Source organism: Anastrepha obliqua, chromosome 2, assembly GCF_027943255.1.
Source record: "Anastrepha obliqua isolate idAnaObli1 chromosome 2, idAnaObli1_1.0, whole genome shotgun sequence".
Lineage (NCBI taxonomy): Eukaryota > Metazoa > Arthropoda > Insecta > Diptera > Tephritidae > Anastrepha > Anastrepha obliqua.
The window spans coordinates 59,508,660-59,652,838 of NC_072893.1; the positions used below are offsets into that span (position 1 = coordinate 59,508,660).

General features: G+C 36.8%; 1 protein-coding gene across 1 annotated transcript; it reads right to left on the minus strand.

The window, feature by feature from the left end:
- Nucleotides 1-3,714: 3,714 nt before the first annotated feature.
- LOC129237962 (dopamine D2-like receptor) lies at nucleotides 3,715-74,027 on the minus strand. Its single transcript, XM_054872964.1, has 9 exons — nucleotides 73,949-74,027; nucleotides 31,446-31,558; nucleotides 15,520-15,772; nucleotides 15,039-15,346; nucleotides 10,510-10,562; nucleotides 10,329-10,458; nucleotides 9,848-9,982; nucleotides 9,324-9,424; nucleotides 3,715-4,878 (listed from the first exon to the last, which is right to left on the minus strand). Exons 1-9 carry the CDS (start codon nucleotides 73,952-73,954, stop codon nucleotides 4,667-4,669), a joined length of 1,311 nt encoding a protein of 436 aa, XP_054728939.1. The 5' UTR covers nucleotides 73,955-74,027; the 3' UTR covers nucleotides 3,715-4,666.
- Nucleotides 74,028-144,179: the final 70,152 nt, after the last annotated feature.

Consider the following 144,179-nt stretch of genomic DNA (forward strand, 5'->3'; position numbering starts at 1 on the left):
CATTTATGGAATATACGTTTTGAAATTAAAAAAAAAGTAAGTTTTTTTATTCCATAAATTGTTGCTGTTCAGTAATTTTTCCATTTTCGAGATATGTGAAGCTGTCGTTGGTTTGTGTTCGAGATTTTTTAAGAAATTCATTGTAAGTTGGGATTTGTGATATGTTCGACTTTACAAAATACAATAAAAAAGTTTTTACCTCTAGAAATAATAATTTTACTGAAAATGTAATTCGTTTTACTTCAGTTGGTAAAGCAAAATTTAAGTATTTCTTGTTTGCCTTCAGACTGCCTAGTACAATTCTTTGTTTAATGGAAATTATGATTAAATTTTTGTTTAGCTTCACTTGGTGTATTATTCTTTTCAAAATTTTGCATACTCGCATATTTTAGTGTTGCCTGCAAAAACTCTTCATTTCCATGGAATCGGACATATAAAACGCTGCCTATTTTCAATACATTACAGCGTGCCGAGTTTTCTATTCTCCTCATCACTCGGCACAAACAGTTCTAGAGATCATTGTGAGTACAAAAATGACTGTCTTAAAAGATCCAGAAAAGTCCCTGAAACAGTTTGCGACAAAGCGAATCCATTAAAGGTGATAGCAGTAGACCGCGTACATTCGGATGCCAGCACAAAATGAATTAACGGAAAGCCATTCCATTCACACTATCGACGTATGCTTCTAGGTTCAAATGAATGTCAGCTGTTCAATGTAGTTCATCCTTTTATTTTTCTCTTCTATATCCCTCTGCCGTGACATTCCAATGTACAAAACGTTGTTGTTAGTCTAGTGCGTTCATCTTTAATGGATTAATTCTACAGTCACAGAGAGTTTTCTGGTACTCGTGGCGTTATTACCCCAGATACCACAACAACAATTGCCTGTTAGCAGCTGAAGAGTCTCCAGATGCATCAGAAGCAAATTCCTTGAGCTAGAAGACCTGGTTCTAGTAATACGTATAAGTGTACAATATCGCGTGCACAAATTCTTATCACACGAATCACGTAATCGAAGATCAACCAGCTCCCAACAAGGTGGATGAAAAGTTCAAGTTGCTGGTGAGAGTTGGGTACTGCCACTGGCGTAAATTCGCATGTATTAAACCTGAATAAAACCTCATTCTCTCGCAAAATGAGACCCTTGTGCCGGCTTTGTGGTATAAGAGTGTGTAGGAATTCCGAACCACATCAGAGCAAAGCAGTCCTTTAGCTTTGCTCAATAGATATTTTGGCGAGAGAGACTACTGTGTCCTCAAGAAATAAGGTGGGTCGTCAGGCACTGACGGAGAGTTGCTGGCAGAAGTAGTAGAGTCGGTGGAGTGATTCCCCGAACGGACGTTGGACCTATCGCCTAATTCCTTCCATACGAATTTGTCGACTATCTGTCGACATGCTGAAATCGATTTCCACCATACCAAAATATTGAGAGGACACGGATACTTCAATTTTTGGATTGGGAGTAAGATCATAGCGTTTTTATACTTTCTTTAATTTTACAACGATTCGTTTGCTGTTTGGCAAAGGTTAAGTTTTCATTGGGTTGAACTCTTTCTGCTCTACAAAACTATGTTCATTGTTATTTTGAGTTATTTAATATTTTATTACAATAGTTTTGAGGAATGGAATGCTTAGGAGGTAAAAATCAACATTTTCAACACCTGCTCTTTGTTTACTTTTCATCGAGATCAAAAAGCTGCCGAAGCAGCCCGGGACATTTGCGACGTGTATGGAGAAGGTGTCATAGGCGGGTCTACACCATGGAAATGTTTTGCAAAGTTCACAATGGCGACTTCCCGCACCGGAAGGCCTTCTAAATTCGATGAAGAACGTCTCAAATCACTTTTGAAGAAAAACAGTCGGCAAACCAGTCGTGAATTGACAGAAAAAATGAACTGCGATCATAAAACGATTTTCAGTCACCTTCATTCAATGGGACTTACCGAGAAATTAGGAGCCTGGGTTACTGGGTACCTCACGAGCTCAACAAAAAAAAAGCAAAGAAAGCTGGCTTCAAAGTGCTTTTTAGCATATCGACCATCATCGAGGTCATTAACAGTGCTTTTGGGACCGAATCGTCACGGTTTATGAGAAATGGTGCCTACGTCAAAGCCTGGAGATCCGTCAAAGCCAAGAGTTAAGCCGGATCTTCATCCAAAGAAGATCATGATATGTGTTTGGTGGGACTGGGAGGGGATGGTGCATTGGGAAATGCTCGAAAATAATACCATGGTCAACAAGGAGCTCTATATTGTCCAGCTAAACGACATGGTCAAATCATATTCCTTTACGACAATTCCAGAACCCATGATGCACAAGAACGTCAAAACCGCACTCCAGGAGCTTGAATGGGAGGTCCTTCAGTATCCGCCGTATACTCCGGACCTTGCGCCGACCGATTACTATCTTTTCCGTTCCCTATGAAACCATATGAAGAGCGTTACCTTCGATAACAAAGAGGTCCTTAAGTACTGGCTTAACAAAGTCTTCGACACCAGACCAGGCGATGTTTAGCAGATCGACATCAACAAATTAGTCGAGTGGTAGGAAAAGGCTGTAAGCGGCAATGCCGGATATATAATTGATTAAATTATTGTTTTTTGTTTAAAAATCGGTAAAAACACTACGAACTTATTCCACAACCTAATATTATATCATTTTAAGAATTGAAAAGATGGTAAATCACAGTAGTAAATTCTGATCTTTTCTGGAAAAATTTAAAATAAGTGCACTGGTATTGAAATGGTTTTTCTAGTCAAAGCTGTGCTTAGTTAATAGTTTGAGTACTGCATGGAAGTCCAGCATTTTGGCCCTGTACAGGTAGAAAATTCTAAGTTGAGACAAGCTATTTTGCTGAAAGCCAGCGAAAAATTCTTGAAGTAAATTTCTTATTCCAGTTCTTGCATGTTCATGCTCCAGTTCGTGGTCGACAAAACGCAAGAAGAATTTTGTGGAGAAACACCATAAATGTTTCCCTGAAGCGTATTAAAAATAGGCAACAAATCATAATAGCTTCCTTTAACTGCGGTTGGAGTGTAGGGCCAGAAATCATAAGAAATCGGTTTGAAACCGTTTCGCTACACGCTGTGGATCGGTAGATGATTTTCACTGTTTGCGAGAAAAACAAAATAATGGTAAATTTGCCTTCTGTTAAAACCACGCCATACGCACGTCGATCTATTGGAATTTCAACCGATTCGCATGATTTGTTGCTGGCTTGTGGCAAAAGGCAATTGAGAATTTTTGTGCGAGGTAAAGTCGCGCGAATGCATGGAAACTGTCCAACCTTACTGCAGAAAGAGTTCATTTTATGTTGTATATAAAAGGTATTTCAAAAGACGTGCATGAAAAAACATGTAAAAAATTATATTCTTTCAAGTTTCATTATTTGTATTTAAAATGCGGCATAATCCATATGTCCACCAGTTGCGGGTAAAATCCGCCAAACAGTCGATCCATGAATGTCTAGTTGTTGAGAACGACCAGATATCGACGTTGAAGGTTGCTCAGCAACACTTTGCGCTACAGCAGTAATATTCTCACAGAGTTTTTGGTCCCTCGTCCTTTTCTATGCTCGACAGAACCAGTTCCCTTTGAATTGTCGACTCATTCGGACGATTATTTTCACCAAAAAATCACCGTTTTTGCGATATGTTTTTCTTAAAGAACAACCATTTTCATAATAATTTTATAATCATTTTAAGCGTTGTTCTGTGTTGTAAAATTCTGTATCTGTCTACTTGACACATTTTTCAGATGTCATATTGACATCTAGGCGCCAGTTTTGAAGGCCCTTTGTGTAAGGCCCTAATGAGCGCATTAAAGATATTGTGAAATGAAAATTTTAATGCCTTTTCAAGTAAACATTTTCTTGCCCTGAATGATTTCTAGAACTGTTTGTGTTGGTCTAGATGACTTTTGTCCACACAAATTGAACCTCCCTAATGTATGCATATCAACTTACTTTTTACTTACAAAATTTGTGTGAGCTTAATAGTTTTCTAAGCTTATGAAAATATTTGGAAGTTTAACTATATTTTACTGAGCCTATTTTGCTATTCACTTATGCCGTACTTATGCAAAGTAGTTTTTCTTATATACAACTTTGAAGATTTGGCCAATTATTTACTTTTTTCTGTAATTATGGCCACGTAAAAATATTTATAAAATATTTTTTGTTTTTGTTTTTATATTAGAGGCACCACACTTACTCGGTATTTGCATACATACTTATAAGTAGGTACGTAAGTACTTTTATGTAATTATTGTTGTAAATTTAGGTAGCAACCGAAAACAAAAGCTTCCAATTCCCTTAAGTTTTGTTTTCTAATTATTTCTATATTACGTTTTGAAAGTTATTAAGTGTTCCATATTTAAAAGTTGTTGTTTTTCTACCACGCCTATTTAAGTATGTACATATGTATTTGCGCCAATGTGCGGTTTGTTGTTGTTCTTGTTCTTATATAAAATCACTTAGTATTTGTTGTGGCATTCTTACATTGTTACATACTGAAATATTTTCAGATTTATGTACATAGGAGAAATTTGCTATTATTAATGAACATTTTGTTGTTTTTGATCATCGTAATATATTTGTGCTTAATGTAATATTTTTCACCTTCGCATTTGCCCATGTAAGTGTTCGTTCGATTCGTGGTGTCGTCGATCACCCTAAATGCATAATTTTTTTGAATGCTTTGCGAAATTCTGGATTGAAAATCGTGTAGATGATTGGATTGACGAAACTGTTGATGTAGCCCAGCCAGGTGGTGAGTATGAAGGCGGTAACGCCTGGTCGCCAGTCTATTTCCATTATCGAACAGATGGCATCAGTGACGTTGCAGGTGAAGAATGGCAGCCAGCAAATGAGGAAAACCCCTGTATGAAAAGAAAAGAAAAGAAAAGAAAAGAAAAGAAAAGAAATGGAATAGTTAACATACCTAAATACGTATTTAGCTTTAAGTATATGAAATTATGTATATAAGAATAAAAAAATCGTTCAATACAACTCATTAGGTAGGTAGGTGAAATGGTTGAAGTGTCAGTCTGCAACTCCTCAGCGTAGCACTAAAGCGCGGGTTTGAAACCATATGAGGCCTCCAACAGACAAATATCTACAGGCAGCCAGAGCTGTTGATATATTGGAGAAGGTTGGTGGGATTTAGGTTTACGCAGGGCCCCAAGCTGTCGAAGAAAGGAGCACCCAGTGACGTTAATCGTGTAGCTGCCAAGCCCGGACATTTACAGGCAAAAATGCTTAACAGTCTCCTTCTCTGAAAGGTCCCTACAACTTCTGTAATGGGTGTTAAATGGTAACTCTAGCTTTTCCATGTGTGTGCCGAACATCCAGTGACCGGTAAACACAGCTACGAGTTTGGAAATTGAATGGCGAGGAGTCCAAATGACTTTCTGTGTTCTTTGTATATTGTACTGGGGCTAAAGGGTTTTCGAAGTAGCACATGAAGAAATTGAGCTCCATCTTTTCTGCGCTTTTCTGAGAAATAATTAGTGCAGTTCCCTTTTAACAACTGTCAGGGGCATGCCGATGACAGGGTAGGAGGTCTCTGAGGCCAATTCAGTCCCCTTCCTGGCAAGCTGATCAGCAATTTTATTTCCCTCTATGCTCCTATGTTCTCGAACCCAGATTAGAGAAATGTTACCTGTACACCCAAGGGATTTGATATTCGGCTTACAGGAGTTTACTATTTTCGTTCTGCACCATGGCGTCGTCAGAGTCTTGATCGCGGCTTGAATATCGGAGAAAATGTTAATATGTCCTTCACTCTCGCGTTCCGTAAGCATTTTGCATGCCTGGAGGATCGCAAAGACCTCTGCTTGAAAAACACAGGCAGTATTCGGCAGTTTAAAGAAAACCCCTGCTCCGACTCCCGATTCTATCGTGGAACCGTCAGTGAAGACAGAGGTGCAATCTTCGGTGCAGATTTTTCCCCTCGATCCAATTCTGCCTTGGAAAGATTGCCCTAGCACAACCCTCAAACTCTAGTTTGCGGATAGAGAGATCTGTTCGAGTTCGGAGAAATATAGTGTTAACTGCCCGAGAATGCCACTATGTCCTTTGAGAGATTGCCTCCAGAGGCCAACCTCCTTTAACCTGATTGCACATTGAGCTGCGATGGAAATAACGTAAAAGTCGGTGGGAAGTAAGTGCAAAAGGACATTCAGGGCAGAACTGGGGCAAGTTTTACATGCTCCGGTGATTCAATGCATGCAGTTCCTTGCCCCCTTCCCAGTTTAGTGGTACTATAGCCTTTCCGAAGAGCTTACCACCAAACCAGGCTTCCATACGTTAAAATTGGTAAAACCACTGCATTGTACATCCGCAGCACGACCAATGGCTTGAGTACCCCATTTTTTACCGAACATAGATTTGCAGGAGTAGAAGGCTATACTGGCCTTCTTTACTCGATTTTCAATGTGTAGCTTCCAATGGAGCTTGGAGTGTAGTATCAAGTGGCAAGTGGCAGTCCAGTGACCTTCCCAAAATCTCAGACATGATCGACGGTCCCGACTCATTACTTATACTAATATTTTCGAGTGATATCAGTAAGCAAAACTGATAAGTCGTTTCTAAAACGTTTTTGAAATGAATTTAAAATTGTTTGTACACAGTTTCTCACTGAAGTACAGGGTGTCCGGAATTATGGATTAAAAACACGGATTAAGTAAAAAAAGAAGTGCTAACAATAAAAGTTTATTTCAATAACTGTTACAAAGAAGACAAGTGTGGATTTTTTTAATTATTTACACTCCTGGAGTCTGGCCTCCATACTTCGAGGCACTTGTTGGAGAATTCCTGTCGGAATGCCATTAACCTCGGGAACGATATTTTATTTTAATGCTAGGGGTTTGTTTCATAGAAATTACTTTTGACAAAAAAAAATCATAGGGGTAGGATTGAGCAACCTGGGTGACCAGAATATGTCCCCGAAACGGCTTATTAGGTTATTAAACCTCTCTGACCGTGCGTGGCGTGGCGTAATCTTCCACATGTATGTGTATGGAGAAAGGATATTCTCTCAAATATTTGTAGAAAATTATCGTTCAGAATGCGCCTATGAGACACTATCCACTGAAATCTTTTAATCTTTAGGCTAAAGCGCTTGCACGATTTGAATTCGAAGCGGTGAAGTCTTCTCCTTAATATTTCTTGCATAATAGTTTTTGGAAGTGCCAGGACAGCTACGCTCATGCCAATGGGTTCGAAGCAGATTACCGTTCAAAGGTGTGGCGAAGAGTTCAATATTTTCATTTGTATTCGGCCATGCGCTGTCTGCCACCGAACTTGTTGCCCAGAAACTTCGCACCCATGAAAGAATCAAATCTTCTCTTGGAGCATCACGTAAACCTCGAATATTGCGACATGGATGAAATGTACGTCGAGTAGCTGCGCAAATCGCCGCTTAGCTATCAGAATAAATTTAGATCTCTCAAAGTCACATGTTTGCCTAACCAGACACCGACCTCATTAATGGCTAGAATTTCAGCCTGAAATACGCGAGAGTGATTAGGAGGACGAGTCGAAACGCTTACTTTTGGCTTCTTACAGTAGATGCCAAAGCTAACTTTATCGTCAACCTTTGAGCCATCAGTAGAGAACCGGAATTCTAGTACTAAATAACCTGCTCAGATATGGTTCATTCAAACAACAGTTAACGAGATTGAATGGAGCCAGACCGAGCGTTATGGCCGAGTGTCGAAAACCTAAATCGCGCCATTGATTAGATGCGGCAAGCCGAGCACCCGTATTACCTGCATTTTGTTTACCAACCAAATCTAGGGAAGATAAGAAGAAACAAGTATTTAGAGCATCAAAGGGTGTGCTTCTTTGATCACCGCTAAACCTTCAGCAGCTTGTTTCTAATCAGAGTCTTGTTGAGAGCCCTGCCCCAGACTATAGTCCCATAAAGGAGGCTAGGTCTGATAACTGACTGTTCTTCGGGAAAAGACTCCATCTTCGTCCTATGGTCTTTTTGCATGAAAGTAGAGCTACATTAACTTTCCTTACCCTGCCCGCTACAATTTAGTTTCTTGTCGGAAACTATACCTAAATATTTTTCACTATCTCCCATTTCTAGCATTATACCATTTGATATTGGCTTCGCAAATTGTGGAGTTTTGTATCTCCTCGAGAAGTGCACTAATTCTATTTTCTGAGAGTTCACACGCAAACCGCTATTTTCAGCCTACCTAGACAGCTTTTTAAGATCGGTCTGCAGTAGGTCGTTTAGAGTTGAAAGATATTTGTCCGATGTGGCAATTACTATACGAGTATTATCTGCGTAAACAATTACTTTTCAGCCCCGACCATCGAGCAACAAAAGCAGACCGTTGACGGTCAGGTTCCGCAGAAGAGGAGAATCAATACCTTACGTAGGTAACGTGCAAATTGTATAATTGGCATATCAAGTCCAACCTTACAAAGGGCCGAGATAATTTCTGCTAGATTATATTCTTTAAGCGAGAAAGATTTCTCAAAAGTACCCACAAGTGAGCGCAGGACAGTGGCGGGTGATCTGCTTTTAGTGTATGCATATTAAGCGGCCGCTGTTCAAGCAACCTTTTATGTGAAGATCGGTCAAAGGCTCCACAGGGTTTAGAAGGAACGATGGCAACACAGATTGGTTCAAAATGCTTCGGAAGAACATGCGAAGTTTTTTGTACTTTGGGAATAAAAACCACATTTGCTTCTCTCGACTTACATATCAGGGGTGTATGAACAATTAATGAACAACCAGCAATAAAACTTGCACCAACCCCTGGTAGGTAAAAATGGCTGCTTGATAAAGTATAGTTCTTTTTTTTTAAATGTAGGATTTTCCACCAAGAGTTTCCTACTTCACATCATTAAAAAAATGGAACCTGTTTTGCATATTATTTTAAAATAGTGCACTTAGGATAATTTCAATTTGAAGTCATTCCAATAGCTGGAATGACAGTATGATGCATTTCGTGTCAAATTATGTCGTCAAAAAACGGCATAGTAAAAACCTGGTATGAGTATGTAGACAAAGCTATAACATCCTAGTACAGCGGTAAAAAAGCGAAGAAATTTCATGCATCACTCATCTTAAAACTTTTAAATTTATGTACATTTTATATAGTCGTATATTTTCAGAATCTTATACAAATACTAAGTGAAAAAAGTTATACCCCCTAATAGTTTTTTACATTTTATATTAGTGACGAAACACTTTCAAAAGTCCCCAAATACGTTCAACAAACTTTAAAAGAACATTATTTACTTAGTTGCCAAGTTCGTCTGTTCGCTTTGGCGACAATCCATCTTATTTGTGTGTACTTACCCAGCACGATGGCGAGTGTTTTGGTAGCTTTGCGCTCCTTCTTCGCGGACGACTTTTCGCGCTTCTTTTTCGAAGCTTTGTGGACTTTGTAAATCGTGAACCTGCCTCAAGCCAATTTGCATGCCACAATGAAGTTGACACGTTGAACGAAGAATACGGGCAGCAGAAGTCCAACAATGCCATATGAAAGCCGCAGAAATGGTTGCAAATACAATGGAATAAACGAAAAAATATAAAAAATGATTCAAAATGGGAGCGTAATGTGTGATAGTTTGGCGAAGAATGACCGAGGTAATGTGAATGGAAATAGAGAAGCGGTAAAGTGGAAATTTATGCAAGAAGGTGTTAATATTGCTTTGGTGCTTGCTAACTTTTAATTATGGAGTACTGGCGCACTTAGTAGCCGATGGCTATGCCAACATCTCACCAGCTGGCTTAAAGAGCACGCGAGCTGTTTTGGCAGAGCCGCATGCCACCGCGCGGTACCAGTGGCCGCTAGACTACACAAACTTCTCTCTACTCACCTTGTTGCTTGCGAATTCTTCTTGTCCTTGCGCGAAGAGGTCTTCGATGTAGCCGAGAGGGTTGAGTCGTGGCGCGCCAACGTCATCGCCTCTTGAACACCGTAGCGGACAAAGGACAGCGGCTTCATGGCAACACTGCGCGCGCCAAGTTGTCATCAGTTGTGTATATACATACATATTTACATATATACAGGGCCGGCATCAGAAAAAATGTAACAGGTAAGTTGGGAGAAAAATGCAAAATGGAAACTTAATCGCTAATAAATTTTAAAAAGTGTCAACGCAACTGAGTGAACAGACAAGACAAAAAAAAAAGACAATAGGATTTATAATGGACTGTGCGTGCAGGATAAGTAATAAGGTGGAGGTGGTGGCATTTTTACAGGATAAATACGAGACATATAATTGCATGTATGTAAGTACATATGTACGCATGTATGATAAATGTATTTGCATTGATTATGGGACTTGTGTGCTTTACCTGAGTGCGGGTTCGCGTTTGGTGGGTGAATCGCCAGTTGCGGTGTTGCGCCGGCTGCTGCTCACGCTTGACCGCTTGAATGTCGCACTAGGCTCCGGGCTATCCGGCGGTGACGAATCGGCGGCTGCGCCTGCAAGGACATCGTCAACGTTTGAGGGTGCATAACCAGAATCATGATTACCGTTTGGATCGGCCACCACAAGCTGCGGCGGACTGCTGATCTGAGCTACGACACTACGTGGCGTTGCCAGCAGCAAACGGAAAGGCCAGCAAGACGCAGCGGTGCGGTTTTTTTCGTTATTTTTTTTAATTTTTGTTTGTTTTGTTGCAGGTTTAAGTCGATGATGTGGATGTGGTGGTGATGCGCGTTCGCGGTATTTACAATTTGAAAGTGGCGGCAAGGAGAAAAGAATAAAGCAAGAAGGAAAGTTGAAAAATGTACGGATAAATTAAAAATTTCAACTTCATTCAAAAGTATATAAGTATGTATGAGTATTAATGCCAGTATAAGTCCCAGTAGAAATAGTTTGAAACAATTGAGGATCTTAGATTTATCTAATGAATATGGGGGAAGCGCCGTCAAAGTGTAAGCAATATGCAAGCAGTGTTTGAAACTTTGGGAAATAGTAGTTTTATATAAGACAATTTGAAATGCGAATGGAATTCGAAAATGATGATGAAAATACGGACAATGCTTTTTTTCAAATTCAATATCTCAGAAATTATCAGACAATACAATGTACAGACAATACGCATAGTTTAAAATATGCAGTTTAAATTTTACATATTATTGGTTTTAGAAAATTAAAACCGAAAGAAATTTCTCAAAACATATACATATATACATATATGTATATATACATATATATATTTTATTTTAAAGATGATTTGAAATTTTTTTCAAAATAAAATACCAAACATTTTTTTATTTGCGTTTTAGATGATTGGGATGCTTTCTCAAAACACAATGTCAAAATTTTTTTTAATTTAATAATTAGATGATTTAAAACTTTTCTCTAAGCAAAATTCTAAATGTTTTTTTTTTCTTTAGATGATTTAAAAATTTTCTCCAAACAAAAAATTACAATTTTTTTTTATTTTTTGTTTAAATGATTTGAAATGTTTTTCAAAACCAAATATCAAAGAATTTTTTAATTAATAATTAGATGATTTGACAATTTTCTCAAAGTAGAATATTAAAAGTATTTTTATTTAATATTTCGATGATTTAAAATTTTTCATAAAACGAAGCATCAATCATTTTTTTATTTATTATTTAGATTATTTGAAAATTTTCTCCAAGCAAAAAATTGCAATTTTTTTTATTTTTTATTTAAATGATTTGAAATGTTTCTCAAAACCAAATATCGAAGAATTTTTTAATTAATAATTAGATGATTTGACAATTTTCTCAAAGTAAAATATTAAAAGTATTTTTATTTAATATTTCGATGATTTAAAATTTTTCATAAAACGAAGCATCAATCATTTTTTTATTTATTATTTAGATTAATTGAAAATTTTCTCCAAGCAAAAAATTACAATTTTTTTAAATTTTTTATTTAAATAATTTGAAATGTTTCTCAAAACCAAATATCAAAGAATTTTTTAATTAATAATTAGATGATTTGACAATTTTCTCAAAGTAAAATATTAAAAGTATTTTTATTTAATATTTCGATGATTTAAAATTTTTCATAAAACGAAGCATCAAACATTTTTTTATTTATTATTTAGATTATTTGAAAATTTTCTCAAAACGAAATACCAATCTTTTTTATATATTGTTAAGATGGTTTCAAATTTTTTTCAAAACAAAATATCAAATTATTTATTTATTATTCAGATGATTTGAAAATTTTTTCAAAAAGGAAAAGTATCAAATTTGTGTTATTTATTATTCATATAATTTTTTATCATCGGAACTATTTTTTATATGCTTTATACTAAGACTTCTGTGGAAGAATATGAAGTTTTGCCTGAGCTGGACCAATTTGAAAGTAGCTCTAAAAATAAAGGTTTTTGATAAAGACAGGAAAACTATCTATTTTTACATATATAAGTACTGTTTTTTATAACAAATTAGGTAATATTCTCGTATATATCACATTATTAGATAATTAATTATTATTTAAGCAAAAAACAAACAGTTGAGCAAATAGAGCTTTGCATAGTTTTAGAAAGTTTAGATAAATCTGGACCATAACTTGTTGTTTTAAGTTTCAAACACGAACTTCTCAAACACGATTTTTTTGATAGTTGGCTTCTCACTTTACTTGCAATAAGCTTCATGCAAGAGATCGCTTGCTCGCACGAAGATAGTCAGAACTCCAAATCCCAACTTCTTCTCCTCACTGCAGCAATCTGGAAGACTATTCCATGCGTCGATTATAAGTACTTCAACTTTCGGCACTTCTTTTAAATCTGTTTATTTTTGTTGCGTTACCCATCATACCCTCTACTCAAATATGAACGAGACGGTATCAATAAAATGGTCCGCGGATGACATATGGCAAAAATAAATTTTTTGTTTTTTGGTAGGACTGTTATAAGCTTACATGGCAAATTTCAGCGTGAAATGTCACATAGTTTGTTTTCTGTGCTACTGTAAACAAGTCAAGCTCGAGTGTGTTCTTCGAATTCTCTTTTATGACTTCAATTGTCTCAAAATGTTTTCCACGGAACGGTAACTTGAGCTTGGGAAACAGGAAAAAGTCACATGGAGCCATATCAGGCGAATACGGTGCTTGCGGAACGATATTAACATTATTTTTGTTCAAATAATCGCGAACAAGACGTGATGTGTGAGCTGGTACATTATCGTGATGCAAGAACCATGACTTGTTGTCCCACAATTCCGTCTTTTTAAGACGAATGTTCTCGCGCAAACGCTTTAAAACGTCTAAATAATATTCAGCGTTAACCGATTTTGCGATTTGTGCGATTTTCAAGCACAATTTCCTTTACTTTTCCGATGTTTTCGTCGTTTACTGATGTTGCTGGACGACGTTCATGAGGCAAGTTTTCAACCGATGTACGGCCCTCTTCAAACAAATTCTTTGAATTTCCATCGTTAAATTCGAAGAACACACTCGAGCTTGACTTGTTTACAGTAGCACAGAAAACAAACTATGTGACATTTCGCGCTGAAATTTGCCATGTAAGCTTATAACAGTCCTACCAAAAAACAAGAAAATTATTTTTGCCATATGTCATCCGCGGACCGTTTTATTGATACCGTCTCGTTCATATTTGAGTAGAAGGTATATACACTGCTGGATCTCCAACTCTTCCTTGCTTTTGCTTTTCCACTGTGTAAATTTTTCAACCCAAAAGCTTTACGTTTTAAATCGATTAATCGTATTTCTAGAGATCCAGTATCAATTCCAAATGGCTCAATGTGGATTTTGTTACTATTTGTGTTGGGGGGATTTGCTATGAATGCTAAATTCTTCTACTAAAACATAGGTTGGGTGGCACTTTCCTTGCCGTTTCGGATTCCGTTGATGTAATTTTGCATTGATATCCACCATAAAGTAAAATTTTTGCATCCATCTGTCGCTCTCTAATTCAGAATAATTAATGTCTTTTTTATTTAGGAATGAATGCATTTAATTCGTTGAAGCACAAAGCAAAACGTTTCAACACCTTACCTTTGGAAATCCATCGCACTTTATTGTGAAGATGGAGGTCGGAGTACTGAGTCTCCATTTCATTTAAGAACTCTTTACAGTCAGCGAGTACAAGTGGCTGAGAGATAGAATCGGTGCCTAATTCTCCTTAATAGATCCGAATGAGTTTTAATTAATTTTTTAATTTCTAATTTCTTGATAAAATAAATAATATTTGCGTAAATATGAAACAAAAGAGACGCAGCTTTATATCCAAAGAGCCGCGAGGCGCAGGTTTTTGACCCCTGTCTTAGATGAGTTTAAGCTTAAAAGCTTTGCATAAAATTTTTAAAAACAAATTTTATTAATAAAAAAACTCGATTTATGGAGGTACTTGCCCAATTGATCCAGTTCAGATAAATCAAAATATTTTTTCGAAATATTTTGGCGGAGGTCCAAAAATAAGATGAAATTTACAATTTCGTGGAAAGAACAGCAACTCGTTTTTGTGAGACACTATAAGGTATATTTGCAAATAAATATGTACATTAAAAAAAACTATCTTCCAACACCACATTGCCTTTATACAGTTTTTTTTAAAGTTCCACGAATTCCGTCAAAAATATAAAAATAAGTTGCATTGGTTTTTCCTGTTTTGGACTTCATAACGAGTCCAATTAAATAAAGATGCGACGCTCAACAAAACAATAATTAAATCTTTTAAATACCAAATTTAAATTTTCCTTCGAAAATAATATGCAAATATGAAAACTTTTAACCAACTTCATTTTTACACCTTACAGCAGCGCCCATTACAAAAAAATTTGCAATGAATGCCGAATTTGTAATTTCTCTGCAATTTACGAGCAATCACATTTGGCCCTGGGCAATAATATACTTGTCATGACGCTCCTTTCATTTGTCCACACCTAACTACTCAGTTTTTTCCCTATCTCCTTCATTTTGCAATTAATTTTACTTTTGCTACCATTTCATTTCTTTTGTGTCCATGCGCGGTTTTTTGCATTTTTTCTTCTTCTACCTGTTTGTAATTAACTCGAGTCTATTATAGCATTGTGGGTGTATTTTTGTCACTTACTTGCCGGTCTCTTCCACCACAGTGGCCAGCATAAACTCTGTGGATTTGTCATTGACGATGACATGGCAATCGTCGATATCCGGTGATATGGCACCTCCTCCCTGATCCTCCTCCTCCTCGTTTGACCCCGACGCTGTATTTGTCGCCGGCTCGTCAGGCATAATGCGAGCCGCATGCCGGTCACTGTCCAGCGCCGTCTCGGCTAGTCTGCGCGTTTGTGCTACATTCTCAATGACACTGCCACCCGTCAGCTCCGATAGGTGCGGCTTCCGGGCAGCGCGCGATTTTTGTGCTCGGATGCTCAACGCCTATTGTTTGCGGCGAGAAACATAATACGAACAGAGAAGGAAATAGAGATCCATACATATATTTTACGTATATAATATGCGGTGTGTTGATTTTACGAAATGTGTAGTGGGTGTGTTTAAAGAGAGATTTGATAATTATGCATGTGTGAAATTTTTAAGTTCTAGTCAATTACCCTGAAAATACTCCAATATAAGAACACCATTATGATACAAGGAATATAGAAGCTGGTCAACGATGAGCACAGAATGAATATAGTGTTGTAGAATAGGCAAAGCCCCGGATCTCGATCGGGCGTGTTGTTGAGACCCATTACGATGGGCAGACCGATAGCCCCCGATATCGCCCAGGCCAGCAGGATAGTTAGGCAAACACGTGGCCTGTTTCTATGTTTCGCATATTCGATTGGTCGCGTTACAGCAATATATCTGAAATGGTATACAAGGGGAAAAGATTTTTCGGTGAAAAATAATTTATATTTTTTATTTTATAAAACCCTACATAATAATATTGGGTATGGGAATAAGTTTAAAATTATTCAAACAATTAAATAATAAATGATATTATGTGAAATATGTGCCATTAGAGGCTACAACTTTACTCCATCTTTCAGGCAGCATTCGGGTTCCTCTGACGAAAAATTCGAGTGCTTTTGACTTGATCCATTCATTGGTTGAGCCAGTTTGCGATGCTCTTTTAAGAAGTGAACCGCTCTCCAATGAGGGCTGACTGCATTGATCGGAACAGTTAGTAATCGGAAGGTGGAATGTCTGGAGAATACGGCGGTTGGGACAAGATTTCCCAATTCAGCCTCTCCAAATATTTCTGGACCGATTTAGCAACGTTTGACCTGCAGCAAAATCAGTTTGCCATGTCTTCTGTCCCATTCTGGCCGCTTTTATTTGAAAACTCGATTCAAATGCATTACCCGCAGTCGGTAAAGATCGCCAGTGATGAATTCATGATAAATGACACGCTTCTGATCCCACCAGATGCCCAACGTAACCTTTGAAGCATGAATATCTTTTTTCGCTGTCGATGGACCTGGTTCACCTGGCAGGCTCCAACATTTTCGATGCTTTGGATTATCACAATAATAGACTCATTTTTTATTGCCAGTGACGAAGCGGTGCAGAAAACCTTTTCTGCCGTTCAAGAATCATCTCACACGTCACCAAACGTCTATCGATATCCTTCTTCTTCAATTGATGTGGCACCCAGTTACCTACTTCCGGGACTATGCAAACGTCTACTGACGGTTGATCTGCCAACATGCAACTCTTTAGGCATATCATCAAGGTTTTGACATGCGCCTTCATCCAATAATTGTTGTAGTTGAGTAGCTTCGAATTTTTCGGTGCCCCTTCTTTATCACTCACTTCAAAATTGCCACTTTGGAAGCGTCGAAACCACTCTTTACAAGTTGTATTTGATGGAGCGTGATTAGCGTAAATATTGATCAATATACCACACGTTTCAGCAGCACTTTTCTTTAAAAGGTAATAATGAAGCATTACTTCCGGCAAATGCTGTTTTTTCGGGACGAACATAGACATTTTTGACGTCAGATAAAAGAGGTTCTTTATGCTTCAAACGAATATCAACTACTGCGATCCACACATCGCATATACATCTTCAAATCACCAGTTTCTTTGTGATTGGCATTTACATGCTCCTCGGTAACTTTATGTATAAAATGGTATTTTTGTTTGTGTGCTTTAATTTAGTAAATTTGCTGTGGTTTTGTTTAGGTTTTAGAAAGATGAATATCTTGAAAACAAAAGTTCATAGTTTGACAAAAAAACTGGTGATGACCAAAACCATACAGGAATAATTAATTGTTGGATTTTAACAATTTTTGATAATCTACGTACGTTCGGTCCGTTTCACAAAAGCTTTGACAATCTTTATCTTAAAAACTATAAGTTCCCCACAAAAAAGGTAATTTTCCCATTCTCAGATGACCTACGCTAGTCCACGTACGAGTGTTGGATATTGCCTGTACCACATCGTTCAAGCCCAATGAATTTCTTTGGCTGGGTCTTCTAACTTTTTAATCTGCCCCTCAGAAAGTATGTGACTGACGTGAGATTTGGATTTATCCAGTTTCATCACTTGTTGTTGTTGTTGTGGCGGCATAAACATTCCTCATGCATATACGAGGAATGCTGCTGAAGTGACAGTCCTTCTTCTTCTTCTTAATTGGCGCGATAACCGCTTACGCGATTTTGGCCGAGATTAACAAAGCGCGCCAGTCGTTTCTTTCTCGTGCTAACCGACGCCAATTGGACACACCAAGTGAAGCCAAGTCCTTCTCCACCTGATCTTTCCAACGCAGAGGAGGCCTTCCTCTTCCTCTGCTACCACCAGCTGGTACCGCATCGAATACTTTCAAAGCCGGAGCGTTTGTATCCATTCGGACGACATGACCCAGCCAACGAAGCCGCTGGATCTTTATTCGCTGCGCTATGCCTATGTCGTCGTAAAGCTCATACAGCTCATCGTTCCATCGTCTGCGATATTCGCCGTTGCCAACGTGCAAAGGTCCAAAAATTTTACGCAGAATCTTTCTCTCGAACACTCCAAGCGTCGCTTCATCGGATGTTGTCATCGTCCAAGCTTCTGCGCCATACGTTAGGACGGGCATGATGAGAGCCTTGTAGAGTGTTAGTTTAGTTCGTCGAGAGAGGACTTTACTGCTCAATTGCCTACTTAGTCCAAAGTAGCACTTGTTGGCAAGAGAGATTCTACGTTGGATTTCAAGGCTGACATTGTTATCGGTGTTAATGCTGGTTCCTAAATACACGAAGTCTTTTACAACCTCAAAATTATAACTGTCAACAGTGACGTGGGTGCCGATACGCGAGTGCGCCGACTGTTTGTTTGAAGACAGGAGGTACTTCGTTTTGTCCTCGTTCACCACCAAACCCATTCGCTTTGCCTCTTTATCCAGTTTGGAGAAGGCAGAACTAACAGCGCGGTTGTTAAGGCCGATGATGTCAATATCATCGGCATACGCCAGCAATTGTACGCTCTTATAAAAAATTGTGCCTGAGCGATTCAGTTCTGCGGCTCGTACGATGCTCTCCAACATCAGGTTAAAGAAGTCACACGACAGCGAGTCACCCTGTCTGAAACCTCGTTTGGTATCAAACGGCTCGGAGAGGTCCTTCCCAATTCTGACGGCGCTGCTGGTGTTGAGCAACGTCATCTTACATAGCCGTATTAGTTTTGCGGGGATACCAAATTCAGACATAGCGGCATACAGGTAACTCCTTTCCGTACTGTCGAATGCAGCTTTGAAGTCGACGAAAAGATGGTGTGTGTCGATTCTCCTTTCATGGGTCTTTTCCAAGATTTGGCGTATTGTGAATATTTGGTCGATGGTAGACTTTCCAGGTCTGAAGCCACACTGATAAGGTCCAATCAGTTGGTTGACGGTGGGCTTCAGCCTTTCACACAATACGCTCGCTAGAACCTTATAGGCGATATTTAGAAGACTAATCCCGCGGTAATTGGCACAAATTGCAGGATCGCCCTTCTTATGGATTGGGCAGAGCACACTTAAATTCCAATCGGCAGGCATGCTTTCATCCGACCATATTCTGCATAGGAGCTGATGCATGCACCTTACCAGCTCCTCGCCGCCATGTTTGAATAGCTCAGCCGGCAGTCCGTCGGCGCCCGCGGCTTTGTTGTTCTTTAGCCGTGATATTGCTATTCTCACCTCGTCATGATCGGGTAACGGAACGACAATTCCGTCGTCAACGATTGGGGTATCGGGATCTTCACATTCTCTATGACATGCGCAGCTGTCACCGTTTAACAGGTTCGAGAAGTGTTCCCTCCATAATTTAAGATTGCTCTGTACGTCAGTCACCAGATCGCCGTCTTTGTTCTTACAGGACAACGCCCCGGTCTTAAAACCTTCTGTAAGCCGCCGAACTCTCTGGTAAAATTTTCGGGCGTTGTTCCTATTGGCCAGCATCTCAAGCTCCTCGCACTCACGTATTTCGGCCTCTCGTTTCTTCTGTCGGATAATACGTCTCTCTTCCTTTTTTAGCTCTCTGTAACGATCCCACATTGCTCGCGTTGCGCCCGATCGCAGCGTGGCTCTATAGGCGGCATCTTTTCTTTCGGCGGCAGCATGACATTCCTCGTCGTACCAATTGTTTTTTCGGGCTCGCCGGAATCCGATTTCTTCTTCGGCGGCGGTACGTAGGGAACGAGAAATGTTGCTCCATTGCTCGCGCATGCCGGTGTCTTGGGCAGTGCTCTCCGAGAGCAGGAGTGAGAGTCGAGTGGCGAATCTTCTGGCTGTCTGTTGTGATTGCAGCTTTTCGATGTCGAACATTCTTTGCGTAGGTAGATGTACGTTTTTTGCTGCACAGAGGCGTGTGCGCAGTTTGGCTGCAACAAGGTAATGATCCGAGTCAATGTTGGGTCCTCGGATCGTACGTACATCTAATACACTAGAAGCGTGTCTTCCATCTATCACAACATGATCGATCTGGTTTCGCGTTTTTCGATCTGGAGACAGCCAGGTAGCTTGGTGAATCTTCTTATGCTGGAATCTGGTGCTACAGACTACCATGTTTCGGGCCCCGGCGAAGTCGATCAGCCTCTGTCCGTTGCCGGATGTTTCGTTGTGCAGGCTGAATTTTCCGACTGTGGGACCAAAAATTCCCTCCTTGCCCACCCTGGCGTTGAAGTCGCCAAGCACGATTTTTATGTCGTGGCGGGGGCAGCGCTCATAGGAACGTTCCAAGCGCTCATAGAAAGAATCCTTGGTCGCATCGTCCTTCTCTTCCGTCGGGGCGTGGGCGCAAATTAGCGAGATGTTAAAAAATCGCGCTTTGATGCGGATTGTTGCGAGACGCTCGTCCACCGGAGTGAACGACAGTACTTGGCGACGAAGTCTCTCTCCCACAACAAATCCGACACCGAATTTGCGCTCCTTTACATGGCAGCTGTAGTAGACGTCGCAAGGTCCTATGTTTTTCTTACCTTGCCCCGTCCATCGCATCTCTTGGATGGCAGTGATGTCAGCCTTTACTCTCACGAGGACATCAACCAGCCGGGCAGAGGCACCTTCCCCATTAAGGGACCGGACATTCCAGGTGCATGCCCTCAAATCGTATTCCTTATTTCGTTTGCAGGGGTCGTCATCAGTGTTGGAAGTTCTCATCCGAGGCTTTGTTGCTGTTTTCATTGGGGGGGCTTTTTAAGTGGCGGGTCCCAAACCCAGCGCACAACCAGCTATGCTGGGATGCTTCGCCTTCTCACTTTAGCTCACTCCCGAACGGGTGTTCGGAAGCTAACCAGAGGATACGTGGGCTAATCCCGGACGTTGTGAGCTGCTTGAACCATATGTAGAAGAATCGTCCTGGCCACTCCCAAGTGAATGGCGATCAGTAACTTTCCCCACTTGCGTGGACTTCTACACATGGAACCATCCTGTGACAGTCCTTAGCCGGATATAAATCCGGGTCGTTGCGATTAGGTAGAACCGACTGTCGTGGGTCGTTCCTTATTATGGACCAATATTTTTTCCAGGTGAAACATACGACAATCAATATATGAATTTATTCAATATTTGTTTAAATAAAACTACACTTTTTACATTAAAAAGGATTTACTCTGTTTGCGTAGAAGCGTCAACCGAGGGATGTTCCATATAGGGCTCATTCCAGTAGTGCAAAATTTTGATAAGCAACGGAACAGAATCATTAGACAAATTGGTTCTATTTCGATAAGGCTCAATCTCCAAAACCGTTGCCGAAAAATGATGCACGCAAATTTTTTCATCTGGATATTTTCTATTCATTTTGTCTTTTGGGACATAAACAAACTTAACACCCTCTCTTGCGGACGTTTTTTGGCATAACCAAAGTTTTAATTTGCCCTGAAATAAAAAGTAGCATTTCCAAGAGAACATCACGTTTTACTAAGTAGTTCAAAATGGATGACATAGGGTGACATCTTACATCACCTTTAATTCTTTCTTCATGGTAATTATTTGTGGTTATTTTGATTCTTTTTTAGCTCACATAATTTTTAATATTTTTCCGAACCATTTTGACAGAAATCTGAAGATATAATATGTAGATCATATTTGATATTTGTGAACTAGACAGCTGCAGTATACAAACAGACAAGCAATGGATCGCTATACTTCGCAAGAGCGCTGAATAATTGTGTAGATTCCTTTTGACCATGGTGAAAAAGAAGAGATAAGAGGTGTGGCCGATATCAGACCGTTAACCGGCTATCAGCGAATTTGAAAGAATCAACTGATTGGCTGACGTAACTGAAGAAAGCGTATACGAAAAAAATCATCCACGCTCATGCTACTTCGCTACCATCTCAACAGCAACTGATTGGACGATTGTGTGAACACGTGTGAAAAGTGTAGGAGAAAATCTGCTGCCGAACCTCCTGTGACATGACCGCCGACGTTATTTGTTCGATTTCGTTTCTCATCATAGCTGAAGGCCCAGCCTGTAATCTATTATCCGTGCTCAATAATCGGTCGGCGGTGTTGGTCCAGCGATTTCCTAACTATACGAGACCTTGCAGGGCGTGATCGCCATTGGAGTGGTCGTTCGGCCGAGAATATCGCAGTTGTAGCTGCCGATACCGCTGAGCACAAAGAAACATCATCCAGACGATGGGCAGCGCAATTGAACCCCACCAGACAGACCCTACAGCGTGTTTTACTGAACGACTTGTAGACGTTCACGAACAAAGTGCAAAAAGTGCATCAGCTAATGTGTGCTGCCCGATTAGTCGCGTGAAAATTCCTATCAAGTCATCCTCAATCTTAACAACGAAGAGGACGATTTGAGTCGTAAATTATCATGAGGTACGACTCGTATTTCGACTTTAGCTGTTACGATAATATGCAAAATCTTCATTTTTGAGGACTTAAAATCCGGCTGCCGATGTAGTTGCATGAGTTGGTGCGTGACTACCATTCTGAATTCAGAGAGAAGACCAAAATGAAGAAAGAGTTTTTTCTAATAGCGATCGCCCCTCGGCAGGTAATGGCAAAACCTCCGAGCGTATTTCTGCCATGAAAAAGCTCCTCCCTCCTCCATTTGTGGAATAACATAAAGACGTACACCACAAATAGAAGGAGTAGCTCGGCCAAACAGCCAAAAAGGGTGTACGCATATAGAGCCATTACACATCCACTCAAAGTCACTGTATGGTATGAGGTGCACGTGGGAGAAGTGAATTGGGTCGCACTTGTTATTTTTTTGAGGACATCATCGACAATACCGTCACTGTTACTATCGAATGTTACAGGGGCAAGATAAACGGCATCTTGCTGCCGGAATAAGACTAGCGGGACATGGTGAACATGTGATTTCAATAAGTCGGTGCAGCTACATACACAGCACGGACCACAATGGATATTGCGAAGGACGTGTTTTCTGGACGCATAATCTCCCGTTTTGACGATTTGGCTTGGTTAGCAATATAGTCCGATTCCACAATAGCAGACTTTTTTTCTATGTGCTTACTAGAAGGTACGGGCTATGCCAAGCAGCCTCAGACAGTTGCAGCTCTTAAGGAGAATATCGACAGAAATGCGAGTAGTTATTACTGCAAATCTTGCGGGAAGTCATTAGAAATGTCATAAAATGGGCACAAATGTTGACGGATATAATTTTTCCATTTAACAAAAAAAAAAAAACAAATATTACAGGGGTCAAAATAAAGATTTCTATCACTCAAAATCATTTTTGTTTATTTAGTAAAAAAATAAATACCAAATCATTGATTAATTTTCCGGTCACTCGTAAGTGCAAACATCCAACAGTGTAAGCGCAGAAGAAGAAGAAGATGAGGTATTACAGTTTGGTAATGAGAATAATTTCTTATCTATTTTTTTATTTATTTATTATATTTAGGCCTAATAGTAGAATTTTTATACTTAAATGCTAAGAAAGTATCAACTGCAGGGCCTATATTATAACTGAAAAAAAAAAAAATTAAAAAACAGAAATGGATTATGTGAGTACTAAAAGTTGCGGTTTTCCATTGCAGACATCGCCAAAAGCATTCGAAAAAATGATTGCGTAAACCATTTCCCATGCACAAATACATAAATCGACTGCCGTTTACGTCTGACAAACTGTTTCATAACATTTTGCTTTGTTTAAATAATAAATTATAATACAAAACTGGCGAATTCTTGCATTTGAATTGTACTTCCACATAAATACAACGGGTGTTTTTTTAAGATAAAATGACAACACAAAACAGAAACACTTTTGGCACACATTTTTTATTATAATCTGGTAGATAATTTCAAGGCTCCTTTTTTGATGGCTACGGCATATGTCCGTCGCGGCCTGGCGTTGTCGTGAAGGAGTATGGTTTGACCATGTCGATCAGGTATTTTCACTCGAATAACCTCATTCACGCGACGTAGCTGGGCAATGTAGAGCTCCTTGTTGACCGTGCCATTCTGTTAGAGCATTTTCCAGTGCACCATGCCCTCCAAGTCCTACGAAACACATATGTATGTATCATGATCTTTTTTGGATGATGAATTCGAATTCAGAAGGCCTTCGGCTGAAGGGCGTGTCATTGACTTCAAACCATTTCTGTGATGTAGACTCGCCTATGACAACTTCTCCATACACGTCGCAAATGTCCCGGGCTGCTTCGGCAGCTTTTTGACCTCAATGAAATGCAAATAAGAGCAGGTGTAGAAAATGTTGATTTTTGCTTCTTGGATATTCCATTTCTAAGCTTCAAAACTGATACAAAATTAAATAGCTCAAAAATACCATTAACATATATTAGTTTTGTAGAGCAGAAAGAGTTCTATCGAATGAATACTTGCCCTTTGTCAAACAGCAAACAAATTGTTGTAAAATAAAAAATATAGAAAAACGCTACGGACTTATTCCCCAGTCTAATACTTGGCCCATTTGAACAGTCCAATAAATCGATTGCTAAGTGCGTTGTATGGCAAGTGGCGCCATCTTATTGGAACCAAATATCGTACATGTTTGGTTGACTCAATTTTGGAAAGAAAATCATATTTATAAGTTCAGGCAACATGTCTCGATACCGCTCGCCATTCACCGTAACGGCAGCTCCTTCCTCATTTCGAAAGAAAAAGGGACAATGATGCCGTCAGCATGTAAGCCGCACGTAAAATGGACGAAGTATTCTATGAACTTCGCAAAAAAATTTTTGTGTTATTTATTTTGAAGTAAATTTTCACAATTTGAAAGCATTTTTCTGGCGGTGAACGATTTATGATGACTTGCCAAGCCTTGCTGAACAGAAATGTTTACGCAGTTTGCTATTTTCAGCTGTCAAGCCATAGCTGTCGATGTCGATAGCTCTCATGCAGCTAAAAAAAAAGAAACACCCGATACATACAAATGTACATATCCTAAGGGTCAGACTGTCGCGGAATAAATTGCAAACAAAAGCGCTTGAAAAATTTCTTCCACTTTCTTTTCTTGCTTTTTTTCTTCGATTTAGATTTAGTATGCACGTATGTTTGTATGCTTTCTTGTGTACATATGTATGCATGTCAGCATTCGCCACTTTATTTCCCTTTCGTCGGTTTTAATTAAATTTTGATTGATTACAATTTGCTAGAAGGTCTTTTAGATGTGTATATGTGTATGTATGTATGTATGTGCACAGCTGCTGTGCGTAGCGCCTCAGCGGAATATTTCTCATAAAGTGCTCTTCCGTCACAACTCTAAAACAGTAACTAACATATAAAGCATACATACAACGCACGAAAAAATTATAAGACCAAAATGCCTTTGTCTGAATTGGAGCAAAAGAAGCAAAACTGTGGTTTTGTATTACCTCCATCTGAAAGAAAAGCTCGGATGTACCAAGAGAAGTGGTAGAAAACCAAAACTTAGCGCTAGAGATGTTCGTGAAATCAAAAGTTTAACTATAAATCAAATTTTTTTTGTTTTATTAACGCATCTTAAAGTATAAACATAATAATGTTTAGGAATTACAACTAGTACAACTAAATAAAGATACTAACGAGCAATTTTTAGATGCCTCTATATTCCTAAATTCATTTTGAATGTATAAATATATAAGGTACAGCTGCTACTGGGTGCCCATCGGATCTAAAACTGTTTTACGCTTGAGCCGCCGACGATCAGTATTTGGCTGAAGCAAAGTCAGTGCTTCAGCGTTGACATGTGTACTTAAATGTTATCTGTCAGCCATGGCATACTTTTCGCCACGTCAGTGACGAGTAGCATACCAAGATCACGATGGAGGTCGAGATTTCTCACATAGTATGGAGCATTCACGATGTTGCGCAACACTTTATTTGGAATCGTTGGATAATAGTCATGCAAGATTCGCTTGAGTATCCCCATAGCTGAATGCCATACGTCCAGTCTGGTTTAAGTATTTGATTATATAGCAGTAGTTTGTTGTTCGTTGACAGAATAGAGTGTCTACCAATAAGATAAAGAAGGTTTTTTGTTTTTAATTCCAGCTCTTCACGCTTTTTCTTGAGATGCGCCTTTTAACGCAGCTTAGCATCAAGGGTTATACCAAGATATTTTGCCTGGTGACGTACGGTATATTTACACTGTTTATGTAGACTGGCTTCCGGCTGAATACAATGTGCACTAATTTTGAATTATTTAATTTGATACGCCATTTTTTTGCCCATGTTGCAACAGAACTCACCGCTGATTGCAATTGTAGTCTCGATCACTTCTCCAACTGCTAGGATAGCCGTGTCATCTGGAAAGTTTTCGGTAACGTGTTGCTCGTGAACCGGTAAGTCATACGCATACAAGAGGTACAGGAGAGGGCTTAGGATGCTTCCTTGAGGTACCCCCGCGCTTGCTTTTTGCAATGAAGAATAGGCGAATAGAAGACTTGACAACCTAACATGAAAGTATCTGCCATCAAGGCAGGAAGAAAGAGGTTCGCAATAATTCCTAGGCAAAATCAATTTTAGTTTCTGGAGTAAGCCCGTATGCCAAACTTTGTCAAACGCCTGCGAGACGTCAAGGAACACCGCTGCGCAAACTTTTTTTCCTCTATCGCACACACTATGGTTCTAACAACCCAGTGAACTGGGTCGATTGTGGAGTGATTTTTTCGAAAGCCAAATTGGTGCGTAGGAATAACTCTCTTGTTTTCTATTATATAATCGGCAAAATTCGAGTCAGGAACAGTCGTTCAAAGAGTTTGGACATCATTGGAAGCAGAGAAATAGGTCGGTATGAAGACACATCATTTGGCGATTTTCCGGCTTTCAGAATCATAATTACTTCTGCTGTCTTCCAGTACATAGGAACATATTTTAACAAAAAACACAAAATAAACAATTGAGATAGACAAGTAACACAATTATTGGGCACTCTCTGAAGAATTTCTGCAGTTATAAGGTCGAAACCAGGCGTTATTTGGTTTTCATTTTGAAAATTTCACTCATTACTTCTTCGTTACTAACTGGCTCAATGCTGACATCGCTTTCTATCCAATTTGACGGGATGCCAATATCTTAAGCCCTGCTGAAATTAAACTCACTCTAAATCTGGAAGTTACTACCTGCCGGGTGCAACGAATTCTGCAAACGGATTCTAGCCTTGAATATGTAAATCGAGTGCCTAAGACTAAGTTAACCACACTTTACAAACAGGCCTGATTGACATTTGCAGAAAAGTGCCAATTTTGGGAAGATGACTAAAAAGAGTAATTTTTTCCGATGAAAAAAAAAGATCAATCTGAACAGACCAGATAGTTTCCAAATGGCATGATAAATGGAAGAGAAAGGAAGAGAGAAAGACTGGTAGTTTCGGAGGGGTTCTGTCATGGTTTGAGCAATCATTAGTGTGAAAGGCGAAACGCCTATATGTTTCATATCTACGACGCAGCCGTTCATGCTTCCAAAGCAACAAAATAGTTTTTAGCAGCGAAAAAAGGCCAATTTTAGAATGGCCAGCCCTGACCTTAACCCAGTCGAAAATGTATGGGTAATACTTTCGCAATCGGATTTCAAAACCCTGCATAAAATGAAAGTAATGTCGAATGGCCAAAAATTGATTAAAATATTATAAAAAACTTAATCAAATCGACGCCTTGACGACTGTAGTAAGTTATAATCAAAGCAGGATCCAACACAAATTACTAAGCTTTAAATTATAAACTAAAAAAAAGAATTCTATTTGTTAATTTTAAATATAATAACATTGGTTTTATACTTTCTCCGTTCTATAGACTTAACTTTTCTTAATAATTAATCCCAATCCCATGTCGATGGGTTGTTCGTGACCGGTCAATTCGTTGAGAAATCATAATTTTTTAGAAACTACTGCACGGTGCACATTTCAACCATTTGCTTATGATAAAATATTATTAAAAGAAAAAATTTTGAAAAAAACTCTTCGGATATGTTTAGTTAAAGCTATCTTATGAGTTTTTTCTAATTTTATATTGGCGTTGTATAGTAGAAATAAGCGCCGGACGCGAGCGATGGGTTTGAAATACGGGTTAGTTTAAGTTTCGTGAAACGTGTGCTAATTTCTGTATATTACATTTTCTAGAAAATTGATCATTAAAAGTTTAAATATTAAAAACATAAATATTAGTCATAAACTGATAATAAAAATATAAGAAATTTAGTTGGTCTTATAATTTTTTCGTGTGGTGTATTACACCCAAGGGTAGATAGTAATGGGGAAAACGAAGTCACGCGACTATTGCGCGTTGCTTGATTTTAGGCGTGCGTAAGCCTTCAAATTCACCGTTATTGTCGTTACTACGCAGATGCTTCTTTGTTGAGCTCTCGCATTTGAAGCTTTTCCGTTTCATGCTTTAGGTTTGGCTTTCGGCATACTGCTTACTTAACTTAACTTGGTTACACACACTTAGTACTTGTTGCCTTCGCGTAATGGAGGAATAATGAAATACAAATTAAATTTGTACTCATGGAATTGTGAAAATTGAACGTCTGGGAAGTTGTACTTGTATGGCTAGAAGCACACCATGGAGAAGCACACAAGCGAAGCTAAACAAGCAATGCCCCATCTCCGCTGAAGTGGTGGCACCCACACCATGGCGACAATCAGCGCCGAAAACCTTGGGCTCACTCTCATTGAATCAATACGTAAAGGCGAATTTTTTGTAGGTAGTTAGCTTTTCGCGCTTGACGCACTTAATTCAATCGGTGCAAGCACTCACATAGATATTTATGTATAACTGGATTGTCAAATTGTGGAATTGCCACCTTGAAAGGGTGGGATCCGTAGTTACCTGCATACGCAGATGTCTGAATCGCTCTAATTTCAGGGAGATGTTTATACTCGATAAGCAAAGTACTCGAGTGGGACCTGAAAGGCATGTGCTGGGTGCGTGAAGAATGTGTGGTCCTTGTTGTGAATCCAGACACGAAGAATTCCGTGGACTTCACAAAGAGGTTGAAGCTTTCGATTTGGTTTCCTCCTCATCTCTAAAGTATTTGTGAAGGAAGGTTCGAATTATTATGGGCATGGGCAGTTTCTTGAGCGATTCCATGCCTAGGGAATCAAGTATTTTTCATTTTGTCATAAAGTCTGAAAATTGGGTTATTTGAAAATTGTATGTTGTTGTTGTTGAAGTGTTTGAGTATTTATATTGAAATACTTTTCTTTCTTTCCCCTCTCCTGCTTGGCTGAGAGCAACCTAACAAATAATTCGTCCGCTGGAAGTTGTACGATGGCTATGTTTTTCTTATTGTGGCGCATGTACTTAACTGCTTCCACCTTCTTTCGGCTCAAGCAAAATAATGTGAAACAATTGATGTTTTTATTGTGTTGAATGGGATAGCCACTGCCTCTGTTATGTCTAGGACCGAAACTTTTCTTGCTTGCTCATCCGCTATCCCATTAGGTTATAAATTTCTATGACCGAAAATCCATATAGGAGTAATTTGAAACTAATGGCCAAGCAATTCTAGTTCCTCTCTACACTGTAAAACTAGTTTGGATGAAATGGAATTGGAATCTAAGGCTTTGATAGCTGATTGACTGCCTGAAAAGATAGCTACTCTTGCACCAATTTCTTTGTAGTGTTTCAGTGATTTGCGAGCTTCCCTGATTGCTAATAGTTCTGCCTGGAACACGCCAGCATAGTCAGGAAGTCGAATTGATTTTGATAATTAGAACGGCTCCGAATAGAGGGAAATTCATAACCACAATTCATCTTGGAACCGTCAGTATAGATTTCAGTGTCGAATCTACCAATCACCTTCCCTTTTCTCCATTCGGTTCACCGAGAAAAAAAACGTACCTAAAATATACCCTAAAATATTTTTCTTCAAGTCAAGGATTGTAAAGTCAGATTTTTTTTTGAGCAATGCGGTTCCCTGTAGGAGGATCTTGCGGTGACCCTACTATCTCGTTCTTCAGCTTCTTATGTCTGTGAGTGTCACCGTGCTGCAAATAGCGATTGTATAGTATATTTGGAGTTTTCAACTTTTGTAAGCGAAATCTTTAGTAATATATCTCAGTTTTTAGAATCAAAAAGCATTTTCTGTTTGATGGTCGGCATTCAGACTTTTCTAAGCTTCGAAACTTGAACATCTATAGAACTTAAAAATAGCAAGAAGAAGGTGCTCATATTCAAAAATTCAAAGTTTTTTGTCAAATTCAATTACAATTTTTTTCAAAGCGTGTTCAAGTATGATAATATGAGCCGGAAACAAAATAACAATCGACTATATGGGCGGTCTAAGGTGAGTTTAATTAAAAAAAAGTTCTTCGCGGAAGAAGCACCATAAAGTAGCCTGGTTTTCGAAAAATATGGTCATGTCGCAACTGTGGCATTAAAACATTATATTCTAAGTGGTACACAACCATTTGTTTGCCAGAAGTTTTTGGAGAATTAATGAAAACCAACCGCCTATACGAATTATCCTTCACCAAGGCAATGCCACGTATCGGCTCACACAAGAAAGATTTGAGCACTCAAAAATCGAATTAATGGGTCTTCAGCCTTGCAGCCCTGATTTAGCGCCTAAAGATTTCTTTTTATTCACGCCAGGTCAACGTTCAACGTTCCGCCTGATGACCTTTAAAGAGTTCGTTTTGGAGGTATCCACATCTGGGTGCTTTGAAAATTGTTCGAGCGAATGCAGACCTGTATTGAATTCCTAGAAATTTAATAATATTTTGAAAAACAGTAAAGTCATTATTATTATGTTACTGTGTTTTCATTATTGGTTGCAAAATATAAAGCCAACTCTCGTTTGTACATAAAGTAAGAATCCTTTTAATTTATTTAATAGCTGCAAGACTAATATATTCGTATAAGTAATGTAATGATAAATGAAGGCTGCGTACTCACAGGGGAGGAGCGCGCTAGTATTCTCGCTTATAGTGAATCCGGGAGTCTCAGCTCGCAAAATAACGCTAAAAGCGAATCGAAATAAAAATACCATCCACAAGTTTTTGAAAATCTAAATGGATATGGAAGAATGAAGAGATCTGGTCCAAAACCTAAGATTGTTGTTAGGTATAAGAGTGAAATAAGACTGTTGGCTGTCAATAAAAACATCAGCCCTAATAAAATTAGTGAATAAATTTAGTGAAGATTTAAAATATCAAAATAGACTGGATAAACTCAAGTTTACACCACGCCACAAAGCAGCTAGACTCAAAATCGCCGATAGTCATAACTTCTCGTATCATGAATGACAATTCATTATTTTTAGCGATAAAACGATGACTAGTATCAGTTACAATAAATAACGGAGGACATACAGGCTACTAAATAAATTATTTTGTATTGCTTTCTTAAGGTTAATTTAATATTCGTTTTGTCCCATATACTTATTTACTTTTACGCCCATGAAAATTATTTAATTTTTGCAATCAATGGCTGATCTCTCAACATGTTGATTTTCGTTCCTTACGTTTACTTTCTTCCCTTATGACGAAAGGTAAAAAGATTTAACCTCTGATTATTGATGTATGTACTGATTATTGTGTATTTCAAAAAAACGTTTCTTGTTTAGTGCACCATGTGGCTATTTCGCTTAATGTGTATGTACACATATTAATAGTTTTAATTATTGAAATTTCTATTACTCACCGATCTATCGATATCGCCACAAGGTTGAAGATCGATGAAGTTGAACATATCACATCCATAGCTATGTAAAAATCACATATGAACGCTGGCAAGTTCCAGTGCCCTCTATTCACCTAAAATAATAGAAAATGCAATTGTAAGACAATATTTGATTACTTGGTTTTAAAAGCAGTGCAGAACGTATCGGTTTGGAAAATTACACACAAACACGTACGTAATATCTGTAGTTGAAGCTTTCAAATTAATATGTTTTTCCAAATTACGATTTTCTGTTTATAAATTCAATTAAGCCAGCTACATTTCCATCCATGCCAGCAATTATAGTTATTTCAATATCAAATAGGTAAACCTTTTTCAAACCAATTAAATGCGTGTAAAATTTTAAATCACCTAAGGCAGGCGAAAATAAACATATGGAAATGAAGCTCAGCCAGTTGAATGCAAATTTTGAAAGCAGAGCAGAGTTTTCTGCTTCACCAACTCCACATCCTGTGGGTGTTCGCTTATCACGTACGTATTTTATTGTAATACAAATTTTTATATGTAATTGTCTACGCAAATAAATATATACCTATGTGCATAGCTCATAAAAATCACTCACACACATACACGTATACTGCATACAAGCTCACATGTGTATTTGATTTTTATCCTGTACATATATCTTAATTAAGTATTCCACAAGCTCCTTTCCTCACAACGCCAGCGGCAGAGCATAAGAGTGCTTGTAAAGACACCGTTAGAGCCATGGGTAACTTTGGGAGCGTTCGAACGCTGTGGCAGCTAATAGCGGTGGGGGAAAGAAGGTGGGCACTGCCATAATTCTGTGGAAATAGCAGGATATTATGATTGTATTGGTTTTTATGTGTGCGTTTGCGTGTTTACTTGAAAGAATTACTCATATACAAATATATGTCCATTATTAAAATGAAGATTTATTGCCATATTTAGGGTCGCCCAAAGAGCTGAAGCAGCAATTCAACAAACAATACGAGTGTAGTTTCTCTTAGCAGTTGCACTTAAAGACTATATTTTCTATACACTTGTTTGGACAGTAATGCAGAGTAGTGTGTGGAACAGGATAAGGAAAGAAATGGATACATGAAAAGCTATACAGTGCCTCACAAAAGTGTTCGGAAGTTTAATTTTCATAGTAGATAGTCCGAAAAAGGATTATTTTATCTCGGGTTCATATTCAAGAATTAATTTTTTACTATTTACATATAAACACTTAGCTTTCTCTTGAAAGAAATAATTCAATAACTCGAAAAAAATTATGAGTGTAAACATCTATAAACATGAACTGTTTGGAGTTCACATCACACAAGTGTTCGAATTTGTAATCGATATAGGCTTTGCCAAGGCACCGTTATACCTACAGAAACGCGTCACTGTTGGTAGAATTTAACATTCTTTCTGTTAGTAAAATTCTATGGTTTCGGTAGTTTTCACTTAATTTGTAATACAATACGAGACTTGTTTAAAAATGATGAGAAACTACTTTGAAGGAAAGAAAAATAATATTTAACTTACGAAATGAAAGAAATGTATCAAAATAAATATTAAATACCATCCACAGCATTTTTGCAGAAGAATTCGTTAAATTTTAGACAGCCTGTAGCCTTGAAAAAGTTAAATCCCCTCATAAGGACGTTATTTAAAAAAAATTAAGCGAGAGCCACGCACTTTTTTATTTTTCATCGAGGTCAAAGAGCTGCCGAAGCAGCCTCAAATTGCTTCTCAGCACCTCGCCCGCCATCGAGCAACACGCGGTCATAAACAGTGCGTTTTGTACCGAATCGTTACGGGAGACTGGTGCCTAGAAATAGTGCCTATACATCAATATGAAGCAAAAAACCAGAGTGGGTGGGTCCAGGAGATACGCCAAAGTCGATAGTCAAGCCCGACCTTTATCTAAAGAAGATGTGTTTGGCGGAACTGGGAGGGCATGATGCACTGGGAAATGCTCGACAAGAATGCTCTTACAAATGAAGTTAATTTATATTTATTAACAATGAAATGACTGAATTAGTGTTAGAGCAATAAATAATGATATTTTATATACTAGAAAAAATATTTCCAAATAATTTGGTGAGGTACTTTGGAAGTAATTACTTAATATATTTATCATTCGAATACAATAGATATTTATGGTGATTTTGTAGGTACTTGCAGAAAAACATACAATCCCCAGTTCTGAATTTAATTTATTTATTTTTGAATTTTAGATATTTCTTTGATAAACCAGCGTTAAATTTCTAATGGGGCAAAAATATCAGAGGTGTGGTCAAGATCAGACCGTTAACCGACTTTCAGCGAATTTGAAAGAATCAGCTGATTGGCTGACGTAATAGGGGTTACGAAAAAACTGACATTCTGTTGGTGATATATGAAAAAAATTAACACAGTCTACACCCGTGTTGCTGCGTTGCCGTTAGCGGGCAGAATTCTGCTGCCTAGTCACCAATCACGTACATTGAACTGATCCATAAGTAAATACTCTATCAGCTGATCATCAAAAAATGCCCACAACTGAGATCACCTGATTCTCAAACGCTGTTTTATAGAAAATCTTATCAAAAAGTCTAAAAAATGTCAGAGAAATTTAGATATTTTTCAATAAAAATGGTATGAAATATATTCAAAATATTTGCTATTATAGCTAAGAAATATATTAAAAACATTTGCTATTGTAAACTTACAAGTCGAAGATTTATTTTGTATTCTTTTTGTCGATATTCTATTGTTTTTAAAGTTCCCGTAAGAATTCAAATTTATTTATTTATTCAATTAGTAGTCTAATAAAAAAAAAACAGTATTTCTTACAGACAATGCAAACAAATTAATGCTAAATAAATTAATCAAAGTAAAATTATACTTATAATTATCTAGTTTCAACTGTAATGATTGAAAGAAAAAGATAAGATTTCTTATAATTTACAGAGGAAGATTTTTATATAATACCCGAATTAAATTCTCCCAGAGTTCTAGAAATCTTAGACTTAGCTTTCTTTTCTTTAGTGACGGCAGAACCATGCAAAGCAAATGTTTGCGACGCAGGCTTAGCAGCAGAGTTCAGCGTATTACTCTCATGGTCAATAGGTGGACAACGAACAGAAAGAGGAGAGAGCGAGTAGCTCGCATGTTTTGAATTTCTACTACCGAGAATACTAGCGGAATTAGCAACAATGCTTTTGAGATTTTTTACCATAGTTGTTAATGTAGAGAGAGCGACATCTTTTGCTTCAAGCTTAGAGTGCAATGAGCGAGTCAAAGTTTCAAACTTTGTATAAAATTGTAAAAAGTTCAATAACAATAATTTCATCAAAATGTCGAAGTCGACAATTTTTTATGTGAATGAAAACACTCAACACCGTCATCGAAAAAAAAAAATTGTCAAAAACCAAGGCGATATTAGAGCCTCTTAAAATTCGCACTTTATTCTCGAAAAATTAATGGGCTATAAAACTGCACCCTCGAAATCATTCTAGGAGATCTGGTTAAAAAGTTTGAAATTTTGGGGAACATTTTTTGTGCCTTTTCCTTAATTCGCTCAAGATATTTAACACCTTTTATTTTTTATTTCATTCATTTTAAATTGATTTATTAAATATTCTGTCGTAAATTCAAATTGGTCGGAGAACGAAATTGTGAGTATTTAAGCATCCGTCCAAGTCGGGTTTCTGTAACTGCTCGCCTTTAAAGCGTTTTTAATAGGAACAGCGAAAACTCACCTAATCAATGAATGCTTTAATAAAAAACGTAGAAATTTTGCTAAATTAATGTTTTGAGCTGCATTCTATATATTTTCACCAAAAGCTAATTATATTAATTGTGGATAGTTGATTTGGAATGGCTGAAGTATTATACTTATGGAATTTGAGCATTTAATTAATTACCAAAACATAAATAAATACATCTGAATACTTATATTTAAATGCCTATATGTACACACATTAATTTTATGTTTTACTAAGAAATAATTGGATGCCTGATGATATAATATTTTTGGTCTGCTCCATTAAAGTCAATTCATTCCATTTGCAATCTCTTCGACACATGCAACTACTCAACGGTCTCACCATAAAAGCGGTAAAATATAATTTGATGCTCTTCATTATGTATTTGATGCTTAAACCATCTGAGGAAATTACGAGAGAAATTCATTTCGCTCTGAACAAATACGTAAGTATAAAGTATATGTATGTGTGTATTTACTACTACTACCATTCGTCATTGAGAGTCCGTTCATGAATCACATTTTTATTGCTAATGTGCGCCTATGAGTATTATTGTTGGCTGTAAACTGACTTGACTGCCAGAGCAATAGAGAACTGAATACCCGCGGTGCTTTTCACAAAGGACAATTGCTCACCCAGCATGTCAATGGGTTTGGCAGTCTTATTTTGCTGCTCTCTTGTTGGGATGGTTAAACTGTGCTAATGGTGCTATTTCTGCACGTGCCACTCAGTTTACATGAGTTCAGTTCTATGTGGAAATTATATTCAAATGATTTTCGATTACATTCGATTACATTTCGGTGCCATGAAAAATATTTTTCTAAAGCATTAAAGCGATTACATGTCAAATTAGCAAAGTATATTATTTTGGACATTTTCTTTGCGGGCTTGAGTATTATAGCTGTCGAGCTATTGATAATTAAGACCATCTATGGTTTTCGATAGTTGATGTATATACTTTCAATACTATCGATGCTATCGAATAGTAATACAATTAAATAATTATTAAATGTAGTTTTATCGATAGGCACGCAACCAGAGATATATGATCAAATAACACCCGCTATCGATACTATCGGCGATAGTTTGGCAGTTATAGCTTATATATCCAGTAATTTGCACATTTCTAACTAAAACCACCGCTTTTTATTGAGTTTCGAGAGCTTTTCAAAATTACATCACGCAAGTTTTTCAGCTGCCTAGTTACTACTACTTCGTAACGGTAAACTTTTTGAAACCACCAAAGCAAACAAAAACAAAAATGCAAAAACCAAATTCTCAGTTGTCTAGAAAGTGTTTTTAAATATCTATTGTCAGCATCGTTTGCTAAGATGATTTGATATCTCACTGAGTTTTTACACATGCATTAGCCATCAATGAGTCATAAAATTATCGTAAGAGTGATTTGTTGATCAAAATATCAAATCGTACGTAAATTGTAGAGGACGCAAAAATGCCTGGAAAACGGACATCGTTTGAGGTGGCTCAGTCGGTCTGTTATAATTATACTTAGTCCTGCTATAAGTTCTGTTACAAGTTAAGTCCGTTATAGATATGAAATCATAATAATTCTTTTAATAAAGTTAGTTTTATTTAATTATTATAATTAATCAAATTATATATTCAACACTAAATAAAAAACAGAAGATAAGCAACTCATTAGTACAAATGAAATTTAATACATTTAAGATCAAATTTTAGAACAAATATCGTAATTTTATATGTAGTTTTGCATTTGTGCAAATACTACCGCTGCTATTAGATTATAAGACCTAATTTGCTGAATATCATTATATTAAGATAGATTGCAAATAAAATATTTACACAAAAAAAAAAAAATTTAATTATGCAAATATTAAAAATAATCTAAATTTTCATTTGAAATGGTCACCATTTGCTTTTACACAAGTCTTCAAACTATTAGGCCATTCAAATATAGTAGCACGCACGGTTTCCAAGGGTATTGACGTCACTGCTCGAACCAAAAATTCTTTGAGACTCTACAAATTTCTGTGAGGTCATCTCTGTGAGGCCTTGTTTTCCAATTCTGACCACAAACTGTACTCCAATGAATACAGATCTGGGCTTCCAGGCGGTCAATCTTCTATGCTATTACCCCAGAAATATTGTTTTTCAGTCGCTGCTAATTGGTTTTCGCCTTACGGGCTGGAGCGGAATCTTGCTGGAAAATCCGACTCTCTCCATTGAAGAGAGTACTGCTCAACTGCTTCACCACGCCTTCTAAGACATCCTCCTGGTATACTTTTGCCCCGGCCTTAGCCTGTTTTTCGAACCACCGAACCATTACGTAGGCTGGATGGTGGCCACGCAGAACAACGCTTGGCCCTTGGAACAACATTTTGCGTCTTTAGAAGTTTTAGCATCGATTTCATCGTTTTGCGTATTATAAACTTCTTCAACAGGGAAAATTTCTCATGTGTGAAAAGAATATTTTCATGGCCGTTGAACGCGTGTCGCCGAAGAAGCTGCTTGCATCTGTTGAGTCGAATTTTCTTTGAGCGCGTTGTGAAAGGTGACCAGTTGAGCGACGGAAGACTTTCATGTGACGATCATCTCTAATTAGTCTTGACATAGATTTGATCGACACATGCATTGGCCTGCACATGATTTTCTGCTTTCTAAGGGGATTTCTGCGAATTCTTTGTCGAACGGCTTTTATGGTTGCATTGGTTCGAGCCATTTGAGGACGATCACCTCTTTTTCTGTCGGTCACTTCAGACCATTGGGGAAAACGATTGATCGTGCGATGAACAAACATTTTCGAAATATTAAGTTTTTTCAGCAACTCGTAAATCTCACTTTCTTTTTACTTTTGTAATGCAACCACTGCAATGCGATTTTCCTAGCTCTCCACTCCTTTGTTAACAAGCGAAATTTGCCAGGAAACTGTTTATAATTTGTGGAATATTGCTAGTGAGTTTAGAGTTAAGTGTTTATAGAAGGTAAAATGTATGCGCGACAATACTTGAATATTCTTCAATGCCATTTGACAAATAGTGCAACAAAATTTTGCTTCATTACTGACAACGAACCCCAGTTTAAATTCAACTAGAAAACAATTCAAAACATAAAACTCATATGGCCAGAATGTGGCGTCTTTTTTTTGTAGTAAAATATTGGTTAAATCAGCCCAAAGCCCGGTTATTAATCCAATTTAGAATTTGTGGACATATTTAAAAAAAAGAAACATTGTAAAAACACACCCAGAAGGTCGAGCCGAGCTAAAAACATCGTTTTAAAGAATGGCCCCAAGAAATTCCAGGACTATAATGTTCAAAAATTGATAAATTTTATGAGAACCAGACGCTCCGGCTCTGAAAGTATTCGATGCGGTAAAAGCGGAAGAGGAAGGCCTCCTCTGCGTTGAAAAAATCAGGTGGAGAAAGACTTGGCCTTACTTGGTGTTTCCAACTGGCGAGAGAATGAAACGACTGGAGCTATTTGTTAAACTCGGCCAAAATCGCGTAAGTGGTTATCGCGCCACTTAAGAAGAAGGGACTACAAAATGCTGCAGCTGCTCGGGCAGTTATACAAAATATTGAGTAACCTTTCATTTTTTAAAACAAATATTATTTATAATAGTCAAATAAAAAAAAAATATAGAAAGAGAACCAAAAAAAAGTATATCTTTAGTTAAGTAATACTAGGTTGTTCAATAAGTTTTGCGGTGCAATAAGAGAGGTTTTTTATATTGGTACATTCGTTTCATTTAGACCTGCCGATTCATTCTTTGTTTACCAGCCATTTAATATCGATGTGGCACAGAATTTTCAACAATAAAAGAAATCAAGTATCGTGCGGTGATTGAATTTTTATTTTTGGAAGTTTAAAGCCAACGGAAATTTATGAACAAGTCTCGAAAGTGTAGTAGAGGGTTGTTGAATTTTTAGTCGTACGTAGTCGTACAAGCTTTGACGATCCACGCTAAGGACGTCCAATCAAGTAAAATAGCAACAGCACCAGAAATCGTAGAAAAAATGTGGCATATTGTATTGACAAATCGTTGAGTGACTGAAAGAGATTTTGTATGTAGAAGCCCTAGTCACATCATTGGGCAGTGTAGGCAATGTTTTGACCGAAGTATTGGGTTTCAGAAAGCTGTGTGCACAATGGGTGTCGCATTCGCTAACATTCGAATGCGACTTTTCCTGCAGCATTTAAAGCATTTGTGAAAGGATAAAGTAGGTTTTGTGAGCCCATTCATCTTTGGATGAGGCTTGGGTCTATCACCATGATCCAAAATCAAAACAAGAGGCTACGGAGTGGTGTGAACCAACTTCTTCGGCTTCGAAACGAGTTCGTATCCAGAAATCGGCGTAGAAGGTGTTAGCACCAGTTTTTTGGGATGCGAAAGAAATTTTGTTTGTGGATTACCTGCGAAATGGTAAAGCAATAAATTCTGAATATAATTGTAACCCTTAAGACCAGCTGAAGAGAAAAAATCGTTAAAAAATACACAGTTTGTAAAAGAAAAAAAAAATATTTTTCATCAGGATAATGCACCGTGTCACAAGAGCATAGCTAAAATCTATGAATTTAAGTTCGAATTGTTGGGATATCCACCATATTTACCAGATTTGGCTCCCAGCGATTTCCATCTGTTTCAGAACCTACAAAAATGCTTGCTTGGAAAGCGATTTTCATCAAATGATGCGAACTAGTTATTATTCTGGATTTGCCAACTCGGTACCAGTAGATTTCTCTGTAGGGTTGTAATGCTGCTGCAGAAATTTTTGTTGTTATTCTAACTTTTAATATTGTCCCACCGAAATGGTCGCCATAAACTCACTGCTTCTTACTGCATTTGAAAGCTTTTTACGTATCATCAACATTTAGATGCTGTAAGTGTGTAATGATTCGAGTGCCAATGACCAAAGTGATGAGGGAGAATGCGGGGTGGTTGAGATAGGCTGCTATAAAATACACACCTTTAAAGCTGCTGTCCAACATGAACAACTCGTTTGCTCTTTTTCCATTTATTGTTAAATAAAATCATTTTTTTTTTATTTAAGTATCTTAACCAAACACGATTAGAGAAAACCCGATAATTACAATTTATATGCTTGGCCGAGCTCCGCCTCCTATTTGTGGCGTGCGTCTTGATGCTGTCGCATAAATGGTGGGACCTACAGTTTTAAGCTGATTTCGAACGGCAGATATTTTTTATGAGGAGCTTTTTCATGGCAGAAATACACTCGGAGGTTTGCCATTGCCTGCCGAGGGGCGACCGCTATTAGAAAAAACTTTTTCTCCATTTTGATGTTTCACGGAGATTCGAACTTACGTACTCCGAATAGTAGTCATGCACCAGCCTATTTGGCTACAATTTATTGAGAAAAAAAGGCTGTCATCCTGTGTTTACCTGTGAGAGGTTCTGTTCACTTTGCTGTTTCCATAAGGTTGTGTATTAATTTGTTTTACAGCAAACCTGGTTCGATTTCAAAACCACGGCGAAAAAAATAATTTCGGAACATTATAATTGACCTTCCTATATTCATTAGCAGTAAAGCGTCAATGACCTAAGATTTGCTTACTTTCCGCATCACAGTTGAAATATAATTTTGAATTTGTCAAAATCATAATATAAAATGGTGAATTTGGATGACCTCAATTAATTCCTTTGAATAATTTCGAAGTGCCCAAAACTTCTCAATAGCATTCTACATGAGGCCACCTAATCACTATTTGCTGCAAGTAAAGTGCAAAATCGCAAGTCAACTATACTAAGAGCACTGGAATATGCTAACAAACTGGTTATTCGCCACGGCCACAATAAAGCCCCTAATTAGCTCACCGCCTTGGCATTTTAAAAAGTCTTTAGTACTTTTTGGTATAGCAATATTTCCTAAATCCATCACCAGTTCATTAGAATACCAGCGTAGGTTTGAAGAATACGTCGCACCATTTAGACCCGAATGGAAAATGATCTACACTCATGGTTCAAAAACTCTGGACCACCACGTTTGCAGTAGTGAATGCTGATGGTGAAACAATAACGAAGAGTCAACTACCTTACTACTGTTCTGTGTACACAACAGAAGCTATAGCAATATACAATGTCATAATAGTTGCATCAAAAACTAATGAAAAAACAATCATTTGTTCGGATAGCAAATCTACAATATCAGGTGTCATGAAGAGAAGAAACAAATCACTCCTTATTTCAAGCATACGGATCATATTAATTGAGCATCAAAATAAAATAAAAATAAAGTCAAAATAATGTGGATTCCTTGCCACTTTGGTATTAAAGGGAACGAGCTTTCCGACCAAAAAGCTAAAGCTGCTGCAATGGAACCGTTGCACACATTTGATTGTATGCTGAAGAAGGACATCTACGGACTAATCTATACTAATATTATAAAGAGGAAAACTTTGTTTGTTTGTTTGTTTGTAACGAATAGGCTCAAAAACTACTGGACCGATTTTAAAAATTCTTTCACCATTCGAAAACTATATTATCCACGAGTAACATGGATTACATTTTATTTTGGAAAAAAATAGGGTTCCGTAAGATATTTGGATTTTTCGGACACAAACTGAAAAAAATCTTATATATAAAATAAAGTCAACTTTTTGTGTGTGTTCGCTAACCGGCCATGTCTGCACCGAATTAAACCAAACTTACACACATTGTTAAGAAGGTATTGAAAATGGTTTCCGTATAGTTTGGATACCTATTGGTGGATAGGGCTCGAGATATAGGTCAAAACGTGGACCCGGGTAACCTTCGGACGTGTATGTACAATATGGGTATCAAATGGAAGCTGTTGGTGAATGCTTTAGTTCAGAGTATTTTTCATGCCGCTCCGTGACTGGGGTCTCGAGATATAGTTCAAAACGTGGACCCGGGTAACCTTTGGTTGTGTATGTACAATATGGATATCAAATGAAAGCTGTTGATAAGTGCTTTAATACGGGGTAATTTTTATACCTATTGATGACTAGGGTTTGGAAATATATGCCAAAACGTGGACCCGCCGTTTCTTTGCACCGAATTAAACCAAACTTACACACATTGTTAAGGAGGTATTGAAGATGGTTTCCGTATAGTTTGGATACCTATTGGTAGATAGGGTCTCGAGATATAGGTCAAAACGTGGACCCGGGTAACCTTCTGATGTATATGTACAATATGGGTATCAAATGGAAGCTGTTGGTGAATGCTTTAGTTCAGAGTATTTCCATCCGCTCCGTGACTAGGGTATCGAGATAGAGACCAAAACGTGGACCCTAGAATGTGTTTGTACAATATGGATATCAAATGAAAGCTGTTGATAAGTGCTTTAATACGGGGTAATTTTCATACCTATTGATGACTAGGGTCTCGAAATATATGCCAAAACGTGGACCCGCCGTGTCTTTGAACCGAATTAAACCAAACTTACACACGTTGTTAAGTAGGTATTGAAGATGATTTCCGTATAGTTTTAATACCTATTGGTAGATAGGGTCTCGAGATATAGGTCAAAACGTGGACCCGGGTAACCTTCGGACGTGTATGTACAATATGGTGTCAAATGGAAGCTGTTAGTGAATGCTTTAGTTCAGAGTATTTTTCATGCCGCTCCGTGACTAGGGTCTCGAGATAGAGACCAAAACGTGGAGCCTAGAATGTGTTTGTACAATATGGATATCAAATTGAAGCTGTTGGTGAATGCCTTAGTACAGAGTATTTTTCATGCCGCTACGTGACTGGGGTCTCGAGATATAGGTCAAAACGTGGACCCGGGTAACCTTTGGTTGTGTACGTACAATATGGGTATCAAATGAAAGCTGTTGATAAGTGCTTTAATACGGGGTAATTTTCATACCTATTGATGACTAGGGTCTCGAAATATATGCCAAAACGTGGATCCGCCGTGTCTTTGCACCGAATTAAACCAAACTTACAACAAACAATGTGTCAATATTTCTTTCTGATTTGGATGCCATAAGGAAAAAACGTAAGTGCAACATGTAAAAATTGTTTGTGAATTTTTTTGGAGTGGATTTTGGAACAGTGAATAATTTCTTACGAAATTTGAGAATTTAATGTGAAATCCGAATGAAATTATGTGTTCGTGGAAAAAACAATTTTTTTCGTTTTTTTTGTTTGAAAAATATAAATGGATAATAGTTAAAAAAGCTCCAATGCTTAATAAAACATATAAATTGAAACGAAAAATTCATGGATGATCAGGAAAAAAGACGATTGTTTATTCATATGCGTTGATTTGAAATTTAAAAACAATCTTCTTTTTTCCTGATTTTCAATTTATATTTTATATTTACTCAAAAACAAATAGAAAAACAAAAAATATTGTTTATGCCAAAGCGCTTGAATAAAGAATAAAGAAATAAATAATATGAAAACCATATATTTTCTGTTCTAAACCATATCTATTCTATTTTAGTATGCCCAGCGAAGGGGGCCGGGTTTGCTAGTATTAAATAAATAGATAACTAAATTTCGAAGCGTTTTAATAACATTTTTAATTCTATTGACATACAACTTGATACTGAATAAGTCAATACAGCGCTTCCATGTCAAGTCATTCTAATTTTTTCCATTTACAAACCCTTTGACGGCAACGTCCAAAATACTTGGATCACTTGACATGGAATCGCTCTATTGAGTTATTCAAATACAGTTAGTGCTGTTTGAATGCCTGTTGGTGACAGCGAAATTGGTTTCGGTTATCTTGAAATGGCTTCATACCTATATTGTGCAGATTTCTGTTGCTTTTCTTATCGATGTTGCAAGCAATCGCTGACATCTCTTATATTAAGCAAAAAACAAAAGCCCTAACTCTACAATATTCTACGATTAGGTATTTTTTATTGGAATTTTTCATTGAAGGAATATCGAGACTCTGACGTATACTCGTAATACTTAAACTTACTACAATAGATGGATGCTTTATGGTATCCAAAGGTGATAACGGTTCAGAATATATTGCTTTCTTTTCTTTTCTCGAAGGTTTGTTCCTTTTTTTATTTCAGTAAGAATGATCATTATTTTAGCGTGACTAATATTTCTTAACCGAATGATGCCTTATAGAACGCATCTGGCGAAACCAAAGTAATATTTTAGTAGCAACACTTTGTCAAACGCGTTGGTTCAGTTTTGCAGGCATATTTAGGTTCAGCAATGGTCCTTAGGGTCTTTCAATTTATATGAACGTAAAGTAACAGTAGGTTTTTGAACACATAGTTAATGATAATTGAGTTAGGCCATGGAAGTGAAGGGCCATAGTATCCTAGATCACTAAACTTAAATCAGTGCTATTCTGTCACTCATCATTCGTCTCACAGATTACAAAATAAAAATAAGTATATTTTTATATTTCCTTTTTTTATTTCAAACAAATCAGTGTAAATTAAAAGAAGTATTATATTATTTCTATTTCACTATTTATAAAAGTTCTGTTTGTGAATTCGCAAAACTCCACTGCAAAAATCACTCTACTTCCAGATTTGTATGTATGTAAAAATTAACTCTTAAACCAAAATATTTTACTTCGGGAAAAGTGTTTAGCGTAGGTTGAAAAATGCTCATCAAATTCGGTATTCAGAGAGCTTCAATATATCCAACACAAATGATTGGTCCGTAATAAGAGACTGCCGTCATAAGAAAGGGAATGAATTAAATATAGTACACTAGACATTAGAGTAATGAAGACAACATATGACCGTAAGAAATCGTATCATCTGAGCGAAAGTGCTTGTAAACAAAGAGCGAGAGCGTACCTCAATATACTGTACTAATGAGAGAGACATGTTTGCTTTTATTGCTCATTGTAGATATTCATAACTTAAAAGGCTATTGATTTGAATCACAATTGATTCGGCATGCAAAACATAATCTGTGAAATTAAAAGAAGCAGAGCATACTTTATTCAAATATTTGTTTTTCGTTTATTCTGTATAATAACAGTACAATTATGTATGTTTAAAAGTATCTCTTAACTTTACCAAAAAACACTGCTAACATTCTAGTCCCTTTTTTATTGCAAATTTAGCATTGATTTACTTGAAATTTTCGATTTATTCTCTTTTCTCATTATTTTGAGTGTTGAACTACTAGAAAATACATAGCTAAAATCAATATTTTCATATATGTATTTAAAATAGTTCAATCGAATGAATCGTATTACGTATGGCATTTTTTCCTTTTGTGACTATTACCTCGCTCTGTACTCGAAGGGCAATGAAAAAGGCCGGTCGTTCATACTTTAAAAGAGAGGAGGGAAATTCACTGCCTCTCAGTTCTTGCTAGAATTTGTTGTCGAGTGTACTATATGGTGATCGCCTGCTAAACCGAATCAAATTTAACATCGGCAATCGCACTCTTTTCAAAGTAAACCGAATGAGTTTGCGCAGGAGTTCAATTATACACTTTACACAGTGACCCCCATGAGCTTGAATTCCAAGCACCCTTTGAATGGACACGTAAACCAATCTACCAATATCATTTCTCCCTGTATAAGGGGAAAAAAGAAATACCAAGTCATACGCGTATTAAAAATTCATTAGAAGTGCACCAGTTCGGCTCAAGTAAATTTCCTTACGGGATTACTTTGCTTGTGGCACGTACTTACCACGTAGTTACTTACTACTTTGGCGCACTTGTGAATCATTTTATACCGCTTTACGTACAACATCAAGAACATTAATGGTCCCTTTTACTTGCCATTTTATGAAATGCCCTAAAATGCCTTTGACAAACCCAAATCGTCCATGCTCTGAATATGAAGAAAAAGTGCGACTAGTAGTAATAGTGTTTGTATGTTGCATACATACACACTTAAGAGCCTATAAAATACGGTTAGTGCCAATATATAATACTCAAAATGGACGATGTGTGTGGCTGTAAATATGCTTTCTCTGCGGACAGTAGGTGTGGCGGTCAATTCAGGCAGGCCTGCATTTCAAACTTACCTTTGATTTGTGGCCTTCATGGGTATGCTTCCGGAGGCTGACAGACAAGAAGGGTGTGTGACTTTTTAAATTCATGTTTGCCGATGCAGTTAAGGTTAAGTGTATCTGTTGTGCGTGCCTGAATTCACGTCCTGCGAACCGCCTTTTTCGAGTAAAGAAGAACATACCTTTGCTATTTTTTTTCACCCAAGCAAATGGTGAAGGAATTAGTATGTATTGAAATTTTAGTTTATGCTTACAAGAATATTTTGCTGCTGCTTAGAGAGAAATTTCGAGAGAAACTTAAAGAGTATGCGATGCGGATTAAAGTTTTTGGAAAATTCACTCTGACAAGGCAAACTCATGAAATCAACAGGGCTCCGAAAAGAATTAGAAGAACATTTTGAGTGCAAATAAAAATGTAAGAGTACTAATGCAATAGCTATGAAGTTGCTTAATCCTAGTTTCTGGAATCATGGGCCGGTGCTACAGTATTGTGGGGGAAAAAAGTCAAAGCTAAAGCGACTGATCTTGTGCACCTGCAAGTGGGCTTAAAACTGGCTTGTAAATGCGTGTGCGGAGTTTTGCGTGCTGCTAAAGAGAAAACATTCCACTTGCAAGCGGACTATTTTACAAACCATAGTTTTCAAACATCGGCCCTTGATGGTCAGGTGAGATATAAGTGAGCCGAGACACAAGCCTCAAAAAATCGATTTTTTTATTCAATAATCTGAAAATATAGTATCTTCAGCATATATTGTGAAATTGTCATGCCGAAATTCTCAATATTATAGCTTCTACAGCCCATTAACTAGGTAGAGAGCGATCCGCGGGCTCCTGTACCTCAAACTTTAAACTCAATTATCTCGAAACGACTTTTTCAAAAACTGCTCGTGTTGTAACTCAAAAAGTTACTATCGGAAGGATAAACCTAAAATTTTAGATATTTCGCGTTGATAAATTACTTTTTAGGGGTTAAAAATGTCAATAAAATAACCCTAAATTCGACTTTTTTTCAAATGCTTATTTTATAATTAATTTTATACTCGTATTTTAATTTTATAGGTGATGCTTTCCATTTCAATTCAACCGGGCTATTCGGGTCATGTTGTTCGATTTCGATGAAACTTAAATCTGTTGCTCTCTGGTCAAAAATTTTTTTCAAGACTTATCGGCAATTTTGTTTTTCGGCTCAAACTCGATTTTTTTTAATTATATAAGAACAAAAATTTTTTAAATGCTCATAACTTAGTCAAATATGAACCGATTTTAATAATTCTGGGTTCAAAATGATCGTAATTACTTACACGAGCGACTTCATGTAGAAACAATTGCAAAAAAGTAGTTGAAAATGTTTTATTTAGCAAAAAAGAAAAAAATTGAAATTTTTTCGAAATTCAATAATTCAAAAAGTGTATTTTTTTTTTTTTTATAACTTTTTCCAAATCAAGAGGACACCTCAAACTTCAATTAAGCTGAATGCCCAGTAGCTAAAATGAGTTGTTATTGAGTAATGAAATTTTGAGTAAAAAACCTGTTTCGCACTTTTTGTTTCTTGCAAAATAAAAAATTTTCAACTACTTTTTTGCAACTGTTTCTACATGAAATCGCTCGTGTAAGTAATGACGATCATTTTGAACCCAAAATTATTAAAATCGGTTCATTTTTGACTAAGTTATGAGCATTTAAAAAAAAATTTCTTATATTATTAAAAAAAAATCGATTTTGAGCCGAAAAACAAAATTGCCGATAAAGCTTGAAAAAATTTTTTTTCGGGCGAACAAAAAAATACGTGTCTCATTATTTTGACCAGAGAGCAACATATTTAAGTTTCATCGAAATCGAAGAACATGACCCGAATAGCTCGGTTGAATTGAAATGGAAAGCATCAGGTTCATCATTTCCGTTAATCTTCTTCTTCTTTATATATAAAAATGAATGTTTGTCTGTATGTCCTCGATGAACTCAAAAACTACTGGACCGATTATTATAAAAAATTGGTATATATATGTATTTTTCCACGGAGAAGGTTTGTAGAATATGATCATTGCTTCCACGCACCACCAGGTGGCGTTGCAGAGTAGCAACTTCTGCCCCGTTCAACAGATTGTCATAAAATTAGTATGATCATATATTTTTACACAGAGGAAACGAATATGACATGCTCATAGCGGAACCAGACTCTCAGTCAAGAAAATGATGAACAATGTAATCGAGACAACAATTTTGACTGGAAAATTCAAAAATGATCCCGACAGATATGCCATTCGAATTGAAACGTTTACAGTTCCCGGTGCGACTCGCTTTCGCAATGACTATTAACAAAGCACAAGGACAATCGTTAAATTTGTGAATCCATGCTCTTCACATGGACAGCTCTATGTGGCTTACTCACATGTCAGAGAACCTTCTGATTTATTCGTCTACGCACCAGATGCCAAAACAAGAAATATTGCACTTGAATAAACATCGAATTGAAACTAAACTTTGTAATGTCACAATTTTTTCGAAATTAACAAAATCAACAAAATGGTTTAGAATGAATTGAATATTTGTGTACTGATTTTTCTTTAAAGTTATTTTCCTTAAGTTTATTTTAGTTGTTGGCGTAGCAATGCGCGCCGGGTACAGCTAGTATGTTATAAAAAAAAACCTAGAATCTAGAAATTTCAAAAAATGGATTTTTTGTTTTTTCGATATTTTGAAAGTATAGTTTATTTTTTTTGTTTAAAAGAGTTAAAAGAGTTATAAATAACTATTCCACTTACCAAATAAGCACTGGCTGCCAGGGCCAGGGCTATGTAACTATTCAAGGGAATGGGAGAGGATAGTTGAGGTAGTGTTAGAAGATTAGTGGATAGTGTGAGTTTTAGTGGAGTATAACTTTATATATATAATAGTTTTCGCAAAGAGCTCAACTTTTAATTTAGTTAGTTTAATAAATTTATAAATTAAGTTAATGCTTTTGTCCTGTGTTGTTGAGTAGATTCGAAAGCTCAAGGTTAGGATGAATTGCATTTCTATTGTATTCCATTCTTGGGCAGGTATCGAGGAGGTGTGTTGTCGTGTAGTCGTTTGAGTTGCAAAAAGGGCAGTCTGGTTCGACTGGCTGTAGTGGCTATAGTGTGATGGCTTAGATGGCTATAGTGTGAGCGATTCGAAGGCATATAAATATCTTGTGGTTCTGAGAAGAGATGTGTGGGATATATGGGCTTATGCCAGAGGATTGTACTTTTTGTAGGGGTGTTGGTAATTATTCATTGAGTATTATACGTTTCCTACAGAGATTTTGGTATAATTTTCCGAATATCTTTGATAGTAAAATGTGCAGTGAAGTTAAGGGGCTCTTGAGCGGCTTCTTTGGCTCTGGTATCAGTGCACTCGTTACCTTGTATTCCGGCATGACTCGGAATCCACATGATGCTTATGGAATTTTTATTTAATAAGATATTATTTCGGATTTCGGTGATTAATGGAGTTTCATTCGAATGGTTCAATAGAGCGTCCATTACAGATTTACTATCGCTGCAAATTGGCGGAACTTACCGCCTTTGTCCGATGACCAAAGTACCGCTTCAAGCAATGCAGCTGCTTTCGCTGTGTGAGCAGTAGGAAGGGAAAGTACCGATTGAAATTGTGACACCAATCTGGTTTGTGGTCAAATACCTAGGAGTGCAATTAGACACAAGGCTAACTTACTGGGCGTACATAAATCATGCTGCCACACGAGCTGCCTAAGTAAGCGGCATGTTAAGTAAGCTAATGCCAAATCTTGGAGGTTCAACGCAGAACAAGCGAACACGACAAATTCGATTCTTTTATACGGATGCGAAATATGTGCAGATTCGGTAAGGGATGGCGGCGGATTCGGTAAGGGATGCCGGCGGAAAACTCTGCAATCTGTGGAACGCACCTGCGCTCTCAGAGTAGCTTCGTCATATACAACAGTATCTGAAGCAGCGGTTTTAGTCATCAGCGGAACCATACCCATAGATATTCTAGCACGAGAGCGCAAACGGAGATGGGAGGCAGAAATCACAGGAATCCCAGTACCACGCTTCTCCGATATTAGGTTTCAACCGCTCACACTTTGGCAGGCACGATGGAACTCTGAACGATATGGTAGATGGACAGCGAGACTAATACCCGATCTAAAAAAGTGGGTAGAAAGAAAGCACGGTGAGTTTAACTATTACCTCACACAGTTTTTGTCTGGACATGGGTCCTTTCGCAAGGGAAAGGGAAACCTACCAAACTGCATATATGGAGATACTAAGTATGATGTTGCGGAGCACACCTTTTGCAAATGGGAGAAGTGGAACATACAGGGAACAGGTCTGCAACGAGCTATTGGTGTATTTACACCTGAAGAAATTATCTAGAAAATGATGATAGACGAAGAAAAATGGAATGCCGTCGCAAATTTCGTGGAGGATATTATTCGGAAAGAGAGGCGTGAAATGGAAAGTTATGCTGTAGAGCATTGAGCATAGGTTTCTCAAAACAGGCACCCCTGGACGCAGGGTGAGTAAGTAAGTGTCCTTCTTAGGACGTCGTCTTAGCCCTCCACCTTGAAGCAATGCGGAAGCAGTCCGGGGTGGAGGGATAAATCAAAGGAGGGATATTTTTAGGGCAATCACCACACATGTAGTAGTGACGGTTACTATTCGCTGCGAAGGCTTTTTTAACCAAACCTCACCGACAAAAAAAAAAAACAAGAACAAAAAAAACGAAGCTTGTTTGTGACTGCAAACGATATACTCTTGTACTGGTTTTAGATCTGTATAAATGAACTCCCATTCGCTTTTTAAAAGGGGTACGGCTATTAATCGCTTGGTGTTTCATGCATTTAGATTGGAATTGTCGTCCCGCATCAATCTATTCCACCATGGCGCCCGCTGAACGTTTACTTTGCATTCTTAATAGCAGGCCCGTGCGCACACCCTCAGATTTAGGGGGGGTTCCAACTTTTGTTGAACCCTGCAAACGCCCCTCGTGCGCACAGACCCGCTTAATAACAAGCCCCCGGAATGTTTTTCGCTATCTCCGAAAGTACTGATCAAAGGCGGACAAAGTGTAATGCAGAGGTGGCAATTGTCCCCTTGCATTTACTTTGCTACCTACTTGTAATGCTTCCGTGGCAATAGGTTACTGTGTAGCACATGAAAAGCCTTAATACGTCTTCGAAAGCATTGAGAGTAGATTAGATTACATAGCTTTCCAATAAATTTGATTGATATAAACGGAAAGTGGAATGGCTGTTCCGGTGTGTGCAGCACCACCATCACTCACTCATACTATCATTTGCCAAATTGTTTGATAATATTCAAAACAACGCGTGAGCCACCTATTTTATTACTTCCGCGTTCCATTCAAATTGTTTTAAATCCAACAAATTTATTATGAATATAAAAAGACAATATCTTCATATATCTATAAGTATTGTTTTTTTGTTTTTCATTTCATGGCTTACACGTGAAATCACTGATAAACAGTTTTTGTGATTATTTGCTTGCCAAGCACTTCCATAAAAAAATTAATAAATGCAATGCGAAGAACAAAATTTATACATATATAAATCAATACTTTCTACACTTCACGTGCGTACACCTTTAGTTAAAATCTCGTACCATTATTTTCATACATACATACATATACCAATGCATATATAAAATATGTATAATATTTTTTGAATTGAATACCCAGTCCATGGCCGCTTATTGTGTTTTGCGCACCGTCCACAATAACAAAGCAATAAAAGTATAAAATAGAAGCAGAAATCAAGTTTAATAGTTGGCAATAAAATCTGTTTTTAACATTTTACTGTTTAGATTCCATTCACTTATTTAATGGCATGTGAATGTGTATATCTATACACACAATACATACACGTAGACATATCTAAGTATTAGCTTCCTTGGAAAACCGTCCAGGCAGCACTACAGTAAAGCGACGTGCTAATGCAGCTCCGTTTTCATATGCGAAATAAATCAGGCAAGCCCTAGTGTAATATTACAGCGGCACTTAGCATTAAAAATGCAACACCAATACACACACATGTATATATGTATGAGCTCAAATGTATGTAAAAACCCATACTCTGAATTTTCATGCAGAAAGAAGTGCAAAGAAGCTTCCAAGAAGTATGCATTTGAACTTTTTGTGAAGCAACTCCTTGCACGAGAAGGAGCAAACAAACGAGCAGCGAAAAGTGTATAAGAAGGCATATTCTGCCTTGAAGGTGGTCTAGAAATTTCAAAAAGTTCAATTTTTTGTTCTTTCCGACTTTTCGAAAGTAAAGTGTCTTAAGAATATATTGTGAAACCATGCGGAAATTTCCAATATTATAGCTTCTACAGCCCATTAACTAGGTAACGCGCGGATCGCTGCGCCGGTACCTCAAACTTTAAACTCATTTAGCTCGAAACGACTTTTTTCGGCCTGTCAAAAAAAAAAAACTATTCAACCGAATCGTCTGAAATTTTAATATGTTGCTCACAACATCAATGGCTATTGCTCGTACTAGAATCATATTATTATTTCAATTATTTCGTATATTTTTATTATTAAAAAACTGAAAAAAAAAACGGTTTGGTTTTTGTGTTTCAGATAAATAGAAGAGACAAAATGGACAACATCGTCCTGGTCCAATTTTTCCGGAGGGTCAACTTCAGTGCTATTTTTAAAATTATAAATTTTTTTTTTTTCATTTTGGTATGTAAAAAAAGTTAAATAAAAAAAATCCTAAAAATGCTCTAAATTTTCGAGTTCTAAACCACCGGGACCCCTTAAGGTATGTAAAAAAAGTATCTACTTGGCTTCAATAAAAATAGAAATGTTTCGTAAAGAGAATTAATTACCACAGACCCAAAAAAAATCCGTTCGGAGTGTGCCAGTACATTTTTCTTGTGCAGTTAAATACTTCAAATCATGGAAATTAAAAATAATCATTTTTTATATTTGGTTTAAAATTTTTTAAGGAGGTAACTTATATTATATAGGACTATGAATAAGTTCGTGCGGTTTTTTTTCTAAATTTGAAACTTTATTGACGTAAAATGGTTACAAATTTAATATTCAAAGTATTGTCCATCGCTTACTACTACTTTTTCCCATCTTTCTGGCAATTCACGGATTCCCTTTGTGAAAAATTCGGTCGGTTTTGCCGCAATCCACGAATCGATCCATTTTTTGACTTCATCGTAATTACGGAAGTGCTGGTCAGCCAGGCCATGTTGCATCGATCGGAAGAGATAGTAATCGGATGGCGCAAGGTCTGGACTATACGGCGGGTGGGGTAGGACATCCCATTTGAGCGTTTCTAAGTATGTTTTGACCACTTGTGCAACATGTGGCCGAGCATTGTCATGTTGCAAAATAACTTTGTCGTGTCTATCGGCGTATTGCGGCCGTTTTTCTCGCAGTGCTCGGCTCAAACGCATCAATTGTCGTCGGTAGACATCCCCCGTAATCGTTTCATTCGGTTTCAGTAGCTCATAATACACAACACCCAGCTGGTCCCACCAGATACACAGCATAACCTTCAGGCCATGAATATTCTGCGCCGACGTCGATGTTGAAGCATGGCCAGGGTATCCATACGTTGCCCGACGTTTTGGATTGTCGTAATGGACCCACTTTTCATCGCCAGTCACAATTCGATGCAAAAAACCCTTTCTTTTGTGCCGTTGAAGCAGTTGTTCGCATGCCATAAAACGGCGTTCAACGTCTCTTGGCTTCAATTCATACGGCACCCAATGGCCTACCTTTCGGATCATTCCCATGGCTTTTAAACGTTTGGAAATGGTTGATTGATCAACTCCCAAAGTTTTTGCAACCTCTTCTTGCGTTTGAGCCGGATCTTGATCGAGCAATTCCTCCAATTCGGTATCCATGAACTTTGGCGGCGCACCCTCGCGTTCTTCGTCTTCCAAGCCAAAATCACCACTTTTAAAGCGTGCAAACCACTTCTGGCACGTTCGCTCAGCTAGAGCATGCTCACCATAAACTTCCACCAAGATACGATGACTTTCGGCTGCTTTTTTCTTCATATTAAAATAATGAAGAAAAATTCCCCGCAAAAACACATTATTTGGCACGAAATTCGACATTTTCAAGTGTGGTAAAAATATTGTTGTTTACGCTTCAAATAAAAAACTTATACTGACGTTTGTGCCTTACGACAGTAGCTCTCCAATGAATGTTTGCAAATGTGGATCGATGGAATAATAATCAAGTTACGCCATCTGTTGTAAAACCGCACGAACTTATTCATAGTCCTATTAATATATTTAGTTAGTTCATGCGTTATTTTGAATATTACCAAACAATTTGGCAACTGATGCACTACAAGCAGGTAGCAAAGTACATGCCAGGGGGCAATCGCCACCTCTGTATTACACCTCGTCCGCCTTTCATCAGTACCTTCGGAGATGGCGAAAAACATGCAAAAGGTCAATAACTATTAGAATTAAGAGTGGTTACCAAAGCCGAATGGCTTGGTGCGTGACCAACATTCAAAAGTGAATAAGTTCGAAACTCCGTGCATGAAATACCAAATGGTAGAACAAGATTTTTCAAATAATTGTGTCCATTTGACTGACAATGGCAGATCTTCGAGTGAATTTCTGTCATAAGAAAGCTCCTCATAAAAACCACTTGCCTTTTGGAGTCTACTTTAAGCTCTACAGGGTACATTTGAGGAACAACATGAAGACGCTCGCAACAAATAGGAGAAGGACTTGGTCAGAAATCCAATAAAAGGTGCAAGCGCTACTTATATATATATATCCTAAGACACATTTAACTGATTATGATAACTAATATGTCAATTGGCAGGAATAATATCTAAGGTCCTCCAGATGATGCTTCAACTCGTTATTCGTCACATCAAAATATGGACACAGGTACTTATGCGGAATAGAGCTGAAATTTCATACTACCTAAAAATAATATTTTTGAATTTATTTGAATAAAATGAATTATAAATTAAAACATGCACGAATTAGACAGCCAATCATTGTCATTCCAAGACTATGCTGACGACATAGTCATAATATGTAGATGAAAATTCGAAGGGAATAGAACTCAATTAGGGGTAAGACTAACAAAAGGCCAAACGAACAACCCTTCATCAAAATCGCAGAAATTTGGATTTTTTCTGAACTAACCCTTGTGATCTGAATACCACGGCTCATGCTGCTACCGATGTTCAGCTTTTTCAAACGGTTCAAAATTGAATTGTATATTAAAAAGACTTCTGAAGGATTATATAAAATCTACAAGATCAACTTGAACATGATATCATAGTACACGGACGGATCTCTCACCGAGAAAGGTGCAGGGGCGGGTATCTGCCGACTGAGGAAAAGTTAAAAGAAGGCGCTAATCAAGAAGAATAATATATTTCAAGCGTAGGTTTGCGCAATAGAAAGATGCGCTCACTTCAACCTTGAAAGTAACATTAACAATAGAAACACAGCTATTTTTACTGATAGTCAGGCAAAAATGAAGGCTTTCAACTCTTTCAAGGTTAAATCAAAACTGGTGCTGGAATGTCTTGATAAGTGGAAGACCATAGGCTAGCACAATCAGCTCCGTATCCTATACCCATAGGGATTTCAGGTCTCATAGGAATTACTGAAAGCCAAGCGGCAGATAAATTAGTCAAGAAAGGGACGGTCTCCCCATTTATAGGTTCAGAGCCATTTTTTGACCTCGGAAAGTGCAACTTCTCCTCTCTTATTCAGCAAGTAGAGGTAGACAAAGAAAATCATACCGGGATAATTTACAGGTAGAGAAAAGTCAAATAACATCGGTTAAAATCTACCTAAACCCATTTAAAGATTGTATGGAATTCAACAGGAATAACTTTATAATCATAGCAAGAATTCTGATCGGGCATCCTAGATTGAATTATCATCTTTCTAATCCAGGAATATACTCCAATGGAACTTGCAGGTTCTGTAGGGAGGAAGATGAAATCGAGAAAAATATGCTGGTGTCGTGCCCAGCATTGATGCATAAGCGGGACAAAGACCTGGGTATGGCTACCCAGAAGAGGAATTAAAATCCATGAAGAGGGCAATCGGTTTTTGAGGTTGCAATGCTGAACAAAAGATGTTCCGCCCAACATGCGCTGATAAGAGCCACCGTCCACAGAAATTGTTTGCCTCCGACGATTTTCAAAAAAATTTGGTCCGATCATTGGCTTGGCAATGCACACCAAACCGTTACTTTGGGACTGTGATATATAGTACTATAGTTGTTGATGTTTTAATAGTGGGTTCTGTCGTTTAAGTGACAATAATGGCAATTTACTTATTTACAATTCCATTTTAAATGGAAATGACCTTCATCACTTCAAAAGTGTTCATTGTACGAAATCGCCCCAACACACAATGGGAATTTTTCGACGAATTTTGATCATAAATCCTAGAAAAGGCAATTATTGATCGATTTTAATAAATTTGTTCTTAGGCTTCTAGGTCCGAAATTCAATATTTTTTTTATTATGTCACAACACACCCTTGAATAGGGGCATCATTGTGAAAAATTCGGAAAAACTTTAAAAATAAAATATTGGATGTATTCCAATTCGGTTTGGCATCTTTTATTACAGTTTTAATCAACAGTAATACATCTGATAAGCATGCAAATTTCCGGCCACCCTTATTCACCTCTTAAGGGTGGCCGGAAATCGTCCTCCAGCTACCTAAAATCTTAAAACCTAATTTTTGTCGAGGACAAACTTAGAATATTGACCGGAAAAATTAAAAAAAAATGATGAATACGTTTTTTGGATTGCTGAGTCCGAGTTCCCTGTCTATTTGTTCTTCCGAGGTCAAACTGAAGGTCAGTTGAAGATCAAACATAAAATATTCATCGACAAAATTAAAAGAAATAAATTTAAGACAAACATTCAACAAACACAAAAAAGTCGATGAATGAGGAAGCAATTAATTTACTGAAATAAATTTGTGATATATTTATAACTTAATTTATAAATTGTATTAATATATATAAATTATATAACTTCTTCAAGCCAACTAAAAATTAGTTTTATTTTTTATTGTTTAAATTAATACACAAATTTTTAATAATTTTCAAACACTAAGAAATTGATTTCATCCTCGAAAAGGGGAGTTTGACACAAACAAAGGCCCCACTGTGCAACGTTGTCTCGCAGATATTTTTACCCAAATTGTAATTATTAGGCGTAGGGGCTTTGAATTGGAATTTTAAAGGTAAAGCCTCCTTCGAAGATCCATCCTCAATAATTCATACAAAATAGTTTTTGGAAGTACCACGGCATCCGCTCTCTTGGACTTTCGCGAATTATCTCACAAATTTGTAGCGAAGAGTTTAATATTCTCATTTGTTCTCGATGCCCGGACGAGTTCCAGCCGTGGGCTGTTTACCACCAAACTTATTGCACGGGACCTTTGCAGGAATCAAATCTTCACTTGGAGTATAATGTAAACGTCAAATATTGTAACGTAAACAAAATTTACAATGAGTAGTTGCACAAGAATCATTTACCTCAGAACTCGCTTCGATTGCAAACGCACATTACTCACCCGTCTAATGCGACATTTTTGTTTTTTTTTTGGTGGGTGAGGTAGGGTTCAAAATGTCTTCGCACTTACGGCAACCGTCGTCTACTGCGTCGTGTGGTGTATCCACTAAAACGATCCCTCTTCTCCTTCCGGGGAGACACCCTTTCGGGAACTGCTTTCTATATTACTTCGGGAGGGCCCAGAACGGCATCAATAAAGAACCAATTCTATTCACCCATGTCTGGGACCACCAGCTTTCGTGCTATACTCTCGTTTTCTTGTGCCTCTATCTGTGCGGCTTCGCTCTGTTGCACTGTGTCGAGGTCAATCTTTTTTTCCGTAGTACGTTCTCGATGTATTTCTTTACCTCGTTTCAGTTGTCTTCGCGTTCGAGCATTTTACTGATTATGTTGCTCGGTGCGATGTCGAGCATTTCTTTCCGCGAGCCATCTGTTACAACTAAAGATTGTGTGTTTAGCATGATCGCTGAGTTAAGAAGTAGTTCATTTCCCCGGAGTTCATTTGGAACCATTTGTCAATTGATGGAATAAGTTTCACCGTCCATCTGCCACTCGGTTCATTACCCCATCGGCTTTGCTACCACAGCATCGTTTCGCATCTCCGTTCTGAGAAGCTAGTGATGACGTGTTTCTTCTTGGAGTCCCACGCATCCATTCATTCCCGGACGATGAGGTCGACGGGTATCTGCCCACTGATCATGAAATTTGTTGCGCCTCACACAGTGCGGTGGGCTGCGGCAACTCTGAGTGCCGTTGTTTGTTGCAGAGCCTCCAGAGCTTTGCGCTTGGCTTTGCAGTTTAGCACAATTTCCCATACTTCGCTGCCGTACAGGAGAATTGAGCTTGTGGCCACCATAATTAACTTTATTTTGTTCTGTGTTGGCTCACCGATGTTTGCCATTAATCTACTTAGCATAGCCGTGACCTTTGCTGCTTTGGTAGCCGCATGCCGTATCTGGGCCCAGAAAGTAAGCCTGCAGTCGAATTGAATACCTAAGTATTTCGCTACTTTTTTGAGCCACTAAGGACGTGTGGCCAATTTGCATACTGACCTCGAGTGGCATGTGGCGGTTTTATGTTTGGCGAGTTCCAAGCCGTGGTGCTCAAGCAATATTTGCGGCATTGTCATGAATTGGTTTAGCTTCCTTCTAGCGTCCGCAGTGTCCTAAGCTGGTATGACCGCCACAGTATCGTCCGCGTATCTTACTAGATATGTATCTTCTGGCATCTCTATGTTCAATATCTTATCGTAGCTGAGATTCCAGAGATTGAGGCCGAGAATAGATCCTTGAGCTGCGCCAGACGTTATCGCTTGCGTTTTCTGATCATCTGGTGCGTCATACAGCAGTTCACGCTCACTCAGGTAGCTCTGAAGAATCCTTAGCAGGTATGCAGGCATTCGAAATCTTTCTTGCAGTGCCTTTATAATGTCTATCCATCGTAGGCTGTTAAAGGAGTTTCGTACATCAAGCGTTGCCAAGACGGTGAAGCGGTTCGAGTAGTGGCGTCTGCGTTGAGCGCTGTTTACCACCTTCTCTTATTGCGCCAAGGGTTGATTTTCCGCGTCGGAAACCGTATTGCGACATCGTGACTAAATAAACACGAATAACAAGGCTAATGCGGTCCTCTTCTCGCTCATATGCACAGCGTTTAGACAGAAACTTTAAATTTAAAACCTAATTCTGCCACTGGATTTCCTGTATTTTGTATTTCTAATGTATCTAACATCATTTATTTGTCAATAAAGTAAAAAAAAAAAAATAAATTAAAATTAAGTTTTTGGAAAAAATTTAAACGATTTTTGTGATTTAGAACTTATTGTTGCTAAGTGTTAGTTTTGCTTTGCTTCCTTACATTGTACATATGTAGTTTGAAGCCTCCTCAGTATTACAAAATGCTATGAAAGCTATGCTATGATAAATCCATTTGCCGTTGACGCCGCACCTAAAAGTATATGTACATAACTACAGGGATTCCTAAAGACAAGCATGGCTTAAACGTCTTTGTAAGATCTATGCATCAGTTTGTCATTGTATATTAGATATTATCCCATATTTTATGCTTCACAATCAGGCGGTATTCACTCTTACACTCAAAATTGTATTTAAAATTTTCGCAAATGAACACCACTGTTCCAAATAAGGAAGTATTTTGCTTGAAACGGTATTTGCAGCCTGAATGAAACGAACGAATATCAAGGTGAGACCTTCACTTGTCAACAGCCATGTTCGTTAAATTGCCGGTTTGGCTTGGCGAGGTGGGGTACTCGGAGCGAGCGCACACTTGACGATGTGTAAACAAATATGAGTGGCAAGTGGCGTGTATGATTTTCGATTTCATGCAACGTGGCTGTTGACACTGATAAATACATATTCATACCGTAATAGTGCATATTTATTCGGAATCGACACCTAACTACATACATACATATATATATATGTACAACCCATATATTACATAGACTTATTTACTTTATATATGAATAGCCTCGTAGATGTTAAAAGGTATCATCATAAGAATTATTTCAACATGAAGCGTACAGGTGAATCTAACCACACCAATGTTTAGACAGACACACACAGATATTTGACATATGAAATATGAATATGAGTAGAGCAGTGTTGCAACATGCCAGAGTGGTTTATTCAATCTAAACTGTCATCAGGTGTTAAACACTGAGCAGATAAGTGCCAGTGTCGAATGCCAGAGATTTCCGATGGAGCGACTGAGTGATTGCGCTTAAGTGTTGTCCTACCTATTCGGAAGAGTGTTACTGAGTAGCTGAGGCAGACAGGCACACGAGTATGCTGATAAATGTGAAAAAGTATGTGTCTAAAATGTATATGTTTGTATCGATATACATATGTGTCTATGTATATAAGTAACTTAAAAAGGAAGGTGTGGAAGTGAACTTAAAAGCTTTTCGCAAGTATGAATTGGAGTTAACTTATTTTTTATTACCTTTGGATAGTTCGATGAGGCATAAAATTGATTATGAAGCATTAAAAATGACGCATGTTTCTAATGGCTTGCCTCCAAATATATCTGAAGCATACATACTTGATACTTAGAGTATTTTAATGGATGGAAAAAGTTTATGCTAACAGGGGGGATTACTTTCCAGAGAGGATTCTCATAAAAACCGTTCGGGGCTGGCATAATGGTGTGGGATCGCAATTTATGGGACACTATAATGGCCAATGGCGGCCGCCGTAGCCGAATGGGCTACCATTCGGACTACCATTCGGATTTCAGAGGGAGAACGTTGGTTCGAATCTCGGTGAAACACCAAAATTAAGAAAAACATTTTTCTAATAGCGGTCACCCTCGGCAGGCAATGGCAAAGAGTGTATGGAGTGTATTTCTGCCATGAAAAAGCTCCTCATAAAAATATCTGCCGTACGGAATCGGCTTGAAACTGTAGGTCCCTCCATTTGTGGAATAACATCAAGACGTATACCATAAATAGGAGGAGGAGCTTCGGCCAAACCCACAAAAAGGGTGTACGCGCCAATTAAAAAAAAATAATAATAATAATGGCCAGAGAAGAGAGAGCGCAGTAGCTCAAGTACTAAACTGAGCCGAATGCATGATCTTCACTTTGAATAAAAAACTTTTCACTTGTGCTTCGAAAAGGGACGAAAGAAAAATCATAAACTGGTCTTTAAATCCTATGAGTAGAAGGGACGGATCAGGGATGATAGATTCAAAGGTCCATGTCCATCCGAATCAAAATTATGAGAGTAACTTCGACTGCGACGCCATAGGAGATTCGCCAGCAGTCTTCTGCTTGCTCAATTATTCAAGCGTAATCACAAACTCGTTCAATCAGTTGTTTATACCATAGATGCCTACTCGGAATGCACAGCGCTGTCGAAATGTGCATTTTTTATAGTATTCGTCAGTAATGCCACACCGGAAGAAACATTGAACGGGTCGTTTTTAAACAAAAATTGGGAATTTTCAGTTCCCACTCCACAATTGAGGTTAGCATTTAGTGCGCGATTCAATCGTCCCTCGGTTACACCGACATATAATAAAAATATGCACCATTAGTATAAAATACTTAAAAAAGTAAAAATTTCAAAAATTGATATTTACATGAAATTATTCAAAAGTAATAAAATAATAATGAAGTAATGAACACTAAAAACATAAGTGTAAATAAATACATAAAATATAGCAATTGTTTGATATAACATAAACAGAGGGTAACAAAAAATAAAAATTCTGAAACACCGAAAAAAACGAACTGTTCGTCAATTATTTTTGGTACCTTACTTCTGGAAGCCCGCTACTTCGACTATCACCTGTTTACCAGACAAGGGATTGACAATGCGGCCAAGTGTTAAAATGAATGCTTGGGCGTGCTCTCACAAAAAATAAGAGAGTTTCACATCTTATTATTTATGGTTCAGACGGCAACGAAGTGTAATGGGTAATGGCTACGTTGCCTTCTTTCGTATATAACCAACACAAATTCAGTGTCGTCATGAATAAATTGCTGTCACATCCCCTTGTTCACTCAGCAAATCAAATTGCTGATCCCTTTAAAATCGCTGAGAGCTGGTTAACGGTCTGATGTTGAATATACCTTTCTCCTCTCAATCGTGGGGACGCACATTACATTTACATAAAATTTACTCATTTACTCGGAGCAATGCCGAGCACAATGCCGTTACGAGGTCGCTAACGGAAATGGGAGTAAACAGTGGGCTAGTCTCGTTTATAGAACGAATGATGATCGGATGCAGATTTGGGCGAAATATCATCAAGAAATGTTCGGTCAGGGCCACACCCCATTGCGGGGTAATCTCTCCACTTCTATGGAGCCTCACTGTCAATAATCATCCTTAGCAAATTGAAAAATTAGAGGTGAGATAATTTCACATATCAACAGACTTTGGTGTGAAGGTCGATGACTAGAAGTAAATTCGGTAAAAAGGGGATCTGATACTGTTTAGTAAGATACCTAAAACACCAGCTTTTAAACAAAGAGGGGAAAATCCCTTACAGTAACAGAAAGGGCTAAATATTCAGGCCTTGTACTGGATAGCAAGCTACATTAGGAGCTCACAGTCGCAGATAGAGTACGCAAAGTAATTAGGGCGCTATACTCCCGCAGCATTCTAATTGGGAAAAATGAGTGCTGGAACCCAGAATAATACATTGGCTCTACACAGCAGTAATCCTCCACTATGGTATTACGATGAGCTATGAGTCTGAGTGTGTCCCACAGTGGACAACCACTTCAACTTATCCCAACCTGATACCGAGTCTCACGACATGTATCCCGCGCATACAATATCTAGTGAGCTCGATAGCCGAGGATTTGCTAACCTTAGAAGTCTGTTCCAATGCCACCGATCCACACGTGATCAGAAAAGGTCTTTCTGGCTACCTTCCTAGTTAGCGTATTTGGCCGGCGTCCGCCGAGTTCATGTGAAACCTAACGCTCCAGTGGTCGACCACAGACAGTCAAGGAGATGCCAATTCTATCATTTCGCGGGATGCCATCTCACAGGTCTTCGATTTAGCGGGCTCACCTCCCCAGCAATTTCTAGCAATGTGCCTGCGACCAGGTACTTAGATGAGCCTACTATTAAATAATTCATCTGCGATCGGAAGAGAAGCCAAACAGTCCAGTCCTCGACCAGATTTGAGCGCACCACCCTCAATTCCAGGGTCCTAATTGCCACTTGGTTGTTAGAGTATACATTTACCTCTCTTACAGTGTATTATACAGGCAACTAGCGGCTGCCGTAGCCGATTGGGTTGGTGCGTGACTACCATTCGTGAGTGCGTAGGATTGAATCTCTGTGCATGCTAGCAGAAAAATGATAGAAAAAGCTTTTCTAATAGCGGTCGACCCTTGGCAGGCAAGCCTCTGAGTGTATTCCTGCTATGAAACAGCTTCTCATGAAAAACCACTTGCTGTTCGGAGTCGTCTTAAAACTGTAGGCAATTTTATTTGTGGAACAACATTAAAACGCACGCCGCAAACAGGAGGAGGAGCTCGGCCAAACACCTAACAAAAGTGTACTCGCCAATTATTCATTTTATTTGTTACAGTTATTAAACAAGTAAGCAGATAGTCCGTTGCTAATGGGGCTGAGGCTACCTCCGCTTCCTCGTTGAAAACTCCTCTTACTTTGAATTATGAATTGAATGTGCATGGAAAATGTCCCGCTCGGCCCAAGCGTGGGTAAACATCGATCAGCCACTAGGAGGAACTCATAGTTTTTGAGCATACTTGAATTTACTTGAGGTCCAGTTGAGCTAAAAATATCGAAGACAATGCCAGATGTGACATACAGTCTCTGTCAGAAGAAAGGAACTGGCTTTTTTCTTGTAACTTCAAAATATATTTCCTTCGGTTTTTGTTGCATAATAGTACCACTTAAAGGCTACGACGCCAGTGCTAACTCAGGTTAGTGTCGTTCGAAACGTAACCAAATAAAAATGAGAGTGAAGTTCGCGAAGCGTTTTGAGGCGGTATTATCTTACAAAAATAATTAAAAAATCAAAAAGAAGTGAAATCAGCGATATAAAGTGTATAAAAATGTTGATGACTTTTCCGAGCGCGGCTTGAAGCGAGTGACGACATAAAAGCAGGATAAAGTGATCGCCAAACTTTTTAAGCGGGTCCTTTCTTTGTGAGTACGCCAAGCACAATGAGTTCTTGCTAAAGAGAGAATAGATGTGAGTATCAGCATCACCGAACGTCAACTGAAGGAGGCGAACATATTCTACCGTCCCATATCATCAAAACCATTGCTCTCAGAAAAACACATTAAGAAACAACAAAGCAAGAAAATGGTGTCACAGTCCCCAAACGCCAACGCCACTGAAAATGTGCGGAGAATTATGAAAACGTATCTTGCGGGTAGACCAGTCCATGATTTCGTGTGTTAAGTTCGTAAAATCTGGTCCTGTTTGTCGACGAGCTTCGCAGAAAAACTGGTTCAAAACCTGAAGAAGATGCCAGGCTATACTTTACAACGATGAAGACTACACGGTTTATTGAGTAATTGCGACTCGTAATTTTGTACATACTTTCATGTAAGAAAAAATTTAAATATATATCTTTTATACTTCATGAATAAACGCGGACAGACTGTATGTACACTAGTGTTGCAATGTTTCAAAACTTTAGTAGCAATCCACGAAGTTGTACAAAATAGTGGAATTTTTCTCTTCTAATTAAAAGGTACTGGTTGAAGTACCAGTCTGGCACTTCCCAAGTTGCACTAAAGCGCCCTTTTGATACCACTTTGAGACCTTCAACGGGCAGATATCTACTGCCAGTCAAAACTGCTGATGTAGTGAAGAAGATTGATGGGACTTAAGTTGGCGCTCTGCACCAAGCTGTCGAAGAAAAGAACATCCAGTGCTCTTAATCGTTTAGCTGCCAAACCCGGACATTTACAGAGAAAGTGCTCAACAGTCCTTCTCTGGATTATAAAGTTAGGAATTGCCTATCGGTTTGATTAAAAAGGCTCATTTTATTGGCTAGGTTTAAAAGTGGCTCCTTTTAATAAAGAAACAATCACACAGTACATCATGTTTTTAACAAAAGAATATTCTACATATTTGGATTTGCGTTGTATGTGTTTGAACAAAACTATGTAGATAAACATGCCAAACTCTGCTCATATGTATATGGCATGCGGACTTAAAATATTTCTGCACGTTTTTCATATGTAAATGTTGGCAGCTAAGTATGAAACATTTCAATTTTTCTTTATAAACATTTTCATTTATGCTTTGGGATTTCGTTTTTTTTTTAAGATTATTTCACTGGAAATGTGGGAGTAGTTAAAAAAAGTTCGCTACTGTGTACAAATGAAAGTGAGTGCTCCCTATAGAATATCCGGTACAACGACTGGATACTCTCCTAAAAACACCTTCCCATCCATGCACACATACATATGTACATACATGTTCTATGTTGTACAAATATGTGTAATATGTGGAATGGCATAAATGTATAATTTTTGTTGACGGAACGTGCGGCAGGTGCAAATGTGAGCATGCGGCAGAGGACTGGCTTGGCCATTGTTGCCATGTCGATGCTCATTCGCTTGGGAACGCGTGGAGATAACACACCTATTTGTACGTACATGCTTATATATACATTTATATACAGTTGGAGGTGTAGAATTTTTCGCTACTTTTGTTGGTTGAGCTTAATGGTGACCTTTGTTTTGTGCATTTGAATTTTCTGTGCTGTTGCTGTGACTTTGTGATTCCATTGCAATTTGTCCAATTTTTTGCAGATGTCATGGACAAAAGCGGTGCTTAAGCGTATGTGTTCGTTTTTGAGGGGTTTAATGCTGTGCAAGGTTTCGTGATTTTTAGTTAGATACGCGCAGCAAGTACGCGCTGCATCCGGCTGGCGGCGAAGTACCTTACACTCTTCAATTACCGGAAGTGCGACAGGGAAACGACAGCGGAAAGTGCATTGCGACGTGCTGCTGCTGCCGCGTCAATCCGTAACATATCCGTACTATTACGACGTACATAGGTGTGAGTGTGTATGCATATATTTATATGATGTGAAAATATTTGTGGTCGTAAATATATATAATATTGGTGCATATGTATGTGTGTATGTGCAATAGAGCGCTTCACCGAAAAAAGTGGATGCTTTTCCAGCGGAATAATAAAAACTAAAACCTATTATAGTTTTCATTTGCGGAACAAAGTTAAGGTGCACACTACAAATTGGAGGGAAAATGGAAATGGAAAAATGTTAAGATTTACCTTATCCACGCTTGTTAATACTCTCAAAAATAAATAAAGATTGTTTTTTTTTAATATTTCCAAAACAAAAAAATAAAAAATAACAAGGCAAATTTTAAAAGATTGTAAGCTTAAAAGGTTTATTTAAATATTTAAAAAAATTTTTAAATTTCATCAACGGACTCAAAGTAATGAAGTTTTTGTTATTATATTTGGGTGTTTTTTAAAAGATATGTTCAAGGAATATTTGAATAACTCAGCGAAATTATGAGCTATTTAGACGTCTAAAGTATCAATGAAAAGTTATTTTTCCGTCCCATCGATTTTTCATAAAAATAACCGACTTACGTCTCAATTATTAGCAGTGATTATTATTTAAGAGACCTCTAGCGGGTCAATAAGTCAAAGAGGAAAAGTTTCATTGTAGCGAAGGTAGAGAAAAGCCTGCTGCGGACATGCCGTCTTTAGATGATATGTACTGATCGCCAAAATTTTTACGTGTCAGGCAACGTTTTAATGGCAGAACAGTGATGTCAAATCTCACTGCATGGTTGTCTAATAGACAATGTCCGGAAAGTACACCCGAAACTTTCAAGGGATCCCTCGAGCGTCGTCGATCTATGGGAGGCTACAATTATTTCGCGATCATGCAAGTAGGCGAATTTGTCCACTGCTGAGCTGACTCGATGCACATTTTTCCTGCAGCAGATCACAGATTGTCAAGCGAACACTAAATCTCTCATTGCGCTAGGAAGTCACTTTGTGGGTGCCCTGCCTAGTTAGGTCATTAGCCATGCATCTTTTTCTTCATGCTGCTGTGACCAGGCGATCATATGAGCTTAATTTCAAAGTATTCTTAAATGCCGTCTATAAGCAAGATTGGCATTTTTTTTATTAGTTCAACATCAGCGCGCCAGAGTGCCAGTCTTCCATTGGCTGTCGCAACAAATGTTTACATAGTCGATAGTTATTGCACACGTGAGCAGACAGCTAAGCTGTTGCATAAGCCCGGAATTTTCAAAAAGTCGATTTTTTTACGGATTATTACTCTTTATAGTTTTAGGCATATTTCTGTGGAAGTCAATTGTAAAAATTCCCCATAGATACAAAGTTATGGTAGAAAATGTAACTGCCCGACGAGAGTTTGATGCGCACAAGTTGCTGTCCTTCGTTGAGGCATCGACCTCGAACGAAATGCGCTTGAAAGTTTAAACTCGTTTTTCTCAAAACTGCTTTTTTCGGCACGGTCTGCATGATAACTCATACAGTTTTTAATATTTTTTGATGCGGTTTTTTTAAATATTCGAAAGTGTTTTCTCTATAGTCTGTCGAGCCGTATTTTTGATATTTTTATTATAAAAATTTTATAAACATAATATAATTAAAAACTTTTTTTAAAATGCCGTAAATTGCAAAATTTTCGAAATTCAAAAATCAGGCTATGTCAAAAATCTATACTATGTATAACTAGAACTTTATTTTACAATAATTTTTGTACTTTCTGCAGATCCATTAACGTTGCAAGAGGAAATAATGCAGACCCTGAAGTGACTTTTTTCCTTGTACTTTGGGTCACATGATTTTTATGAACTAATTTTTGTAAGGAAAAATTAAAATTTTTTTTTTATAAAGTTTAAGTACTAATAAACAATGTATACAATTCTTTATATTTATTTCTATTGTTATCCCTTCTAAAAACAGTTTTTCTTTTAGCGCATTTTTGGCGCTGCTGGACATATGAAACCCCTTAAGTGATACTTTAATAGTGGCCACCCCCTGATGGGGGGCTCCTCTCAGAATACTGTTTCATCAATTTTTTTTTTCCAATTCCGAGGTATTCATGAGCAAGTTCACCAAGCCTTATCTTCAAATGCTGCACCCCGCCCACTCTTTCCTTGAAAAGATCGGAATAGAGAAGGTACCTCTTCGACAGTAAAATATTAGACAGTAAAATACTTGAACATCTAATTATTACACTGGTAATGGTTGGGTTGATTTTATTTTTAAATTCCGTTTTTTTTAACTATACAATATGACGCCTTCACTATCATCTGTTGCCACTCACCAAAAATCAACTTCTGACTCCATAATCGATTAAACGATGGGAGTAAAAAAGGAATGTATTCACAGTTATCGCGTTTTCATCTTTATAACTGAACATTTACCGAAGCGTCATCTGCTTTTCCATCCCACTTCTCATTGCTTTTCTTTCGTTGGTTAGGTGCTGCCAATGAGTTTTTAATTGTAAGAACTTAACTAAACAATTTTAAAACTTAACTAACCTAAAAGGAGAATACTTAGTTAAAATACCTTTCAGCTACATTACAAACATATTAAGTTTTTATGCATATCGATGCTATATTTCCACTGCCTTTGTGGATGTATACATTTTAAATTTTACGAGAAAATTATGTTGTGAGAGGCGAAGATAAAACGTCACTTCTGTTCATACTGTGCTAGCACGACGGAAGCTCAATATATTTACGTATCAATTTCATTCGCCGCTTTAAGTACCTAGTAATTAAACGCGATTACGAGTAATGCCACACTTAATTATATGTTACTCATACGCACGGTTGTTCACGTAAGAGCTCAATAATCTGTACCAACGACGACGTAACCAACCATTCCGATAGCCCGTAAGCTAAGGAGTGAGTAAAGATCGCGGATGAGTTATAGCTATATCCGGTATGTGTACATATACAACACCCCCTCCACATGGATGGGTGCGTGTGTGTGTTATTAAATGGTATACACGTACAAGATTCAGCACTTAAAGAGTTCAAGTTTCCCATTGGATTTCGATATGCTTGCATTTGTGTTAAGAGCGCTCAAATAGCAGAAAATATTCGTAAAGAAAAGGAAGCCTGACTGGATTTCTTAATTGAAGGTAGAAAAACTCATCTGCCTACTTTTTGTTTATAGCGACCCATTTACTTGTAAGTAAGTGCTCCTAAAATAGTCACGCACGTACATACATACATACAAACATAGGTATGTGTATAAATACATGCACGCGAATTTGTTTGTATTAAAAATACCCACTCTATGTTATTTTCACTGACAGGTTACCTTATAAACAGTGGCTGTGCAGTTGTGTGCGTGTGAAAGTAGTTAATCTTTTTTTCTTGCATTTTTACCTTTAGGCGTTTTTGCACTTTGCCAAATTGCAGAATAAAATCATAATTTCTGTATGGGAGGTAGAGCGGAGTGTAAATAAAAGGTAATAATAATAATATTGAGAATGTTACGCGTATTTGTAGCTATATGAGAAAGTGTATGAAATCACTTTTTATGATCCCAGAGCGAAGCGCATGCAATATACATATAATTTTTTATACTTTTTATGGCATACATAAAGAAATCATAAATGTATTGAAATTTTTTTAATTTTATGTAGTAGTATTGCTTGGTTGCGTAAAGGTTAAAAATTCCGCATAAAAGGCAGTGTAAGGATGTACGATAGTTTTTGGAGGAATATTGAACATAAAAATATAAAGTAGCCACATACACCTATGTGTATGTTCATATATTAGGGTTATTCGCATAACACCCTCAAAACATATTTGAACCGTATGGAAAGCAAAGCATTTTCTAGTCTCCTTCCGCTATCCAAGAAGCTTTCGGAATTGAAAATTTTATTATTGTTGATGTCGTCAAGGAAATTTCAAACTCAAAAATTAAAGTCAAGTCAAGGATATGACTTGACAGCCGATCTGCTTGAACATAACTTGAAGTATTAATAAAACCCACTTCAATGCAGACTTCAATTCAAGATTTCTGAAACTAAAATATTTCTTACGCCGGCAAAAAATTCCAATGAGGTCACATCCTAGCTCCCAATAGCATTACCTCCAGTAATCTGACAAATTATTTTCCAAACGCCTACAGCAAATAATAGAAAACAAACAGCTAATACCTTCTCACCAATTTAGTTCAGGTCAGTCAAAATCAGGCTTACCCAAACATTAAAAAAATAGAAGTGGGCGTACCTCAAGGCAGCATTCTTGAACCAGTACTAAGTAAAAATTTACCCTACCCAGCAGACTTACCAGTTTTACTACAAATAGCGTAGTCACATTTCCCTCTGATAAATTTACACTAACTGTTGGCGACAACCAGCACGCTTCAAACTAAAAGATACAAGCATCGGTAGATGCACTAAAACCTGGTATATTAAACAAACCGAGAGTAAGTCTGTACACGCTGACTCCACAAGAAAGAAGATTACCTGGTGAAAATATCCTTAATTACAGTGCTTTAGTAATACTGCTAAATACTTGGGAATGACTTTGGACACAGGCTAAAATGGAAGGAGTATGTCAAAATGAAAGCTAACGAAATTGACATAAAATCAAAAAAGCTTAAACGGTTGACTGACAGAAACTCTAAACTATCAATACAAAACAAGTTACTTATTTACAATCAAGTTCTAAAGCTTCTATGGACATACGGCGTTCAATTGAGGGGATGTACCGCTGCTTCAAACATCGACATCATATAACGCCAACAAAATAAGGTGCCCAGAGTCATGGCCAATGCTCCTTGGGATGCAAGGAATGCCGATCTGCACAACGATCTGGCGGTGGAAAAGGTTGCCATCGTTATACCTGTCTTTATTAGAAAGTATGAAAAAAGGCTGGAAAAGCACATAAATCCGGAGGCTTTAGCTATAGAGAAGTCATATACACAAGAATCCTACAAAGAACCAAGCGCCGAGACTTAGTGTCTCGTTATGTTGTAAAAGTTTTATTGTGTTTATGTTATCAATTAAGCGGTTAAGGGTAGACAGAATTAAAAAAAAAAAGGATTTTATTTATACCATTTTCTTAAACTAGAATATCTTAAAAATATTGTGTGAAAATTTGAAGTGAATCCGACATATACTTTTCGAGTTATTCTACAATTAAGAAAGGGCGCTCGGGCGCTCCGGAGCTGCCAGGACGGCTGAAGAGCTATTATATGACCCAGGAATAGATAGCACAGTGTAAGTAATTAAATAATTCGTATAACTCTACATAAATCAATAGCAAAACTTTAAATGCATTTTTCTCAAAACAATGTTTTTTAACTGATGATCACTGTAACTTAAAACCAGCTTGGTAGATTTCAATAAAATTTATACTGGATTTGAGAACCATAAAAAACTCGTGCCTGATCGAAGGCTTTTTTAATTTCGATTTTTTTTAACAATTAATTCTCGTTTTTTTTTCTCGAATATCTGAAAAATATTTCCTGAGGCCGCCATATTGTCAATTTTGAAAAAAAAAGTTTCAACACAAGATTAATAAAACTAGTTTCTCATGTCCGATTGATTTTAGATATACCACCAAGGACTTGTATATACCTTTATAGGTATATATATATATATATGTTACAGTGAAACACCGAAATCTGGAGAATGTCGACTTTCACCGGTGAATACCCTTATTTCTGACTTACACCGGTAAATGTTGACATTCACCATGCACTAATGGTACGTGTATAAAGCTGCTTGCAGATACTATTTTTATGTGCCAGTTGGCTTTCGGTATGACCACTGCTCAATTTTTTTTATAAGCATTAACAGTTTCTTCAAGCTGTTCTTCGGTTTCAGAAGTATTGGCAAATTCTTCAAGTTATTCTTCAGTTTCAATATTTGTGATTTGTTCGCCAGGCAGAAAAGACGATGCTATGCCTCTTTTTGCTTTAACGCCAAACATGGCTTCATAAGAATTTTGGCTTAATCCTTCATGGTATGTAGTGTTCTTGGCAAATTGAACAAAGGATAAACCATCCGACCATTTATTTGTATCGTTATCGTTCATCCATGTAGTTAGCATATTTTGTATACCCTGATTGGCCCTTTCAACTGAGCCTTGTATTCGAATGTGAAGGCTTTGCATGAACTATTTTATCATTTTTCCACAAAGCGCATATTTCGGATATCACTAGATTACTAAATTATCTGTCATTATCTGGTTGCAATATTGCTGGTGTACCAATCTGTCTTTCACTGCAGATCTATCAGATCAACTTGACATCTTGAGTTTAATTCAGAACTAACCATTGGCTTCACAACAATGCCTTTCTTAGGAGCACTGTGTTTCATTTGACACTGTTTGCAAAAATTTAAATACAAAATTAAGCATACGCGTTCCTTCTCCAGGGCCCATGTGTGAGTTTTATGGACGTTTTAATCGTCTGTAATCCAAACGTGTCTTGCGTTTAATTTTAGCAGAAACCACTTCAGAAACAATTTTTGAATACTTTTCTTGAGAAAAATGAAACCATTTGTCTTCTCGCTTACCTGCAATTAATGCTTGTAACTTAAAAAAAAAAATCACGATTTACTGCAGTATCCATTTAGTATAAATAAGGGACTGATACAGCTGATTGACTCCAAGCAGAACAAATGATTTGGCGGGAGGAAGCCAGTCACCAGAACAGATTTGAAAATAACTCCAAAATAAATAAAATTAGTTTCTAAAAATATTTTTCCAAAAACTAGCCTCGGATAATGAAAGAGTAAGTAAGTTGGAATACTTTTGCACACAATGTTTTAAACATTTTATCAACGGAATCAAAATATGTATGCTATTTTTTACTTTTCTTGCGAAGATAGGTTTAAGAAAAATTCAATAATTCAGCCACATTTTGGACGCACTAGACTTCTAAGGTATTGGAAAGATACTTTCTCGCTTCTTGTTATTTTTAACAAATTTATCCACGCACGTCGTTCTTTTTTGAAATAAATTTACTAAATTTTTTTTATAAAGAACTTGATTTTTAGAGGAGATTCTAAATTGGTATAGCTTATGTAAATCTGAATATTTTCCGTGGAACTCGTGGAAGCTGAGCCAATTTTGACAGTCGATATGATAGCTCAGAGGTTAAATTCATCGCATGGAATAGTTCACAGGCATCTGGTTCAGTTGGGAAAGGTTTCAAAGCTGGGAAAATGGGTTCCGCATAGACTTTCCGTCGCCAACCTTCAGCAGAGAGTGAATGTGTGTTTTCAGCTGCTGCAACGGCTTGAAAATTAAAGTTTTTTGAACCGTATCGTTACTGGTGATGAAAAATGGGGCCTTCACAATAATTCTGTTGGCAAACGCCAATGGTTAGATAAAGATGAAACACCAGAACCGACCTCTAGAGATGACCTTCTCTCCAAGAAGATTCTCCTGTCTATTTGGTGGAATATGGCAGGTATTCTTTATTATGAACTTCTGAAGTCAAACCAGACGATAACTTCTGATTATTATTCCCATCAGCTATCAAACCTGAATGAGGCACTTAAAAAAAACCGGTCGTCTTTAGTGAATAGACGCAAAGTTTTGTTTCACCACGACAACGCAAGTCCTCATACCGCAAGGCAAACATTAGGCAAGCTGAACGAGCTCGGATGGGAGCTAATGCCACATGAAGAAGTCTTATAATTTATTAAATTTTGTAGCTCCGTTGGAAAAACAGTACTGATCTTTATTTAAAGGAAATATAATAATAATATAAGTACATACTTACATAGTTACACTTACATGCATGCATAGAAAATGTGTATGTATGTATGTTGTCGTTGCTACTTCACAAAAACTTTTTGCATTATGTGAATGTACCTTATTTGCCTTGGTGCCCTTAATAGTTTTAGTATAGAATAGGATCCATTAAGAATAGTTTTCGAAAGGACATGAAAGAAAATAGAAATGAAAGTCATCGAAGAATGCTGCACATAATAAATTCAATAGTTACCCTCTTTCCACGCGAGCGACAGAGTGGCACAGGCCGCATGAGATGGGCATTCCTGTTTGCTTTGATGCCGAAACATCAAAAGCAAAAGTGTGTTTGGCGTCGGAGTCTAAATTAATTAATTATCATATAATATGTTAATTCGCAATTACATTTGGAATAAGAGAGCAGTGACTAATTTGTGGATGCAGAGTACACAACAATATTCAACGGCGTAATGTAAGGTTCTCAAGTTGATATCGATAACGCTGTAGGAAAAATATTTAGTTCTGAAACAACACAAACACGTCCAAAAACGTATTTTTGTGGGTTTTTACCGCCACTTTTCTCTAATCTAGACTCAAAATCACTAATAGCGACAAAAAAAAAAAAATACGCGTTCGGTGGTTTTCAAATTTTTGAATTTCTGTTAGCTATTTTGGCATGACATGGAGTGACATTGAATTTGTATATCGCTTCCATAGTAACCCTGGGACAGCTGTTCATGGCACCAGTTATTGTCAAGCAGGCTTGTCTTTGAATACTATCAAGTAGCTGATTAGTGGTAGTTGCTATCTACGTGCAAGTCTCTTTCACGGCATTTGAATCTAACCTAACACAAGTTGAGCGGCTTATGAGATTTGTATACGTTGGAGATATTTGAATTTTGAATTATAAATTTAGAATTTAAGATATTTATAAAATTTTTTCAGACTCAGCGATTTACTTTTATATTCACTGGATCTGTTAATTCGCCTAAACAAAATGCCTTTTAACAATTTGCAAATCATCTGAAAACTGAGAAATTTCCATACAACGAAAAAAGCTTAACTTTTCAATGGAGCGACATTTTTTGTTGGTTGTGGATGCAACGCTATTATGCCGCAGTTGATCGCTTGAGAGCAAATAAACAACGCAATCGCTTAGCTGAGGTGGAATCTAAGGTGCGAGTTGACTTTGATTAAATTTTAACGTGTACGAACCGAATTGTGGTAGCGGTGTCACTCTCCATCTGAAGCTGGCACCTGGTAAATGGCAATAAGCAACTGATGGTTGACAGTGTTGGCTGGAAATGCAATTATCTGGCTGTCATACGGCCAAGCAATCATGCATGAATGAGCTTATCGCCGTATATGAGAAGCTGAGCCTGCCTATAGGTGCACATATAACTATGTATGTATGCAGGCACGCAACCAGGAATTCTTTCGAGGGGCAAGGGGGGTTTTGTACAAGATTCTCTTATTGTTGAAAAAAAAAACAATATTATTATTAAATAAGACCAAAAAGAAAAAAAACACATTTTTTTAGTGAAAACAGTTACATTCATGGCCACGCAAGTCTTAACAATTTTATAAGGTAGATATGCATTTCAGCTGAAGTTTTCGCGGCTATTGTCGAAATGATTTGAATTTTTATTGTGATATTTGCAGGTGCTTGTATTTGGAATTGAAGTGCAAAATATTGATAAATATACTTAGCAGTTTGTGAGAAATCCTGCATTAAACAGAATAACTTCAAAATGTGTACTACATATAAGCAATTAACTCGTGCTCAAATGTCGATTATTTTAAGTTTGAAAAGAAAAAAATAAATATGTAAATAAATAACGATTACTGCTTTGGATGATAGCGAGAAAATTTAGACAACAGTAATACCTAAATTGACACACACAACCAGGATGATCGTTTGGAGCGTCAGAGGCTCTAGTATCAGATGGTGTTATTCACAGGTTCATAGGATAGGAGATTTCCATAGAAATAACAAAGAAACTAAAGAGCCCTTCAAATGTAACAATAAGAGCGGGACCAATACCAGGAGGCCACAGAAATATTGTTTGAACGCATGGAAACCAACTTTGTACTAAAAAAAGTAGGCTTGCTCGGTTGGAATGAGCAAAATCGCGCCGGGGTCCTTTACTCTTTGTTGATGGGCTGATGAACGCCCAAAACTTGTATCCGATTTCATTGTCTCCAACGTGAACGACTTTGCCCCATGCCATGACAAATTCGGTATGTTTTGATATGGTATTTAATGACCGATATATTCTGATGTTTATGATTAATAAAAGTTACATCTGTCGCCAATTTAAACAGCTGTTCGTAAAACTGGGAAATCGTTATTGATTTCGCGTTCATGAATTTTTTGATATTTTCTTTTTGACAGTGAATTCTCGGAAATTAAGTTACTGGCAAGTTGCTGGATAATTTTTACATGAACAGACCTATTCTCAAAGTTGTCATAAAGCCAAGCAAAATAAGGCGCTACAAAGTCAAAAGGTTGAGAAAGCAAAAATGAGAGCGGAAGTTAGGGCCAAAATGTTTTTTTTATATAGTCTGTGTCAGAAAAAAGGAACGCCGATTATTCATGAAGTATAAAAGCTATAAAGGTTTAAAATCTTTTACATGAAAGTATGTACAAAACTACGAGTCGCAATTATTCAATAAGCCATGTAGTCTCCATCGTTGTCGAGTACAGCCTGGCATCTTCTCGGTATGCCTTGAACTAGCTTTTCTGCGTAGCTCGTCGACAAAGAGGGCCAAATTTGGCGAACTTGACGCACTCTAAATAGTGGACTGGCGTTCCGGCAAGATGCGTTTTCATAATTCCTCACACATTTTCAGTGGCGTTGGCGTCTGGGGACTGGGAAGGCCTGTCCAATACTGTGACACCATTTTCTTCTTTTGTTGTTTCTCAATGTGTTTTTCTGAGAGCAATGGTTTCGATTATGTGGGACGGTAGGATATGTTCGCCTCCTTCAGTCGACGTTCGATGGTGTTGGTACTCACATCTATTCCCTTTTTTAGCAAGAACTGATCATGTTTGGTGTAGTCACAAAAAAGGCTCGCGCTTAAAAAGTGGGACGATCACTTTATTCTACTTTTCTGTAGTCACTCGTTTCAAGTCGCGCTCGGAAAGGTCATCAACATTTTTGTACACCTTATACCGATTATTCCACATCACAACAAACTTTTTTGATTTTTTAATCAAGATAATGTAAGATAATTTCGGCCCTTTCGAATGCGTGCATAAAAATAACCCTCAAAACGCTCAGTGTACTTCTCACTCATTTTTGTTTGATTGCGTTTACGGGAACCTGAGTTAGCACTGGCGCCTTTGAGTGGGACTATTGTGCAGCAAAAAGCAGAACGAAATATATTTTGAAGTTACAAGAAAAAAATCGGTTCTTTTCTTCTGACCCAGACGGTAAATAGAAAAAATAGTGAGGCCTTTACGAAGAAGAATTTTGCTCGAAAGCATCGAAAATAACTCTGTTGACTCTGAATCAATTTAACGAAAATCTGCTGAAGCCTTATTAATTGCTCTTTGAGTTAACCATATTGGGCGTCGTACCGTCTAAACAATTTTAAATTTTATAGTAAAAATTTCCGAAGCGGCATTGAGTTTGAGTTTGGATTTGTTGAACGATATTTTAAGAGTTTCATATTTTCATTAAATTCAGTGTCTTCATTTACTTAAAAGTGAAAATGTAAGTAAAAAAAGAAAATTTGGCCTTTTTTCAAAGGAGGCCTGAGCCACACATAATGGACAACTATCGCGAAACAGAAGCGCGAAAAAATTAGGCAAGCTCGGCCTGGTGCTATAGTTGTGAAAAGCAGGGTTGATTGATCTTACGCAGAAAATTTAAAGGGGGTACAGAGTGAAGGATACGAACACACAAAATTCGTAAAATAGCGAGTGGTGACTTTCTTTTCCAACTTTCCTATCCCTCGGATGCGAATCTGAAAGCTGATGTCGTGCAACTTCGCCCTAGAAATGTGGAAATAAAAACTTTAATTTGATTTCGACTCGACTTGCAGCAAAATATTCTAAAATTTTTTCCACCGTGGGAGTTTGAGGCTTTCCCTTGTTAAATACTAAATATATTCCTTTTCTTTTTGTGCCGAATTTCCTTTCTTTTGATTTTTTCTCGTTTGATTAATTGTGTAGCCTAAGCTGCATGTGTGCCGGAACCAAACTCAATAATGCAATTTAAAGCCGCAGCTAATTGACCTCTTTGCACATAGTCTTAATTTTGATTGTTGCTTCTCTAATTTATATAAAAACAAGGTTTGTTGGGTACGCAAAAGTGCTTGCGCTCATATTTTGAATATTCGCCAATGTAGCCGTTATAATGAGAAGCACAAACAATGTGATACAATCGACAGCGGATGCATACACGTTTAGTTTTCAAACATACAGACTTGTCTGTATGTATGTGCGAACAATTATGCAGGTATACGATAACTTCTTTGTGATGTGCACTCCGCAATCCATTTCCGCATGTTTGGTTATTACCGTTAATGTATATTATTGAAGAGTTGACTCAATTATCCGGGCACAGAAGTTCGTGCTGCTATTGCGCTGTTGATGCTGCTAATGATTCTGTTATTGTTTTTGTTTGCGATTGTCACTGGCTTTGAGCGGATGTGAGATTATTTTAAATTAATCCGTACCCCAACAGAAAATTGCTACTCGCTGATGCTATGCAAACGGCCAATATAAATTAGTAAAAATATTGTAACAACACAAATGTTTTCAAACATAAAACCACACACTCACACTACGTTTGTAACTTTAAGTATGTACATACATATGCGCATGTGTATGTATGAAAGTATGCACAAATATTTGCATGCTGATGATGGCAATAAACAACATCGTTGGCATAATAGAAACGGTCGTGTAAACAAACAAAGGGATCGTATCATCCAAGCCGATTTGCTTTCAACTTCAGCAATCTCATTTGTTGGCTATTTTGCTTAGTACTACGTGTACATACATACATATGTACATATGTGTATACATGCAAGTGCATAGTTATACTCGTAGGCGCAATGTGTGATGGTGCTACTGCATTTGTTGAGTTGCCTTTGAGGCCGATTTCATATTTGTGTTTATTTGGTTTTTGTAGCAATCGTTTTCGCCTATGGGGTGGGCATTGCACGTCTCCTGTGGTGCATTTGACACTAGTTGGAATCGTTTTGACACCAACGGCAGTCACACATGAGTACTTTTGCAAACGAAGCCAATGGAAATGTCGCATACGAGTATATTTGTGTGCTCGTTTCACATGAGTGCGAATATCCCGCATATATCCGACGACTTCTATGTGTGTGAAAAAATATGTACATACATATATTATATATGAAAAGCTGCAATACTCAGCAAATATTTTACTACATGAATTGGGGTTTGCTGGTGGAAGTCAAACTAGTACGCGAGAGACTAGTATTGTACTAGTGACTATAAGACTAGTATTGTACTAAATGACTAACCATCTATTTTATTAAAAATAAAGTATTGTCAGATTAAAATAAATTAAAATGAAGTACCCGATTCGTAGAATAATTAATTAGTATTATTTGCTTGAGTGCCATCCGGGGGCGCAAAGTGCCGAAAGATTTGACTCCGAAGTACCCAATTTTCAAAGGCACTGCATGCTTTCCATCACTAATTAACAAAGTGTAATGTTTGCAGTTTTTCAAAATTGTCACGCCAAACTAGGCTTAGTTGAAAAAGCCATCCTTCTACTATAATGGATATATTTGTTCTTTTCTTTTGCAAGATATATGGATTTATATGGAGGGACCACGAAAAATTTTCGCAATTTCAGGTACTTTTTTGCAAATAAAGAGATACGTTTACAGAAAATATGTATGTAAATTGCGATTCGCTTTAGGATATAAATGAAACTTAGACATATTGTTCAGATTTAGGGGATGTGTAGTAAAAATTGAAAAATGCAGTTTTCCAAACCGTCTGCCGACCGCCGACGCGCTGTCGATTTTAGATTTTTTTTCTTGTTCACTTCGCTCGCAAGACTTTTCGACCGTACACTGTTTTGGGCTGTTGTTTTTGCGCTGTCCCATGTGATGTCGGCATCTGCTAGCTCGCGCAACATCGATATACTCCAAGTATTCTTCCTGTGATCCCTTGCGAGTTCCAATCCAGTGCCATTCGTGTGATGCTATCTGGTGGTTTTCTAAGCACTTGTCTTATCCACCGCCACCTTCTGCGTTTACTTTGCCATAGAATGGGTTCCTCATTTGTTCACTGCCACAGCACGATTTAAGATTAGATATTCATTTTTAAAACTTATTATAATCGGGGTTTCAAAGCCGGATAGTCCAAGCAAAGATGACGAGCACTGTGGGCGAAATGGACTAAAAGAAAGATTTTTTCCATTTAAGCCACTTTCGGAATACGTTGCCGACCCCTAAGAATGTTTTTGTTAGAAATATTGCATACTCGTACATAAAATTAATTAATTTATGGACTTTAAAAGTGACTGATCCAGAAAATTTAATTTATGAACTTAAAAAACATGGCCAAAAATTTATTAAGCGGAATTTCCACCAGTGCTATAGAATCTTAATGCCCCTTTTTCAAAAATATTCCTTTACTTTAACGCTCATATTTTCAATCTTCCTAAAGCTAAAACAAAATTATTGATATTTTTTAATAGTTAATTAAATGCGATACAATGAAATAGGACAGCTGTGAATTCCGAATGGCAGTTACGCACCAACTCATTCGGCCACGGCTACCGAAACAGTAGTCTTTCTATCAGTTGATAGCATTGATAAAATATAAAAACAGCAAACTGCAGGGTACACAGGCGTCTACGCATACATATATACATATATACACACATGTATGCACATTTGTGCATGTGTTCGCCCATTCATTGCACGTATATGTGTGTCGCACTATCAGTAAAACCACAATTTATTGGCTTAAGTATTTGGGCGTGGAGCAATAGCGAAGCAGCATCTGTGGGATCACCAGTGCATGGCTTCGCTAAAAGCAATATATTGGAAATTAAAAAAAAAATAATCGAAATCGAAAAGCACCTTTAAAAAAGTCGCATTGATTGAAGTTCTTTGAGTTGAACAGACCTGAATAGATACAACGTAGATATGAAATTGGAATTTGTGAGAGAACTGAAGTTTGTTAGCGAATGTGTAAAAATCATTATTCCAAGCCTTTAAAATCAAGTTTTAAGAGCTATAAATTTATAAATTTAAGCAAAAAGAGTGAGTGAAATACATTTTTTTAAATTAGTAGAAAGTTTTAAAAATTGCTACGGAAGTCATTCGAGGTAATCCCTTTCACTTCACTGTAATGAAAATAAGTCTAATAGCCAACTTCCTACCAAGTACGAAAAGTGCAGTCCACACAGTTTTTTTAGTGCGCAGTCCACTAAGCGTCTAGATCAAAAAGTGTTCAGCGGTAGAAAGCATTCATCGGCTGAATAAAACTTTAAAATAATGCCTGTTATTTACTCAAGGATTTAGTAGGCTAGGTTAGGTTTAGGGTACATCCGAAGAAGTAAGAGTCTAAAGCACGGAAATGGTTTGCAAAGTTCAAAAATTGTGACTTTGACGTCGATGACACGTCCAACAGCGGAATACCTTCTGAATTCGATGAAGAACGTCTCAAATCACTTTTGAAGAAGAACACTCGCCAAACGAGTCGTGAATTGACAGAAAAACTGAACTGCGATCATAAAACGATTCACAATCACCTTCATTCAATGGGATTTATCGAAAAATTGGGAACCTGGGGGCCTCACGAGCTCAACGAAGAAAACAAAAAAAGTCGCCTTCAAATTACTTCTCAGCATATTGACCGTCATCGAGCAACACGCGGTCATAAACAGCGCTATTTGTACCGAATCGTCACGGGAGATATGAAATGGTGCCTATACATCAACACGAAGCAAACAAAGGAGTGAGTGGCTCTAGGAGATATGCCGAAACCGAGAGTCAACCCGGATCTTCATTCAAAGAAGATCTTGATAAGTGTTTGGTGGGACAGGGAGGACATGATGGACTGGGAAATGCTCGAACAGATTGCCACGGTCAGCAAGGAGATCTTCATTGCCCAGCTACTCCGCGTGAACGCAGCTATCGAATAAAAATACCTGATCGAAGGCATTTCCCGACAACGCCAGGCTCTCATTTGTACAAGTCGTCAAAGCCGCACTCCAAGAATTAGAATGGGAGGTCCTTCAGTATCCGCCGTATTATTGGAACCTTGCACCGACCGAGCACTGATTCACTTATCGATGTAATTATTGTTTTTTGTTTGAATAAAGAAAAGGTAAAAACACTACGAACTTATTCTCAATCTAATGTGTATTTATATAAAGAATATATATGTATGTGAAGGATGCGGTGCAATAGATTCTTTGCAGAAGAGAGTATTAAAGCATCTTTTTAAGAGAGTATTACAACTATGCTTATCCAAAATTAGTCAAGTGACAAGGATAAAATTCGAGGACTGTAATTTATTTTTTTGCTTAAAATAGAGGTCGCTTTGGACAGGTCTAGAACTAAATATGCATCTAAATATCCTGAGCAGTTTTATTTCTCTATCAAAAATTCTATAAATCTAAAATCCAAACTTTATAATAACATTTCGAGAAATTTCACAAACTTTTCATCATAACTCTATGGGTTTTAATTAGAATTTTCGGAAGAATATTTGGTGTAAAGTTTTATAGCTCACTATATTTTAGGATAATAAAGTGCCAGATGGGGGCTGCTGAAATATTCCATTAAATTTTTATAATTTTTTTCCTTGACGGTGTTTCATTATTTCCTTCGTATAAACAAATGCACAAAAATTTTTTATATGGAAAAAGCTTAACAAAATTCGAAGAGAACCCCTTCAATCTTGCACTTTTTTAAATAAAAATCGAATGGGTTATTGAACTGCGTACTTAGATTTTTTTGAAATTTATATTAGGCCCTTGGGTATATTTGAAGACTGGGACATGGCATGCACTTCTTTGCCCTAGGAGCGGATGACATGTTTTTTGTTTTGCAATTCTAATTACCTGATGTCATCTTAACAAAATATGCCGCTAATATTTTAGAAATAAATTAATTCTTACGTAAAATATACTATTTTTTCGTTCTACTCCAAGCAACCAAAAATTAAATCCGTTCCACATGCAAATACGCACTCAAGTTGTTAAAAAGTATGAAATTGGGATAAGAATTTGTCCAGTTTTTATGAATTTTATTTAAAATGAACTACGTTTAAAAAAAAAATAACGTAAATTAAAGAATAACTAAGTAAATTGTCAAAATCTGTCAAAATGTTGAAGTGCTATAATTTTTTCGTGGGCTGTATTCTCGAAATTTACAGTTGGAATCTAAATCTATGTTTTTGATTCGATAAGATAAACTGTAGGTTCAAGAAGTTGTAGGTACTAAATATAATTTAGGTTAAGATTCGAAACCTTATTGTTAGTATTAAGATTAATTAATATATTAGATTCAACAAATAATAATAATAGTATAAAAAAAATTTTAGATAAACTTTCCATACATAAAACCTTATTCTAAATTCTGTCTAATTTTAGCCTCCGGGTAATCCTTTCATACAATATACTTATACTTATTTTGATACATACATGCATACATAAGTTTACATCCCCAGTTGTTCATATGTATCAATGCTCTAAGCAGATCACAATTAAAATGAGAGCCAATTCGGCTAGCTGCGATTTGTGGACCAAATTAGTTGATTAGTGAGCTCAATTACTTAAGTGAATATGTTAATGGAGCTGAAAGCTATTACATCGAGCCTCCGTTTATTTGTATTGAATCCTGATATTGCGCACGAGTTCGCTGATTGCACGAATTTCATTGGGAATTCTCACTAGCAACGCTTTTACATTCTCTTTCGGCCTAATTATCGCCACATAGTCCCCTTGGATGGATGTATGTATGTATGCGTGTATGTCTATGTATGTAGGTAGGAAGCACTGAATTAATTTCGTCGGTCCACACAATGTTGGATTAATTAAAATTCTTCATTTGTTCATTTCTCGTATTTTTTGAAAGCTCTGCTTTTGTCTACTTTTCTCTCTCAGAGTAAAGTTTCAGCTGTTGTTTTCTGATTTTTTGCCGATTCTCATCAGTTGACTTTTCCCATTACATCAATTGTTGCTGTAGAATAGCGTCAAAAGATTTCGATTTACTGGCAAGCCAGGCAAACAAAGACAGTTGGAAATTCAATGCCACACACAAAATACATTTTTAATAACTTGAAATTTCCGCTTTACATTTACTTGGATTTTCTCTTTTAATGTATTTTGATTTTAAATAAGATTTCACCGTCAACATATACACACACACACGCGCGCAAATTTCCACAAAGCAATAGTGGGAGGGCTGGCTAGCTGTCGTTAAAATTGCGGTAAATCGTAATTCGTTATTACAATTTTCTACCATTCATTTTGTGCTGCTGCATAGCTTTGGCTGGCGACCCGCAAAGCGCTTTGCTTTTGCTGGTGAATGGTGAATGGTTGTACAAGAAAGAGAGAGAGAATACTAAGAATTTTTCCAGCGTTGACTTTTTCTTTATACGACATTTTATTTTATTCTTTAAACTGTAACTTTTCAGCTGCATAGTGTTTTTAATTTAAGCAGCTTGGAATTTGAAAAGCCACAACTGACATTATTCATTTTTATTCAGCGCTGAGATAGACAGACAATGAGCAAAGATGGTTGTCTCATACCTGAATATAAAGATTGTAAGCGTGGATATTTGTGCAGAACTGCAGTTGATGAAATGTACTGCTGTAGAAAAATAATCGTAATGTATAAGTAGATGTTATGTAGGTAAATGTGTGGAGCAAAAACTAAAACGGATATTTATTTTTACTTAGCGATGCGCTGAAAATATTGGCGTAGCGCAAGCAATCTACTTCGTGAAGATGTGCAGCGGCTTACAGTGGTGCATACTTACATACATATATGCATATTAAGGAATTATGAGCGGCAATATTATAAAATATTTAGTTTTATGTTGGTGAAGTAAAGGTTTTGCCTGAGAGTACCACTAGTAAAATTTTTCGAAGAATAATTTTCTAGAACACTTTAATCCTCTAACGACGTTCTAATTATGTTTTTTGAGGGGTTTCTCGAAACAAGGGCCCTGTTAAGTGAGAGCAAATATCTCCAGTGGAACTTTACTGTATTTGTCTTAACCTTTCATTTCATTCGGACAAATTTTTTAGTCATATTGTTTCATTTTATGAAAACGACTTTTAACGGAACATAAAAACTTTAGTAGAGGGTAAAAAAAAGTTGGAGATAACTGGATAGGTATACCCTCAGAAGTAAGTAATAAAGTGCGCGCTAGTTGTGCAAAGGTTGCCATAGTCGAATGAATTGGTGCGTGACTACCATTCGCGAGAGCATAAGTTCAAGCAATGGCAAACCTCCGAGCATATTTCTGATATGAAAAAGCTCCTCGTAAAAATCATGTGCCATTTAAAGTAGGCTCAAAGCTGTAGGCCCCTCCATTTGTGGAACACCATCAAGACGCACGCCACAAATAGGAGGAGGAGCTCAGCCAAATACCTAACAGTAGTGTACGCGCCAATTATTTATTTTGTTTAATTGTTTAAAGGGCATCTTGATCTGGAAAGTCCAAAAATCGGTTTCATTTACTTAGAAAAAAAATGTCGCTCACAAAAATATTTATTTACTTATAAAGTATAAATAGTAATGTTACGATTAAAAGGTACTAGCGGCCCTCCAAAATATATATTTCCTTTACATAATCCCATTTTAAAAATATATACAAAAATGTATAGAGGCCAATACGGGATATTTCTGTATATAAAATTTTGAATGCAGCGAGACATTAAGCATTGAAGCGCTCTGTCTGAATTTTTGATTCTTCACAAATTGGAGCGCAAGTTACAAATAAAATTAAGCGTTAAATGTAAACGAGGTATTCTACATGATTTTTCCAAGTATTCTTCTTGGAAAGAAGTTAAATGCGCAGCAACCAAAACTCTTAAAACCAAAAAGGCACCAGTTTACGATCCAATAACTAGTAAAGTTTTAAAAGAACTGCTCATATGTGGATACAATTTCCTCACCATTACATAATATTTAACGCGAGTTCAGACAAGAGTATTTCCCAACTCAGTGGAAAGTTACTGAAATTATCCTTATATAAAAGCCAGGGGAGACTCCGAGCGCGGTCTCCAATTATAGGTCAATAAGTCTATTGCCTGTTGCCTCTAAACTTTTTGAAAAGCTGCTTTAAAAAGGATAAATCCAATAATTGCACAAAGGAATCTCATCTCAGCCCACCAATTTGGTTTCCCTAAGTATCACTCCACCATAGAGCAAGTTAATTGTGTGTTAAGTGTGTATGATTACGGTAGACAAGTACTTGAGAAAAGCAATACTGTACAGCAGCATTTTTAGATATAACGGAAGCCCTCGATAAAGTTTCATGCCTGCTATACAAGCTTAAGCAGGGTTTACCGCACAACTGTTATAGTAAACAACGAAACCACTAACCTTCACGCAATTAGAGCAGGTGTACCACAAGGAAGTGTTCTAGGCTCTGTCTTGTACACTTTGTTCATGGCAGACCTGCTACTATTAAAGAACACATATAAAGCCACGTAGGCAAATGATACTGTCGTCATGGCCAGGAGTACCCTTGCCTCAATTGCTTCTGATTACTTACAAGAAAACCTTAACAATGTTAGCGACTAGATAAAAAAATGGCGCATAAAAGCTAACGAAAGCAAATCGGCGCAAATAAAACTCACACTTCGAAACGGCTCATGTCCTGCCGTATCTCTTAACAGCGTTCCAATACCTCAAATAGATAATGCCAAATATTTAGGTATTCCATTAGACCGGCATCTTACTGAGCGATAGCACATATTTTTAAAGTGAAAGCAACTTGCAAATTATTCGGCTACAATTCAGCACATGCACTAGACGATAAGGTGCTTATCTGCAAATCTATTCTGAAACCGATATGGACGTATGGAGCTCAATTATCAGCTACAAAATCAAATCTAGAAATTATGCAAAGATTTCAGTCAAAGGTGCTCCGCCTGTGTGTCAATGCGCCATGGTTTGTACGAAACGAAATATTGCACAGTGACCTAAAGGTGCAGCCAGAGATACAACAACCGACTTGTCACTCATCCGAATAACCGAGCAAATAACCTTTCTATGATAAACTACTCTTCAAGATTAAAAAAATGTCAGCCTAACGATTTAATGCAAAGATTTAAAACGTAAAATATGAAAATGCAAAAGTTATAAAATTGCATATTATAGTATATTTATTTCTTATATTGTAGATCGTCAATCAATTCTTTGCGTTCGAGCGCTGGGAGAGGTATAGTTACGTTGTATTCAAACTTTAGACGCGTTTTTCTCAAAACTACATTTTTCGAATTGGCGTACCCGGTAACTCAAAAAGTTATTGACCAATCTCCCTGAAATTTGGCACACATCTGTTTTATGATATTACTTTCTACGTGTTTAAAGTTTTCGAAAATTTTTCGAAAAAATAATTTTTTCGAAGCAAAAATAGTAGGAAAATTCGTCCCAAAATTCTTTTTTTTTTAAGCATTTTATTTCGCGAATTTTTTTCCCCCCTTTATTGTGAATTCATATAGAAATTATGACATTAGTAAACAAAAAAATGTTTGGGTTTTTGTATTCAGGTCACTGACGCCGATGTTACAATGCCCGCCGATTGAGAAGCCCCGCTGCGACCTTCCTGGAAGAATTGAATGATTAACATAAAAAAAAGTTTTTTATTATTTTAATGTATAAATAAAATGTATGCCAATTTTAAAAAAAATATATTGACTTCTTAATTTAAATAATTTGAATAAAAACCAGGGAAAATAAGGCCGTTTACAGGTCCCCTTAACAGAATAGTTCAGGCATCATCGTTTTGCGCAACAGTCCACCGACTATCATCCACATATAGCTGGGATTCATTGTGTGGCTTAACTAAATACTTATGCGTAAACTCATACTCATTTGCATTTCCATTTAAATATACTCATTGTTTAATAGATTTGTGGTGCGTGTATGTGTGGCTCTAAAATGGAAGGATGTAGATAAAAAACTGTATGCAAATTTGCATTTGTTGCCACTGAATATGCTCGAGGCAAAATTGTTATTTAGAATAACAAAAGAATTTTATACTCAAAAATATTTCACATATTTACTCATATATTCTAATTTTTATGTATTGTCATATGGCGTAATAAGAAAAGTAAAATGCAAACTGAACCATTTCATTGTAATCAGTGCTCGCAAAGTATGTGATTTTATGTACGAATTAAAATCTGAGTGCCTAAGTGATTTATTCAGTTTCTAAAAAGAAAAGAAAAATATTGCTTTTAATATTTTAAATATTTAAAGTATCTTTATTTCTGCTCTCTAAATATGTGTCCATACTTCTTTGACTTCTTCGCTTTTGAATGGTTTGTCATTATTTTTATTATTAAATCTGCACCAGTGTATTTCTACCAATGTCTTACTCTCAGGCTAAGTTAAGTTTAAGAAAGGTGGAGTATTTCCACCGGAATGGAAATAATGGTGCTCACAGTCACCAACGTAAACACAGGCTCGTGTCAGCTTACACGATGAAACTAATGGGAGCGCCATGTAAATGAGTTCTCACCACCGTTCCGTACTATAGTAGATTTTATCGTAGGATTTTTAATAGTTTTCGTAGAATCATGTCAGCTGATTGCCCCTTGAAAGGGACTACGATACGTTGGTGATTGTGAGCACCATATCTCAAACAGCTGGTGCTTGTTTGCAATTGAAATTTCCTGACATTAAGTGGGTACTCGAGTTTTCTGCATACGAAGAATGTCTGAGTTTCATTTTTTTGATTTCTCTTTTTAGACTTTACAAAAATAGTATTTTATAATTTATATTTAAGTTATTATTCTTATTTATTTATATTATCATCACACAGTTCATATTATAGTTGATAGAGACAGCGCTGAAGACACATATCAAAAGGTGTCGTGACAAGGCTGCATACTAGGCCGGGTCGATTTGTGGGGAAGTGAAAAAATCGCCCATTGCTCTGTGAAAATCATAGGTATTCTAGGGATCAAAATAAGAAACTTTGCCGAAGGAACCATACCTCTAAAACGAATTCTGATGCCCCCCAATTTGGGTCGAACTTTTAATGTCTTTTGTGGGGAGGCAAAAAAATCGCCCATTGCTCTGTGAAAATCATATTCTAGGGATCAAAATAAAAAACTTTGCCGAAGGAACCATACCTCTAAAACGAATTCTGATGTCCCCCAATTTGGGTCGAACTTTTTAGTTTCTTTTCTCATGTAAAAGCCAAAAATGGTGATATTTTGAAATGATTGCATGGGGAACCCCCCAGGGGAGTTCCAGGGGGTGTGCCACTGGCATGGGTGGATCGGCCGTCCAAAGTTAGTGGGGGTCGGTCATACATTTGGACTCGATTGGAGCACTCTAAATGGGTCAAAGTGGGGTTTTCGTCCGTTCCTTGGACGGACAAAAAAAAAAAATTATTTATATTATATATTATTTTTAAAGTATAATCGCTTACATTCAAATATGAATAGGAAATAAAGAAAAGTTTAATAATTTTATTGCGCCATAATACGCTGCAACCCCGATGTGGTCCACTGTGCACCGTGAGCCTATAATTGGAGATTTCTATTGAAATTGAGCACTTCCTCAGGCTTGTGCCTCATCAGTGATATTTTTAGAGACACGCCACCTAAGTGAGTGTATCTTTGTCTTGTGAGATGTGCACACTCGCAGAAGATATTCTCTGGAGTTTAATTATTCAGCTCGCAAAACTTTTTTTTTCGGATATTAATCAACCCTTGGCTTGCTAACAAAAAGTACATTTTTCAACAATTAATTAGGAAGGCTTTAAATATATTTCATAATGGCCAGTGCAAGACGAATACAGTTGTCGTTGAATTTTGTTTATATGAGTTCTTTTTGCAGTTTTGGCTTTTCAAATTACGTTATTTAGTTAATTTTTACGCTTTTATTAAAACGTCTCGTGTTGGAGCGCATTCGCATCATAATTTGATGTGAATTTAGTCTCGCTGCAAGCGCCATATTAGTATGTGTGTGTATGTATGTGCAAATTTATGTGCGCACATAGTTCTGAAATGCATTTGGTTAAGTGTTTTATTTGTTTTCAGTTACAATTCTCCACAACGAAGCCCCTTAGTGGACAAGTAAGAGCTCGTAAAATCATTAAACATATGAAGGCACGCATACCTACAGACATATGCACATTTGAATAAAACACCTACTGCATGCACGCAAAAACTTTTAAGCAACTCAGGGACAAAAGGTGTATGTACAGCTGCGTTCTTAATAATAGCAGCGTTCCACAGTGGGGATATTTCGACGAATTTCGTTCAATGATAAAATTATTGATAAATTTTAATAATATACATTTTTTTAATGCTCCAAAATGGTTTGGCAAGAGATTGTCTAGGCCCGAAATTAATTATTATATCAAAACACACTCTTGAATGCCCTTTATAAAAATTCAGAATAACTTTAAAAACAAAAAAATTAATACATTCAAATTTGGTATGACAATTTTATGCTAGCTCTAATCAACTCACATCACGGCAAAAATTCAAATTTCCAACCCACCTTATCAATGTGAAATGTGGGTGAAATCATCCTCTAATTATCTAAATACATAAAAATATTTTCCGGAAAAATTTAAAAAAATTCAAATAAATGTTTTTGGGTTGCTAAGACCATATTCGTCGCCACGTTTCGACCAACTATTTATTTTCTGTTTGATTATAAAATAAAATTTATAAAAATGAATCTTATAAGCAACAAGAAAAATCACGTAATAGAAAAATTCAAACTTTGTAAAATAATTAAAAAAATCAACAAATTTTCATCAAAACTTTTTAATTCAAATTTTTAGGAAAGTTTCGAGTACGGAATTTTATAGCCTTTGAATTTAAATGCAAATTAGAAGTATATCTAAAATCGCGTTGATTTTTGGCAATTTGTGTTTGCTGGTGGTTTTGAACATTTTCTTTATAAAAATTGTTTTTCAAATATAAAAGAAAAAATTTTGAAAAATTCACGGGAGTACAAAACTGAAAGCCCGAACATTTTTTTAAATAATCTGATTAAGTTAGGTTAGTTATATTTGGCTGATCTGAATAGATCTCACGTATACCACAAGGATCCGTAGTGTTACCACTGCTGCTGGAGTCGTGTTAAACATGGTTCGTGATACATGTTTTGGCGAGTTTTAATAAAAAGTTTAAACTTTTGCCATCAGATGACAACAATATTCAGAGATGAAAAGTAACATATACCGATCCCAGGCAGTTGGACCGACTTCTGCTTAGAGCAGGGCAGTGCCAAAGCGGTGTTCTAACGTACCCGTTTCCTCTTCACTTAAGTTACACGCGTCGTTCTGAACCAATCATTTTTTAGCTGCGTGATATGGAGTAGGACAATGTCCCGTCAGTAATCCGATCAATATTTTGCATTCCCTCCTTGAGAGTGATATAATAAAGTTGGTTGTTTTCGAGTTGAAAGTTCGTAGTATTATTTCCGCAATCCTGTGGGAAATCGAGACTTCCCATATAGACTGTGCTTCCAGAGTTAGCTCCTCGTTTAGTTCCGTCTGAACTGTGAGTGAGAGATTTATCTTCGTCGTACGCATCCCAGTCGAGCGCGCGCCTCTTTAGCAAGCTAGTCAGTCAACTCTCTAATTTCCCTCTGTTCCCTTATACTCTGGTACTTGGTAAATTTTTACCTGTCTGTTCTCGCAGAGCTCGTCCATTTTGGATTTACAGAGTTAGACGCATTCCGGGCTAGGTAATGACTAATGCTTTAATAGATAAGGATGCTCGTGCGAGTGGTGAGGGGAGTAAATTCCAACGCTAACTCAGCTGCTTTGGTTGCAGCATAGATCTCAGTTTGAAATATGCTATAGTGATTAGGAACTCTGAAATACTTTTGGAGATCAAACCTCGGGCAGAAAACAGCCGCTCCTACTCCTACCGTCATCCGCCATCTGTAATAATCTCATTAAAAGCTTTGCAATTTGAATGAAATGTGAAACTGTGAGTTATGTGACTTTTGTGGTATTATAATCCGTAGGCCGTAGCCTAATGGATTAGTGTGTGATCACCATCCGGAAGTGCGTAGCTTCGTGCATGAAATACCAAAATGATAGAAAAAAGCTTTGTATAATAGCGGCCACCACTCAGCAGACAACGGCAAACCTCCGAGTGCATTTTTGCCATGAAAAAGCTCCTCATAAAAAATATCTGCCGTTCACGATCGGTATAAAACTGTAGGTTCCTCCACCACCAAGACGCAAGCAGAGTGTGAGCGCAACTAATATATATGTATAAAAAAAAATGAAATAAAAAATAAATAAATAGTCACAATTTTTAATATGATGCGCTGCTATTATTATGCACACAGGTGTATGCGTACGCATTTTGGAGCATACATGCACATCTATTTTTATGTATTGCATTAGACATATACATATACTAAGTAGTTATGGGCATGTGCTTGTGCGCATTATAAATGTATGCATGAGCATCCACTGACACATGTAAGTGGATAAAAGCTCGTTTGATGTGGCGAGTGCATTCTTAAAATTTACCACAAATAAAAGCCTTACATTCGCACGCTTGCATACAATGGACACACTGTTACCAACATGCCCACGTCCACGAATACCCACACAAACGCACGTATGAAATTTACTTCAACAACGTAAAAGTGTCCTTGCAAAAACTTTGAAACCAAAACATACAAACACACCTCTACTACCATGGTAGTGCTAATGTGGCATGCCGACTCGTATATACTATCATTGTGCTTCATGCAGAGCAAGCGGCATGGAGAGGTAGTGATGTGCTTGGAAAGTGTGCATCCTTTGCTAAACACTTTTCCACCACTTGCACCCTTCAAGCAAAACACTATAAGCAAATGTTGCAACGACTTTGGCTTTGTGACGATCTGTCAGTTTGCATAAAAATATTCATATGTATATGCGAGTGCTTGTGTATGTGAATGAGTGTGTGCATGTGTCAGTTAGTTTGTGTGCTAAAATATAGGGGAATTTGATAGATGCGTTGACAAACATGGTAAATGTGTTGACAAAGCTGTTGCTGTTGTAGCAGCTGATATGCAGCGACAATGTCTCATCTCATCTCAACTTTGTTGCCGCTAAGTAAATAGTTGTTGCTATGCAGCTGTGGCTTCCGCTGCGCCAACATAAAATATTGTCTGCAAACATCTCTTTATGGAGTTAATAAAGAAGTGCCAACAACCAGTGCAACTACTTACAACAAAGAAGCAGAATATCCATCAATTTGACCTAGAATGAAAAGCCAAAGAAAGACAACAAATCTAACATAACGAGCTCTAAAATAATGTAAAGAAGTGCAGATTCAAATGGCATGACAACGAGATGCACAGCTAAACATGCGGATTGTCAAATAACGCAAAATAAACTCGTACTATCTGGTAGCAGTCATACAAAGCGTAATAAAGGGTGACCAGATAGCAATGATCGGTTTTATATTTGTTGTTTTTCTGCAGCTAACAAAGTTACCAATAAAATTCAGCTGTTAAAATATTTAGTAAGGTTTGCATGTAAGCAAGTGGAAATGATAGCGAAATATTATCGAGATTTCGACTCATTTCCCATTTTCGTTTCAGGAAAATTGCCACTCCTGGAGCAAACACAATCCACACACAATCCACACATCCTTAAGGACTGACGGTTTATTTATTTATTATTTATTTATTGTAACTCGTCTACTTGGCGATTTTAAAGTTCCATACGACAGTACGAAGGAGTTCCCTATATGCCGCGATATCTGAATTTGGTATCCCCGCACAACTAATGCTCGTATGGCTATGCAGTACGACCGTCAGAATTAGAAAGTACCTCTCCGAGCCATTTGATACCAAACAAGCTTTCAGATAACCTGATGTTGGAGCCACATGTGCGAGCCACGGAACTTTATCGCTCAGGCACAATTTTTTATAAGCGCGTACAATTCTTGACATATGCCGACTGCTAGTGAACGAGGACAGAACGAAGGACTGCCATTACAAAAAAAAAAAAGTCGGCGCACTCGCGTATTCGCACCCACGTTACGGTTGACAGTTATGATTTCGCGGTTATAAGATACTTCGTTTGTCTAGGAACCAGCATTAATACCGATACAATTGCCTCGAAATCCAACGTAGAATCTCCAATAAGTGCTGCTTTGGACTAAGTAGACAATTGAGTTGTAAAGTCCTCTCTCGACGAACAAAACTCTCGCTTTATAAGGCTCTCATCGTTCACGTCCTATTGTATGGCGCAAAAGCTTGGACAATGACAACATCCAATGAAGTGTTTTAAGAGAAAGATTCTGCGCAAGATTTTTGGACCATTGCACATTAGCGATGGCGAGTATAGTAGGAGATGGAACGATGAGCTCTACGAGCTTTACGACGACATAGACATAGCGCAGCAAATAAAGATCCAGCGGCTTCGTTGGCTGGGTCGTGTCGTCCGAAGGCGTACAAACGCTGCGGCTCTGAAAGTATTCGATGCGATAGCAGCCGGTGGTAGTAGAGGAAGGTCTCCTCTGCGTTGGAAAGATCAGGTGGAGAAGGACTTGGCTTCACTTGGTGTGTCCAATTGGCGCCGGTTAGTACGCGAAAGAAACGCCTGGCGCACTTTGCTAAACTAGGCTAAAATCGCGAGAATTCACCTATTAAGATTCTTGCAGACTACTAAGTTAATGAATTAAAAGATGGAATAGGCCTTTAATTGTACACTGCCATTTGCCAGGAAGATAGATAGACCGTATTAACCCGTTTATATCGTAAGACGCTTGATGTAAGGTGCACGTCCGCTATAGTCGCCACTAACTTGTAGCCAGACGCTAATACGTGGATTGTTTCTGGCTTCGTTGCTCACCATCGACCTTACCGGCTTGGGAGACCCTACCAGTAGCTAAGCGACACCGGTGCGCTCTCACGATCATTGGACTTACTTATAGCGGCAAGATGACAATCCTTCGAGGACAACAATCCCTATGCTCCCCATGGAGTTAAAGAATATTATAACTAACACTAACTTGGGAACATTTAGTGCGTAGTGAAATGGATCTTGATATAAAATTTAACTATTTTCCCTTTTATTAAGAATATGTCTTCTATAAAAACATATGTCATTGCCCATACAAAAACTAGACAAATTCTTCAAATTTCATACAATTCCAGTGTGGTTGATAAGAATATCTGGTAAGATTTTTAGCAGCAGTTTTATACCTTATTTGATTTCGATAAGTTGTAATTCCGAAGTTGCTAAAAAATTTCCTTGATTTTTTGTAATTTTTTCTTCGACGGTGTTGCGCATTTTCTTTATATAAGAAAGGCATGCCATTTTTTGTAGGGAAAAATTCATTTTATTTAAGACAAATTTGAAGACTTTATTGTACCAAAATTTGATACAATTTTAATTTTACATAACATTTGAAAATTGGTTTTATATGAATTTTATAGACAATAAGCTATAACGTACTTTTATAAAAATCTACTGAGCATTCAACCAAAAAAAAGAGGTTGTCAAAACTTGTAAAATTATAAATCTTATAAGCATTTCGGGAACAACATCAAGACGCACACCACAAATAGAAGGAGGAGCTCGACCAAACACCCAAAAAGAGTGTAAACGCCAATTATATAATATATAGCCGATAGTTTATATTAGCAGGACTATATGAATAGTTACCAGTTAACCAATTTAGCGAAGCGTTCGACCTACATATCAACACAAAGAAAACCACATATAGTAACACAAATATATATGGCGTTGTTGTTAGTGATTCTCCGTATAGAGCGGTGTTAACCGATTTGCCGTGGGCAGAATTCGACAACATCGATATATCCGGGCTGCGGTTTCAACAAGACGACATTATATGCCATGCCAGTGACGGAGTGCTCCTAGTTGTGTACGAGTAATTTGAAGCGTCGGTCTGCTTGAGGCAAACGTTCATCAAATGATCGCTGTGATCATGCGACTAGATAAAAATAAAAAAAAAAATAAATAATTGGCGCGTACACTTCTGTTAGGTGTTTGGCCGAGATCCTCCTCCTATTTGTGGTGTGCGTGTTGATGTTGTTCCACAAATGGAGGGACCTACAGTTTCAAGCCGACTCCGAACGGCAGATATTCTTATGAGGAGCTTTTTCATGGCAGAAATACACTCGAAGGTTTGCCATTGTCTGCCGAGGGGCGACCGCTATTAGAAAAATGTTTTTATTAATTTTGCTTTCACCGAGATTCGAACCAACGACATCTCTGTGAATTCCGAATGGTAATCACGCACCAACCCATTCGGCTACGGCGGCCGCCCATGCGACTAGATACCTCTTCGTTATTCTTCTCAATTTACCAATCCAACATTGTCTCTTCATTCTGATTCTATTACTCTCCTTTTTTGTATTTAAAAATATTGATGCACCTGTTTTGTGTTGTGTAACGCCTTAAGGCATTGTTGTTCGTCATCAAAGTAATTTTTTCTCTCTGCTCGACTGATACCGATTAAAACTTAAAAAAAAAAGAAAAAACAAGTATTACATGTTGCTTATTTCGGCCGTTCAGCGGAGGAGAATTGTGTTTTTTTGGGCTATATTTTTGAGAGCTTGATGGAGAGCCGCGTGGCAAATCAGCAGGCTGTCTGCAGTGACTGTAGTTTTTCGACATCGAGTTTTTCGTCTGATATTAGACTATCAATTAATACCGCCCCGACTCATGTGCGAATCTCTATACGAAAAGATAGTGATTCAAATGAATGCCAGGGTTTCGAAACGTACGCTGGAGTTGTGCCCCATTCGTTATCGTAAAATGATTGCTGAGGTTCTCAGCTCGTTGATCATAAGGCGATCATATAGCTTGATGGATCTTTTTTTGATGCGAAATTCCGCGAAGTTGGTTAGCGAAAGTTTCATCTAGGAAGTTTGAGCAATACAATTATGAAATTGAAGAGTCCATTTGTGTTCATTATTGGGTTGAAGTTATCAATGACGATTTTGGTATTGTCAAGAAAGAGTGGTCATACTTATAAATTTGCGCCAGGCAGTTTTAAGCCGATCTTTCGTCGTAAAGCTAGATAGAAAAAACGTGTATGCGCAAATGAGCGAGATGTTGGAAAATCATTTTTTGATGCAGCAAGTAGCGAAACGGCCGTTCACTGGAGTGAGTGAAAGTACTTGGTGACGGAGTGTCTCTTCTACCGCACCAAATTTGTGCTCGTTAGTTCCTTTAACTTTCCGCGTTCATCATTTCACTTGAGTGGAAGTAATATCAGCCTGGCTGATGCACCTTCTCCATTAGCCATGAGCATTTTAGGTGTATCCTCATAAATTTTAAAACGTTTCCCGTGATTGTTAACGAAAGGATGGGGGGATGTTTTCATCGGAAGGTTCGAAGGGTTTGTATCATCATTCCTGTCTGGCTAGTCTCAAAATGTAATTAGTTTCCGAGATGTTTTATTTAACAATATGCTTATTTAGCGGGCCTTTTACTGTGAGGTAGACGCCACCTTACAACTTCATCCAACGGTGGACAGATGCTGAAGCTCTTGATAAGCTCTTAAGCTGAATACATTGATGTGGTTACCCAGAGTTCGGCTTCTCACTTTGGACAACGCTCATTTAGGTGTATAGTCGATAGCGTAGATGTCAAAAACGTTTCCCAAATTAATAGAGTGTTGCACATCGAAGTATCCTCTTATTATTTTTACCTCAAACTTAATTTGTGTGTATCAACTACATGCATGAATTCCACGTGAAATATCAAATATTTATATAAAACTGAATTACAGTTTTTTGCTGCAATATTGCACCTTGTAATATTTACACCTCATTGATGTATGTCTGTATGTATGCGTAATGTTTTATTAAGCCTAAAAAAGTATCTATTTGATTATCACATCAGAGGGCCTTTATTCCTTATTGAAATTGTATGATCTGGTTTAACTTTGCTCGCTTTTGAAATTAAAGTTTTCATATTATTGAAAAGGGTGACATTTTATTTAATTTAGTCGAACTTGAAAGGCGTCATCTAATCAGCTCTTCCTTGCTTTTTACGGCTTCATTGCAAATCTCCTTAGAGCTGCACTTGCAAAAGCTACCCATTGCTTACATATCAACTTTTATATGTACGTACATTTACAGTTACTCAACGTATTGATCGAGTATTTGTGTTGAGAAGATATATTTGTATGTGGAATCAAAAATATTAGTGAAGTTCCATTTAAAACAATTTTATGCTCAATTACTTTTTTCATAACCTAAAATGAATTTATTTTTACTAAGTTTTCAATTAACTTTAATTCAAATTATCGAATTTTCCAAAAAGAGTGTGTCGACAAAAAAAAACGGGCTATTAACGAAATTATTTCTTTTTTTATTCGAGAGGCCAATACATGCCAATGACGTCCTTCAAAAAATTACTGGGGCTTCTATTGGTGACAGAGATCTGAAAGGGGGGAAATACTCGTATGTGCCTCGAATCCTTCCGATTGATGTATTTTTATGAAATATTTGAATATTGGCATCGACGCTTACATGCAGTTTGTGCTTGACGCTCCTGAAGAATTTTTTTCTACTGTGTCAGGAGCAGATTTGTTTTTCTTGGTATGTTCTTGAAATCTTGTCTACTGTTGCGAACAAACGTTCACATTTTCATTGAAGTTCTCGGTTACCAGATGTAATATTGAAACAGTTTTTGCAAATACTCCGTATACACCTCAGTGTGGGATTCCGTGGCGTTAAAGTGGCACACTGACTTGCTTTTACATCTCGTAAAAAAACTGCGGAACTGTAGTTTGCATGGAGCAAAAACATTGATGTGGTGTAGCACTTCTGACTTGAGCAACACCTGCAGCCGTTATTTCATAAAATATCTTTTTCAATTTAGCTGCTGGATGCTTTAGAAAATGTGAATGCAACTGCCATAAGTGGCCACCATAGCCGAATGGGTTGGTGCGTGACTACTAGTCAAGTACATAGGTTCTAAAACTAGTTGATAAAAAGTGTACACTGTATTTCTGCCAAGAAATAGGCCCGCAAAAACAGTAGGTTCCTCCATTTGTGGAAAATATCAAAATGCAAGCCTCAATTGGGAGAACGAGCTCGGCCAAAGACCCAAAAAGAGTGTAAGCGCCAATTATTTGTTTATTTATTTATTTTAATAATCTACAGTACAAATTACCTTACAGACTAGACAAAAATGTAGAGAAAAACAAGCCAAATCTGGGCAGTCGATGAAGCCATTAAAAATACTGAAAATAAACGAAAGTGAAAGGTCTGCCCTTCTCTTTTCTCGACATACTAAATTAATTAGGTTTAGGCGGGAATTATAGGATGAAACAGGGAACTTAAATCATAGGGAATGTAATGACTGCCTAAGAAATATTTTTTGAAAGCGCTCTTTTCTAAAGGTCTCCAAATAGTAACAAGCTGTTCTAAGTGAGAACGAACAACAGCCGTTAACAGCATTTTATAAGCATACGGATAAGAAAATTCAGATGTACCTATTGCGTTGAATGGAGCCTAGAACCAAATATGTATATAAAACTGATATAACCTGTTGTTTATTTTTAATTGACTTATGATTTTTATAAAAAATTATAAAAAATCAACAAGATTTTTTTGCAACTTCAAACTTGAATTTTATTATACTAAAATTAAGTTAGCCTAATACTAAACATTTTTCTAGAAATTATCAATTAAAAACTTGGAATTGTGATGAAAATTTATGGAATTTTTCTAATTTTTTTTAAGTTTGGAATTTGCTTTTCTTGGTTTTTGCGTAACAATATGAAAAATTATAAGTATTCAAAAAAAAAAAAGGAAAGAAAATATGAAAAAATTTTGAATATTAATAGAAAAACATTTTGAAAATTAAAGAAATAAAATTCTGGTAATTAAAAAAAATTTTATTAAAGAAAAACAACAGTCAAATTTATTCACACTGTTGAGGTGCCAACTCGCACCTGTCTCGCGCTGCATGTCATCACTCTCGCAAAATCTTTGTGCCATTTTTTTCTCTTTAACTGATAGTATTTCTCTTTTTTCCCTCTGAACAATTCCTTAATAATATGGTTGATTTTATTTCGCTCTGGGTGTGACCCATAAGCAACGTGATTGAAAACATTATTAACGATTTTATGATTTTATTCGATTAATATTTCGAGTAACTGTGTGCATACATTTGTAAAACTAATTTTAACATACTCTTATGTTTGTATGTATTTCTGTTTGTTGTGAAAAGGTTATATAAAAACTTAAAAGCTAATATTCCTTTTGAAGTTTTCCAATGTGTGTGCAGACGTTACTTACTTAGATACAAATTGAGTTCCTTTTCAAGTGCATGCAGAGTTTAAATGAAAATAAGTCCAGAAGGGGAAGAAAAAGCCACTTGGGAACTGAGGTGATAAATAGAATTCTGTCTTGCAACATATCCATTTTCTCTTACCAAAGTATGCTTGTGGTGCTTTTGGTTAGAATTCTCGTGCGTTAGACAGCAGAAGCACAGCGGAGAGGGTCCTTGATTTCGTTATTACTTTACTATAGATTTGTGTTAGGGGCTTGCAGCTTTTTCTTAGTATTGCAAGAACAAAAGGTTTGTGTTTTAAGGAAAAACATGATTTAATCTGCAGATGCTCAAAAATTGAGTTTAAATATGTGAAAATATTGGCGAAATTTAACGCCTTTGTTTTTCTACGACAACATGACACCTGGAGTTTTTGGGTTTACTTGATTGCTGAGAGGGACAGTGAGTTCCAAAACTTGCCATTTCTGTCCATTGCCTTTGAAATTAGACGATTTGAAACCACAAATGTAACATCTGTTGGTTGGTTTTTCGTTAGAGTAGAGTTGTAAAATGTTTGAAAAATGTTGCACGCTTTTGAAAAATTTTGAATTATCAATATGCCAAAATTTCTTATTAAATTTTGAAAATAGTTTTGTGTTGTTTAAATTAAGAGAAAACTCCGAATTTACTGCATTCTTCTATTAGGACATTATTAGAATATCTCCATTTAAGCCCTAGAGTTGTTTTCGTTTGTTTTCTTTGTTCACTCCACTAGGGAGCACAGGGCCCCGACAAGACATCGTACATGGTTCTGGGCTTACCACGCTTAGGCCTCTGCTCCCTTGCGGGTGGTCCAGTGCAGCGCCATTCTCGTGGTGCTACCTGATGGTTTTCTAAGTGTGTGATCTAACCATCGCGTCTTTCTGCATTTAATTTGCCATAGGATGGGCTCCTCATTCGTTGATTTCCTCAGAATATTCTACAGATGATGCGGAAGCATTTTTGGACGGAAGATTGTAGCCCCTGTGTGGTGGTGTTAGAGACCAGCCATGTTTTGCTTCCGTACAATAATACTGACTTCACACATCTTCATCTAATCCGCCGTCTGCCGTCATAGTGCAGTCGAGGTAGTTTTCGACGAATTCCACCGGGCGCCCGTCAATCATTATATGTCTTGCTTTCTTGTGGTTGACTATCATGGCTTTGGTCTTGACGATGTTAACCTCCAGTCCGACTGTGCGTACCAGTGTGACTAGTTTGTCCGCCTTCGCTGGCATGTCACTGAATTTATGAGAGAGGAGACAGATGCCAGGGCTTCAAGATGTGTGGTGAAAATCCATATCATACCTCTTTTGTGAGGGTCAATAGGTTCACTACATCGTTTAGGATGATAACGAAGAAAAGAGGCGACATGAGACAACCTTGCCAATATTGCCATTGCAAAGATCTGCCAGTTCGGAGTTTTCATAAGAGACTTTGATGAGGATGATTATCTTAGTGGGAACAGCCTTTCTGCTCAACGCCAACGATATTGCGTCTCGTTTGATTGTGTCGAAGGCCTTCTTAAAGTCAACGAACAACATGTAAAGCGGGGAGCGTCACTCAACTGATTGTTCTACTATGATGCGAAGTGTGTTGGCTTGGTCAACACAGCTTCGCTGAAGGCGAAGCCCAGCTTGCTCGTCTCTTAAGGAACGTTTGATTGACAATTTTGTAGATGGCGTTGAGCAGTTGAGAGATCGGTGTCATATGTGACTTTGGGGTTCTCAAAACATTTCATACATTTTTATCACCAAAAGTTAGTGAGTTATCATTTTTTTAGGCCCAAAGAGACGGTTCAAAATCAACGTAAGAATAAATATGTTGCTGTGAAAAGTTTGTAATTTTACAAATCTTTTCTCTCTTGTTAAGGTTTATTGTTATTGACCTTAATGTGGCAAACTTAAGTTAAATTTTGCATACAAGAAATAGAAAATTGTAATTGTAATAATTGGAAAAAATGTACCTACATCAGTACATCGAAGATTACCCTTAAAATATCTATGTATGTAAAATAACATTACGCTTTAAGGCTTAAGGTCGAAGTGCAATCCTTCTTGTTTCAACTTTGTGTGTTCCAATGACATTTTTAAGAAAAACTACCTTTTACTAAACACAAAAAGAGCAGAATTTAAACACAAAAAGAAGTATTTAAAAACCCCTCCCAGCTCGATTTTCTTTAACAAAAAGTATGTTTTTTAGGTATCTGCGCATGACCTGCATACGTGTACTTCTACACATTTTACACTTTAACAGAATTCGTTAAAAGAGAGGAGTTTCTTATGTTTTTGTGTAGACATGCACATATTGGTTTGAGTTACCTGTAAGTACAAGCACATACATAGATTATATTTTTTACAATGTTGCGACTTTGTAAGCCTCCTGTGGGTGATGAACGACGCACATGCATGCGTGTATGCATGTAGATGAGGGTGGTACCAAACAATTTTTTTCTTATGCTTCGCTTGAATACTAGCGTACCTGGCTGCGTTGCTGCGCCAATGTGTGCAATTAAAAACTTAATTTCTTCCACTGTTGTCAATGTCATTTTCATTTTAAGCGAAGTTATAATATATCATAACTTGCAAAAAAGGTGCCTTCCGTGGCATGATTCTCCACGATGTTATACTCGTAATATTTGCCCCAAATATTATAATCAATGTATTAGGCTTTTGTGTTTTGTATGATTTAAAGGAAATCTCAAATGCTTTGGTTTTAAATGGGGGCGTGGTTCTGGTTTTTCCCCTATAAATAAAATGTGCCCCCATATATAAAGGGTATGTTAAAAGACGCGCCTAGATATTGTTTTAAAATAAAATAATTAAAAATTAAGATTCTTTCTTCCATATGTGAAAGATATTTACAATTTAAATGTCGTGCTCATGCGCGTTTACAGAAGATTTATGAATCTCTAATTACTGAGAACGTCCAGATACCGATGTTGAAGGTTGTTCGGCAACACTTTGCCATAACGCAGCAATAATCTCAACAGAATGTCCAGTTTTTGGTCTGCCAGTCTCTTTTCTATCCTCGATAGAAACAGTTTCTTGAAACTTTTCCACCAACTTTTTAATTGTCGACTCATTCGGACGATTATTTCCATAAAAAAATCACGAGTTTCGGAATATGTTGTTCTTAAAGGTTGCCCATTTCATAATAAGTTTCAAACATTTTAACCTGCATTTTTATCGTGTAAAATTGTACATACGATTAAAAAAAAAAGAAAGTGTGTGGTAGTTCACGGAACCCGCACGATTGAAGTGAAACTTCTTTTATCAACAAATCAATAATTTAACTATTATTTCAATATAATGCATGCAGAAGTCATGGAAAGCATGGAATGGAATTTTATTAAACAGAATTATTTATTTATTTTAATATAAAAAGAAATGAATTTATTGTACTCAATTACATTTGGTTCTCGGCATTGTCATTATCATTATTGGATTCGTTTTCCAAAAATGAAACAAGGGCTTTATGGTAACTGAAATACGTAAAAAATGATCTACATTCTAATCTATCAAGGTATCGATGAAATACTGCATCAATGGTAGTTCCGCATCTTGTTGTTGGTACTACAAATTATCACTTATCGTACAACCGGAGGATTCACTGTCACGGTGTTCAACAGTAGCTCTTAATTTTTTACGCTCCAAATACTCACGTTGCCGTTCAGCACCTGTTGTCGGTTTCCGTTTTTGTTGATTTGATGCCATATTTAACAGAAATCAATCAACAAAACAAAATATGTTTGTAAGATTTGCTCAAAACTACACACACACTCTATGACGCGTCTCGCGTTACTAATATAATATTGTGTTTGGGATAACTGTCAACTGTTTCCACCGAAATGCGTTCGCAAAGTGTATGGTCTTTGGTATGGTAAACAGATTTATGATACATTATTTTGCGGCGACAGCACAGCGCGATAGCCCAGCGGCTAGCAATGTGGGCTTCCGATCCGAAATCCTTGGTTCGAATCACAAGAAAATTTTTTTTTTTTTTTTTTTATACATTTATTTCATTTTGTTTTATGATATGTTTATGAGCAGATTTTTTTCATGGCAGAAATACACTCGGAGGTTTGCCATTGCCTGCCGAGGGGCGACCGCTATTAGAAAAATGTTTTCATTAATTTTGCTTTCACCGAGATTCGAACCAACGACCTCTCTGTGAATTCCGAATGGTGATCACGCACCAACCCACTCGGCTACGGCGGCCGTCAATCAAATGTCATATTTACAAATTACATTCGATAAGAATGCAATAATAAACGACCGCATTACATTCACGACGACACGCCACGCCAGTCTTTTAACAGATGGCGCTGGCATAGCGTGAGTTTTACGTAGTTTAGCGTAGTTTTACTCCTCACAGCGTTTCATCCACGCCACGCTTTTAACAGATGGCGCTGGCGTAGCGTCACATGTAGATGAAACGCTATGGTTTTACTCCTCACAGCGTTTCATCCTTCGAGACAAAAGAAGTTTCACTTCAAAAAGAAACCTACTCACTACCGACAACTAGGCGTCACTTTTGAAAGACCCTTTATAAGATGTATAGGTATACCAAATATTGTATGCCTGTATCAAATAGTGGCGGAGATATAACAAGTTTAGTATAATATTTTCTTGAGTGGGGTGCGGCACTACCTTCTTCTTCAAAGTTAGCTACAACTTCTCCCAAGGAATATGTATGCCAAATATAATACATCTGCCTGAAATGGCTCGAAAGGGTTTTCCAATAACAGGTGTTATTTTGAATAGCCCGCTATTTCTGTAGATGTCAGTTTGACAAGTAGAAACTACGCCATTAATAAAAATGGAACGATACACCCTTAAACAACGCTTTGAAATTATTAAAATTCTCTATAAAAATTGTGAAAATTTTGCAGAGACGGTTCGTGCAACTCGAACATTTTTGGGTCATCGTGAAGCAGCTTTTCGGACCGCAATACAGAAATTGGTGAAAAAATTCGAGCTGTTGGGACAAGTTAGTGATGTGAAGAATAAAACCCATGCACGTCACTCAAGAACAGCCGAAAATATTGCTGTTGTAGCCGAAAGTGTCGAAGAAAACCCAGGTTTGTCCATTCCTCGTCGTTCTTTGGAGTTAGGCATTCCACAAACGTCATTACACCGTGTTTTGCATAAAGATTTGGGTCTTAACGCTTATTAAGTCCAATTAACACAAGAACTCAAGCCGGCCGATCATCAACGACGTCGTGTCTTTGCTGACTGGGTCGTTGAAATGCATGAAAATGGTCCGGAATTCCATCGAAAAATCATCTTGAGTGATGAGGCCCATTTCTACCTCGGTGGCTTCGTCAAGAAGCAAAATTGTCGGATCTGGGGCTCAGAAAATCCAAGAGTTATTGTTCAAAAGCCTCTCTATCCTCAACGTGTGGATGTTTGGTGCGGTTTATGATCCGGCGGAGTCATTGGACCTTACTTTTTCGAAAATAAAGCTAGAGAAAGAGTTACGGTGAATGGATTGCGCTATCGAGAGATGATGAACGATTTTTTATGGCCGAAATTGGATGGCATTGATCTGGACAGCGTTTATTTTCAATAAGGCGGCACTACGTGCCGGCAATAGCACATCTTATTGAAAAACCCTTTAGTAATATTCTCTCAAATAGGAGCATGGCCTCGTCCCTTTCTCTGATATTAATTGATAACCTCGTATTTATAATCTACACACCAAATATTGTATAACTACGTCAAATATTTTTGGTGAAATAGGAGATTTTCTAACTATTTGTGTGCTTTTTCTTACTTATATCCAAAAATCATTCATCTGGAACAATTACTTTAGGAGATATGAGGAATTAAAATTTTTACTTCCCTGCAGGCGTGGCACCACACACTTCTCCAAAGTTGTATGTGACCCATATTGTGCTCAGGGAACAAATGAATCTACTACAAAGCTTTTATAAATATCGCATACTTTGGACGCCTATAAAAGACACACACACACACGTAGAAATTCAATTTTATATACAAGATTTACCAGTGCCACAAACGCTTAAAAAATTACCATTGAATTCCCAGCCGAAAAATTCACTTTTTTATATGATGCAGATCGTTGTTAGTCTTGTCACAAATTCTACAATGCATACGGTGAGATCAAATTCGGAGAAAAAAGGTCCGTTGTTTTTGTTTATTTTTGAATGTATTTTCTACTTATAAATTATAATCAGATTCGTAGCAAATTCTGCTTGTTAACAATGGAGTGGGGAGCTGAGGAAAATCGCTTTGCATTACAAAAGTGTGGTAAAAGTGCAAGTGAGATTTACGAATTGCTGAAAATTCTTAATATTTCGAGAATGTTTGCTTAAAACACAATCAACTGTTTCTCCCAAACGTCTGAAGTGACAAACAGAAAAAGAAGTGGTCGTCTCATGTGGCTCGAACCAGTGCAGCCAAAAAGCCGCTCGGGAAAGAATTCGCAGAAATCCCCTTGGAAAGCAGAAAATCATGCCCAGGGAAATTGATGCATCGGCTAGGTCCATGTTAAGACTAATTAAAGGTTATCTCCACATGAAAGACTTCCGCCGCTCAACTGGTCATCTTTTGACAACGCGCTTGTGGAAAATTAGACTTGACAGGTGACACGCGGCCAACGGCCATGAAAATATTCTTTTCACACATGAGAAAACTTTCATTGCTGAAGGTTTTTAATAAGCAAAATAACAAAATCGATATTAAACCTTCCAAAGACGAAAAACATGTTGTTCCAAATGTTCAGCGTGCTCACCATCCAGCCTTCGCAGTGGTTTGGTGAGGAGTGTCCTGTAAAGGCATTACACTTTTTCATATCTACGAAACAGGGGATAAGACCATGGCAAATGTATTCAAGAAGGATGTCTTAAAGGGTGTGGTGAAGCAGTTGAGTAATACTCTTTTCAATGGAGAGCGTCGGATCTTCCAGAAAGAAGGCAAAGACCACCCAGCAGTGACTGAAAAACAATATTCCTGGGTTCATAACCGCAGATGGTTGGCCGTGTGGAAGTCAAGATCTGTATTAACTAGACTACGGTTTGTGGTCAGAATTGGAGAACATGACCTGTCGAAGACCTCACAGAAATTTGGAAAGTCGCAAACAATCTTTGGTTCGAGCAGTGACATCAATATCCATGGAAACCTTGCGTGCTGCAATAGGTGAATGACCTAATAGTTTGAAGGCTTGTGTAAAAGCAAATGGTGACCATTTCGAATGAAAATTAAAAATGTTATTTTTTAATATTTACATAAATAAATAAAATTAACTTCATTAAAAAGTATTATATAGTCTGTGTAAGAAAAAAGGAACCGCGATTACTCATGAAGTATAAAAGATATTATATATAACTAAAATTTTTTTTCGCTTGAAAGTATGTACAAAACTACGAGTCGCAATTACTCAATAAGCCATGGAGTCTCCATTGTTGTCGAATATAGCCTGACATCTTCTTTGTTGCTTTAAATCATGGACTGATCTTCCGGCAAGATGCGTTTTCAAAGTTCCCCACACATTTTCAATGGGGTTGGCTTCTAGGGACTGGGAAGGCCTGTCCAGTATTGTGACGCCATTTTCTTGTTTTGTTGTTTCTCAATGTGTTTTTCTGAGAGCAGTGGTTTCGATGATGTGGGACGGTAGGATATGTTCGCCTCCTTCAGTCGACGTTCGATATAGTTGATACTCACATCTATTCCCTTTTTAGTAAGAATTGTGCGTGCTTGGCGTAGTCGCAAAGAAGGGTCGCGCTTAAAAAATTGGACCATCACTTTATCGTACTTTTTGGTGTCACTCGCTTCAAACCGCGCTCGGAAAGGTCCTCAACATTTTTGTATACATTCGTTTGTGGGCCATCCTAATGTATATACTTCTATATATGTATATCAGTATGTGAATACACATACCCACACACACATAGATTGTGTGCCTTCTCTAGCAAATATTAGACTTGATTTATATTGTTGACAAAGACCTGTAAATTTATTCACATTATTGTATATATTATATATACATACACACATATGATGTACAAGCATATATGTACGTATTATAGAGTGCATATTTCATTTCTTACATAAAAGAAAAAAATGTCACAAACAAGTTTCTACATTCACGCAACGCAATGTGTCTTCTGCTTAAGGTACAAAAGAGTACATACTTTCTAAATGCATGCAAGTAAGTACATACACACACATCTGCTTATACACTCACACTACATATCCTTATACATATATATATGCTTATGACTATACATGCACACATTTTTAACAAACATTTATTATAGAATTGCATGTCTCCACTTGAGAGTATGCACCTACATATGTCGGTATATACAAACGCACATTCGGATGGGTGTATTTATTCGTGTCATTACTTTAGTTGCAGGTGTCCGTGAGCGCCTTGACATCCTCGGGTAGAGTCCCAATTACCAAGGCTGCGATGTTTGCGTTTATAAATATGCATATGAGTTATAGATATTATACTTGTATGTATACCTATGAGTATATGCATATGTATATGTAAGTAAACAAGTATAAATAAAAATTGTCTGGGTGACGTTATAAATTCACGAAATTAAATCATAACTTTTTTACACCCCTGCTATTGCTTGTACTCGCACTGTTTCCCCTCCTCTCACACTTCGCACTCTTTTTTCGCTCATATTCAGCATGAATTCATCACCCACTCACACAAGTATATTTATATCTGTTTGGACTACTTGTAAAACGTCATACAGACATATATGCATATAATTTTATGTCATTGCTTGGTTCTCAAGTGAAAACTGATTTTTAACGCTTCTTCGTTTTATGCTTTATTTACGTGGTGGGTTGCAAGTACCCGCTGTGGGCTAGAGGAGTAGGTGTAGCGAATGTCTCAATGGAAACATGAATGACGACATTATTTACTTAATTTGTTTAACTTTGAATTATTACTTTGATTTCAACGCAACGTCGTACATTTGCTTTTTGTTGGGTAAGATATGACATGAGAGAAATCGCAACTCACGCTACAGAGCTATGTAATATTTTTTGCATTTAAAAGATACAAACATATGTGGTAACTAAGATGCAAAGAAAAGCTGCAAGTGGTTGTCTGGAAAAGAAGAGCACAATTGGTTTATCACCTGATTAGGCGCATTTCGAACAAATCTGGAAACTTTCCTCCGCATTCCGCAAATGGTTTTACCTTCAACACCAAAAGAATAATACAAATTTTCACTTTTCAATTTTTTATTTTAGTTTCGATTTAAGTTTTGTTTATGTTCTATTTTTTATATGACACCATGCCACTGCACGCGCCGGAATCAGATTGAGGGGTTTGAGTCACAGGCTAAACTTTAGCGACGGGCACTCTTGTATCATTAGAAACTTAGAGTTTATCCCATTAATATTTTTATGATTGGCTGTTTGTGCACTGCGATCTGAAGAGATCTATTGTGCAACTATGTAGCCTACTCAAACAGTTTTAGCCTGCTAATAAATCCTAAACTGAATTTGAATTTGAATTTATAGTCCCATTTTCCAGGTAGTTTAGTTTGCGTCCTGCCACTGCTGGCCGTTTCTTGTGCCTCTTTGCAGAGTCTGCAGGAATAGTTTTCTGTCACACCTATCTTTTCCTTGTGATAATTAAGTTTACAGTACCCTGTTAGTAGTTCAGTGTAAAGTTTTATGTCCTTCTTGCTTAGGTTAAGGACCTGCTTCTGCCCTTATCCCTTCTGGATCCATGAGTCTTTTCGATTGCCGCATGCCCGATTGGGCTCGCCAGTAATCGATTAGGCCGCGTTGTTCCTGCTCATGTAGAAAGGCATTTGCGAAGCTGTTATTTAAACCGTAGAAAGGTTCAGGACCTATGAAGGGAGTGTTTGTCCCCTTTTTCGCTAAAGTGTCCAGAATTTAATACCCTTCGTGCCCTTCATGTTCCGAAACCCACATCAAGGTAACAAAGCTTCTTGATACTAGGGTGGGAGAATAGGATAGGGAGGATTTTAAAACATTCCCAGATCAACCTTGATTGAAATGAGAAGCTATCCAGCAATTTTAGACCTGCTTGATTATCAGAGAGAATGTTAATACTAGCACCGCGCGTGCCTCTCTGGAGACATTCTCTGGCACTCATCTGGAAGGCGTGGACATCCGCCTAGAAAATGGAAGTGGTTTTTCCCACTGAAATTGCTTTTTTGAAATGTGATCTGACAATTCCAGCCCCTGCACTACCGTATTCCATTTTGGACCCATCAGTAAACCACACCTGGGCGCCCTGTTTCACGGATTTTCGTTGTTTATCCACACTGAGCGGTTACTAATGACCACTTTGAAGTTCTTGGAGAATTCTAGTTTCCTTTCCATCTTGTCATGGACTGTCAGGCACGGAGAGTTCAGGATTGAACCCAGAATTCTCACATGTCCTGTAAGAATGCCTTCTTTGATATGGAATAGATTAAGAAGCCTTAGGGCTGCACTGACTGCTGACCCTTTGGCTACAAGATAGAGTGGAAGGAGGCAAGTGACCATTCCTAAAGCCGCTGTGGGGCAGGCTATACCTTGTTAAGTGTTGTCTGAGTCTTGGCTTGGTCTATTTTTGGCCACCATACCAGAGAGACATAGGTGATCATTGGCAGTATTATTGTCTTATAAGACCATGCCGTTATCTTTGGCTGCATACCCCATGCTTTACCGTAAAGCCTTTGGCATACGCTCTCAAGGCTTTGTTTGTGATGTATGATAAGTGATTTTTCCAGGTCAAGTTTTTATCAAGGATTACTCCCATATATTTCATGACAGACAGCCAAGCAAAAATAAGGGCCTTGGGCTCATTGCTTGTGTGCTCGAAATTAGTCGGCGAATGCCTGACTTCTCTCTCGATTGCATTACATACTTCGATATTAGGCTCATTTGGGCCCCCGGCCACAGAGGTATAGCGGGAAACTCCTGGGCTGATGAGCTGACTAGAAAGGGGACTCTCGAGATGGTTTTACAGCGAAATCAAGCAGTTGGGTTTCCCTTGAGAGCCTGTGGGGTTCTTCTGGAAACAGCTCAACGAGCGCTAGGTTAGTGCGTAGACGAGCAAAATCGTAAGACCCCTCTATTTGCAGGTAGATCGTGGCTGCTCGAGGGGACTTTTGACGCTAACAAAGCCGCAGCTCTTAAATTTGGGGATATTTTTACCGGACATTGTCCGTTAGGTATTAATGCAATGCTTGCCTTAAGTCCTTTCTGTAGAAGCTAACTGGGAAATGAGGGGGAAAGACCTCAGAACCCTTCTCCTTAGCTGCCCTGCTACCATCGGGCTTAAATTCAGATGCCTGGCCTCTCACGTTTTTTCTATACAGATATAGCAGGTTTAAATATTACGCAACTGGTGAATTTTATTAGCAGCTTGAGTTGGTTAAAGCAATATAATTAGTCACCGTTTAGTCATCATCCTCAAATCGAATGCCCTTCTTTTCCCCTGTTCGGTTTTTATTTTGCCCTCTCTATTTTTCCTCTGTATGGCATCAGAGTTGAGTTTTCGTTCAAGTGGGCCCTCGCTTGGGCAGCTATTTATACCAACTATGATATTTGTCTTTCACATTTAAAAATAACGATCTGTAAACTTTTGGCAAGCACACTTATGTGACTTTGCAGGTTTTGCTTTAAGGCCAATAAATTTTGCGCACTCATAGAAGAATTCAATATTTTATTTCACTTTTATTGAGATGTTTAACCAAACTATGGCTATGGATGATTAATTGATTAAACATTTCGTAGAAAATATATATATCTGAAATCACTTGAAAATAGAAGAACTTTTCATTCACTTATTTTATCTATGACTTAATTTGTACTTTTATGGACAAAGTAAATGAAATTAAATGAATGAAATGTCTCACCAATGAAATTGTTAAAGTTTGGTTCCAAATAATGGCTTTAAAGAGTGAAGATTTTTACATTAATTTGAATAAAGGAATTAAATCAGATTTTGCATTTACAGAAATTACCATTGAGTGTATTTTTGAAAGAGTAACAGTCGTCTACCAGTGAGCTCACTTTATGTTGAGCTTAAAATTTCCCAACTGTTTTAATTTGATGCATCCGCTAACCTATTAAACTTAATGCGCCCAGATTGTCAGCGCAAAAATTTAAAAGCCAATATAAAAAGTGAGTTTTATGGGACATCCTACAGCCAATGGCAGCATATGCATCCAGAAACTCATCAACTATGTTGCCATATTTTGTGCCTCTTTTATTGCGACGGAAATATTGTGCAAGAGCAAATTAAGCTGCCCCGAACTCTTTAAAGTGGCAAAAAATTAAGCATTTTTCAGGAATATTTTTAGGCGGGACAATGAAATATGTTAATAAAAATTCTAAAAAAGCCCATTTATGCACAGCCATATATTTTTTTTTTTTTTAAGCTATAGCGAACAAGTAGCGGCACCTCGAAGATACCGAAAAGTGTAACTTTAAAATAAACCTGCGAAGAGGCTATAGCATACCACTTTGACTATTTATGTATGTACATCCGAATTCCATAAAACATTGAGTATGCAGTGTATAGCTTATTTCATTTGAGCCTCACAAAGTGCAAATTTGAAATGATTCGAAACTCGTGTTGATTTTTGGCAATTTTTTTGCTGCCTGTGTTGGGTGCTTTCTTCTGTATAAAATGAGTTTCGGGCTTTCGTACTAAGACCGCCAACAAAAAAATTGCCAACGCTATTTTTAAGCCAGTTTAAACTTATACTTTAGCATAACAATGAGCAATAAAACTGCATGCTTGAAATTTTTCTAAAAATTCTGAATAAAAAGTGGGATATTTTTTGAATTTGTTTCAAATTTGCACAAAGTTAGCAGCTTGGATTTATATGGCGCGCATAGGGAAATGCATTACATTTTCATTAAACAATTTTTAAAATTAAATAAAAAACAATTAAATTGAAACAAATTTTATTTGCTTTAAAGAAAGTGACAGTGAAATTCGCTTACAAAATACACATCTACATACATATATTTTTCAAATCACCTCAACTTGTTTTGTAAAAAAAACAAGTTTTTTTTAAATACATTTTTAAATTATGTGTCTAATATTTGAGTGGATAAAGAAGCAGAGCGAGTGGGGTTGGCGGTAAACAAGGATAAGACGAAATACCTCCTATCATCAATAAAAGAGTCGGGGATTTCATGTATCGGCAGCCACGTCACTGTTGACAATTATGATTTTGAAGTAGGAAGAGACTGCATTTATTTAGGAATCAGCACTGACTCCGATAATTATCTATTATCAGCCTTGATATCCAACGGAGAATCTCTCTTGCCCGGAAGAGCTACTTTGGACTAAGTAGGTAATTAACTAGTAAAGTACTATCTCGACGAACAAAACTAATACTCTACGAGTATAAGGCTCTCATCATTCCCCCCCTTGGAGGGTTTGAGAGAAATATTCTGCAGAAGATTTTTGGACCTTTGCACGTTGGTGATAGGGAGTATCGTAGGAGATAGAACAATGAGCTGTATGAGCTTTACAGCGACATAGACATAGCGCAGCGAATAAAGATCTAGCAGCTCTGTTGGATCTTCCGTCTTCCGAATGGATATAAACGTTCCGGCTCTGAAAGTATTCGATGCGGGCTACTGTAAGTCGTGGAGGAAGAGGAAAGCATTACCAGATGGTAGTAAGAAATTAAGAGGAAGGCTTCCTTTGCGTTGGAAAGATATGGTGGACTTGGCTTCAATAGATGTGTCCAACTAGCGCCGATTAGCACGACAAGGAAATGACTGTCGAACTTTGTTAAACTCGGCCAACATCGCTTAAGCGGTTATTGTACCAATCAAGAAGGAGAAGAAGAATATTTGCATGAATAAAGCGTTCATTATTGCATTACTGGAATATTTAAGTTACTCAAATTTTTTATATCGCTTATAAGAGCGCCTGATAAATTGCTACAAGGAGAAGATCAAATCTATTGGTTGTGCAGGTAACATTTCTATGATCTGAGATCCAGGCCATGGGAATAAAGAGGGAAATGAAATTGCTGATGCGCTTGCCAAGAAGGGATCGACTGAATTGGTCTCAGAAACCCCCTATCCAGTCATCGGCATACCCTTGACTGTTGCTAAAGGGGAATTGCATTAATTATTGCTCGGGAAAACGCATATAAGATGGAGCACCATTTCTTCACGTACCATTTCGACATCTTCGGGCCTTTTGACCCCAGTAGAATAGACAGATGACTCAGAAAGTCCTGCGTGGACCTTTCAAAGTAGGACACTGGTGAGCACTTACTCTGTAAATGTCCGAGCTTGGCTGATAGACGATTAAGGTCACTGCGTGCTCCTTTCTTCGACAGCCTGGGGCAGTGTTCCAACCTAAATCTCATCAACCTTCTCTAAGGGCTCTACGGGCTGTGGATATCTGCCTGTTGGAGGTCTCAAAATGGTATCAAAATGACGCTTTTGTGCTACTAAGGGAGAGCCAGAGTGGTACTTTAACAATTTCACCTATCTATCTACGAGCGCCTTTGCATATTCTTCGACCGGCCAGTGCAGTTACTAATGGCAACTTCTACTGCCCACCTCTGTTCGAGCTAATTAATACCTCTTAAATGTCAATCCTGGAATTGATAAATAGTGTTTGGATCTTGTTGCAGCTTATCTCTTATTTTAGTTAAGCCCACAAATAAACCAATTTTCAGAATAATTGGAGACCATGTCCAAACTACTTGAATCACTTCACATGACATCGCTGATACATCCATTTTGATCATCAACTAATATGAGGAGGACGATGTTTAGTATTTGTTTTGTTTAGGTGATGTAGTACGTAAAAGAAGAGGAAGCCCGCCTCCTTGTGAGCTCACAGTACTTTGTTGCTAAGTGTACATATGTATTTATTTTATCGCGCCTTTAAAACAGGACGCCTTGTCTAAGTTTTTCTTTGCATATTTTTCACAATGAAACAATTTCCTACTGATGAATTAATTCGCGATGTTCGCCTTCCCCCGAAATACAATGAATTCTGTTCAACAATTTGCGCTGCATGAACGATTAAAAGTTTTTATATTTTGGCAGCTTCCAGCAGCAAATAAGCGCGAAATTAGAAATGATAGCAGAATGGAAATGAAAAGAGAAAATAGAGATGTTGGAAATGAACTAAAAACGAGTGTGTTTGTAGGTATGCACATATTTATAATTATGTATTTAAATTTTATGCTTGTGCATGAAATGGGGAAAATATTCAACCAGGAACAAGCCAAAAATTACAACGTATCATGAAATATGTGCCACGAATTTTTATACTTGCAGATTGTTGCAACAGCGGAACAGCTTAACTGTAACTGCAAACTGTAGGAAATTGTAGGAATGCACGTCAGATCCTTTGCTAAGCTTCATCGAAAGTAATAACAAATAAATGGCAACTTACATAAATTGAAACAAGTTTTAACAATCAGCAAACGAGCAACACTCCAGTGTTGCAACCATAAATGCCACTTTGTTGCATTAGTGCAACTATGTGGCCACTATGTGCTACTGCAACGAATAAACATTCACGAAAAGTGTGGATGCTTTCTCATTTATAATTTGTTTTGTTTCGTAGTACTGCTCATTGTAAAAAAAAAAAAGAAACAATAGACTATGGAGCTAATTTACTTTGTAACTATGTAGTAGCTAACAAAACGTGTAACACATAAGTCTATACCTTTTTAACGGGAGTAAGTAGTGTGCTCAATGCCTCAGATATTACAGACATACTTGGGGTATTCACTAGGGTGTTGCAAGTGATGAAGGTGACGAATTGTTGAATGTAGTAAACTTTCAAACAGTTAAAAATAGTTGGTTGTGGTTTGAAAGGAGTCTGAAACGTACCGAGTCAATCTTCACGAAAAAAAAACGAATAGTTAACGGTTGACTTAGATAAAGAGTTTCTGAGATACTATCATTCGATTGCTCCGAGTTTGAAATTCACTCCGAGTTTGAAATTCACTCCGAGTTTGAAGCTTCAAATGATACAAACAGTTTTTACTAAAAGCGGTTGTCCCATAGCAGGCAAAACAACCTCCGAATATATTTTTACTATCGAAAATACTCTCGTCAGCCTTATATATATATATATTCCCGACGTTTCTAGATGGAAAATAGAGCCATTTACTTAGGAATTTTACTTGCCGCCAAGACCGGTCTGCTTGCAGCTCTTCTGCTTCGACTAGTTGCCTCCACGTGTTCGATGATCTGTCACAACTGCAACTTCCTTACGGGTTCCTGTTTAAAGCTGCTTTGGGAATGCTTTCGTTCGGTTTTCGTAAAGTATGGTCAATACATTTCCAGTTCCGACTCCGAAATTTACAGGCTTCAGAAAACTGTAGATGTCTGTATTTATGGACGAACGAAATCGACGAAACCAAAAGAGTACGTAATTAGCTATTACAGTATCGGCACCATAAACACTATTCGCAATTTCAGCGACCTGTATTTTTTGTATTTTTGCCTTTATCAAAGAAAAACTGTACAAAGTATCGACTTTTCCCTTTATTGACCTCCGTTGTTAATACCCTGTAACTCGCAACTGAATGGAACAAATAAAAAAAACAGCAAAAGATTTTTTTAGTGTTAAATGTTAGCTTGACAGCTAGCATAAACTTTAAATCGTTTGATTGATACTTTACGAGATATCGGTCACTACAGCCATTTACCGAGAAAATATTGGATTTCCTAAGTTAATAGATTAAAAATTTATATAAATTATATGTCCCGTACATTTTGTGGTAGTGATCCCCAAGGCACTTTTTGGGTACTAATTTCTGAAATAAATTGCTGAATAGCTTCCAAAGTTTCTTTCAATGATACGAAGAGGAAAACATTTAGTGAAAAATCGTAAATTTTATACTTTATTGAGCAGCCATTCTTAAGTGTCAGGGCTGGGTGAAAATGTTATTGATCACTTTTAATAATTGACCTACTCTCTAACTGGAAATAGAAAAAACGGATTTTTGCTCTAACATTAAACATTAAACAAGAAAAACACAAGTAAGTAAAAAACAACACTTTTTTATAAATAATCTTTAAAGTCGATAATATCTTGGGATCAGTTGATTTTTTGACGTGATTTCGTGTAATCAAATTAATCAGAAATTATCTAAATAATAATGCCTTAAGTATCAACTCACTGAGAAAACATTCAAAATTTCCAAACCGCTGTAGTGTTTTTCAAGGCGATATGCATGACTTGGATTATAATTTACTTCTCCTGTTCGATCATTGCTTGCGTTGCTAATAGTCAATGCATCCATAAAGCTTTTAAATTGAAACGAAAACTTGCCAAAATGCACAGCACAGATATATTTTAAATCAGTAGGCTAATCAGTTTGGTTCAGCTCACGCAAAAGATTTTATAAATAACTGACAGCAAAAAACAAAAAAAACCCTCAACCCTCTTGTGAAATAAAGCTCATTAAAAAAATATGTTTATGCATACCTTTAAAGTTATTTATATGCATGCACCATGGATGGCAGAAGGTGGAGTAGCTCGTCTATCTGAGTAATATTAGATTTCGGTAACAGCATTAACTCCCACCCACCATTGGCTGTGCGTAAATTTGTCAGGCATGAAACCGAATACAGATTCTAATTCACCTTGTTCTCACATGAACAAGCAAATAAATTAATTTTTGCTCTAAATGAATAAAATTTACGATTGTCTGCCTTTCAAATCCGTGTACGTACATATATTTGTTCAGTGTGCCACCTTTTTTCCATAGCCTTGTAAATGGTTCTTATCCGATTGTGCTTACTCACGTATTGCAGAAAGGAAATCCCGTTGCTACCTCAACTGAAAAATTTTCTGAATTAATACAAGGCTCGGTAATGAGATTCTACTAATTTGTTTCAAAGCACAATACGACAGCACACATGAACTTGAGCTGGCGCTGAGCTCCGAGCGTTTTTCTTATCATTACACAGCGCCAGTGAATAATTTGGCACCGAAGGTAAATAAAGCTAAAACCACACCCGCACCCAACTATTACATATTATTAGCAAGCTGTTCTGCTCAGCTGGTTAGCGGAAAATTTATTGGTTCATACCTGTTTTAATTTGTATTCGCCAGATTTGTCGTCTCGTAGGGCAGCAGCGTATGTTTTCGATCTGTGTGTATTTATTATATGTACTTATACATGTGCATATGTATGTGTGCGGAAATACCCTGCAAGGAAAATATGGCTAGTGGAAAAGGTTTCTGGTAAGTTACTGGTATTGAATGTTCCTTTATTACATACGTCGTGACTCTATGTAGAGTATGACAGTTTGACAGAAAAAAGGTAAAACTCAATTTCCCTTTTATCAGATGAGCAATTTGAGGTCAAGTGCTTTAAGTATTTTGAACATATCTCTCAATTATTTTAAACATTCTTTTATTTGAGGGCTTGAATATATGTATGTAGTAAGAAATTTTGAACTGAGAAAAATTAAAAAAAAGTGGAAATAAATTTGATAATTTTGAGATTATTCAATATTGAGAATTTTGGTACAGAATTCTTTAAACTAGGTAAGTAGGCAAAAAAGATTTTTCAGTTCTTTTTAAATAAACATACAATCATTGGATAACACTTGACAAAAACCAAAATATTTGAGGGCAAAAAATTACATTAATTTGTTAAAAACTCTTGAAATTTTTTTTTATGTGATAAACAACCAACTGAAGCAACAATTTGGAAACAGATTTGATAATTTTAAGATTATTCAGTAATGAAAAGTTTGGTATAGAGTTCTTGAAACCAGATACGTAGCCAAAAAAAGATATTTCGATTCTTTTTATATAAACATTTTTTGTAATTTTTTTTGGATAAAACCTAGTTAAAAAAGCATACAAAATTTTCACCTTAAGAAATTACATTTATGTGTTAAAATTTTTGGAAAAAATCACAGTCACAACGGTTTGAAAACAATTTTTTTTTATTCTGCGGAAAAACACCCAACTTCAGCAACAATTTGGAAATAAATTTAATAATTTAAAATAGTTTTGAGATTACTCAATATTGAAAATTTTGGTATAGAATTAAATAGAGTGGTATAGATTTAAAGTACGTAGTAATTGCTTTTGGATGAAGCTTAACTAAAAAACAATAAAAGTTTCATTGGGAAAAATTACATTTATTTTTTAAAAATAAAAAAAAAATTTTTTTTTTTCTTTGAAAAACACCCAATTTCAGAAACAATTTCGAAATAAGCTTAATAATTTGATATTATTGAGTGTTGAAAATTTTAGTATAAAAGTAAATAAGTAGGCAAAGAAGATATTTCGGTTTTTAAAATAAAAAAGTTTTTTTTTTTTGCAATTTTTGTATTACAATTTATTACAAAAACCATGGAAAAAATTACACTTAAGTATATCTTAAAAAATGCTGAAAAAAATTTGTTCGTTCTTTGAAAAACACCAAACTTCAGATTTTTTTTATTTTTAATTATTAACTGAGACAATCCGCAGTAATCCTTGCAAGTTTAGGTATGGGATTTCCCTAATTTTTTGAGTTATAGCAGCAAAGCAATGGAAAATACCGTGAGTCTGCGCATTAATGTAGGCAGCAACACTTCGATCGATTCGATTTGCAAACCTGCGATTTTAGCGCTTCAATAGAGCCCTATTTTTTACTCATTGTCTGTACGTATTTAACTATAACTCGAAAAGTTATGGAATTGCACTATGAATCTTGCAGACTTGGCATTTACACCCTGTATTTGGTATTTGGCCGAGCTTCTCATCCAATTTGTAGCGTGCGCTTGATGTTGTTCCACAAATGGAGGCACCTACAATTTCACGCCGACTCCAAATGGTAGAGGGTTTTTATGAGGAGCTTTTTCATGCCAGAAATTTGGAAGTTTGCCACGAGCAATCGCTATTAGAAAAAACACTTTTTCTACAACTTTTGGTATGTCATGCACGGATACTCGAAACTGTGCACTTCCTTATGGTAGTCACGCACCAATCCGTTAATCTAAGGCAGCAGCTTGAGTATAGTTCCACTTATTTATAAAAAATATAAAAAAATATTTGCGGGCGGTGTTTTCAAAAATGGAATGAAGAATAAAATTGTCCCCCAAAAAATTGGGGAAAAATAGTTTCGGGAAAAATTATTTAAATATATTTTTTTTTGGAAAAATTTTTTTGTCAAAAAAAAAAGTATTGTAAGTAAAGTATTTCCCAAAAAACATATTTTTCCCAAATTTTTTTTTCAAATATTTTTCCCAAATTTTTTTTTCAATATATTTTGTTCCAAAAATAATAGTTTGAGTGTTACAAAAAACTCAAAATGTTTAAAAAAATTGCCGAATTATTTATTAAATAATCAAAATTATTCTTAAAAATTACAAAAAAATAAAAAGTTTTTGCTTAATTTTTTTAAGTCTATTTTATTAGAAATTATCATATTAAAAATATTAACAAGAAACGAAAATATTTCACTTCAAACAAACTCTAAACTATGGTTTTCAAAATTGAAAAACTCTCAGAATTATTAAATTTATTTTCAAATTTTTTTCAGTTTACTTCTTAATATACTAAAGTCTATAAATACATGAATTTTTGGAAGAACAACTATGCCTAAAGTCTTTGCACCTATTGATATGAAATCGCCAGCATTTTATCATGGAACAGTAGACTAGCGAGTTGACTTTCCTTGCCGTAGCCTGCCGGCCCGAGTTGAGATGGTTCATCTGAAAAAGATCAATAAATATTTATTTTTTAAGCAAGTCCTGTTGAAATCCCTTCTCGCTTATAAGTATACAGGAAGTTTAGTGTTTCATTTTCTGCGCAAATCATTGCATTTCCCAAATGGATTCTGAAATTGTGAACACGTTACCTGTGTGCGTAACACGGCCACGAACCGCGTAAAGGATCTGTTTAACTCCCGAGCGACTCATTTTTGGATTTTCGTGAGACACAAGACTCAATAAATTTAATAAGAGTTGTGTACAAAGAAATACCCACCAGGAATAAAACTCAAATAAACAAAGCCGCAAGCGAATTCATTCCGAAGCTCAGGTAACACTGCCTTTATTCAGGAACTCACATGAGTTTCAATGTGTAAAACGTGGATATTTCGCTTTAGAATTGAACATAACTAAATATCTCTCCAATTTTTCACCTTTTGAATATTGTTACTGCCATTTCAACAATAGTCAGTTCCATGAGACAATCGGAATGATGGAGATTGACATCTGGTTTGGAAGGATTTCTACAAATTGATGAGAAATTTGAAGCAACTCTAGGCCATTACATCCATTGATACGTAACGATATATTATTGCATCAACATCAACTTTAAGTATCAATGAGTTAGGTTAGAGTTTTAATTTTTTTTTAATTTATTTAAATTTTTTTACATTTCCTTTGATGATTGATTAAACTAAGATGCTATATTGCATCCAACGAATGAGGGGCTGCTTTCGAATGATGAAAGAAAAGAATTGGTTATGGTCAAATTAATTAGAAGCGCATCAATTCGGAGCGAACGCATTTTACTGCAGGGTACATCCATCACTAAAATCCATACACCTGCTTGTGTTTCCGGCACGTACGACACGGATTTGAATAATTATAAATATTATATTAAGAAGCTTTGCTTTTAAACAAACAGCAGGGCGCCGTCAGTATCTGCTTTTGCCGTACCTTAACACAATTACTTGTAATGAAGGCGTTTCTTTTCCTCTTCTATCAGTTGGCATACAATTTTATCTCTATGAATTAGCAGAAATTGAATTTGAATGACAAATTGCGGTTTCGTTTTTTTAGCAATGTGATTTGCAATTCTTCTTTATTCAATTACATTTTTGAGTTTTATTCGTTTTTTGTTTTAAATGGTTAAACGAACATGCACTTCTGTGAAAATTTCACCTTATGGATAGCTAAGGTATACATTTGAAAAGTTCAGCGTTGGTCAGTATGAATGTGGTTTTCTCTGCGTAAATATTTTAACACTAACTAATTTTTTTATTAATTTAAAATTAGATTAAGTTCAATTTAAAAGAATATAGTCCCTATAGTTTTGTCAATTTTTTTACTCGGATGACCAAAAAAACAACAAATTATAGATCGATATTATTTAATCTCATCTTTTAATGTCTCTTCACCACTGCCCAAAAATAAAAAAGAGATAAAAATACAATTTTTATTTTTTAAGGGTCCTTGGAAAAATTCTGAAAAAACTCTATACCCTACTTACCGAAACTTTCACATGGGAATTCAATGTCAATTTTCAAAGCTGTAAAAGTAATTCAAATATACAAAGGTCAAATTTTTTTGGCGGTACAACAAATTTCGGGTGTTTTATTGAAAAAAAAAGAAAAATGTATTGTTTTGTGCCATCGTTGTGTTCTTAGGTGAAAACTTTATATTATGCTAAAAAATACCACTCTTTTCGATACAAATGTCGAATTACAGCTCATCACACGTAGTGTTGCAAAAACGATCCTGCTTAAAGGCAACCCTCGTACACTACCTTATACTCGTATAACTACAGCACAGAGTCATATACTCCAGTTTAGACCATTTATTTGTTTCTCATTTCATTTTAATAATTCTTTAACAAAATATAGTTCATTCTCCTATAAAAGCCATACAAATCCAAAGTTTCATTAAAGTATCAGATTTTTTAATCGGTTTGCGTATGAAGTTTTATAACCCAATAAGTTCTAGAATAATCAAATGGAAGTTTCAGTTCATTGAAAAATTGCCTTGGTTTTTAACAATTTTTAGTACTGCCGGTATTGAGGTAAGTATTTTTTAATCCACAAAAAAATTTTCGAGCATTTGTTATGTGGAGAAAATTCATAAGACTACTAAAAAAGCAAAATTACCAGCAATAAGCGTGATTTTTGAACCACCTCCAACATTCACTTTATTATATCAAAATTCAATGGGCTATAAAACTGCATTTTTTAATTTTTTTCTTTAATTCTGATTAGGTCAATCGAGAAGAAGACGATGACACAGTAGAGGAATTGTAATGAATTCGGAAGCTCTTCACTGCCTTGACGCCCTATGTTCAAATAGGAATTTATATATTCACTGCACCGCAGAGAATCGATCACGACTAGAAACAAATTCAATTTGGTTTGGATTTTAAATGTCTGAGGTGAGATTCGAGATTACATCTTTTAGACTAAAAATTGACGCGCCTTGATCAATTGTACTCTACTATGGCGACAATTTGTTGTTTGTTTTGATGTTTCAGGTTGGGCACGTTGACTATTTGGTAAAAACGCAAGTAAAATTAGAAGATGAACTATGATTTCGATTTTCATATACTCGCCCACGGGAATGAAATTAATTCTTTTTGGATTTAGTTTGGCTAACTCGTTTTGTACAATTTTGAAAAATATACACTAATAAAATTTTATTTTACTACGTCCTGGCTCTAACAATACCAAAAATATACCTTCACATAAACTAAAGGATTGCAATGAACTTTCACCAACGAGGGTGGCCCAAACAGTCCCTGAAAATTGATATAATTGGAACCTGTAAAAAATGTTTTATTTTCCAACATAATCTCTTATTAGCCAGGTAAATTTCTTCCAAAATTTCTACAGTTTTTGATAACCCCAAAATAACGCGATTTCTAGTGGTTCTCGAAACAGGAAATTGACTCATCGCTGACTTTGGTCAGCAAAGTTAAATATCTTGGCTTTGTCCTGCATGCCAAACATAACAATAAAGGCTCCCATGATCTGCAAACGTCTGGCAGGAAAATCTTCGGGTTGTAGCCCATGAATCCTAAAGGATATACATTATGATAATAAATCCAATGATAACATACGGATCGTTTGCTTGGGCATCGAGAGCCACTCTCTCGATAGTGCGGACAGCGCTGACTAAGCTCCAGTGCTCACCATGCATGTGCATCCCGGGAGCAATGCGGACTTGCCCTACAGTTCGAGCTTACACCGGTTCATATTCATATATGGTACAACCAAAAGAGGTTTAGACAACTCATAACTCTCCTCAAGGATAAACTGAGAATGATGACGGACATTCTCACAGACGATTGGAGAGTGCGTAGTCATCTTCACATGATCGGGATATGGTCCACACTTGTCGCTTCTGCGATCAATAGCAGGGTACCCTAATGCACCTTCTTGAATGTAGCACAGCGGAGAAAGTTGAGACATTTCGGCCACTTACAGCAGGATGAAAGGTACATAGGATCAGTTCAACCCAGCTCTATCTTAAGTTTAATAAAGGATTTCGTCTAGATGAGAAGAGGGCACAAAAGAACATGTGGTCGAAGTGCAAACCTCCAATAAATCTAAATCTACCTTTTTATCGATGACTTCTTCGTCTGACCAAAATCTCTTACCGGCAAGTCATTTCTAAATGTTTGTGAAGTGGTAAAATAGTTCGGAGAATTAAATTTGGAGATTATGTTGGGTAAGGATCAGTTTATTACATAGTTCAGGTAAATTTTTCAAAGAATGTTCGGCGTCACTTGTGCTGCCACAATCGCACCGAAATTGATTATATAGCGATGGATGTTTCCCAGCGAATCTCAGTAATACTTTTCTAAGGGGTTTCGATTGTTGGTCTCATTCGAATAAAATATATGTTAAATTAGAAAACGAAAAGCACTTTTGCCATTTTTACATCAATGCTTGTAGGCGCCTTTTTCTAATGTTTGCCATAACATAAATCTTTGTTGGATTAGTCAAAAGATAATGTTTTTTTTATTCATACCGCTTGAAAGCCAAAATATTATATTTGAATTGGTTAAATTAACTATTCTTTTGTAACTTTTGTTCAGAAGCTTATTGAGCCACCCTTCTAACATTTGTACCCACGCCATAACATCTACTTTTGTTAGCTTAGCGTATTTTTTATGACTCTCGAAATTGTCTGGGTCAAACTGATAGCAATTAGCAGCAAATATCGTTTTTCCTTTCAAACAGCATTTGGTAATGGCCATTGCACATAGGTAATCCATTTTTATGACCTACTACCGACAAAAGCCGTCGGGATAATAATTGAAAACTACGGCCTATAAAACTAATAAAATCCCAAAGATAGTGAATTGGACGGTGGGCTAGGCGAAAATCATAAAATGACAGAGGGAAAAGTTCTTAAATGTACTTATAGTGTACATCTACATAATGCATTAGGGAAATTATTTAAGGACCATAAAGTTTACGTGCATTTAAAGTACCTTGTCACTTGCTTTTAAGTACCAGTCAGCATAGCAAAGAAGCGCCCCGCCAGCGTTGCGCCTTGTCGCATCAAAATACAAGTAATGCCGTATGCGCAATCTCTTAATGGGTAAAAATAAGGTACTGGATGCCTATGTAAGTAGCGCGATGTCATGATCCAACCAGCATTTACAGGTAAGTAGATTTTTTTCCCAACACATCACACACACATCTGCACCAGAAAATCCGAGCATTGAATATTCATAGCGACATACGAGTGCGTGCCTGTGCATGCATATGTACATATGTAGGTTGGCAAGATGTCATGTGAACTCTTAAAAGGCAGTGAAATAGAAAGCCTGGAGCAATAACTACAACCTACTCCAGTATTTTAACATCTCGAGTGCCGCTGCCTGCGTTGAAGGTGTCTCGAGGTCGAAGGCCAACCAATGCGTGGAAGTAAGTAGCATGCATCTGTGCGTATACGTGTGAGTATGAGTGTGACATGTGAATAAGGCCATAGCGACGTTGTTTTGGCATAAACTCAAATCATAATCTTGACATAGCTTAAATTTAAGGGGCATCATGTGTGGGTCGGTGGCGCAGCATAGTGCAGGCGAGTTAATAGCGCGTAAAATATTAACCGCACACACATAACACTCATAATTATGTGCATATATTCTGCCTAAAAAGTACAGGGAAGTGAGCATTTAAGAATCATTTTTGAAGGGACTGACAAAATTTCGAAAAAAAAACACAAAAAAAAAAAAAAATGGCCAGTTGGTGGAAACAATTTATTTATTTAATGAAACTAGTTGCACAATACTATTAATATAAAAACATGTTATTTGGCCATTTGGGCGTGAAAATATGTAGGATATATCAGACTGTGAAGAAATTCATGGTGTTTACACCATCTCACAAGGCTTATATTGCGAATGAATTTATGGCTAAAAACTCCGCAAATATCAACAAATCAAAACTACAGTCTTCACTTGAATTATCAGAGGCCCTTGTGTTACTAGATCAAATATGGTTGCTTAGTAACCATTTTCTTCCATAAAAGCTATTGCTTCTAATCAACTGAACTAGACTCTGCATATACCTATATTTAATTGTCGCGCACAGTTCTGTTAGATATTTGGCCGAACTCTTCCTTCTATGTATTTGTGGTGTACGTCGTGAAGGCTTCCACAAATGGCAGATGCTGTTTTTTATGTAGAGCAGTACACTCGTAGGTTTGCCACCGCTTGTAACGGTTCTGCTGCTTTCAAAATTAAAATTTACTCTACGTGCTATCTCTCGCTAGAGAACCGCGAAAAAAATTTCCCAGGAGAAACCGATTCCCGAAAATATATCTGAAACATATTTCCATTCGTCTAATATCGCTCCAGCTAACCTCTTTCTGTTTTTAAAACTAAAATCACCTTTCGGTTAACTGAAATTCACAATTTTTTATTTTGAATTTTATTATTTTCTATCTTTTAAAGGACTTTGTAGCTTCAAGAGGACTAAATTTTCGAAAAATATAATATAAGTAGGTAGGTTGGGTGGCTATCGCAATGACACACTTAGACCTTTCGTAGGTTCATTGTGATACCACTGGAACTTATCCTTACCCTATGGATCTCTTTTCAAACCATCCCGTAGCTTTAATAAATGAGCAAAGCTTAGTTAGTTTTAGATGCGCTTTGTCAGTGGCCTCGGTAGTCTAGCGCTAGTGCACTAGCTTGCCATCCCAGAGGTTGGGGGTTCGAGTCCCACGTAAAGCACGGTCCTCGCACTTTTCCAAACTTACCTACTTTCCTCTTTTTTGGTTTCTAAAAGAAACGAAAAACAGAAAACAAAATTTCATTCTTCAATCCCCAAACAAAAACCTTATCCTTCCAATCCTTACTCCCGCACAGAAGCTTAGCGAAGTCCTCAACCATCTGTGTGATCCTTCTGGCAGAAAAATGTGAAGTACAGATGGCGCTCTAAACAGTTAGACGGCGTTGTTCCTAAGCAACGACAGGTGGGCATTCCCACTATTTAGGACTGGTGGCGGCAGGCTAATCACCTACCCTGCCAGAAATCAAAATAGATTGCTCCCGAGTGGAGTAAACAAGGAGAAAAAATGTCCGCTACACCAGTTAAAAATGTCATATCAAGAGTGCGGAGCCTCTTTATAGCTAAGTTTTCATACTCAAATAAAAGGTGTCTGACTGTTTCCTATTCTTCTCTTCTTCTTCTACAGAAATCGAGGTACGCGAGTCCTAACCTTTCAACGTGGTTGCCTATTAAACAATGCCCAGTTAATACCCCTATTTTCTTATAGCTTATTTGTTAAATATTAATAAGATTTTTGATCGACCGCCATTCCATTTCGGTCTGTCTGCTTAGTTCCCAACTTGTATTTACCTTTTCGATGGTTTACCTATCTATAAGTAGTTTACAAGTGGCTATAGGCATAGGTATCAGCGTCTTACTTGGAGATCAAGCACTGTAAATTCGAGCAAGTTCATTTGCACTATAAATAACTAACGAACAAATTGTTCAGAGTTTTGCGTTATACGATTGAGTTATGGAACTTTGCGCCTTCCTTGCAGAGGAGTTGGCTGCTGCGTGAGGTGCTGCGAACTTTTACGCCTCATTCTTTCTTACCAGTGGTGAGAGTTGAAACTTCGCTATTCACATTGTGAGAGAGCCAATTCATGTGCGATATGGCATATTTTTGGATTACTGCAGCAACTGGCTCAATACCAAGATGCTCACTCTGTGATATTGATATGTATATCATAAGAGAGGTGAAAATGATGAAGTGATGAAGGTGAGATGTAAAGGTTATTGTTTACTGTTTGCTAGGACAAATGTGGTACAAGGTGGCCCAAAATTATTCACCCTACCGGATTGATTCTTTCTTCTTCGTGAACTAGAAGCTGTGGTATATCTATATAGAGATCAAAATAAAGAATTCACTCACACTCACACACAAATTTTTTTTTTTGTATGTGTATATACTTTTTTGTCAAGAACGAAAATTGGATGATGAATTGTGCACCACCTTGTATAAGTATAATAATGTCGGTTGGAAAATGTATACTTAAATATGCTTGAATTTTCCTTATGAAGTATTGTGAAAAAACTATGTGTATAAGTTGTAGTAATATATAGCTCAACTTCGTTCTTCTGACTATTTTATCAAAACGTATAAACAAAAAATAGTTGAACTTTCTCCTTTTTTTGAAGTAAAGTATACGCAATGTATACCTCTGCTTATCCTCATTAAAAATGGATCAACGGAACTACAAAACGCCTTATTAAGTGATATTATACGAAGAGAATGGGGGACTAGCATAAATGTACCAATCTATAAGAAGATGACACACGCGACTGCAACACACACGCGAAATTTCATTATTAAGTGCAGCGTGTAAATCTTGAAAAGTTTCAACGTGCATTCCTGATCATAAATTTTCTAAAAGAGTTCGCTTTTATTGAAAGAGGCAAAATTGAATACGAGCTATGCATGCAAGGAATACCGAAATAAATTTGCTTCGCTAGTAAGTCTAACACTCACTGAGATCTATTCTAAAGTACTCTTACAAGGTAAAGATTTGATTTATTCAGAGTTGAAACCGGAGTAAGTAGGAGTTCTATCTGGTCCTAGACTACGGAATTAAAGATATTGATCCATCAGATACTATATTCACCAAAACTTTCCATGTTGGCTTTGCCGATGACCTGGTCCACCTCGCGAGAAATATGAATTTTTTAAAAGAAGTATTTCAAGCACTCCAAATAAAAGCAAAATTGTTTTAATTAAAGATGAATGAAAGCAAAACAACATATCTCGGAAGATTGAACGTATTCAGTCACGAAAAAAGTCAAGCCCTACAATTGGTGATCATAAATTTGAAAGCGTCGATCAAATTAAATATTTAGGATTGCTTCTCAGTAGAACGGATAGCACAACGATTGCTATCCAAGGATGTGTGCAGCATATTTTGCTCACGTTAAACTGTTAAAAAGCAAACTCTTGCGTAAAAGAACGATAAACAAAATATATGAATCACTGATTCGACCAATGGCAACATATGACTGCGAAACGTCGTGCGGTTTGTTAAATCGTAGCATATCCGATGCCTGATGAAAGAATACATCGCAAAGTTTTGGATGTACCCATGTTTGAAGAAAAGCGAAGAGGGAGGCTGCAGAAAAGATGGTTGAGATCGCCGTCTGTTGAGGACGATCTAAGGAGCATAGGAATGATCAACTATTGCTGTATGGCTATGGACCGAGCTCACAGTATAGCTTACTGCGAGCTGTAGTGCTATGCGTGATGTTGATAACGTCTTCCTCTAACATTTTCTACTTTGAAACTTAAAGGTCCTTTAAAAATTTGTATTTCTGAAAAACTAGATATGCTTCAATATTATAAAAATCTACAGTTTCGTATGCATATGAACTTTTTCTGGATAACAAAAACAGTTGAATTTTGTTACACAGTGTAATAAATATAATATTTCAAATATTACTTGAGCACTTTGAACTCAAATATTATATGAAAATGCTTGGTAATTTTTTGACAGAATTTAAGCACTGAAGCTGCCTCTGTCGCCGATGATCCACTTACGCAAATTTCATCTATATTCTTCGTACACCGACAATTGTCACATTAACAGAGGGCGATACCTATAGTACACCATTCGATTTACTCTGACTTTTATGAATGTGTATGTGCACGAGAATGTGTATGTGAGTAAGCACGGCTATATGCCTGTGCGTATGCATGTATTTAAATGCGGTGAGCATTTCATTGCCGCAGCAATTGTCCAAAATAATTACAATTTACGATAGAAATTGCTGCTGGTTGAGGCGCCACGCACGTGATTTTCTTACGCGTCTTGCATGTACCCATACAGGTGTATGTGTACCTTTGTGAGATAGGTAAAGACAAAATGGTATTTGTATGTTAATGCAAACGTAATTCACATTGATGAGGCAACGTACGTAAATACCCTACAGTATTTCGCTGCTGCTCAGTAGTTTGCCAAGTCTGTCGGTGGTGGGAAGCCCACAGACGTATCTACTGTAGATATATATACATTTATATATACTCGTATGTGTGCTTGCCGTATATTTTGGCGCTCATCCTTTCTTCCTGTCCCATTACGGCATTGTTATGCGCCTTTATTGGCATGATTTGCGCTAATGAGAGTTCGGCAACCAAGCATGGAATATTGGTTGGAGAATTGACGGCTTATCAGTTTTATTCTATTTCCATATAAATTTAATATCATATGTTTGTCGTTGTTCAAATTTTGTGGTTTTATTTTGCTCTTTTTTGCTGTGGAAAGACTTGGGATTTACCGATAGTAGTAAACCCAGCTAAATGCCACACATCAAATATGCTGGTGTTTATTTCCTCAATAAAATATTCATACCGCCGCTAAATTAAAAATATGATTGATTATTGTCAGCTGTTGGTAAATTTATCAAATATGCATATATTTTTAGTCATTGCTCTTTTCACCGTGACAGCAGCTCAATTAGGTTTCCTATTAATAAAGAGCTTAGAGTTGCACATCACACACATACACACTCACACACATTAAAAGTTTAGCTATTTTCGGGTTTATGATGTATTTGATAATGATGGGGTATTTGTGAACTATGCGAAGTTGGGCTGAGTGCAAGCAAAACAAAACAAAATACAAAAAAAAAAAAAAACGAGTATAGAGGGTTCACAAAAATGTTTTCTCATGAACTGTACCTATTTGCTCTGTTCATATCAGTTAAATTCATAGGTACATTGCGTTGTTAAAAATGTTTCAGAAAAATTTGAATACTTTGACCATGGATACAAGTATATTAGTTTAAGAAATCTTGCATGAGATTTCTGCACTTTAGTTCTGGGCTTAGCCGGTAAGAATCTCTGTAGTTCATCGACTTTTTTGAAATAAATAAATAAACTGACTGAACTAGAAAATCAGTATAGTTTTTTTTTATAAATTTTTATTTTTATTGTTTTGAATTTTTATATTTTTTTATAAATTCTTATATTTTTTGTATAAATTTTTATTTCATAGCTATATATTTTTTATATTTTTTCTAATATATTATATTTGTTTTTTGAATATATTTTTATATTTTTTGAAATATTTTTATATTTGTATCTATATATATAAAAATGAAATGATGTTCGTTTGTACGCATTTTTTTGGGCCGATACGAGGCCAATTTTATTCGTTCTTTTTTCATATTATAGGGATCCACTAGGGGAAGGTTTTTAGCAAAAAAAATTTCTTTTAAATATTTTCTTCATATAAAAAAAAATGAAATAATCAAAATATTGTACAAAACAAAACTTGCTCGATTCTTAGATTAAAGTAAGTTTCGAATCGACATTATTTTATGTGTACAACTTTTTTTGAATTTTTTTCGTTATTGTATACAGAAATTTCAAATGATTCGAATGAAATTTTTTTTTTTTTTTTATTTCTTCCATAAAATATTACACCTGTCGTTAGACAATAAGTAATTTGATTTACAAAAAGATGGAATGAGAGTGATATTGAAGGGCCAATGCCCCCAAGCTCATTTAGAAGAAATATATATTATACATATTATTTAAAAACAAGTGGTTAACAAACAATGACATATACGATTAGTTGACAATTGATTACAAGGATTTTGCAAGATCTGTTGGTGTTTGACGGTTAAGCCGACTTTGGGTAGATTTTTCTTTATTTGGTAGTCTTCTCATCATAGGATTTGTATGCGTTAATAGTCTATTTATGTGTCTTCTGCTAGCGCTTTGTATTGTTTCACCAATAGTATCGATGTCAAGGTCGCGATGAATATCTGCGTTAGGTATGTACCAAGGTGCATTAGTTAAGGTCCTAAGTATTTATGAAAATAATGTTTCAATTCAATTGAGCAATGCTTTCTTTGACCAATTCTATATGGAAATGAATGCGTTTGCAAACGATGTTTTCGGCTATGAACAAATGTTGGAATCGAATGAAAAAGGAAAGAAACGCGAAATGATAAAAAAATTCTTGGAAAATTTAAAATGAATGGTGCTTCATTGGAAAAATTCAAAGGTAATAAGAACATACACAAGATAAAGTTAGAATTCGAATTTTTAGATTTATTTTGTTTATTTCTCATATTTTCAGAAGTATACCACACAACAACTCATTCAAACTCTGATTTTGAAATCCTGTTGGAATTGGTGATCGATAATTTTGTCACTATAATGGTCAATGGAAATTTGCGTATTATTTACCATATCAACTTTTTATGGAACATATGGACCACATGAGCACAAAAAAATAATGTAGTTTTGTTTTGATTTTTTGCAACATTTTGGTTTTCAGTTAATACAATAAAAACAATACTATTTTTTGGTGAACACAAAATTCTAAATTTATTACGTTGTTTGTTTAGATTTTTTTTAGAAAAAAAGTAAATTTTTTGGTTTTGAGGAAATTTGTTTATTGTTGCTATTTGTGAAAGCGTAGGTATTTGTAAGTATTTGACTATAATCCTAAAAGTTAATGGAATACCACTATGACACATAGAAAACAATTTTTCAAAGGGGTGTTTTTCGAAAATTATAAAAAAAATTGTTTTCAAAAATTTTGAAGAAATAAAGTAAAATAAAAAAATTTCGAAAGCATGAAATTTTTTCAAAACCAAATTTTCCTCAAAAAGATAAAAGAAATTTCTTCGAAGAGGTGTTTTTCTAAAATTACAAAAAAAAAATTTCAAAATTTCAGTCTAAAGAGGCATTGATACAGAGTGTATTTCCAAACATAGTTCAACATTACAAAAACCATGATTGACTCAGCGCAAGAGCAATTTTAGCTGGGAAAAATAAGGACGTCAATGATATAAATTCAGCTATTTTAGATCAAATACCTGGTGACATAGTTGCGTATAAGTCAATGGACACTATTACTGATCAAGATGAGGTCATAAATTATCCAACTGAATTCTTAAACTCACTCGATTTGCCAGGCTTACCACCTCATAATTTACGATTAAAAATTGGAGCACCGATTATTATGCTGCGCAATAGTAATGTGCCCCGACTTTGCAACGGTACCAGACTCGCTGTGAAGAAGCTAATGGGTAACGTTATCGAAGCAACAATTTTGAAAGGGAAGTACAAAGAAGAAGACATTTTGATACCCTGAATTGCACTGATTCCGGCGGATTTACCATTCGATTTCAAACGTTTGCAGTTCCCTATTCGCCTTGCCTTCGCTATGAGAATTAAAACGGCGCAAGGACAGTCTCTACAAATGTGCGGTATTAATTTAGAATACCCAATTTTTTCTCATGGACAATTGTATGTAGCTTGCTCACGAGTTGGCAAACCATCGTCATTATTCACGCGAAAGATGAAAAAACCAAAAACGTTGTCTACCAAAAAGTGTTACAATAAAGTTCGAATGAAATTGTATCAAAGAATTTGCTTTGTTTCGTATTAATTTTATTCTCTTTCAGCAAATCATTGAATTTATCGTCTAGCGAAGCGAGCGAGGGTACGCTAGTTTGCTATAAATTTTTATATTTTTTCAAATATTTTTATATATGTTTTTTTTCTGATACCTTTTTATATTTTTTCAAATATTTTCAAACATTTTTAAGTTTTTTTAATACATTTTTTTATTTTTTTTTTATACATTTGTATATATTTTATAAATTAATATGTTTTTTATAAATTTTTATATTTTTTGCAAATATTTTTCTAGTTTTTTTTTGTAGATTTTTATATTTTTTTTATAATTTCTTTATATTATATATTTATATTTTCAAATTTTCATTCATTTTTATATATTTTTATAAATATATATGTTTTTTATAAATTTTTCTATTTTTTGCAAATATTTTTCTATTTGTTTTTTCATAAATTTTTATATTTGTTTTATAATTTCTCATAAATTATATATTTATGTTTATAAATTTTTATATTCTTTTTGCATACATTTTTATATATTTTTATAAATTTATATGTTTTTTATAAATTTGTGTATTTTTTTCAAATAGTTTTGTAAATTTTTTTATAATTTTTTACATTGTTTTGTATACAGTTTCATATTTTTTGTAAATTTTTTTATAAATTATTGCATTTTTCTAATTATATTCTTTCATACATTTTTATATTTGTTTATAAATTTTTATACTTTTTATAAATTTTTATTTTTTTTTGTGAATGTTCATATGTTTTTAATTTTTATAGTTTTTATAAGTTCTTTTATTTTTTTATACAATAAATTTTAAAATTTTTATATTTATTTTAATTTTTATATTTTTTATATATAATACTTATATATTTCTTTATAAATTGTTATATATTTTTTTTATAAATGTTTATATGTTTGTTATAAATTTTTATTTGTTTTATTGTACATTTGCATATAATTTTTTTATTTTACTCGACCCAATACCTGCTGTAGCAACCGAAATGTGCCACATCGTTCGACATTTCGTTATAGGAGAGATAGTTCGTTATTGATCTACTTCGTCCATTTCAAATGCAACTCCTACTTTAGTGCCATTTAGTTCGTGCCACTCAGGCCATACAAGGATTAACACGACGGATCTCACACAGCGACACATTGAATGTGAAACATTGAAGATTGCTTATGGATCCATTCCACCAAAGATTGCTTATGGATGATACCATATTGATTCTGGAATAACATTTATCAAACGCATCATTACTGGATCTGAGAAATGGGTTTAGTACACGCAATCCAGACATCAGGTCAGTGAGTAGAGAGCTCCGAGTAAACCAAGGCCAAAAAAGCCATGTTGTTTTCGGTTAAAAAAAAAACGATGCTTATGGTTTTTTTGGATGACAACGGTCTTGTGCACCACGAAAAAAGAAAGGATTTATGGGAAAACAATGCGTGGATTTTGGACGATGACAACGTACTGACATTTTTGGCCAAGAACGAAACAAATACCATCCAATAGTCATTGGATTTACCGTATATGACCCCCTACGAGTTTTTAATTTTTTTCTGCTTGATCGAATTGAAAAACCATTACGGGGAACGCGTCGCGTTTCAATGGAAGAAAGAAAGTAATGGAAGTAAGTGTGTTGAAATTGATGGTATCACTTCTGAGGAAAACCACTTGTATTTTAAATTTTCTGAATATATTCCGGAATCTTTTTAATCAAGGTGGCCTTCACTTCAGGCCTGGTAAGGCGTTGTAAAATGGTATACGGAGGCACCGGATATCTCAATTAATTGTCTACCTTTTAACTAAAAACAGAAAAATTAACATTTAAAAAATGGAGGACTTAGAAACAAAAAAAAAAGATTTTTTAAATAATCATCAAAATCCAAATTAATCAGAAATGGCTAATATAGTAATATCCTTAAGTATCGAGGACGAATTCTCGGTAATCCTGTATCTGGGCGATCCCCCGTCTGCTTTTTTTGTATGACATTTTTTCCTGCATATTTTTGTATGACATTGCTCTGTATGGCGGAACCTGAATCGTAAAGATCATCATAACGCTGAGGGACGAAGCCTAAAGACGGTAGAATGATGTCTTTGGGCCGAGCTTTAAAAGAAGCGTATTTTGTAAGAAGGCTAGACAGGCTTATGTATACTGCTTCCATACATATTTAATAAAAGCTGAACCCGTTCAGAAATGTTTCAGTGTCCCTCATACACTGAGAGCAAGGAGCATCGCCTTGTTGGGCTGAGCAGCAGGTAATGAAGGTCATAATTGTAACCTAACCAGCCAGCTACTTAGGAATTCAGGCTCAACATTAAATTTTAGCGAACTTATCAAAGCCCACATAAAGAAAGTTGTCAATTACTGAAAATACGCGTTATTCCCACCACACTTTAATCCAGGGCAGAAACAGGCATGCAGTTTAACCTTCCGTCGGTAAAAGGACGTTGAACGATTATTTTCTGCCAATAATGTAATTTTTTCAGTATACACACACGGTTTGGGCAAAATGGCGACATGTCATACACCGCCAGAGAGAGCATGGCGAAACTGCATGATATATTTTCTAGCAAACTGATTAGCTGTTTCGATGACATATCTAGACCATCCAGATCACCCGATTTTCTCCTATGGACGTTTTTCTGTGGGAGTACTTCGCAAGTGAAGCCTATGAACAAATATCGTTCGCGAGATTAATGGCATCCCGACATCACTTCTCCGGCGAGTGGCATGGAGTACGAAGGATAGATTCCAAGAGCGAATCCAGCGGATATTTGAGGAAATGATTAAAAAAAAAATCCGCACTTATTTTCTTTGTAACAATTATTGAACTAAACTTTTATTACTAAAGGTTTTTTCTAATTAAGTTTTTAATTCCTAATTCCGTCGCGGGTATCCTTTACTGTCTGAAATAATGGTGGTATCTGTGTACTTTAGAACCATCAAACGGCCTGCTATATTTAGAAGCACAGAATTTATGTTGAATTGCTGATTATTAAATTGATGTAAATTCCGTACAATTTCATTCAACCAACACTATCTGGAAATACAGAATGCAATGCAATTCCAGCAAAATAGCAATAAATTCATTTTGGCACAGCACTCAACACAAAAAAAAAAACACCCATCAACATTCGAACAATTTTATTAATGGTGTGCTACATGTCAGTTGCCATATCTTCAATTTACAAATGTAGCGTCTTGTGAACCGCCAACGGATAATCCAAGCTGAGGATAGTGAGTTCAAGTGGAAGGCAGTGATGGAGGGAGGCATCGATATTGAAGCGCTATTTACTCCAATCCAAATAAGCATAACTGTGTGACACTTTCACAACAAACAATCACCACCAGCAAGAGTAGTAGCTGTACTAAAGGTAATAACACTGCCAAATATATCAAAAGCTATGGGAAAGACTCGATAACAGCAAACTCGCGCTGTAGACGAAAGTGCAAGTGGCAAGAAAGTGGGTGCTACGGAAATGACGGCTTTCAGGCAAAGTGGAGTCGTAAGTGCCTGCTTCGTAGCGAGTAAGTAGGAGTAACCCCCTAGTGACAACAATAGCAACACACAAGGCAAATAGCAGCTATGTACATAATTGTATTTCCATCATTGCCAGTGTCAAAGGCAACTATTTCCACCAAACAATACAGTCACCTCGGCAAGAGCCTTTGCTTCGCTTATTCCTTGCTCCGAAATTACTCTACTGCCTTTCCTGGCATTAGTCACTCATGTTGAGTGTGCTTCTCGGAGCGTTTTTGATATCATGGAACATAAAACACACCCGACAAAATTGACAACAACAACTAAAACAAGCGCGCAACAACCAGAGCAGTAAGAGAAATTGTAAGTACTGCAGGCTGACAGGTTGGTGAGGTGTTAGCAGCTCCGAAAGAACGATAGGACAAGTGCTGAAAGGGAAAGCGTTGGAGGGTGGAGCGTAGAATGTGGCGAGTGACATTTGAGTGCTCGACGTTGGCAAGTGCTATAACAGCAGATTCTTTTAAGCGAGGCGAGGAAGAACGCACTTCGTTTGTTGGCACAGTAACTTCCGAGCCAAGTCCTTGCCAAGCATCCCCGAAACGGAACCACTTACCTACCATACAACTTTGCCGGCTAGTGTGTGTTTGTGCGGGTGGATGGATGTGGGTATGTGTGATTTAAATTTTTGAAAAAAAAAAAGAAAATTGTTGGCATGTCCTCATCAGCGGCACTTATCGTCCGCTTCCATTCCAGCTCTGCTAGTGACTGTAGGTACTACTCGGTGTCGCTTTAATGCATTCACTTGCCGCCGTCAGCATCTGTTGCTGTGCCACTGCAACATTGGATAGTAGAGCATATGCATATGTAGTACATATTTATATACGTATACTATAGCATACTCGAATACTTATATATGCACATGCAAAAGTGCATATACATGAATGTACAAGTATTGACAAAATGAATCAGAACTTTTTCCTGTTGCGCTGTCAAACAATGCTCGTACACCACAAATCGCCCCATACAAACGAGCCATGAGCGACCGAGTGTTACGCCCGCTGGCCCAGCACTGCCAAATTGGCTAACATAGCACGCTTCTGCCGTGTTGCACACGTGATGCCATAGAGGCAAAGTGGCAGAGAGCCAGTGAGGCATGACCATAAGAGGCTTGGCTGTGTGCGTTACATGAGCGGGTGGGGGTGAGCTTACAAAGTATTTCGAGGGCTTAGAGTGCTTCAAGTGGAACGATGGAAGGTGTGGAAAGTGTGGATGTGCAAGTAATTACAAAATTTATACGAAACTGGTAATGACATTCAAATATAATTAACTCTTTCGAAAGTGAGAGAGCGAGTGGCCAGCGGAAGAAGGATAATTTACTTTGTTGATAACATTTGCCAACACTATCATGCCATTATTGGCCCGCTTCCGTTATATGCTTCATGGGCAAAATAATATTAAATGGTTGCAAAATGCACACAAAAGCAGAAAGGAAGGGAAAGTACACATTTTATACAAAAAAAAAATATCACATTGAAAATTAAGTAGCTCACGAACAAGAGCTTTTTGTGAGTTTTATGTGACGCGTTTCACTTCATAATTCAATTATTTTGTCAATTATTTGTTTATTTTTTGAATAACTTAAATATTATTTCCTGATTTCAGAAAAAATGCAGCATTTTTTCACGTAAGTTATTTGAATTTACCAAGCTTAGTATGGATTCAGCGAATATTTGAAGTGCAGTGATAGGAAATGTAAAAATAAAAGAACACTTTGTCAAAATAACAAGAGCCGTTTTCGATTCGCCACTTCTCTACTCGCTTGACGAAAAGTTTGCTTGTAAAAGCAACAACAAAGCTATCGAGCAAGATTCGGCACTTGCGAGTATGATTTTAACTCATAAACCTGGTTTAACTCACTTTATTCAATGCTGCCAATTGTCATTTCTGATATTGAGCAAGCTCTTTTCCAGTTCTGCCAAAGTATTTTTTCTATGCCAGTTGCTTCATTTGTTAGCCACTCGCTAACGCATGGCGAATTAAAGAACAGTAATAACAACTTACGGCACAGCCGCTTAAGTTGCAATGGCTAGCTGTGGTTTGGCTAAAGCTTCATTGTCAATTTTATTTGCAAGCATTTCTTTAGTTTTTCTAACAAGTTCGCGCCCACCAGAAAGTGCGTGACGTCACATTGGGGTAATTGTGCAGTGTTGTCAACACTTTGCTCGTCGCAATAAATTTAGTGTTTTTTATACACAAAATGCGAAATTTTTTTAGTTTCGTGATTGTTTCTTTTTATTTTAAATCTACCAGAAGTGTTAGTTACATATTGATAGAAAAAGGCCACTCTTCATTTGAAGCTTATACTGAGAAGATTTTAGTGCTATCGACAATTTGTGGATTTTTATAAAGTTTGATGTCTTCAAAGTTCATTGCTCCTTTTGAGGCTATGGATATAGGATCTTCTTCTCTTAACTCTTCTTAACATTTGAAACATTTTGATAAATTTAAAAAAATTGTTGAATTTATTTAATACGAATTAAAGCCATATATGTAGGTGTATTCATAGTAAAAAAAAAACAAAAAAAAAGAGATATAATTCTAAAATATACTTTTTTATCTTTTAGAGGAAGTATCTTTCTCTTGTTATATAACTTTAAATATAGAAAAAAGTGTTTTTCGGCCTTTTTTCAAGAAATTCTTTTAACATAAGTTTTAAATATAAGGATGACTGTTTAAAACTCTTCTTGTTTCCATATATTCTATTGTACATAACCATAACACATTTATTTTAAAAACCGCAAACAGCAAAGATTAAGTAATTCAGTAAAAAAATGGTATTTTCTTTTCTTTAAATGTGTTTTTTATATCCATTTTATTGTTTTTTTATATCCAAAACTAGAAAACACTACAGTTGCGAGAGAGAGATTTGACTCGAGGAGAAGGAGAAAAACAAACTTGAAAAAAAAAAAAATTTAATGAAGCGAGGAAATGTCGCAATCACCGGCAGTGTGACCAGCTGATACCAAAAAGTAATAAAAGTAAATTATTAAACTAATTAAAAAAATATATACATATATATTTCAGAATTATTACCATCCTAACCTGATGTTGGAGAGTATCGTACGAGCCACAGAACTTAATCGCTCAGGCATAATATTTTATAAGAGCGTGCAATTAACAACCGCACTGCTAGTTCTACCTTCTCCAAACCAGATAAAGAGGCAAATCGAAGTACCTCCCGTCTTCAAACAAATAGTCGGTGCACTCGCGTATCGGCACCCACGTCACTGTAGACAGTTGTAATTTCGAGTTTGTAAAAGACTTCGTTTATTTAGGAACCAGCATTAACACCGATAACAATGTCAGCCTTGAAATCCAACGTAGAATATCTCTTGCCAACAAGTGCTTTTTTGGACTAGGTAGGCAACTGGTGAGTAAAGTCCTCTCTCGACGAACAAAACTAACACTCTACAAGACTCTCATCATGCCCGTCCTAATGTATGGCGCAGAAGCTTGGACGATGACAACATCAGATGAAGCGACGCTTAGAGTGTTTGAGAGAAAGATTCTGCGTAAGATTTTTGGACCTTTGCACGTTAGCAACGGCGAATATCGCAGTCGATGAAACGATGAGCTATATGAGCTTTACGACGACATAGACATAGCGCAGCGAATAAATATCCCGCGGCTAAGTTGGCTGGGTCATGTCATCCGAATGGATACAAACGCTCCGGCTTTGAAAGTATTCGATGCGCTCCTAGCTGGTGGTAGCAGAGGAAGAGGAAGGCCTCCTCTGCGTTGGAAAGATCAGGTGGAGAAGGACTTGGCTGCACTTGGTGTGTCCAATTGGCACCGGTTAGCACGAGAAAGAATCGACTGGGACAAGAGCGCAAAAAAGCTAAATCAAGTCAAAAATCGGATTGATCACCAATTGCACATGGGTGACGCCATGAAAATTATCTAATACTGTCAAATTCGGTGAGAGCAAGGGTGCCAACTATAGGTGGCACAAAAGGCCATTTTTAGCAGCTTCAATCTCTTTGATTTAAAAAACTGTATTATCTGCACTTTTATTAGGAAATTTTGTAAAAGTTTCCAAGGTTTAGCTGGATGCTGCATACGAAAAATCCGCTCACGCTAGTGATAATTACGAACTGTGCGTGTGCTAATTTTCTCCAAAAGCAATTATTTGTAAACAATTCGAGAGATTTTAAATTGAACGACAGTTTTATGTACTTTCGTTGTTAAGCCATTGCACTAAACTTTAAACTTACATTAACTAATACTTTTACCTTTCCAAGAGAAATGTTAGTTTGTGTCGTTCTAGGGGCATCGCTTCCTATTCCACTTTATCCATGTCAACTTGCACAGCTCATTTAAATTCTGTGCGCTTATGGATAATATTATCTTTATCCGGATTGGTATTCTTTCCTTACGCTGAAGATTTTGTGCTTCTGGCTGCCATCTCCGTTCAGTTATTCGCTGTCGTCTCTTATCCGCATTCACTGACGCAGTCTAGCTTGTTTGTTTTCGGTTGTTGTTACTTTCATCTTGCATTGAATTTCTAAAAATGCATTTAATATTAGGATATGCAGAATATTTTTTTTAATGTAAGCCCTGGAAAAGTTTAGCTCTTGCGTGTTGGCTTACTGCTGGCTTAACGTGAATTCATTGAGGTAAACAACAACAACAAAAAAAGGTTTCGATTCCACCGAATTCGGTCACGTAATTGGCACTCACTTTAAGCAGTAGACAGTTGACTCGAACTTTTTTCTGTTCATGGATAATTAACAAAATCAAATAAATCAAGTATTTAAACCAACTTAGGTACTTACACGTGCTGCAATTAGCAAACAAATATAAAGCTTTTAAAAGTTTTGAATTTTTTCGAAAGTGTTTACTAGTTTCACGCAAGCTTAAAAAAGGAGGAGACAATGAAATCGTTCTACGGTCGCCATATTAACCAACTGCCATTTGCTGATGAGCAAATTCTCCAGTTTGCGTTGAAAAATTTTAGTTTTCGAGCTGAAAAAATAGGCAAATTAAATGGGCTGCTCAATTCACTTTTCAAACAAAACATAAAAAAAATACTGAAAATTGTCATCGTGCAAAGAAAGAAGACGACGTGGAAAAATTATTTAGGAGTGGCTGAAAGGTAGGCCAGAAATTTCCCTGTTTAAATTCGAGCACACTACTAATGAATTCATAGCTTTAATTGTTGCTTAGTTATTGAAACAATTCGGAATGGGCGAACTGACATTCTGGTCTGACTGAGTGCTATTCATTCAGGTGGCACTCAAGGCGTTGTCCTCTTTGGAGGTTAAACAGTCATTGCTGTTTTGAGTGCATCGATAATATGAATTCGCTAGGAATACACAATCGCATCCTGCTTATAGGTTCCAGGTGTATACCTGAGAACGTAGTAGCGGATGTATTTGCCAGAGAGGTTTCGGCCTCGTTATTAGTAAAAAACAAGCCCTTTATTGCTATGGTAAAAGGGGTTTCCAATAACAGGTCTTAGGTGTTAAACAGGAGAGATGATTAACGATTTTTTATAGCCAGAATTCGATGGTATTGATGATTGGATGGTATTGGTAACGTTTATTTTCAACAAGACGGCGCTACGTGCCACACAAGCAACGAAACCATTGATCTTTTACTGAAAAAGTTTCCGCGCCGTGTTAACTCTCGAAAAGGTGATCATAATTGACCACTGAGATATTGTGATTTAACACCTTGTGACTTTTTACTTTGGGGCCAGGTGAAAGAGGAGGTCTACGCCAACAGCCGAGTCTCGAATCAATATCTCAAAGATGAAATTCGTGAGACTATCGAGGACATAGCAGCCACTTTGCAATTATGTTATGGAAAATTTCATGAAAAGGATATTGTCCTGTAAGCGTGGTCGTGGTGGTCATTTGCCTGGTGTTATTTTCCACTATTAACGGCATACCTTCCTCTTTATAATGAAATAAACATCCGATCATTTGTATTCAAAAATATCAAAATAACACCTCTTATTGGAAAACGTTTAACAACACATCATTAAGGAAGTAGAGCTTTGAAGCGAAAAGCCAAGGCTACGAGACATAAGTTGGCACCAAATTATTACGATAGGCCTAATACTACTGAGAGGGGTATCAACAAAAGATGTTCAGGCACTCACAACCATCCATAAAGACAAACTGAGAATGCTCACGGGAAATCTCATAGCCATGGCTTGGGCCATGTTGCATTAACGTCTATCGTTTTTGCTGCCAATTCACCGAGACTTCAACATTCGAAACGAAGGAATGTGATGCTATAGCGAGAAGATGGATTAGACATCTCGGCTGGATGATGCCGGAAAAAAAGGCACATACCCCAAGCCCAGCCCAGCTCTATTTTAAGTTTATTGAGAGAACTAGTTTTGGATGATTTCTGTGATGAGTGGAGGGCACAAAAGTCTGTTGGGCTGATGTGCAAACCTCCTTTTTATTCATTCATTGAAATACTAAATTCATTGAAATAATACACTTTCAATGAAACTACCACTGAAAGTACCACTAAATAGTCAGTCGACCGCTTTTTTTGACGATATGTGAGATAAATTGCAGTTACTCAAGTTCCATGTTCATGTTCCTGCTCATGCAGGAAAGTCTTACTGATGTATGAAAGTCATGCCAGGTAGTCTTTTTGTGGTGGAACAAGAAT

Coding starts and splice junctions, on each gene's coding strand:
- LOC129237962 (XM_054872964.1), bottom strand. Junction 15,347..15,519: donor TATATTGGAGTATTTTCAGG/GTAATTGACTAG, acceptor CGCAAACAATAG/GCGTTGAGCATCCGAGCACA. Junction 9,425..9,847: donor AAGAATTCGCAAGCAACAAG/GTGAGTAGAGAG, acceptor GGCTTGAGGCAG/GTTCACGATTTACAAAGTCC.